This window comes from Rhipicephalus sanguineus, chromosome 4 (assembly GCF_013339695.2).
Source record: "Rhipicephalus sanguineus isolate Rsan-2018 chromosome 4, BIME_Rsan_1.4, whole genome shotgun sequence".
Classification (NCBI taxonomy): Eukaryota; Metazoa; Arthropoda; class Arachnida; order Ixodida; family Ixodidae; genus Rhipicephalus; species Rhipicephalus sanguineus.
This window is the reverse complement of record NC_051179.1, coordinates 40,560,406-40,704,584: the sequence shown is the minus strand read 5'-3', so window position 1 is coordinate 40,704,584 and position 144,179 is coordinate 40,560,406. Positions and strand designations below refer to the sequence as shown.

Below are 144,179 nucleotides of genomic sequence, written 5' to 3'. Positions count from 1 at the left end.
GCCTTTGTCACGCCTGACGGCTTGTACGAGTTCAACGTCATGCCGTTTGGTCTGTGTAATGCGCCCGCGACCTTCGAGCGCATGATGGACACCGTTCTGCGCAACTTGAAATGGCACACGTGCTTGTGTTACCTGGACGACGTCGTGGTTTTCGCTCCGGACTTCTCCACGCATCTCCAACGTCTGCGGCATGTTTTGACGCGTTTGCGCAACGCCGGCCTCCAACTGAATCTGAAGAAGTGCCGATTTGCAGCACGGCAGCTGACAATCCTCGGCTACGTCGTGTCCAAGGATGGAATCCTTCCCGATCCGGCCAAGCTTCGGGCCGTGGCCGAATTTCCCAAACCTACGTCCGTAAAAGAACTGCGCAGTTTCGTAGGACTGTGTTCGTACTTTCGACGCTTCATACGAAACTTTGCCACCATCATATCGCCGCTGACGAAGCTCCTTGGAAGTAACGGACCCCTAGATTCGTGGTCGTCCGAGTGTGACTACGCGTTCGCAAAGCTCCGTCGTTTGTTGACGTCTCCTCCCATACTCCGCCACTACGATCCTACGGCCCCAACGGAGGTACACACGGACGCCAGCGGTGTAGGCCTCGGCGCTGTCCTTGCGCAGCGCAAACCAGGGTTCCCAGAATACGTCGTGGCATACGCAAGCCGTACGCTTACCAGAGCCGAGACCAATTACTCAGTCACGGAAAAAGAGTGCCTGGCGGTCATATGGGCCCTTACAAAGTTTCGACCTTATTTGTATGGTCGCCCATTTGATGTCGTCACCGACCATCATGCACTATGCTGGCTGTCGTCATTGAAGGATCCCTCAGGCCGTCTCGCGCGCTGGGCACTTCGCCTGCAGGACTACGACATCCGCGTGCTGTACCGCAACGGACGCCAGCATGCTGACGCCGACGCCCTCTCGCGCTCCCCCTTGCCTGACGACAATGCCCCCTGCTCAGTACCTCACATGGCTGTTGCTTCAATCAACGTTGACACCATCGCTACCGAACAGCGCAAGGATAAATGGATCACGTCGCTGATCGACTTGCTCACTGATCCGTCGGCAACGCCATCCACTCGCGCGTTGCGTCGTCAAGCCCACCATTTCGCCGTTCGTGAAGACCTCCTGCACCGACGGAATTACAACGCCGACGGCCGCCAGTGGCTACTAGTGATACCCCGCAGTCTGCGTTCTCAAATATGCGATGCCTTCCACTCTGACCCGCAATGCGCGCACTCTGGGGTATCCAAAACTTACCACCGCATTCGACAACGATACTTCTGGCGTGGGATGTACCGCTACGTGCAGAAGTTCGTTCGCTCCTGCCTCGATTGCCAACGCCGAAAACCTGCAACGCACGTGTCGCCAGCAGGTCTACAACCATTACCTTGCCCTAACCGTCCGTTTGGGCGCGTGGGCATCGATTTGTATGGACCACTTCCTCTGACTTCGGCTGGTAACCGCTGGGCCATCGTCGCTGTTGACCATCTAACGCGATACGCCGAAACCGCCGCCCTCCCAGCGGCTACAGCGCGCGATGTTGCCTCCTTCCTACTACACAGATTCATACTGCGTCACGGTCCACCCCAAGAGCTTCTCAGCGATCGAGGCCGTGTCTTCTTATCAGAAGTCGTGGAAGCCATTCTGAAAGAGTGCCATGCTGTTCACCGCAAAACTACTGCTTACCACCCGCAGACGAATGGCCTAACCGAACGCTTTAACCGCACGCTCGGCGACATGCTGTCGATGTACGTCGCCGCCGATCACACCAATTGGGATGCCATTCTGCCCTTCGTCACCTACGCCTATAATACCGCCCCTCAGAGCACTACCGGTTTTTCACCCTTCTTCTTACTGTACGGAAGGCACCCGTCGCACACCATCGACACGATACTTCCATACAAGCCGGATCCATCTGAGTGTGCGCCTATTTCTGACACAGCCAGGCTTGCTGAAGAGTGTCGCGAGCTTGCCAAGACATTTACGACGCAGGAACAAGAGCTGCAGAAGAGCATTCGCGGTGGCACCACCACTTCTGAGCCTACGTTCCTCCCTGGAGCGCTCGTATGGCTCTCGGTCCCTACCACTGCAAGTGGCCTCTCTTCAAAACTGCTGCCGAAATACGAAGGCCCATACCGGGTCGTCGAGCGCACATCCCCGGTCAACTACTTGATCGAACCCATCGAACCAGCTTCGGACATGCGCCGTCGAGGGCGCGACATAGTCAACGTGGAGCGCCTCAAGGCCTACTATGACCCACTCATAGTGACGAGCTGTTAGGTCGCCGGACGGCTCCCTTTTCGTACCCGGGGTAATTGTGGCGAAGCAATTCGTACTGTTTAACGGTTGCGTTCTCCAGCGGCTCCTAGTGGGTCGTCCTCTTATAAACGCCGCTCGCTCTCGGAGCCCGTGCTCTTGCCCTGACTGTCGCCATAGCGAATTGTCGCCGAGTCCCGTCCAATAAACCGCTTAACACTGTGAACGACGCCTTCGCGCCGGAGCCTGCCGAGGTGGTTCATGTTCCACGTACATCGACCCGGGGACGATGGCCTCGCCGTGATGCAACATGATGCAAGGAGGCATTGCATCTCTAGGCGTGCGCTCTTACAACAATGGATCAACGCCGCAAGGAGTGCAGTCCCCCGGCAACACGGCTCTGGGTCTCCCATTGGCCGAAAGTGACGCCACCTATTTGGGACTGCCAATTGGACGAACATGACATCATCTCGCCCCAGTTCTTGATTGGCTGGAAGTGACGTGTTGTAAAGCTTTATAAGAAGCACAACCACTGAAAATCGGGTCGTGTTCTCCTGGCCGTGGTCCGCAGCGTACGATATGCTGCCGGCCGATACTGTTTATCTGCAGTTTTTTCACCCTATTCTATTAATGCACCTACAGTAAATAAACCCAAGTTTTTCATCGTGCGTCCGCATCCTTCACGGCCAACTCCCGTACTTCAGCGATAGGCGAGATGCAATAGCTGGAACCAACAGCGGAAACGGGCGGCCTTCCATGTTTCTCTTTTTCTGTTTCTTTCCCCCGCTCTCTATTTCTCGCTTCATCTCTCTATCTCTTTTTCTCTCTCTCTCTATTTATTTCTCTCCCTTTCTGTCTTTCTCTCTGTTTTTTTTTTCTATCTTTTTTTTGTCTCTTTCTCTCTCTGTATTTGTTTCTCTGCCTTTGTATCTTTCTTCGCTTTCTCCTTTCTCTTTCTCTCTGTGTACTCGTTCTCTCGCCAATCCGAGTTATTGCATCCCACGCCGGATAAATGGGCGCAGCGGGAGAGCGCGCGCCGGGCGGACGTGTTCGGGGAGCGAAGCAGAAGACGAAGAAGAGAACGAAGAGAGAGCGCGCAGTTCACGATGATGGTAGTTTCTTGTCGAGGCACGCAAACCGGTTTGCCAAAAGCTCCGCTGTTATTTATTTATTTGATTTGCATACATACAAGCACAAGGACAGAGAGAAAAGAGGGAGAGCGCAAGCAACTGCCACCAGAAGGGGCACAACGCCTGCCTGCTCTTTCGGGAGGAGGGAAGAGACAGAGGAAAGGAAGTTAAAATATCAAAACAACACTCGCTGCCAAGAACCTTGGTTGTAGCTAGAGTCCTTCGATGCTTGTTTCATACGATGACATCCGCGCGCGCGACCACGATTATGGCGACTGCTGCGCTAGCGAACCTTTCGGATGATGTCACGTGAATGCCTGTTTTCGGGCGGCATCTACATGGCGTTTTTCATGATCTTTGCAGCAATCGTCAGCGTCTGCAACAGCCGCATGGCACGCTCATCTCGCGTCCACCGAAACGCGTTTTTAGCATCAAGTTTTTGCAAAGTTGGAATTTTCGTGATGTGCGCAATGCTGCGTATCGGCCTGAAATCTTGTCCTGCAGAGAGATTTTGTTCTATTGCAAAGAAATTCAACGAAGCCTTCATAGCAAGTGTTCTCTTTTAGATGCGAAGCATCTTATGCCGGAGTTCAATCTGGCGGTGGTGTGCGGCCTGACCACCCTTACTGCGCATGCGCAAGCCCTCTCCACACACCTCCCCACTCCCCCTTTCCCACTCCTATCTTCACTACCTCTCCCCCTCTCGCGCGCCTCATTCTCTCCTGCGCAACGCCGCGATGAGCGCCAGCGCATGCGCGTCCCCTCCCCCTCTCTCTCCTCTCTTACTCTCCCCCCTCTCACGCGCCTGTCGACCGCGTTCCCCGCTCGCCCTGTGAGAATTAATGCCCAGGCTAGAGGGAAGACACGACGCGCGTAGCGTTCCTCCTCGTGTTCCACGACGCGAGGTCGGTAGCGGTACCATACCCAACGAACGCCAACGGAACGCGATCCTGCAAGTTCTCCGGCTTCGCATCGCCTCATGGTCCCCTTTAGCGGGAGACGGTGTAATTTTTTCATTTATTTCGCTTATCATATGTTTTAGATATATTCACATTTTACCATTATGGATGTGTAGCCCAGTGGTCGAAGCACTTGCCTTCGTAGTGTGGGGGCCCGTGTTAAAAGCTAACTCCACGAAAAAAAAAAAAAAAAAAACTTGGCGGAGTTGGGTTGCGGAGCTTGGAGAACGAAAATCACCATTTAGTTCTCCAAGAAAAAAAAATTGGACCATCTCCCCGAAGGGAACGCTGATGGGATGCGAAGCAGCAGCGTTGCGCACGGGTGGCGTCACGGGTTGAACGGCGCTAAGTGCTGCGGTGAGCGCTGGAAGATTCGTTTGAAGCGAAACTCGGTGTAGCGTTTACTGGTGTAAACGTTCGTTTGAAACGCAGACAAGGGAGGCAGCCGGCAGCTGCGGCGCTCCGGCGGGTGAGGGAGAGAGTGACGTACGCGCGCACCTGCGAGGGAAGCGTGCGAGGGGTGCGTGACGTCAACGCCCAGCTGCGGCGTGACCTACTTGGCACCGCTCCAACACCTGCGCCGAGGGAAGCGCGTTGCCTCGCGTTTGTGCGGACGGACGGACGGACAGCGTTACACAGGCTAGTCAAAGAGCTGCTGCGCATCTAATAAAGACTCCTGGGGTCCCTTATGCACACGCCTGAGACAAATGGAGGCGAAAGTCATCTTCTTTTAGGGGCGAAGCTCCTTAAGGCGGCACCCGTTCGTCCCTCGTAGTCGTCGTGGTCGTAGTAGTGAGTAACAAGTCTTACGCTTTGACCTCCAAGGTGGTGCCGGTGGGAGATTTCTCCTGTGCGTTGTTGAACAATGAAAAATTCGCAGCGTGCGCGTTAACTAAAAGCCGAATTCTTCTGTCTCTGATTCCCCATTAGCAGCCATTGGCATGTTCCAGTAGGAAACGTTAGTAGAAGTGTAAGTGTTAGCTAAAAGCCGACTTCTTCTGTCTCTCATTGCCATTAGCAGCCATTGTTTACCTCCAAGGTAGTGCCTGGTGAGATTTCTCCTGTACGTGATTAAACAATAAAAATTTTGTTCAAAACGCCGTTGATTGATGAAATAAACCAACGAAAGACGCCAGATGTTTTGTAAAAGCAGAACGAAAGAACGCCAGATGTTTTTCTTAAAGTGTAGTAGTTGTAGTTATATGTAGCCACCTCGCCCGATCGTCAACGGGCGAGGTGGACCGGCAACGGCGCGAGGACCCTGCCGTACGAGAGTTAAATCACACTAAAAGACATACTTTGCGGGCGATACACTCTAGTGAGCTTTCAACTTTTCGTCTTAATGTACATGATAAAGAAATTATTTCTACGAAAAACGCAAGGCACACCTTGAGCAATATGTTTGGTTTTGGGACGCTAAATGGAACCATGAGGCGATGCGAAGCCGGAGCACTTGCACGATCGCGTTCCGTTGGCTTTCGTTGGGCATGCTACCGACCTCGCGTCGTGGAACGCGCGTCCTGTCTTCCCTCTAGCCTTGCCTTTAATTCGCACAGGGCGAGCGGGGAATGCGGTCGCTCTTGGCGCTCTTTCGCTCGGGAGCGGACTTCTTCCTTGCATTTCACCGATCACAAGTGATAATGAAGGGACCACGTAAACCAACAGTACAATAAAAGTTTGATGTTTAATATATACACGATGTTTCACACTCTTTATATTATGTACTGGGCGCATTTCACGGAAGAGTTTCACGGTTAACAGATGATTCCCTCCGTAGCTTCGCCCCACTCATCATCATTCACCCCGTGGATATGCTGTGATTTTTTTTCTTCTCAGTCGATATATTGTTCCTGCGCCGCCACCCTCCGAAAGCTTTCTGCACCTACTATGGTTTTGCGTTGCCTCCAGGATCGGAGACACCTCACCTGGTTTTTCACTGCCTCCGTGGTGGGCCCACCATTGACCAAGTTAAGATGCATGTGATGACGCCATAATTTGACATCGTGCACTATGAAGTCCCAAATTTTGGCGATCTGTGACTTCATATGGTGACGTCATCACGTGATGATTTTTTTGCGTCACTCGTGTGGACGCCGACGGGAGACGCCGAGGCGGTACTTCGGACAGTTTTCGCGGTTGATGAGGCATCTGAGGCTTTCGCCTTAATACTCGAAATGTCACACTGAAATGTACACTGAACAATCGGAATGTCTCTCTCTCGTTCACATTTTCTCGTGCAAATATTTATAAATACGTCAACACTGTAAACAAGCCAAACCACGAATGTGCGGAAGCCCCGCCTCCATAGCCCCGCTCCACGATACCGTCTTTAGAATAAATGGTAAGGATTTAAAGTAGTACCACGGTAGTACGTACTCTACGATGGCAGGGCACAGCCGTCCCGTGAAGATAGCGGATAGACACAAAGAATACTGCACAAAGGAAGAGCGCTTTCTCAATGAAGACAAATTCGGACGCGAAGCATCTTCCATATCCCACTCTACATGTCCTTCAGAGATGTGATGACCATGTTGGTTAATTTCGTAAACATACTGTCTCTAATTATTGCTCGATTTGATTTTTATCAAGGTACAAGGGGAATGTCCTGACCGCTGCATGTGACTTTTATCTGAGGCCTTGCAATGTTCCAGGCAGAAAGGAAATGAATGTATCATGTTTTTATACACTTCAGCAAGCTCCTTGTTGAGAAGGCTACAGGATACGAAGACACTAAGCTCGAGTGCAGTTTAAATTTAGGCACTATACAGATGTGTGTTAAAGTGCCCCTCACCAGGCCACATAGCAAATTTTAGTTAGACGCTGGAAGTTGTTGTGTGCCGAATGAAGAGCAGTATGCCGCAAGAATTTTTCATATCGGTTCATTACGAGCTGAGAAAAACAATAATTTGTAGCGGCGCGAAACCATGATGCGAGGAGGCGAGTTTCAAACCCTTGCCACTCGCCCCGTGTAGCCTTAGCAAGCCAAATTCCTTCCCTGCCCTCTTCACTTGACACATACGCATGAACACGTCATGCGCATGCATGGTCACGGGCGCATGACGTGCCCGAGCCAGCCCGAGCACGCGAGCGGCATTGCACGGCCGCTACCTTTGTTTTTAGGTAGCGGCCGTGGGCGTTTTGTCGGCGTTCTCTGTGGTGTACTGCCTGTTTCTGCGAGACGAGCATGAAAGTTGAGACATTTGTACGGGCACGAGAGTGGTGGTATCATGAGCCAGTGCCGCATTAACGTTTACTTGGACGCGGTAGAATAAATGAGCATAATGAGTGCTCGAACGCGCCAGAACATTACTTTCGTTTCCAGGGCTGGCGTCTGCTCGATGCGCTAACCGCGGGGGCACGAACGCACGGGAAAGGGAGGCACATTAGCCCCGCATCTCGCTGCAATTCACGAAAAAAAAAAAGAAAAAGACGCACAAATTCCCTTTGTGTGTCTCATTATTTCTCTCAAGTTTTATTAATCTGTTCAAGCAATAAATTACAGAAACTACACATGTCGTGTCAAATAATTATCGCAGTGTCACGTGCTACTGTTGGCGACGTCAGAGCACAGTCGTCTACGTAGAGGAGCGACATCACAGCACTACCATCTACGTAGGGCCATTTTCTCATGTACGTCATCCCCTCATTCTCTAAAGCGCGCGCCCGCGAGAGGAAGGGCAAGCAGCGTTCACCTTGAAATTTGACCCATTTCCGCGGCGCGTAGCGTTGCAAATTTTGGCAGACGTGATCGTGAACGCTCAGTGTATGCACTGCGCTCGTTAGCTCAAAATTGTCAAACCTGGTGAGGGGCCCTTTAAGCGGAAGGAGGTTTCGGTGGTACGTCAATCAAATTGCACACTGTAAAAACTTACGCACTTGTATTTCGTTCACCACTATAATTTCCTTTTATCTTGTAATCGCCACACTCCATCTAAAACCTACAAACATCGCCCCATATACTTTCCTTGGCATCGTACGTTGCGTCTAACCGTGGCCTCTGCGATCAGCTCCGGCAGCTCGCAACGTTTTGCGCAGGCGAAGTTGATCGCGGAGGCCACGGTCTAATAAATAAGGAAGCGGCGGAGCCGGGCGTTGCCCTCCTCTTTTTCCTCCTCCTCACCCTCACTTCCCTTTCCCACCCCTCGCTATACTATACTATACTATACTATACTATACTATACTATACTATACTATACTATACTATACTATACTATACAAGACAGCTCCCCTCAAGTGAAACCTGGGACCCTTTTTTGCACCTTCTTGACGACGCCCATGGGCAACGACGTTATACTTGTTTAATGTGGCTCCCGGTACAACGTGGATGGGGGCAAAAAAAATTGGAATAGAGCAGCACAGCAAAAGCCGAGGTAAGTGACTTAAAGGGACACTAAAGAGAGAGAGAGAATGAACGTTTATTTGGAGCAAGCGCGCTGTGCGCCCAAGGTGGGCGGCCTCCTTATTCCAGGTAGCCGCGGGCCTTCGCCATCTCTCGTGCCCGTTGAACCAGGCTTCGCTGATTCTTCAGGTCTGGGTCCGATAACTAAAGAGCAAAACGATTTTTCTCGCATTAGTAAAGTAGCCTTCCACGATACCAAAAACACCACGCTTGCTGCGCGAAGACGCTTAATAAGCGAGAAAACGCGCAAAAAGAAAATATAGGTGGCGACGCCACTTTGGAATTCCCGCACCATTTGCCGTGACGTCACATATTTTTGACGGCGCCTGCTTGGGCCTACGTAGTTCCTAATCGGTTAAATCGAAGTACATTGTCCTCTGAGGGGGCCAGAGACTTGACATAACGAGTTTGTGGAAATTTCGTCGAGCCAGTGGCGGCAAAATACGTTAAATGCTCTTTGAAGTCTTTTACGTCACGAATTACAAAGTTCGGAGCGAAATTTAAAAATTAAACTTTGAACTTGGTTTTCTCCTCTAATAATAAAATGAACTACACAAGAGTTCTCCGAGCACACTTTATAAACCTAAACCAATTCATTGTTTCTCTTTAGTGTCCCTTTAAGAAAGTGTATACATGAGACGAAACCGACGGTAACTGTAGACGGTCGCATTCCAAGCTGCATTGTTCGCTCCGGTCTCGGCGAGACAGGCAACGCATAGACGTGGCCAAATTAATCAAGTCCGCGACGAAACGGCTTGCCGGTAGCGACGCTGCTAAAGAACACGAGTGGGGACGGTCTACTGGAATTTGGGCATACCCGAACAAAATAAAATAAGAATGGCGAAGAATGACAGGAACTTGACCATGAAAAGAAAAAAAAAAGGTGGGTTGGGAGTGGGGGGTCTGAGTCACAGAGAAATAAAATCAAACCGAACAAACGAAAGACAATACACACGAGAATACATTCTACTTGACAAGATACTAAGAAGGAAGTCGGTGGAAGAAACTACGTTAGGAATGCATTGGGAGAAATGTGACACCGAGTGAAGTTCTTCAAAGCGAGAAATGCCAGCCTCACTACCAGGGGCGTAGCCAGAAATTTTTTTCGGGAGGGGGTTCAACCATACTTTATGTATGTTCGTGCGTGCGTTTGTATGTGTGCGTGCCTATATACGCAAGCAAAACTGAAAAATTTCGGGGGGGGTTTGAACCACCCCCCCCCCCTTGGCTACGCCCCTGCTCACTACCAAGGTAGCGACTCCTATACATTAAGCTCTTCGATTTCACGAGCCAAACCCTCAAGTACGATTGTGGGCGACGCCGTATATTGTGGGTGACTCCATGCTCAACTTTGGTCATCTGGGTCTCTTTAAGGGTTCGCAAGGGTTCGTAAGCTAACTAAAGAGCCAAAGAATCCACAGACCTGAATTATGTTTGAACGTTTGAAAGCTGTTGACTGGCATGTTAGAACTCACTCACTGTGACAACGAGCACCGTGATTCGTCGTTTAACCCGTTAGCATCTATCAGGTGTCGAGCGACAGAAGACCCTTTCTTTCATAATTTTGTTCTTCTGTCATGTGTAATGTCAAATAACAGAGACTGCGGCTGTTCTTATATAAGTATTGCAAGGCAGCAGCGCTTGCACATTAATGCGCGAAAAACGCAACGTCCTTAAGCTTTGCTTCGATATGTTCAAAGGCCATTGACTGTACATTAAGACAGGCATTACCTCCCGTCCTGTCATTCTCTCCCCACCTTGTACTAAGAAAAACACAAGTGAGACGACAAGTTATGTGTGTACATGTACAGACGAATGAGCAAACATCGTCTGTTGCCGCAGACGACAGCGGACAAGCCCATCGACGCAAGCGGCTTCGTTGGCGAATCTGTAGCCGTACGCCCCGTCCTCCTCACGAGGCCTAACAAACGACCCCTCGCACACAGGGAGGCCCATCGTGCACACATGTCGCAGTATAAGTCTCGCGTCCCCTGTGCTATGGTCCTTCCCTCTCCTATATATATATAAGCGTGTACATAACAGCCTCCTGCTACAGACGTGTGTGAGTTCGAGCTCTCTTCTTCGAGTCCATATAGTTCTGTGCAATAGAAAGAACGAAAGAAGGGAACGTTTTTCGAGGGGCTCGTTTCTTTTTGATAGATGCAACCGGATGAATCCAACAGGATTCACTTGGTTGCGTGGAGGACATAATTGGACATAAGCCCCGGGGACATTAACTGTTGTGTTTAATTGTAGTGTGATAATTAGAACAAAGTGAAATGAATTAAAAAAGTGCTCCACACTCGCCGCCTCGGCGACGATTGGCCCTGGCTCACACTCTCAGGGATCACACGTACAGAAATATCCGAATAAGTGGCCGGGGAAACACCTTCCGTCGCATTTTAATTGGTAGAGCAACAGACGCGTAATTCGAAGGTTGTGGGTTCGGATCCTACCGACGCAAACGATGTTTTTTTCGGTCACTTTAATTCATTTCAATTTACGTCATAATTGCCACGCTACAGTTAAAGACAACAATTAACGTCCCCTGTATATATTGTATGTGTTCTCCTTGACCTAATTATATGTGCAACAGAAAGCACGTTTGTATAACGTCTCTCTTAATTAACGTACACTGATGCAGAGGGAAGCATGCACGTATGTATATGTCTATACGGCAGTGTACCACTACACCAAGGGTGTAGCCAGAATTTCTTTTTCGATGAGAAGGGAGTTCAACCCCCCTGGCCCCTTTCTTTGTTCCTTTATGAGTTCCTTTATATATATATATATATATACAAAATGTAAGAAATTCCGGGGCGGGGAAGACTGAATCCCCCCTCCCCCTCCTGGCTGCGCTACTTCACTGCATCACCTTACTAGACTGCTGCTCGTCTCGTGCAACCCCTTTTGTCTTGGAGGATCGAAAAAGTGTTCTTAAGTATGGTTCCACTTTGGCCTTCTTGTTGCGTCGTATTAAATACCATTGATGCAGCGCAACTGACACAGGATGGAAAATGCACGCGTGTGTTTGCTTCTGCGTCACCACGCCAATGGTATTTTGCGTTCTCGTCGTTTTCCCGCCGTTCGGCCCCATTTCCTTTCGAGAAAAACTTCACCGTCACGAGGAACGTCATTATATACGAAAGGCTATCCTTAGACCAGCTGCAGAACGTCGGTACCACTGCTCTATCCGCTTGGACACCAAACTGTGTACTGCTGCACACAACTAAAGAGATGGAGTGCGCACGCGCGCTCACGTATACACAGCGGGCGTACTGCTGGGATCCGTGAGAAGACGAAGCGAGCCAAGTCACAGCGGCAGCAGCGGCTGTAGCTATATTATAGCTCGTGTCTTGGACTCCGACGACGCCATCCCCGAAGGCGGGAGCTGGGACTGAGCGCCAGAGGGGATTGCTGCCGCCGCTTCTGGCTTGGGGCCGGCGGGCCGATCAGATTAGCTCCCCGGGAATCCGCGAAATTCGATAGTGCCGGGATTAATGGCCGGTCCATGTCGCTTCATCTGGACAGGCCACCGGCAGGGTCTCTGCAGGCACGCCCGGCCGTCACAGAGCTTCGTGCTTTCTTTCTCATCGTCTTCTTTCGTTCTCTTCCCTTCTCCTCCTCCCCTTTACTCCTCCCTCCTATCTCCTTACACTTCTTTTTCGTTATATCCGGACGTCCCCTCACTTCCCGCGCGCGTGGGACAGATCGGGACGAAAGCTGTGGAAATAGGGAGCGCAGTCGCCGAGTTTGCCTTGACATCCTTACCGACCAATCTTCTTGGCGCCGGAGTTGTACGACCGCCGCCGTCTCGAGTTATCCTAACCTCCCCACCGGTGTTGTACGAAAGGAATGACGAGGCACGGAGCACCCTGTAGTTGTGCCCTGCAGCTCACGGTGCTGCTATACCCTAGTGCCACGGTGACAAGGCTTCCGCATAGTCAATGGGAAACGGGTGAAGAAAGAAGGGCCTATCGGAATGCAGCAGGTTCGGTTATTCGATCGTCAGTAATCACAAGATAGATGAAATGCAGCAAAGTAGCGGTTATCCGGAACCATAGAGTTTCTCACAATAATACCTAGAGGGAAATCTGGCGCTACCGTCTATGCAAATTTCATAAGGGGCGCCGTTGCCGCGATGGGAATCATGGTATATGTGTCTGCGATGCTTGTGTTGGCTGGCGTTGAGCGAGCTAGGCTTCGGATAAAAAGCGGATACGACTGCGCAAATAAAGCTTCTCTAAAACAAAAACTTTTATAACTGGATATTATTCACGCGCATTATATTCTAGAACAAAGTGCACCCACCTGTATACGCCAAAACCAAACAACGAAAGAAAGATATAGACAACAAGAGTCGCAAAGTGAACGCTGTCCTTGTCGTCTGCCTTCCAAGTTTAAATTCGTAAATTCGCTCCGTAAAATTGTACATCGACGCATAAGTTTCCAAAGTTCAATAACACTCCTTTCTCTGCAATGATAAAAAAAAAGAAATAGCTTACTACGTGCTCCTTCAGTACGATATCATCCATTTTGACGCAAGGAACGCGTTGAAGCCAGACGCGTCTTCGAGGTGTCTGGGCTCTTCGTGAACGATGCCAATCCGAGCCAAGTCCGAATAACTTATCCCAGCGTTCCCATGCATACAACAGCTCGCAGCGCCAGTTTTCCCTCTATAGGTATCTGTAAGAAACTCTATGGCCGGAACAAACACTTGATGCCCAATAGATAAAAATGGAAGGAACTATATATACAGACAGATACGAAGAGTGATTATAACTTTTTGTCATGTATACCGTACTGGTGTATTGTAAGAGAAGGCAACGCATCCCTGCAGCCCTCCCACAATTCTCGCCCCCTAGATATCGTCAAAACAAAACGCATAAGTTTCCTGCCCTGCTGGCGGTGGCGAATGCATACGGTTGATTACTAATTAAAGATCGACTGTATATATTCAAAGAACCTTTCGTACAGTGGACGTGGATTATAGGCCGGTGATGATAAACACACTCACACTGAAGCTAAAGCTCCCTATTGTCACGTCGCCATTTAGAGGAACAAAGAATGGGGACGCGACAGGGCCATTGTCTGTGTCCCCTGCTTCGTTCCGCACGCCATTGTCTACTCAGCTTTGTCCTCCCAAGAATTACGAACTGTCACTGGCTCGCCATACATCACCACGTTTGCTGCTGCTACATTAGATGCTGTGCCAATCGAAAGACCAAGCCCTCCCCTTTTATTTATTTGTCACTGCCAGCCTGATTACCGGAGGTCAGGAGCGGGTCAATACAAAAGTAAGTATAGAAAAAAAAGCAGCATGCTACAAACGAGAGAAAGCTATGTCGTAATAAAGATCGGATATCATAGATAGAGTCAACAACATAAAATTCGAAAGATCAAGCAGGATGAAACAGCGGCATGGTATAGGAAAAAAATTAGCTCAGCTTGCACTAAGTCGCGCAAGGCGGGATCACAGCAGAGCTGGCCAGCACCTAGCTGGTCTTAGCTTGGCTAGGCTTTTACCCTCTCAGCTGTCTCTTTCCCGCCCATTGCTATACTATACTATACTTGCTTGCTCTCTTATATATACTTTTTCGCGTCTGTGTCTTTCTACCTCTTTATCTCTCTATATATGTATATTTGTCTATCTACCTTTATATCTGTTTCTGCCTTTGTTCCATTTCTTTCTCTATCTTTTTTTCCCTCTTTCTTTCCTTCTCTCTCTCTCTAGTCGTTCTCTGGCCTTCTTTCTCACCTTTTCTTCCCTTTCTTCCCATCTATTTCTCTCTTTCTCTTTCGTTCTATCTCTTTCTTTCTCTCTCTGTATTCGTTCTCCCCTCTTCTTTTCTCTCCTCCTCCCCCTCGCTTTCCTTTCCCACCCGCTTGCTATACTATACTGTACAAGGCTATGCTTTGCTCTGCTGGCGTGCCTGGATAGCCGAGAGGTTACGACGCTCGCCTTGGATCGTGGGGACGCGGGTTCGAGTCCCGCCCAGCCGAGAAATGTTTTACGCCAGAAATTTCTCTCTTTCTCTATCTTTCTGTATCCTCTATGTACTCGTTCTGTCGCCCGTAAGAGTTATTGCATCCCATCCCGGACAAATCGGCGCACGCGTTCTGGGAACGAAGAAGAGGACGAAGAGAGGGCGTGCCGGTTCATGATGATGATAATTTTCTATCTCGAGCATAGCAGCTGTGCTGTAAAAAAGAGCAAGTAAAAACACATGATCAAAACCAAGAGCACAGTCGCCGCCAAAGCACTCCACAGCACCAAAGCACACTGCAAGTCAGTCAGTCAGTCTTTTCCTTTCTTTCTTTCTTTCTTTCTTTCTTTCTTTCTTTCTTTCTTTCTTTCTTTCTTTCTTTCTTTCTTTCTTTCTTTCTTTCTTTCTTTCTTTCTTTCTCTCTTTCTTTCTTTCTTTCTTTCTTTCTTTCTTTCTTTCTTTCTTTCTTTCTCATATCGGTTCATCAGATGCAGCGATTGCTCTTATTCCATTACATGGGTTGTGTATAGACTGTAGTGGCCCCATAGCCATACCAATGGCCATACTTTCCTTTGTGTACGACACGAAGTCTCGGTACGATTCCCAGCCGCAACGCCCGCATTCTAGTGGGGCGCCTATTGCAAACAGGTGCACACTGCTTTTGGCGCACGTAAAAGAATATCACAATATTAAAAGAAAGCTAATCCTGAGCTCCCCCCTGCCCCCCCCCCCCCCCACCCACACCTATCGCGCTTCGCATGCACAGCTCTTGTGAAGCTGCACGAGAGTTGTCCGCGGCGCCAATCGTTACACTTTTCACACTAATAGAATATTAAGGCGAAAGCCTTAGATGCCTCATCAAACGCGAAAGTTGACCGTCGGTGTCGGCGGCGTCATCACGAGTGATGCAAAAAATCATGATCACGTGTTGACGTCACCCTACGACGTCACGGATCACCAGAATTGATGACGCCATTATGACGTCATCACGTTCTTATCACATGACATTGTCGCTGTGCACTGCCTCCGTGACTGGCCCACCGATCACGGAGGCAGTGCGAAACCACGTTAGGTGCAGAAAGCTTTCGGAGGGGGGGGGGGGGGAGGATCAATGCATCGACTGAAGAAAAAAAAGAACATGGCTTTCGCCTCCGAGTCGTCTTAGGCGAATGCATAGGGGACTTTTGCATAGTTTTTTAACAATGTATACATATCTGACTTTATATTGAGGAGTCGTGTACAATACCCGAGTCTGTACCATGAAGCCATAGCGCTTTTCAAGGCTGTGGCTTCATTGTAGATTAAGGGGGTAACAGTTCATTGAATGTACCAAACCAACTAGCCCGAAAGTCTGTATTCTTCACTTTTAAATGCGAAGCATTTCTTTTTTAAACCTGTTTCCTTCAGGAGGCGACGGGTACGCAAGGACCACAACACACGCAGTCGAAGCACCGACGTGTGCTTATATCCGTAAGCTGTGTAACTCTCTGGCCAGTGGGTGCAATGAAGTCGTCCTGCTTCCGCCATATTTCCTCGTTTTCTTTCCAGGCGAACGAGCTCGCTCGGGGCGTCAGTTTGCACGGTTGCCTGCAGATTGGCGCCAATTGGATTTACTTCCAGGCCATTTAACGCCTCCTTTGTTAGCCTCCGTCATCATCATCGCCGAGCAATATCAGTTCCCCCTCTCCACGAGCATGTGCGCTCTCCAATACATGTCTCACTCGCTGGCACACGGCGCGTGCCTTTCGCTAGGGATCATAAGCGCGCGCGATACATTACAGCCCGGTTATTATTAATCTGTTCATATACCGCGTCACTGCCGAAAGTTCTGGTCTCGTTGCACGCTGCATCCCTCGCTATCGAAGTGCGATCGGTGGGAGCCGGTCATGGAGATCGATATACGAGGAGTTAATCTGCGCAATCTGCGCGCGCGGAGTACTTTCCTTGGTAGATTTGTGCTTCGTATCAGCAGCGACGCCCTCCAGAAAAGGACGCTCTTATAGGAACTTTCGGTGAAGGACAAGTGCCCCGTAATTATCAGTTTTCGCGGTGCGATCTCGATCTACACTCTATAAGCAAAGATCGCGTAAAGTTGGACAAAGTGCAGCCGTTATACCATCGGATCAACGGTTCGTCAACCAGGGACTAAACGCGTGCCTTTGCGTGCCCTGTGAGAAAGCCCGTGGTATGAAAGGGACCAACGGGAGTATACAACAGGGTGCCGATCAGGTGCTGCCGCCTTGCCCTGCTCGCTCCTGCCAGGCCCGCACGAAAGTTTTATCGGTTATATATGAGGCCGAAGGCGAAGCACTATTACAGCTCTTTTGTGGATCAAAGTATCAAATACGAGCAATCGCCATAGGCGCGTATAGCTAGGGGAGTGTTGTTGCGTTCAAATACCCCCGAAATTTTCAGTTTGTATGTTATTATATACAGGGTGTCCCAGCTATCACGCAGCACGATTTAAAAAGATAGGAACGGCGTTACGCGAAGCAAATCTACTGCATATTGTTCCCAGTACACTGGAGTAGCCACTGCTATTTTTTACGTTAATGAGGTTTAATTAATTAGTCATAATTATATTTGTGACTCGACAAGTACTCATTTAATTGTCAAAATGTCAATGAGGCGTATGTGGGCATGTTCAAATGGCATCTAACTGCACTACTTTCAACAACGTGCTAATTGCGCGCTCATTTTTTCCGCTTGATCAAGAAAGCCCGCGAAATATGAAAAGTGACACATGACTAGACTGTTCCGCGCGTCGGGAACCAGCGCCCTCAAACAGGCTCCCTATGAGGTAGACAGTATCAAGGAAAAATGCAGGAAGAAAAAAAAAAAAAAAGACGCATTGCCCTATCTGCCACTCCCCGGCCTAAGAAACGCACCGCTTGGATTTACAGAGTCAGGCCGTAATCACACCTGCCGCGTTATCAATGAGAACAGTCGGCCGTGAGATATGGATGATTGCGGCGTACTATCGAACGGAATGAATCCCAGCAAAATTGCACGCATATCGTTGGCGCCCGACCTGTACGCTTGCTAAAATGCGGAACGCTGTCTCTCGCAACGGACAATAGGCAAAGCGGTTGTTTGCGGTAAGCTTATTTGAGGGCGCTGGTTTCCTTGGCGGGTGGGAGCGTAGTCACGTGTTATTTTTCATATTTCGCGGGCTTTCTTTATCAGCCGGAAAAAATGAGCACGTAATTAGTAAGTTGTTGAAAATTCCGTAGTTAGATGTCCTTTAAACATGCCTACATACGCCTCATTGACATTTTGACTATTAGGCGAGTACTTGTCGAGTTACAAATATAGTTATGGCTAATTAATTAAACCTCATTAACGAAAAAAAATAGCAGTGGCTACTCCAGTGTACTAGGAACAATATGCAGCAGGTTCGCTTCGCGTAACGCCGTTCCTCTTTTTTTAAATTGTGCTGCGTGATAGCTGGGACACCCACACGCACACATACAAGTACACGTCTGGACAGAAAAAAAGGAAGGTGAAGCAGAGGTGATAACCCTACATTTTTAAATAAACTAAATAAATAATAATAATTGTTGGGTTTCAACCTCCCAAAACCACAATAAGATTATGAGGGACGCCGTAGGGCTCCGGAAATTTGGGCCGCCTGGGGTTATTCTTTAACATGCATCTAAATCTAAGTACACGGGCCTCAAGCATTTTCGCCTCCGGGATTCGATCCCGCGACCTTTGGATCAGCAGTCGAGCCCCATAACCACGAGACCACCGGGGCGGGTAATGAAATAAACGAGGCTATAAATGTTGTAGACGATGTTTAGCAGATAGAAGGTTCGACTCCTCAGAAGGTTGATAGTTGGATATCGTAAACGTTAAGATGGTCGAGGGCTCCACTCCCTAAACACACTGAAGGTTTACACTGCCTACACACTCCATAGGTGTAGTGTCTGACAAAGCCCGTAGCCAGAAATTATTTTTCGAGGGGGGCGGGGGGGGGGGGGGGGCACTTGCTGAAGGCCTTGACTATTTTACAAAAACACCTATTTTCACTACTTACTTTCGGTAAAACACCCCCCTTCATAAGAATTTCGGAGGGGGGCGGGGGGTACGGGCCTGTGTCTGATCCTATACGTACTTAGAAGGTCGAGGGGTTCGAGTTATTGGTACTTGCGCTCCATAGGTCGAGAAGAGTCCGATACAATGAGGCGTGACTTGTGCCGGTTACAAATGTGACACATACGTGGCAAGCGCCAGCTTTGCTTATTTTTGAGAATCAGAATTTTATTGTTAAAAGGTGAGTAATATTAAATGTATTTAGCATACAGAAGTAGGTCCAATAGTCAGAGACTGTATCGGGATCTTTGAAGTCCGTGTATATATACCACGTATATTACAGATCACGAATCGCGATCAGGTTTCAGTGTTAGAGTTAGATGACGTAGCCTTTAGCCGGTTGGGGAGGCGGGGGCGGTAGCGCGGTGAGTGTAGTAGTGGTACTAGTTGTGAGTAATAGTAGTAGTAGTAGCAGCAGCAGCAGCAGCAGCAGTAGTAGTAGTAGTAGTAGTAGTAGTAGTAGTAGTAGTAGTAGTAGTAGTAGTAGTAGTAGTAGTAGTAGTAGCAGCAGCAGCAGCAGCAGCAGCAGCAGCAGCAGTAGTAGTAGTAGTAGTAGTAGTAGTAGTAGTAGTAGTAGTAGTAGTAGTAGTAGTAGCAGTAGTGTGTGGCAATAGTGGTATCTTAGCAGTGCGGTAGTGCCAGTAATAAAATAATAGCAGGAAATAAAAAAGCAGGTGCAGTTCTTATCACAGAAAAGAAAATGATTTAAAAGAAATCATGGCAGTGTCTCACGCATCAAAGAGGGAAGCAAATATGAAGGCCGAACCGGTTTCAGACTGGTACCCTGGGGCCGACTCTCCCTTGTCCTCCGTCATTTGAGGGCGTAGGGGAGAGGGGTTGGAGTGGAGAGATGTGTTTAAAAATGTTCTGCTACATAGATGCAACCTATAAGCGAGAACGGCTCATAACCACAGGGAAGGGGGAATAGGGAAACGGAATAATAGAGAGAGAGGTGTAATGAGGAAAGGAAGGAATGTTTACCAGAAGATACATATCCGGCTTGCTACCCTGCACTGGGGAAGGAGTGAGGAAAGACAGAAAAGTAAGAGAGAAGTTTGCACGCAGAAACGAAAGAATATAGAAGAGGAAATGAGGTGGAGTTTCGAACCAATGTGTGGAGCGGACGTCCGCACATATGCAACCTCTCCCGACCGAGTGACGAAGGCTGCGTGGCATGCACTCGTGACGGTTGCCACGAAGGGACGTCGTTAGTGCCATCTTCAAGGAGGCAGTGGCTATCGCCTTTTGACAGACGCGGACACCGCGCACTTATCCACGGGCTACTGGCGGGCGCTCATGCACCATGAGCGCACGCTGCAGTCCAGGAAAAACAGCAGCTCAGGAGGAGGAGGAGGAGCCGACCGCCGGGGCCCACAGCTGTCGCGTCGTCGATCCCCGCTCCATTTAGGCCTGGGCCCCTATGCAGTACTCCCTCCTTTACAAAGTTTTGTGTCGCCTTTTTTATTTTTTTTTTTTTTCGCGTTTCCCGCCACCCCGCACGGTGGGGTTCTCTTTTACCCTCGCATTTCGCTTTGCCTTTTACCGCCTCCGTTTGTACCACACTCTGATGAGTGGCCTCGCAGGCTGAACGGCCTGCTGCGCCACCTTGGAGCGAGAATTCGCGTTATTCTTCAACTTTATTATTATTGTTGTTGCTGTTGGGGTACTGACGTCCCAAAACCACGATATGATTATGAGAGATGCCGTAGTGGAGAGCTCCGAAATTTCGACCACCTGGGGTTCTTTGACGTGCGCCTAACTCTATAGTACACGCGTGCATCTAGCATCTCGCCTCCGTCGAAATGCGGCCGCCGCATTTCGATGGAGCGAATCAAATCCCGCATTTTCACCGGGATTTGATTCCGCGACTTTCCGGTCAGCAGTCGAGCTCCATAACCATAAGACAACCGCGAGACGGGAATTCTTCTTCTTCTTCTTCTTCTTCTTCTTCTTCTTCTTCTTATTATTATTATTATTATTATTATTATTATTATTATTATTATTATTATTATTATTATTATTATTATTATTATTATACTTGTTGAAGCTACGAAAAAAAAGCTTCTTATTTTTCTTGATATTTTGGCCGCATTATAGCTCCTTAAACTTTCCTGTAGCTTCCTGTGTTTAGTCTCTGGCTTAATTAGTTATTACATGTTAAATACTAATTACACAACGTATTTAATTCTTGAATTATAAATGATTATGCAGGCGCTAGAATACTACATTAAAATCTATCATGTCCATGGGAGTTAGGGCGCGTCCCGCAGGACCTCATTAAAGTTATTTCAATCAATTGATCAATGGGAGTTGGCATGTACGAACCTCAAGGCGGCATCACCATCTGTATCTTTTCTTTAGGGCCCATTTTCTGATTTACCAAGCGCCCACCTTCGGGCTAGAGTGGTACGTTTGGTATTGCTAAAATGGTAATTAACTAATATGAAATAAATCGTTGTTCTTTCTATTTGTATGGTGTCCATTTAACGATGACACGAGATGGAGATGCAAGAGGCAGGGGCTTTAACGGCGAAGCTCTCTAAGCCGGCCGTAAAAACTCTGGTGTCTACAAAAAACTATCATCATCATGAACGGGTATGTGGCACAGAAATTGGGAAAATCCCACTACTCACCGCTGGTCCACTAAACATGAAGAAGGCGACAGACGGGCGGCAAACACCAGTTAAAATCTCTAGACAGACGTAACCAGTAATTGAGAGAAGCTTTAATAAACCGTCGGGATTAACCCAATGATAAACACCACGGATGCACGTTTCACCTTCGCTGAAGCATCTGTACGGAGTGCTTCAGCGGTGCGTACGAGGGAACGGGAAAGGCAACGGCGGCTGCGGCATCCCGTGACAATTATCAGTAGGAAAAAAATCCCAAGCAGCAATATGAGCAGAAACGAACGCGTTATTTCAAGCAACGAGTCAAGGAGCCACGTACCTGAGCTCCCCGTATCTACGAGCCGAAACTAGGGCGCGCTGAGGATCTTTTATCAGTCGGGGAACACCAAGGTGCGCCCAAATGTCAGAGCGACGAAGGACAATGCCGGGAGCAACTGCCGACGGCTCCTTATGTGAAGGCCTTCGTATACAGTCTTGCGTGAGAATAAAATGCCGTGATATATGTATATATATATATATATATATATATATTATATATATATTATATAATAATATATATAGATATATATTATATATATATATATATATATATAGAGGTAGACTGTACGCATAGGTGTGCGCACAGGGACTCGTTATTTTCTGCAACCCATAAAGGAGCAATCTCAGCGTCGATTGTCGGGGGGAGGGGAAAGGGGGGGGGGAGTGAAAGAAGAGAGCTGAAAGGTGTGACCGTAATGCCGATCAGCAGGTCGAGGCATCCACCTTTCTGCCCATTAGAAAAACCGGTGGGTGACCGGCGGCACTGGGAATCGAGCCCATTAGCTCCTGCATTGGGAGATGACGCTCTAACGTCTCGACCACTGCTGCGTTACTTTTCGACTTCCATCGCGTGGCGGTTATGCTCTCTCCCAATTCTTAGAGCGATATCTCTACTCCTCCCGGTACAAATCCAGAAAATAGACTTTGTGCGTGCGTTTAACCTTGAAGCTCAGCCAAAGTCAATCTCCTCCTCTTCCTCCTCGCACGTGCGTCGTCATAGCAGTGGACATGCGCAGTGTCAGTTTGTTCTCTCCCGAGCACCTGATCGGTTTGTTCTCTCCGTCGGTCGGCGAAGGTCGCGAGCCGGAGGGCGCGCGCGCCTCGAGGCTTCAACTCCTGTCACGTGGCTCCCGCGTGAGCAATTTCTGCCGTGTGGCCGAAAGCCTGTATTTCCTCTTTATGGCTCCTTAAGCAAGCCTTTGGGTGCGATGTACAGTAGCTCTAGGAAAGCCCAAGTACTATTAAGTTGGAGTTGATGGCGTTTTGAACAAAAGATGAAAAAAAAAATATCTGTGTCAGCGTGACGATTATTACTAACGTAGTGTGTCTACGTATTTTCTGAACAAGTAAGCAGGGAGGACGAGAGAACATACCCAAGGAGGGAAGCGAAAAAAAGAAGAAGAAACCACAACCTCGCATTTGAGTTTTACCTCTATCATTCATTTCTGATCTCAGTCAATGACACTCGGCAGTGGTGACGTTAACATTAGAACAGAAGCGATACGAATGGCAGTAACTCCGTCCTTTAAAGCAACATTTCCCTTCCTCCCATGGAGGAGAGCAAACCAGATTACTCCTCGGGCGGAGCCGCGCTCCCTTAGTGGTTTGCGGACAGGAAATACGCAACGGGAATATGGCTCAGCTTAGTTGGTTGGAGGGGAAGTTTAAAGGAATGATCGGAAAGGAGATGCCACCTTCTAGAGAAATAAGTGCCCACAACACTGAGCGCCAGGCCGGGGTACCTGTCTCCCCATTTGTATTAACTGATGGGTGCCCGGCGGCACTGGAACTCGAACCCAGCGCCTCCCGCACTGGAGGCGGAAGCTGTACCCGCAAGCGCTGCACAAGCTAGTGTCATCTTCTTTTTTCCTGGAGAACCACCTCTCTCTCGAGCTTTCCTCCCTCGGTCTCTTGCTTTATTATTGCCTTCATCAAATGCGAAAAGTCACCGTCGGCGTCAACGCGAGTGGTGTAAAAAATAACAATCATGTCATGACGTCACAAGGCACCAAAATTTTTGACGTCACAAAATGTGGCGCTACATGATAACGTCATCCCACGACGTCGTCGCTTGGCCAAAGTTGGGCGGATCCCGGAGGCCCTGCAGAACCACGTGAGATGTATAAAGCTTCCAACGCCTCCGATCCCGGAGGAAGAAAGCTATCGGGGGGAAGGGGTTGGGTGAGGGCTCCATACAATCGACTGAGAAGAAAAATAAGAAGATGGCTATTGCATTCGAGTCGTCCTAGGCAAATATATAACATACCATGTGACTTTGCACTGCTGCTTAGCCTAAGCCCAGTATTCGGTAGGTGTGAGAAGTTGTCCCAGCGCAGCGGAGGTGCATCGAATTCCCACCATCCCTCCGCTCCTCAATTCACACTCATTGGCGCTGCGGCGCCCGCACAATGATCGCGTCTGTCGCAGCACGCTCTCCCACTGGAGTCGAGTCGTAGGAGCCGTTTCTTTCGCTGTGCCGTCTTTTCTCGGCATCGCAGTGCCGTCCGAGCGGAGGAGCGAGAGAGGGCGCGGCATGCCCAAAGCCCTTGCCGTCGAGGAGGGGGTCCTTTTCATTGGATTTTGCCGCGGGCGAATGAATGCGGGGCCCTTGAGCCGCGCGCGTCGTCGGGGCTGTCGCGCTGGGTGCTCTCGACCGCGAGCGAGAGGAAATGGCGCTTCGCGTGCGCACGCGCGCGCACGCGCGCTTCTTGGAGGCGCGCGGTAGACGCCCGTGAAGCGTGCGAGCGCAGCTCGGCGCGCGGTAAAGTGCGCCCGCTTGTGAGAGGAGAGCGACGAAGAGCGCGTGCAGCTGCTGGAACTACTAAATGTTGTGTCATCTTCTGACAAAATTTGGAGGCACAAAGAAACGAGGAGAAGGAAAAGACAGGACGCACCGGTCCTGTCTTTTCTTGGTCTCAGTTTCTTCGTGCCTCCAAATTTTGTCAGATCATGCACCAACTAGCCAAAGAACGCGTTTTAGTCAATTATATGCCGCCTTAATATACGTGTGTACAAAAACCAGGGGGGGGGTAATCATCTAAGGGGGAGGGGGCGCAATGTCTGCCCCATACCGTTGCTCAGTTGGACCTGTGCCGCCATTGTTTGAAGAGCAGAGTTATGACCACACAAGTTTTCGACAATAATGCCGGCCGAAGGCCCCTAGTGTTGCATTCCTAGAGCTGTTTACTTCGCATCTTTTCTCCCGGGAAGCCAGGGACCAAAGGTAGGCCATCGTGATAAGCACATCATCGCTTAATTTTCATTTTTTTTAAATCCATTCTGAAGCATCTTGTGTTTTGGACTCGAACAGAGGAATGGGAGCGGGGAGGGGGGGTTCCCCCTCCCCCTTAATGGGGAACCCTCTGCGTGCTTACGCCATCTTCGTGCATAGCCGTGCCTTCAACGCTTTAGCTGCTATAGTCGGGTACAACTTTAGAAAAAAGGAGAGGCCCCGCCCATATGACCGAAGCGCGGCAGCCGATTGCCTCCGCGGCAAAGAAATAGTCCCGCTTCTTCTCCTTGAGCGGAGGCACCGGCCGTCCGGCTCGTGACGTCAGTCTAGAGCGCGCGTCCATTGGTGGAAGCGCGTGTGCATCCGCCTTTGAGGTGCAAATGCCGCTTTTTTCTAAAGTTGTACCCGACTATAGTGGGAACTTCATAAGTAAAAAAGGCGAAGAAAAATTAAGCCGTGATTTATCGCTAAATGCGAGAGACGTATGCATTAGGATTGTTACGCTGGCGCATTCCCATGTCGTTTTTGCGGTTGCTCGTGGGATTCCGTTAAGGCGCTTCAAACTTCCTTTTCCCCGTTGGCAGCATCTCCCACTTTCGTCACGTGACTTCCGGCTCACACCTAACTATCGTTATAGCGCCTCTGTTTCCGTCACATGGCTTACGGGTGCTGAAATTCAGGTCTTAATTTCACCTCCGATTTCATTTCTAGCCCGTATTCTGGCCTTCGCTTTCCACTTACGTGCTTGAGGGGACATGATAGATAGATAGATAGATAGATAGATAGATAGATAGATAGATAGATAGATAGATAGATAGATAGATAGATAGATAGATAGATAGATAGATAGATAGATATATCAATTTCTCTCGTATTAGTAAAGTACCCTTTCACAATACCCACAGTACCACTCTTGCCGCGAGTAGGTGCTCGGTAGTCGAGAAAAAGCGCAAGAAAATACGGGTGGCGACGCCAACATGAAGTTCCTGCATCAAGTCGCCGTGACGTCATAGATTTTGACGGCGTCTGCAGGGGCCTGCACAATGATTTATCGGTAAAAACGAAGTTCGTTTAAAGGGAGCCAGATCGATGGTTTATATCGCAAGTTTCAAGAAATGTTGTGGAACCAAGGTGGCCAAGATACTGAAAAACGCCCAGGTACGTGACGTGGCATCGACATACAGGTGGTGAAGTTTTGCCGCGAAATTCAAAGGTGAAACGTCGACCTTCATTTTCTCTCCTGTCATTGAACCCATAATAGTGCAATTAAAGACAGCAGAGTTTTCAAACAACACCTCCTCATTCTAAACTGATTCGCCGTTTTCACTTTACTGTTCTTTTAACGTTTTCTGTCTTAATCACTGCTGGTTAACCACTCAGCTGATCCACGTCCGGTCTATATACTTCAACTACTCCTGGTGTACGCTTTCCTTTCGGTTATATTGTGAGTTAAATAAGTTCACAGAACTTAGTTTTCTTTACGTTTGCCCCTTCACTGGACGTCACCTCCTTATCTATACGTCGGACCAGCTTCACCGTGATCACACACATACAGCCTTTCCCGCTTTGACACTCCTAGTCTTATGATTCGGGGTGTTTGAATGAGTGCCTGTATGTAAGAGTGGAGGAGAGATGGGTTTGTGTCGAATAATGTGGCGGGGGTGGGGAGGGAGGTTTTAGGTGGTTGTCGGGGGAGGAATGGGGGTGGACAGGTTGGTGTTAAAGTTCCTCGTCGACGTGCAATGGTGAAATCGAAACAGGGAGCGCAGGAAAGGTGGCCGCTCTGTTACATCAACCGGAACTTCCCGTGACGAGAAAGTTCCTTTGTGCAAACCAGTGCGTTGACAAGCTTCGCGCGTTTTCACAACACCGCCAGAGTGTCACCGAACCGCCGTTCAGCCGAATGAGAGTGCATATTTCCTCAACGACAATGCTACACGCGATGACTGGTACTAAGCCCAATAGAACATCTCTGCTGTATTTTTTTTTCTTTTTCGCTTGACGAAATGGCAAACTCGAAAGACACGGAACCAAGAAAAGAACACCATGCCGGCGTTTCAGGAGGTATAGAGGTCAAAGTTCAAAGTATCTTTATTATTATAGTGTACATCGAAATGGGAAACACAAAAATATACAGACGAGGGTCCCATAGTCGAAGACTGCAGCAGGACCCTCGGTGAAAGATAGTTAACATACAAGAAGCATAAAAAAAGAAAACAGGTCTCGGTATTGAACGACCATATGCGACGTTACGGCACTTTCGGCGCTTCCTGTTACTCAACATACTCGAGAACCCACCACGACAGTCCGGGCCTCGCAAATAGGCTTGCCGTAGTGCTCCCGCGTGTTGCTTTAGGGACGCCGAGAAGAATGGAAATGAAGGAGCGCTTGCCCAGCCAGCGCCAGGTCTGCTGCCATCGACAGAGAAAAGAACACTCGTAGGAGAAAAGGGAGGCAAGCGGACAACAAACGAAGAAAGAAGAGCGCGACATCGAAATAAGAACAACCGAAGCCAACAGCGGCAACTTGAACGGCGAGCAAGCCCCTCTAAAAACACCCTGGGACGACGGAGCGGCGAAAAGCTCTACTACGACGTACGCAGTTCCCTGAGGGCATCAGGGCAGGACTGCTGACAGCTCCCAAGTTATTGTTTTTTATTTTTTTCGTGTATTCATGAGTGCTATTTCTTTCTGTTTTTCTTGTACTTGAATTCTTCTTGCTAGAACTGAATCGTAGAAAGAAAGGTGTAGCCGTGTTTTTCAGTTTTCTGGATGCAACCAAAAAAGAAATACAACTCGACGGCGGCAAATATTGGTCTGTGGCCTCTCTCGCGTTTCGGCTGGGCGTTCAGATGTCAAACGATGTCAAAACTCGTCGTTCAAGCCACAGAACACCCAAAGAAACACCAGAAAACAATAGCAAACCGAAATGAATCTCGAGCACAAAAATAACAAAACAGTTTGTGCAGTTGTTCATAGATGGCGCTACCATACTGTCAATTTCAATTTTCTTTTTGCGCGTGGTTGGAAGGTGGCGCCAGTGGCGCCGCATCTCGGCGAGTAGGCGAAACACTCAGTCTACTTCGAGGAGCCGTTGGTGCGGTTCGAGTGCAGGGACTCGACGGGTGATGATGAAAATGCCGGCGAACGTCGCATCTCGCTACTGCTACACGACCGAAACGGGCAGTCCACTTCCAAATGAAGGTACGGAACGCATGCGACAGCACTTGCACTTCTAGTTACTACGTCTTTGAAGCGGCACCGCCGCATGACTTGTTTCCGTGCTGCACTGTTCGTGGCGGGAGAGTCCGGCTTGTATGTTTTGATGGGGCTGGCGGTACTCTAGCCAAAGTATCTGGTCTAACCAGGCACATTTGGTCGTTTTCCGTTTGTGACGCATGACTACCAAGTGCAATCCCTAACTGTCTTGACGGGGGTGTCCGTCAACTCCGAGAACAACGTGTTTCGGTTTCATGTTGATGCATTGCAGTGCGTTGACAAGGTGCCTTTAACTTTGTTGACGGCTAAATTTCAAGCAAGCTCACATTAAAGTCGTCATTTCATTGCGGTTAACCCTGGCGGAGCTTACATACCGTGATATGTGATACAATTAGTGCACTAAGACCAGCGCAGCATTTGAAATGACGACGTTCGTTTTCGCAAGATGTATTATCATCAAAACACCAAACGAAACACGCTTGCTTGCTGAAAGACACAACTTGGTCGCTGCTTTTTTTTTTACTGTTATTCAAACAGGAGGGTACAGTCTGTGTTCTGTTATTATTATTATTATTATTATTATTATTATTATTATTATTATTATTATTATTATTATTATTATTCCTCTTTACATCTCCGTGTGTGATATATCTCGAATAGGCACTGTCCAGTGGTCTAGTGTCTCCAATAGAGTTGAATGGCTCACAATACCAGAATAACAGAGAGCTGAACTAGTTGGTAAGTATTCATTCTAAAAAGACAGGGCGTGCAAACAAGGACACAAGAAAGAAGTCAGGACACCACAAACGCCGACTAACAACTGAAGAGACGCACAACGGCTGAAAAGGAAAGAAGGCACGAAAACTTATCTGCGCATGCCCATGCAACAGGCGAACCTATCAATCCGGCACGCGTGGCGGTCTACGTTGAAGATAACTGTTCAGGCATTTGATTTCATCTTTCTGCAAGTTAATTGACGGTTGGCTCACGCATGCGCTACCACTCACCAAGTCGTGTGAGCACAAAATGAGTGATAGCTTTAACGCACAGGTTACACGTCTTTTAGATGTAGGGTATCCTCGTCATGCAGTGGCCAGGGTCGCTGAACGTTTAAAGAAGTCTATTGTGTTAAGTCCGAGCATGGTTGCAGAAAACGATAAGAAGAAACGTCTCGTAGGTATACCGTACATTCATTGCGTGTCTCACAGGCTAAATAAAGTAGGAAGTAGATACGGCGTTAATGTTGTTTTCACGGCTGCCAATAAGCTAGTTAAGATTTGTGCCGCTGTGCAGAGGAAGAATGAGCGAGTAAAAGACAAGAAGCGGACCGATATTTGTTTCGTAAAACACACCAACAAATTCACTGATTGCCGTACGAGTGTGGTGTATAAGGTCCCTTTCAGCTGCGGTCGCTTCTACGTAGGACAAACGGGCCGATGCATTAACCAGAGATTGTTGGAACATAAGAGATCGCTAACAGGAGGCTCACCTTCTAATCTATCTTTACATTGTCGAGATTGCAAGTGCACGCCAAAATTCGATGAATGCGCAGTGTTGTACCGTCATAGAAATGAAGAAACGCGCCTGATGATTGAAACATGGCATATCGAGAATAGTGGTAGCGCATGCGTGAGCCAACCGTCAATTAACTTGCAGAAAGATGAAATCAAATGCCTGAACAGTTATCTTCAACGTAGACCGCCACGCGTGCCGGATTGATAGGTTCGCCTGTTGCATGGGCATGCGCAGATAAGTTTTCGTGCCTTCTTTCCTTTTCAGCCGTTGTGCGTCTCTTCAGTTGTTAGTCGGCGTTTGTGGTGTCCTGACTTCTTGTGTCCTTGTTTGCACGCCCTGCCTTTTTAGAATCACAATACCAGTCAAGTCATAAAACGGATAAACATGCGATCTTATGTTCCCGGTCACGGCGGCCGCATTTTCGGTGGGGACGCGAATGAAGCGAAAGTCCGGCAGATCCCACGACGCATTGTGGGAATCGATTGCATGCAAATAATTTAGCGAGGAGCTGCATATGCCACATTTATTGGCTTTGAGCCAAGTGTTACGAGAGGTGGATATACGTCGTTTTGTGAATTGAGTAGTTGTGTGCATACCATGGGCTTAACAGACATCGACTTAGCTAACTACTGTTTTCGGCGCCATGCGATGCCTTCTACATTCTACAGGTTTTACTGTACTTTATCTTAACCTGCTGATTAACAATGCACCGTTGATGTCATAAACAACTTCAATACCGTGTTAGACGTCATCTGTTAATAACAAGTATGAGTGCAGCCGAGTGCTTTCAGCGCAAAGTGCATGGTAATGTGCTTGTGCTAACTCTGATCAACTGCACGCCGAAATATAGCATAGACGTATGAAGTTAGGTTTGGTTTGTTGCACCTGTGGGCCGCGCCTCACTCTTACGATGATTCGGAAAGCGAACAAATCGCGTGATTTCACAGGCAAAAAAGACCGTGGAGCAAGAGCAGGTATCAGGAATTCACATGACAACTTTGTGCTCCCCCTCCACGCTGCCACAAAAAAGCGGAGAATCCAAGGGGATGCCGGGAATTCCACCATCAACACGTGATCGCGAAAAGTGACCACCCTGGATCCGCGCAGTGCCTCAGCTAGGTGCAGTAAAGAGTACTGCGACCTCAGTGCATGCTGCCCGATGCAGTGAAAACCGGGAACAAGTGCATGCTTTCGTTGGCAATCGCGCATCATCATCCGAAAAATTGAATTCTTTCCTCGACAAAGACACCGATGTCGTGCTTACACATTCTTTGCTGCGCTTCTGGTAATGTAATAGGCCTTTCCTTTCCAGCGTATCTGCCGCTTTCTTTAAGGAGGCCGTGTTTTTTTTAAATATAAGGGTGCATCCGCGGTTCCCGCATAAGACGATTTTACGTAAGACACGTGGGCGCCGCCACCTTGGGCTGTTAAACGATTGTTTTCTTATTTTTGTATATCGCAGCGTGAATTGATAAGGTCATGAAACGTTGAATGCACCAACCCAACAGTTTTCATGCGTTTACGTCCACCGGAGGACTGATCGTTTAGTTGTTAAACATAAAAAACGGTAAGATTAACAGCTCAGTATGGCGGCACCTAAACCCATTCGTAAAATGTCCTCTCCGATTTGTTACACACCGCTAAACTATGTTCCTTTGCCCTCTCGTTAAAGCAACGACCAGCCTGACATATATATATATATATATATATATATATATATATATAATATATATATATATAATATATATATATATATATATATCTTATATATATATATATATATATATATATATATAACAATAAAGTGCCAACAAAGGACCCGGAAGTAAAAGTTGAAAAAAATCAAGCGCGTAGGAAAAATTGTTCAGTAAAGGACTGACGTTTCGGCCGCGGCACCGGCCTTCGTCGGAGTGACGGATGCACCGACGAAGGCCGGTCCCGCGGCCGAAACGTCAGTCCTTTACTGAACAATTTTTCCTACGCGCTTGATTTTTTTCAACTATATATATATATATATATATATAATATATATAACATATATATATATATATATATATATATATATATATATATATCTATATATATATATATGCATGCATGTATATACCCCTCCGCATGACCAAGAGAATTTGATAAACTTGTATTTGCATGCCCTTTAACACAGGTTTTTCTTTGTGTATCATTACACACATGTAGTTACAGGAACCAAAAAAAAAAAAGAGTGTGGCTCGTGTTGACCGATGTGCATTTACAGCGTTTGTATTGGCTATCCGAAATGCAGTTGGAAGCCCGCGCCCTTCCTGTGTAGTACTTGTGCCTCCTTTGTGTTTTTCGCTCTGTTCTGCGAAAGTCAAAGATATAGTTGGTCTGCAGTGCAATACCGAGAAACGATTTTGTCATCAAGCCGTGGAGCGAGACTGATAAGAAGTGAATCGTATCGCTCGTAAAAAACGGCGACGACCTGTATGACCGATGTTACGTGGCGGAAGTGATAGAAGGGCCTTTGTTTACTGCCTTGGTTTTCCTTCCACGTTGTTAAAAGGGTCCTGAACAACTTTTCAAAGCAATTATCGGATGACGTCAGTATCGGAGTTTATTGCCTGCACGAATCGATTGCCGCGAAAATTTCTCGAATTTGAGAGTGAGCGGAGTTATAGGAATTTGTCGCACGCTTTAAAGGGGTACTGACACCTTTTTTAGAAGGCGAGTTTACTCTGCCATACAAATCTCCTGTATGCAGAGACGGCTCTGAGCAAGTGTGAAGCTCAGCAAAGGCTGATAAGATATTTTATTTTGATACTAAAGTCAATATTTCCATGGCACACCTACCGACATCGACACTAGCTAGACGTCAGGCTACAGTACTAATTCTGGTAACTTCACGCAGCAGTCTGGCTAGTTGTGATGACGTCAGGTACCAAAACATCCAAGATGGCTGCTTGTGCGTTGTTACGTATGGAGTAGGGCCCCTCGGGTACGCGGCGTAGTATACGAGGTCGTGGCATCCCACCGCTGCCACCACTGTTAGGAATGAGGTTGCGTGGCCCATCGCTATCGTGCTCGGAGTAGTCAGTAATGGCAAGGTGAAGAAGGAAAAGATTTTATGTACAAACTATTTACATAATTTTGCTACCAGGCAACATGACTGCCAGCCCGACCACGTCGGCTGGTTCGACTCCGTTCGAGTCGTTCTCCTTCTCCTCTCTCCCTGATCGATGGACCGGCACGGCCTTAAATCCCCTAGCCGTCCATTGTCCAGCTGACGGTCCGCCGGTCGCAGGTGTTGACGTTCTTCTAGTCTCTCGACCGTCCGCCGGCCGCAGGTGTTGACGGTCTTCTAGTCTCTTGACCGTCCGCCGGCCGCAGGTGTTGACGGTCTTCTAGTCTCTTGACCGTCCGCCGGCCGCAGGTGTTGACGTTCTTCTAACCTGTTGAGCGTCCGCCGGCCGCAGGTGTTGACGGTCTTCTAGTCTCTTGAGCGTCCGCCGGCCGCAGGTGTTGGCTCCTTTTTGTATGTTGAGCAGCCTTTCCATAGCTGGGCAGCTTTGAAGAACGACTGGCGTCAGTTGTTGGGACCGGCTGGGTGAAGACGCCGTTTTTCCCCGGATTGCAGACAAAGCATGCAGGGGTTGATCCCTGCTTCCACGTTCGATCAGGTGCTCTGGCACAACAGCGTCACCAAAACATTCAAAATGGCTGCTTGTGCGTCACCAACGGAGCCACGGTGCGCAGCGGCCGTGGAAACGTCACTATGTATTGTGCGCGCACGTGACAAGAAGCTCATACCGAGCTTGGCCTTTCATTTGACGCAAGAAAACGACAGCTGAAAATTTTCGTGTCAGTACCCGTTTAAGCGTTTTCTCTCTTCTCTCGTCCCGACGAGCGCGCTGGAAGCTATACAGGGAGGGATGGCTCGGGGAAGGAAGTTACGTCAGCGCGCGTCATGACCTTGAGAAACATGATCGCTCTCTCCCGTTGTGATTCCTGTGCGCGAGTGTAGATATACTGTGTTATTTTAGCAGACTACGGAGCGCGGCGCCGGAACGTGGCGGCATGCACCCCGTGGCAAGAAGCGCATCTGGTCCAAACGCCGCTCTTGATTTATCCAAGGAGGATTAAAAAAAAAAAAAAAAGGTGCTGATGTGCAATTGCCTCGTGAGTGAAGCCAAGAATTTGCCTTCTTACTAGTGGCAAGATAAAACGTTAGCATATATAGAGTAACATATATACGATAGCGACGTTAGCGTGTTGCGAAGAGAAAGCAGTGTATTTTTGCTCACACGCCCTACCAGTTTAATGCGCGTAATTTGTTGGGATATACAGTGCTCGACGTGTGCCTTTGTGTTACAACAACATCTAGGCAGAATTTATTGGAGATCAACTCATTAATACTCACCTCGATAGGTTATACTTTCGCCTGGAACAACGATTTCTTACCTTATAATTAGCCTAGCCTTTACATGAACACAGCAAAACCACTTTTTGTCTAAGCAAACACCACCCGAAAAGATCATGTTTCCGGGACAAACCAGGGGCGAACCGTGGCTTGACCTTTGCCGGTAATGCGTCGCAATAGCGTCCACTCCAGCATTTATAAGAATCCTTCTTGGATTTATGTCCGCTATAGGCCAATAGCAGGCTATGTGTGGCTTGACGTCAAACAGCAGGCGTCGGCAGCTCCGTATAGATAGTGAGCACAGGCCTCGAGCACAGGGCGCCCGAGAAAATGGCAACTTCGCGCTCCGCTTCTTAACTCTCCTTGCCACGCACGACTGCAAGATTTGGGTTAGATGTTCACACCAACATCTGCTTTCCGCAGGATGTGCTTTTTAACCAAGCCCGAAGGGTGGTTTATGAACCCTTTAAAAAGGGAAAAAAAAAGTGATATTGATCGTGCGATATCACTGACCTATCAACATGACGAGCTCTTTTAATGTGGCCGAATATAACTTTCGCACTTTTATTTGCGGTTGAAATGATACCCACGTTTTTCTTTGTTTATTTCTTAATCGCACTAACGTGAAGCAGTCGTGATTCGTTCAATTTTATCGAGAACGTTGCGAGAAATCAGGTGAATGCGCTTAAGGGAGATCACCGGTGCCTGCCGTTTCGACGCGAAAGGTCCTGCAGGGATAGAACTTTATTTTGGTCGCGTAATGCGAGCTGCCAGTTTTAAATGGAGCGTAAATTAATGCTAGCCAAGGTGGAAAGTAAGAGGAAACGGAAGTCCCCCGTGCACGCGATATTTGCGTGTAGCATACACCTTTCTGGGCGCATGGAAGCACCCTTGGTGCCGCCACTCAAAGGGCAAGCACCCTACTGAATACATACAAGCCCCCCCCCCCCCCCACACACACACACACTGAAAGAGTAATAATAATAATAGTAGCTGGGGTTTAAAGGGACACTATAAAGGCAAATAATTTATGTCAGAGTGAAAGCTCAATGTATGACAACGTCTAAAACGGCAATATTATGAACAGCAGTGCCCTACTTACCGAGAAATTAAGCTAAATGTATCACACGATGAGCGCCATGAGCGGCACATTTTGAAAATGATCCCGATGACGTGATAGAGTTCGACTACAATTAATCACTCGTAATCAAACTAGCTGCAATAAAAAAAAACCTTCCGTGCATCAAGAGACGTAATAAAATGCTGCTTGTTCATTTCTGTTTGATTCATGGAATAAAGAACCTCTTTGGCGTTGCCATGGGGAACGGCGCGCGTGGTTCAAAGGTTTCGTTTTCGCCGAACTGCGCTTCGCCCGGCACCCTGCTTCTCTCACGCGGTCGCGTCTCAGTGGTAGTTTCGGTATCGCGCACTGCTGCGTGTGTTTTGCGCGCTCGTGAAAGTCGCTCTGGCAGAAAGTTCGACAAAATGCCGCATGCGTGTGATGTTGCCGGATGCCCGAATGGCGCACGCCGCCAGTGCACGCCGCCGCGCAGTAAAGGCGGGCAACGTTGGGCACGGCAACAGTGACGTGAGAAACATTTCTTTCAGGCGGGTGATTTGAAGTGCGCTAACGCGATGCGGACCACTAAAACGCGGTTTTATTTCAAAATAAGCATTTCCTTGGCACAAAAGTAGCACTACGAGGTTTCCGGACCGTTATTTCTACAATCAACGTCGACTTAATATTTGCATTTAATGTCCCTTTAACGTCCCAAACCACGATATGATTATGAGGGACGCCGTAGTGGAGGGCTCCGGAAATTTCGAGTACCTGGGGTTCTTTAACATGCGCCTAAATCTAGCATGAAAAGACGCGAGGGGGCTGGGGGTGGTGGAAGGGGTGTCGCTAGCAGCAACTTTGAACTTTGATTCTAAGGGCGCGGTCGCGATCGCGGGCGCGCGCGCTATCTCGGCCGGCAGCCATCAGCGGGCAGTTCGTGCTGCCGCTGCGCTCTCAACGCGAAGACTGTGCGGAAAGAGCATCTCTTCCTGGAGCGGCCGTATTCTCTTACACCAGCGTTTTGTAGAGTTACGCGAGATCGGATCCAAAAGAGTTAGCGGCCAGCCTCACTCCGTGTAACATTAGAATTTGTTGCTATCGCATTCAATGCTTCGCCGTTGCGGTGAAACTGTGACTTTTTTCTTAACGCTCCCGCATTTAAATGGCCAATGTCTGCTCTCGCCGTTCCTGGGTACATATAAACTGTCAATCACCTGTGGCGCATACCCGTATACCTCGCCTCATGGTATACAGGTATGTGCCACACGTGTCTGGAGAAACGGGTTTGACGACGTACTCAACAGGATTTTCACGTTATTCGTGTCATGACCAGACACTCATATTCGTCAAACCCTCTTACCCAATTCCATGCCAATTTTGGTCTTCACTAAGATAAGGAGGCGATCACGAGATCACCCAGACGTAGGCGGCTGCATAGATAGATAGATAGATAGATAGATAGATAGATAGATAGATAGATAGATAGATAGATAGATAGATAGATAGATAGATAGATAGATAGATAGATAGATAGATAGATAGATGGATGGATGGATGGATGGACGGACGGACGGACGGACGGACGGACGGAAAGAAAGAAAAGAAAGAAAGAAAGAAAGAAAGAAAGAAAGAAAGAAAGAAAGAAAGAAAGAAAGAAAGAAAGAAAGAAAGAAAGAAAGAAAGAGAAAGAAAGAAACGCGCAAAGTGCCTTAGGTTCGCTAAGAAATGCTTCACATTTAACAATAATTACGGTCTACCCATTGTAAGGAATGCGGTTGCGCACCAATGTTCGACTCATGTGTTGTCCTGGCTAAGCACAAAGATAGAGACGTTCGAGAGATTTTTGAAACTCAAGCTATCTCTCGAAATAGTGACACGTGTATTAGTGCCCCATCAATTGACCTGTCAAATGAGATGAGGAGGTGTACTATATAGTACACCTTGAGCATTCTCGTATACGTGTCTTGAAAAGTAGTATAATTAAAATCTGTGGTTTTAAGCATGGGCGTGCACACGAGGTGGGCTGGGGGCCCGCCTTATCACCTAAGGAAAGGGGGGGGGGGATGTCAAGTCTGTTCCATACTATCACTCTCAGTCTGGCCTGTTCCATCATGCTTAAAGAACAGGGTTATGACCATGTAGGTTTCCGACGATAATGGCGGCCGAAAGCCCCAGGTGTTGCATTCCAAGAACTAAATAACATATTCAGCGCTAGCAGACAAGGACGCAAGAGAGACGACACCACGATGCGCTAACTTCAACAACTTTAATTCCAGGAAATACCAGATATATTTATCTATGCACAGAGGCGCCACATAAGTCCAAACATTTGCCAACCAGAAAGGCCGTCTCCTCACCTAACAGGTCAATTGATGGGGCACTCACAGTCCCATCATGGAAAACTATAGTTTTCCATGATGTGACTGTGAGCAGCCGCACAAAGTTGTTGTTTAGCCGTGGAGGTGCTTGGCTGTTTATTGTTTTACTCCTGCACGCGCGCCTGCAGTGCGTGACCTGAAAAACTGCTGCGTTTATTATTTCTCTGTAGGCACTTGGCCAGAGCCTGCCGCGTTGCGCAAGGTGCAGCTCGCTCAGCGTGCCGTTATCAACGAGCAAGATGACTGCATAACGTGTCTCGCTTGTGCAGCGCCTCTTGTTGACCGCGTGCAGCTGGAACGATGCAAGACCGCAGCTCTAAGCGCGTTTAGATTGCGACAGATGATTTAATTATTTTCTAAAATATTTGGTCACACACTGGAAGTTTTAAGGCACCGTCTATAGACCTTTCCATGGGGGAGAGGGAGGACATCCTTTCTGGACTGTCTCTTTGGAAGTAATTGAAATGTCCTGTTCAGAGGCGTAGCCAAGGGGGGGGGGGAGGGGGGTTGGGGGTTCAACCCCCCCCCGGAATTTTTCAATTTTGCTTGCTCATATATACACGCACACATACAAACGCACGCACGAACATAGTATGGTTGAACCCCCCCCCCCCCCCCCCCGAAAAAAAATTCCTGGCTACGCCCCTGGTCCTGTTGCCATGGGCGCTTAGAGGGGTGAGCCATTTCATAGAACACACTCTGCCCAGCGTCAGCAAGCGGTGTACCCTGCCTGCGAAATCAGAAGGGAAAATTAGTGTGATAACACAATGGGCAGCGCTTTGCTATTTGAAACCCGAGCTGGCTTGCTGCCTGAGGTCAAAAACAGACCAGAGATAAATATTCATAGAGAAGGCAGGTGCCAGGCGGAGATAAAAATCAGGAAACTCGACACATTTTTATAGAATGCCAGGCTTTTCAGAGTGGATGAAAGTACTATATGGTCAGCGGTTGATATAAGCGAGAGATGTTTAAAATATTGGTGAGTTTCGCCGTAAGCGCGGAGCAATGAAAAGCGATCGCAACAAATTGGAAGTAAAACTAGCAGCTAGCTTGTTTAGCATCCCACATAGCACGACGCTGGCGTAAGGAAACGCGGCCGCTGCTGTTAGCGAAGCGACCCTCGTGCTGTCTATCGCTCCAACGTAACTGAGCGGTGGTAACACAGCACGTGTAAAGGTATCAACCGACTGCTAATCCCTGTCAAGATGTCCGCTCTCACTTACACATAGAACACACGACGCGCGGGACGATGTTATCGTTTTTGTACTTGATACAGAACATCACGGCGACGCCGACGCCGACGAAAAAAATGCGCCTGGAGTGCCCATATAATTGTTATCGCAATAAAGGAAGAGCGATAGCCAGGATGCTGCAGAATATAATAGATAAGTAGATAGCAATTTTAATGGTAACCCCGAAGTTGTGTTTGTAGCGGACAGGCTGGGTGACTACCGGTCGCCACCCCGTTTTAATGGGAATTCTAATAAAGATAATCGTCAAGATTCGTCATCATCTCCCATGTTCCACGGCCGAGGGAGCATGCCATGTTCCTTGACACGCCCCGCCTCTTCATCTTTTATTTCGGACTTTCTGTTTTGCCTTGCGGCGCATCTCCATGGCGGCATCGCTGGCTTCGCTTTGGACCATGGTCAGTGATGTTCCAAGCAGTGCCTGTTACGCAAGGGAACACGTGCACCCGCCGCGATGCTGTGGTGGTTATGGTGCTTGATTGCTGAACTGAATGTCGCGGGTTCGAGTCCCTGCTGCGGCAGCCGCATTTGTATGGAGGCGAAATGCTGGAGCCCCGTGTGCTTAGGTTTGGCTGCACGTTAAAGGACCCTGGGTTGTCGAAATTTCTGGAGCCCTCCACTACGGCGTCCCTCATAACCGTAACGTGGTTTTGGTACGTAAAGGCCCAAAAATTATTATTAGGAGATGCGTGCATATGAAGTTCACTTTCTCTCGAAGGAAGGCAGCGTGAACTTCTCTTTGCAATTTCGACCGTCGGGAAATATAGAATAGAGCTCGCAAGCGCAACGAAGGCGCGGTCCCCTTCGCAGTTCTCGGAGCTTTCCTGCGAAATCGTAGTGCTCTGCAGCAAAGCCTGCTTTGCTGCATCGTTTTGTTTGCCACTGCACGGGAAGAAAAAGCGCCCTTTAGGCGATATTACGCTCTGATTTGTTTCATTATTGCCGATCTGTAAACTTACTTTCTCTATCTCGCCACCGTAGCGATAATAAACATGTTATCGCGTTCCCGAAGTCCCACGAAGCCTTGACTATTTGAGAAAAATGCTTATTTTCATTATTTATTTTCGGTAAAACACCATGTATCATAAAAATATTGGGGGGGGGGGGAGGGGATGCCCCCCCCCCCCCCCCCCCCCCTGCATGGCTACGGGACTGATACCCAGCATTCCCACGCTGGCTGAAGCGTCACGCGTTGTGGCTTCCATGGACACTAGCGCAACATTTCCCTGTAGTGTACTATGTTATGAAACTCTGTTGGACCCGATGGGAATGAGCGCATTGGAGGAAATGGGTCTCGCGTTGAGCATGCGTTCTGCTCCCTGCCTGCGCTTCGGAAACCCCGGCACTCCCATGTCCGCCTCCAAGTAAAGACCGCTGGTCACCGAAATAACTTCACTAGAAATAAGTTAACCACTGTAAAAGGTGCTTGCCTTCGAAACGTGCGTGACGTTCTTCGCCAGCGTGGGACCTAAACGAAACCTGATAGAGCAACATAATAATTCCAGGGGCTTTACGTGCCGCAACGACGATATGATCATGAAGCACGCCGTAGCAGAAGGCTCTGGATAATTTCGATCGTCTGGTGTGCTTTAACGTGCACTGACATCGCACAGTGTGCGGGCCTGTAGCATTTCGCCTCCATCGAAATGCAACCGCCGCGGACGTTAACAGAGAGAGAGAGAGAGAGAGAGAGAGAGAGAGAGAGAGAGAGACGTCGATGACGGCGTCTAACGAGCCCAAATCGACGCCATCATTATTACACCGAAGCTTTCTTAGTCTACCCTGTGCCGTCGGTGTCGTCATCGTATAGTAGTAGTAGTAGTAATAGTAGTAGTAGTAGTAGTAGTAGTAGTAGTAGTAGTAGTAGTAGTAGTAGTAGTAGTAGTAGGAGTAGTAGTAGTGGTGGTGGTGGTGGTGGCGGTGGTAGTAGTAGTAGTAGTAGTAGTAGTAGTAGTAGTAGTAGTAGTAGTAGTAGTAGTAGAAGTGGTAGTAGTAGTAGTAGTAGTAGTCGTAGTAGTAGTAGTAGTAGTAGTAGCAGTAGTAGTAGTAGTAGATGTAGTATTAGTAGTAGGCGTAACGCAGGTCACGGGATTAGAGGGGGAGTGAATGGAAAATAAATAAAACGAAATAATGATCCTAAATGATGACGCTCGAAATGTGTAAGCGCGCGTATTTCAAATCTAGCGGCGGATTTGTGGCACCACGTGATCTCGCTAGCCAATCACATACACTCGCGCGGTTACGGCTTCGCTGTCCGACAGTTTGCACCGCGGCGTGAAACTGGGTGAAAATTTTTTATGCGCGTCGTACAACGAGGCACTACGGATTCATTTTGATCGTACGAGGTCCTTAAATTGCACCGAACGTACGGTGCCACGCGTGCATTTCGTCCCCATCGGAATGGGGCCGTGGCCGTGGCATAGCACCGAACTCACGACTTTGTGCTTATAGCAGCGTGGACGCTAACCTGAGCGTGTTCGTTACAAGCTATAGCTGTTTTCCATCAGCTGTCCTCGGGTGTCCATCTTTCTTCCTCCTCGTCTCCTCAGAAGAGCCGTCCTTTTCCTGTTGTCGCACCGACAATGACTCCTCTTATCTTCCTCCAGCACTCCACTCACTATCTCATCTCCTTCATGTTTTCTCCTCTCTCTCTCTTTCAGCCTTTGCTTCGTACAGTGGAAACCTCCGCGTGCCATGCGGACTGAAATCCGGGTGGGCTGCAGGTGATGCAGCCCACCCGGATGCAGCTTAACCATAATGTAGCCATGGTGATGGCTACATTATTAAACAACAGATTCATATTAAACCACGAGAAGTCCTGTCGCGTTTATCTTTTCACCGCTATACTTCTAGCGTGCGCTTTTTTTTTTTTTTTTCGTTCTACAACACTACGAGCTTCCATCGCCGTGTGCAGTCGTTCGTCGATGTCGTCTTGCCAGTAACTATTTTTCTTCAACATGTGTTTCTAAAGAAAAAAAGAAGCGCGAACGGCGGGACAAGACAGCCCTTCGTCCGTCTCTGGCTTGTCCCGTCGTTCGCATTATTACTCGTTCTCTTCGAACATGTACCAAACGGCCCAAGTAAGCGCTCTAGTACGGTTCTTTAACGTGCATTGAAATCGCATAGTGCATGGGCCTCTCGCAATTCGCCCCCATCAAAATGCAACCGCCGCGGCCGGGATCGAACCTGCGTCCTTTGGGTCAGCAGTCGAGCGCCATAACTTCTGTGCCACTGTGACGGCCATATAAATTAAGAGACAAACTTCACCGCATAATAAACACACAAATACATACACGTCGCAGCTGCGCGAATTCGGACATCAGTATTTGTACATTCGCATCGTACTGCTGTAACTGAGACAGTTATCCATCACGCAGGCCTGGAAGGGGGAGGAGGAGGGTTGCGGAACTCGCCGCTCTTCGCGCTGCACTTTAGTTAACCAATCACGAACAGCCTCAAAGGCAATCCTGCAGTCTTCGCTATAAGCCCTGCGGCATGGACCACATGAGCAACTGACTTTCGAGATGAGGCATCTCCTCACTTCATTTGAGAAAGGACACCACGTGGCATTTCAGTGGTTGCCAAGTCGCTGCGGCGTGATAGGCAACGAACACGCCGATAATGCTGCTCGGTCAGCTCTTCAAGGGGACAGGGTAGAGACAATACCCATATCAAGGCCTTATGCTGCAGGTCAACTTCGAGTGATCGCACAAGATATTACACACTTCACTTGGCATACAGCAAGTATACACTGAACGACCAGCACCACCACTACCTGAGCACTTCACTTCGTTTCCAGATGCCAACTGGGCTCCACCGAAAATATGTTGCTCTGCTTTGCCGTTCACGGCTTAGAGTGGCTTTCACGAAGTCATTTTCCTTTTCGTTTCGGAATGACTGACATAATAATAATATCTAGGGTTTAACGTCCCAAAACCACGATATGATTATGAGAGACGCCGTAGTGGAGGGCTCCGGAAATTTCGACCACCTAGGGTTCTTTAACTTGCACCTAAATCTAGGTATACGGGCCTCAAACATTTTCGCCTCCATCGAAAAAGCAGCCGCCGCGCCCGGAATTCGATCCCGCGACCTTCGGGTCTGCAGTCGACCGCCATAACCGTTCGACCACCGTGGCGCGGGGCCGGAATGGCTGACAACCTTCTTTGTGACAACTGTGGTAGCGAGGAGACATTGCAGCACATCTTCCGCGACTGTCCTCGCTACAATGTGCAGAGACGATCACTCGCAGTCGCTCTAGCTCGTCTTTACCACAGACCGATGCCGGCGGCAACCATAGAGTGTCGTCCTGAGAAGTCGTCGCGGATGAAGGTGACGAAGACACTGTTGAAATTCTTGAAGAAAACAGACGTACACAGGTGGTTATGGACCAATAGTAATGTCGTGATGGTGAGGACTGTGACTTTGTGTGTGTGCTCTGTTTCTGTCTCTCTCTTTCTGTATACCTCTTTTAATCTCCCCCATCCCTTTCCCCGGTGTACGGTAGCGTACCAGTTATTTAGTTGAAAGCCTTAGCCTCATCAAATGCGAATAGTGAACGTCGGCGTCGACACGAGTGATGAAAACTATCATCACATGCTGACGTCACTATGACGTCACAGGTTGCCAATATTGGAGACGCCATCGCGACGTCACTGTGACGTCACACGTCACTGTGACGTCACAGGGGGTACTAATACAATAGACTGAAAAGAAAAAGAAGATGGCTTTCGCCGCATACTTGAAAAACCAACGCAAAAACGACGGTGAGTATACACAGAAGAAGGACACTGGACGAAGGCTGTCTAACAACTGAAATTTATTAAACAAAGGTGAGCATACGAACATATGGCTTTCGCTTTTCAGTCGTCTTAAGCAAATGCATAAGCGACACTGTGACTTTTCTATAGCCTGGTCAACATCTCCTGTTCCTTCCTTGTATATAAACGTGGCGGCTAGAGGAAACACGTCTGTGACCTCAACAAGAAAACGAACAAACAAAGAAGGCATGAAGAAGCCCCACCGACTGTAACACCGTGTCGTTGTCCCCAGGAAAAGAGGTCAAACCCTACGGACGGGCAGGTCACCTACACTGCTATCTGGCCTCTTCTCTGTGTATCTTGCCCTCATTGCGACTGTGATAGCTGTTGCCTCCACTAAGCTCTCCAAGCATGAGCTGTATATAGCTGTGTGGCGCACTCTTTAACCCAAGAGCGGTATTTACCTGATACATTTCCATCACCTTCTCGCTATGTCACTCAGCAGAGGTTACAGAAAGCGCTGGCAAACACCTCCCTCTATTTGACACAGAGAGGTCTGCACCTACCTCCGGAAAAGAGCGTCGTCATGGCCTTCTCTCGGAAGATCATGAAAAAGTACCCACTAATAGTCAATGGACGCCCTCTTCCTTATGTGCGATGCCAAAGGTTTCTTGGCGTAATCATTGACAGAAGCCTGTCTTGGTCCCCACAGGTGAACAAACTTTCTGCAAGGATCTCTGCATTCTCACAAGTACTCCGCTACATGGCAGGGGCACAATGGGGTAGCGGCTGCCACTCGATGATACTTCTACACAAAGCTTACGTCGACGGTATTTTGCGCTACAGTCTGCCAGTACTACAGCGAATATCATTGACCAGCAGAAAGAAACTTGATGCCGCACGCAACAACTCTCTACGTATGTGCCTTGGCCTACCAAAAGGATCATCGTGCGTCGGAACGGTAGCGGAAGCAAGATGCTTACCTCTTGACATCCTCAGTAGGCAGGGGCGTAGCCAGAAATTTTTTTCGGGGGGGGGTTCAACCATACTTTATGTATGTTCGTGCGTGCGTTTGTATGTGTGCGTGCCTATATACGCAAGCAAAACTGAAAAATTTCGGGGGGGGGGGGGTTTGAACCCCCCAACCCCCCCCCCCTTGGCTACGCCCCTGTCAGTAGGCAAGAAGTCTTACGCATTCATCTCCGACACATCACCCAAAATGGAAAACACTTCCGCATTGCTAAAAGCTGCGCTAACTCAAGCTTTGGACAAGCAGTTCGAGAAATAACTGCCCCCATTCCTGTAATGATGCGAGAACTCATGCCCTTGAATTTTTCACCTTGGACACTGTCATCTATGCAAGTCTGTTCACACATCCCCGGTATCAACTCGAAAAAGAATATGCCACAAGCTGAGATTTTGCAAATCACCCTAGAATACATCGCCAAGAAATACTCCAGTTCGGCTCACATCTCTACCGACGGGTCTTGCTCTTCCCATAGTTCGTCAAGTGGTTTATACATATCTTCAACGGACCAATGTTTCTCTTACCGTCTTGAACGACTAACAACAAGCACGTCAGCCGAACTGTACGCAATTAAGGAAGCCATTCTTTACATCCAGCGGCAACCTCCTGGACGATGGGTCGTTTTAACGGATTCGAAAGCAGCCCTATATACAGAGCATGAGCAACATCAACGCCACTCGTCAACAACATCCGGTGAACCGAGACATTGGTTACATCCACCACATGGCCACTGTGTCTGGTCACACTGTCATGTTCCAGTGGATTCCCGGACACTGCGGCATATACGGAAATCAAAAAGCGGATCTAGCTGCACGTAGAGGTATATGCTTAAGGAAAATTCGCCGAACATACTTCACTAAATCAGATGCATCAGCAATGGCAAAGAAGAACGCCCACCGAGAGAGGGATCAGTTATGGAATCTTTCGCCTCAAGACCTCTTTCTCCGCTCCATAGACTCTGACTTAAAAACAAGACTTCCGCATCACCTTCCTCGTCACCTTGAGACACTCTATCATCGTCTTCGCCTCAACGAAGCATTCACCAATAGCTACATGTGCCGCCTTGGTTTGACCACTGACCCATACTGTGATAACTGTGGTGCTCTAGAAACAATAGAACATATTTTATTAGATTGCCAGGCATACAGCGATGAAAGAACTTGTCTCGAAAGTAGAATATGCTCAACTTCCCAAGCACCGCTAGATCTCAGGAATATACTCGGACCTACGTCTTCTCCTTCTCAGCAACGTAAAATTTTCAAATTTCTGTTCCGATTCCTCGAGGGCATTCACCGAATTGATAAACTGTAATTTAACTTACATCAGCATCATTACGTTGTGAGATGTACATACCACGATCATATTATCTTCTTTTTTTTTTTTCTCCTTCTCCTTTTCTGCCCTCCTCCTCCTAGGGCCTTTCTGTCCTCACTCCCCTCCCCTATACAGAGTAGCATGTAGGCGCCTTTAGGTACGCCGGCAGAATTCTCTGTTTTTAATTAAAAAGAGCTTTCTTTCTCTCTCTCTTCGTGGCGAATTTGAATTGGTATGATTTGCTCGAACAGGCGGGCGTCGCACTTGAATGAGAAGTGGATATGCATGGGTGACTAATGAACAAAATTTCCCTATTTAGCTTCTCAGTTATGGGCGTCTAAGAGCGCAAATTGAAGTTTACGAATTAGCACCAGTGAGCCCGCGAAGCATACCATTTAACATGTCCGTTTAGAAATAATTCGTCCACTTCGCGCCGATTTCACAGCGTTGACGACGACGCTGAAGACGTTGACGACGACAATGACGACGCTGTTCAATCTCGCCATGATTAAACTCCCGCAACAACTCCGTGACATTGAAGGCTTAAACGATACAAATGCGCTGATGATATAAAGCTATATGAACTAAGGCCATCCAGAACCGGCCAACAGCAAGCTGCCCTCGAAGAAGCGATTGGCGAAATAGAGCAGCACCTCGGAAAGCGCGGTCTCCACTGCGCTCCCGAAAAATCAGATCTACCTATACTCTAACTTAGGTAGCTCAGCAGCGCAACATTTCTGTGTTGTGTGCAGGCCCGTAGCCAGGGAGGTGGAGCCCTAGCCCCCCCCCCTTCCGAAATTTTGGTGAAGTAGGTCTTTTTACCAAAAATAAATAATGAAAATAGGTGTTTTTCTCAGATATCTAAAATTTTCAGCAAGTGCCCCCCCCCCCCCCTCCGAAAAACATTTCTGGCTCCGGGCCTGGTTGTGTGTATCGTTTTAAAGGGGCCTTGCAACACTTTTCCAAGTAACCATCGACAGGCTTTATTAAAGGAGTCTATTGCCTCACGAATCGACCGCCGCATAAATTTATAGAATCAGTCAAGTACGAGCGGAGTTAGAAATTTGTCGCAAGCTGTAATTGCTTTCTCTCTTCTCTCGTCCCGACGAGCGCGCTGAAAGCTAAGCAGGGATGGATGTCATGGGGGAAAGAAGTTACGTCACTCGCGCGTCATAACCTTGAGCACTTTTTCTTTTTTTTTCTTCGAAGGCACGGCTTACTTTCAGTGTGATCGCGTTTCAGTGTGATCGCGAACGAGCGCACGGGCACGTGGCGGCCTCCCGCGGTAGCCACGGTAACTATGCAGCTGACGATGCTCAGATCAGCCCTTGGGTATATGGCATCATTTTGTAGAAAGAAAAGGAAACGATTTCTGGCTGACTTTGAAAATTAATTGTAATTTTCAGGCCGCGTGTTGCGCTATAACGTTTGGCTCGCGTGTTCTCAGGAGCCTCGACTACCGATCGGCAGCATTTTCTGACCATGTTGAAAAAGTGTTGCAGGGCCCCTTTAAATCTTGCGCTGCTGTCTTCGAGATCATATACCCTACACACAAAAATCCCATACATGTGCCAATTTTGTAATTTACTGGACACTCTCCAACACATACGGTTGGAATGCCCGCACTGTAAGAAAAACAAAAGAATCACAGGGTCCTTTTATGCATTTAAGACGAAGGCGAAAGTCATCTCATTATTATTGTTTATATTGATCCTCCCTCCTCCTATGAAAGCTTTCGGCACCTATCGTGGCTTTTCGGCACCTCGGTCAGCATTAGTTCGCCCTTTGTCGCTCGGCGCGTGCTCAAACCTACATGCATTGCTGAACTATATGACCCCTTCAGTACACTGTGCTTCACTTCTGTGAAACTTCGTCAGATAAACAATCGTTTATCGACCGCTTCGTTGTACAGCTATAATTTGTCGTCAGATACGAGACACTCGATCAAGCTAAGATGAGAAGTTAGACAAGTGCATCTAGGGCACCTTTTCAAAAAAAAAAAAAGAAAAAATAAAGAAAGAAAGGAGCTTCGCAGGGCACATTCATATACAACCGCGCCAACACGCGTGCATTATCAAGGCAACGCCGCGCTCCTTCTCTTCAACGACCACTCGAAGCCTAGCGACAAGCATGCAAGGAGTCAGCGCGCGCTGCTTTAGGAAAGAGGGGTCAAGATATCTCACGCCAGCAAAAAGGAAAACACCGCCGTCGTCTTAACCTCATTACAATGAGTGCGATAAGAATAGAACGGACATGAATATCAGATAACGGCTCGCTGCGTGGCCCTTCCGGGGAGGCTCATCGTGCGAAAGTGTCTACAAAAAGGCTGCCGCCTTCCACTGTACCCCCCTTTGCCAACTCCTCCTTACTGGTCCAACACACCGGTGGGAGACACGTGTTTTCCCGAACACTGTGGGCCCCGGCGGCGGCAGCGGCGACGTCGTTTGTTACCCCGCAAAGGTGTACACGCGCGACGAGCGCTGTTCCCGTTGTGGCGCGAGCGGAGAGCTGCCCGTTCGCTGAACTGCGCCCGTTGCCGGCCTTGTGCCGTCACTTCCCCTGGTTTAACGTGGTGCTGAACCAGCCTGCTGCATAGTCTTGTGTATAACCACCCCGGATGCGCGCTGTGGCGCCTTCTGTATAAGTATTGCGCTCCGTCCGCGGTAGACGTACACCCGACTTGCGGTTCACCACAGCCTGTTTTGCGTGGGTCTCCTGGTAGCTGACCAGGCACGTCTTCAACGCATTTCTGGACCGAACCGTTCTTGTGACACCACTGTTTCGCGTGCCCTCATACAGTGCCGTGGCTGTCCTCGAAGCGTGCCGAAGAGCGGTGGAAGTGGAGCTATAAGAACGAAAAGGATGCGGCTGACGCCCAAGGAATTGGAAGGCCTACTGGTGCACCAGGCAGGGTATTTGGCTCAGAAGCGATTGGCGCGCGGCCTGCGGCTCAATCATCCCGAAGCTGTGGCGCTCATCGCTTGTCAGGTGAGTGTATACCGAGTTATTGCACTTTACAGGGCAGGGGTGCATCCTCGCTACTTGTATAGCCGGCTAATGTTGCACAGCGGCCTTGTCGGTGGTCCATAGCGCATTCAAGACGGGACATCGTGTATGTGTGTTATGTGTCTTTCGCTTTAATTGTCCCGTCTGGGATGCAGCCTTTGCGTGGGAAGGTGGACAGTATAGGAGACTGTTGGACCATGCATGCACCGCGGCCGGTCGACTGCAGATGCGGTTTGCACGTATCATGATGATACGTCGCACGTGTAAGCTCGTGGAACGTTCAGCCTCCCCCTGTTGGTACCGAACATCCTGGATAAGTGGACGCTGAGGCAGACCGAGCCTTCCCGTGGCATCGGTTCAGCTCATTTGCCTAAAGCTGACGTTACCAGCCATTGAAGCTATAGGAGTTCAGGTTCTGAGCTTGGTGGAAGGTATCGCGCGTTTATGTTCTTTTTTTGTGTGTTCATGTACGTGTGCCAAACAGTTCATTCGGATATTTATATCGGTACCAGGCTATTAGGTTAAACGGAAGGGTGAACCGATTTCTTTGAACGCTTTACGGCTTCTGGAACTGTGTTTCCAGGAACATGCTATAGGTTGCGAGGACGTTTTCTCGATAACTATAGACAAAACACGATACGCGATTTAGAAGGCTCTGTAGGTTGAGGAGAAGCGCAGTAGATGTTGGATTCATTCATTCATTCATTCATTCATTCATTCATTCATTCATTCATTCATTCATTCATTGTTAACCCTTACATGAGTCAGTCCTGTCGTGAGGCCGGTCACGATCGGGGGAGCTGATTCTGTGAGAACTAATGAATCAGGCACGTAGGCAAGGGGGGGGGGGGCCGGGGGGCCCGGGCCCCCCCCGAAATTTTTCCAGCCCTCTATATTCCCAGGCAACATTTTTTTTTGTTTTTGCCATGGAAATATTGTCTTTCGAACAATTAGGCCTTGGCCCCCCCCCCCCCCCCCGAAAAAAAATCCTGGCTACGTGCCTGAATGAATAATAGCTATCCTTCCTCTTCCTTCTCCTTTTTTTCCAGTTATGTGCATCGATACATATCACAACTATAACGCCGATTGTAAAGTAAGGTCGAGTCCTTCTGGACACGACAGTATAGACGCTGACACTGAGAGCATGCGTGTGCACACAGCGTCAAAAGTTTATCGGACCTGTCGTCAGCGCTGCACGCTTCAAAGCCCGAGATATTGACAGTGATAGGACTCCACTTTCTTTGCCTCAAGCTTCGGAGTGCTGTGCTCCCTGGAGCGAGGTACGGTGAAAGATCTTGCCACTCGCAGAGTGCCCTTGAAACATCAGCTTTGGCCGTGGTGCATTTGATGGTGAGCGGCCATATATAATTGCATGTGGACTAACTTCCGTGTACGGTCTTTTTCTGCTTCTCTCGTTTGCCTTGTGGGGCCCTCTTTGAACCGCCGAGCCACTGTTCTTGGGAGCATAATTCATGAACAGCGCGCCAACTCCCAGTAGTGAAGCTCATTCGGCCCGAGTGTGTTAATTCGTAAACATGGACAACGTCGCTGCCAGAAGCTTCGTTCCCGCCAAGAGCTGGATAGAGATGTTCGGCCTTGTTCGTAAATCATAGTAAGAATTGTTAAGCGCTAGAAATGCGCTTCTGGAGGAGGAGGAAGCTTTGTGCTATACATTCTGGAGCCATATAGTGAGAGCATGGCTCAGCGCCAAATTGGGCGTGAGAAAAAAAAAAAAAGAGAGGAAGAAACAGAAAAATTGCATGAAGACACGTGTTGCGTCCTTTTTCGTCTTCCTCTTCTCCACCACCACTTCCATCATCATCATCGTGACATCATCATATTCCATGCCAACTGCAGGTCCGCCTCGGCGGTACAGTGGTTATGGTTCTAGGTTGCTGACCCGAAAGTCGTGGGTACGATACCGGCCGCGGCGGTCGCATTTCGATGGAGGCAAAATGCTAGAGGCCCATGTACTGTGGAATGTCGGTGTACGTTAAAGGACATCAGATGGTCAAAATTTCCTGCAGCCCTCTACTACGACGTACTTCATAATCATATAGTGGTTTTGGCGCGTAAAACCCCAGGTATCCCTATTATGTACACTGCTGGACGAAGCCCTCCCGGTGATCCGCAATTTACCCTGTCTTGCGCAACCTGATTCTGTTTTATGCTTGCGAAGTTAATATCACACCCGCCTCGTCGGCATTTACTTGGTATCCAATCCACTCCGTTGCTCTAATTGGCCATCGATTAGCCGTCCTGCGTATTGCGTGTCCAGGTCATATTCGTCTTATGCCAATGGGTGGTTCATACTCGGAGGAATGCAGTGCGACTGAGATGAAGACATGAGACACTCATGTCTATCTGTGTCTCCTGTCTTCTTCTATGTGGCGCTGCATTCATCCACTTATTTCTTAACGTCCATGGCGCTTAACATTCGCTTGTTACTGTCGAAAGGTTTTCATCACGCCGTGCTGAACTTGCCCGTTGCGCTCACCTTCTGTGGACCACGGCGCGAGCGTGTAGCGAGTCTTCCAAGGTCGACTCGGAACGCAGCGAAAAAACATATACGATCGCGACGCGCGCATGCAGGGCGTTGAACTTGAGCTCGCTTTCTCTCGATTGCCGTTGGTTGCTATTCGCACGGTTGAGCAGAGCCCGGGGGGAGATAGATAACGCGGCCCTGGCCTGAGAGTAGAAGAGGGGGTGAGGGGGGTGGTGCTTCCGCGGTACAGGAAGGGAACCGCGAGGGGACGGCGACGACCGCATCGCGGCGGCTGAAGCATACAAGAAAAGTTGGGCGGGCCGACCGCTCGACTGGTGCTCACTTGCCCAGGGGTCCAGGCAACGCGGACTCTCCCCGCATTGTGTACTCGGTAAACAACTACAATTGCGTACAATGTCGGTTACGTCTTGCTCTCCAGACGGAACGTCTGTTGCTTCTTGTAGCGCTTATCGCGATGCTTGTTGTCGCATGTCTCCTGCTATCTCTGTATCTTCTTGCAAACGGAGCACTTACGAAGAAGCATTACGAGGAAGAGTCAAACAGCGAAGACATGAGGTGCACGTTCTGAGCGAGTCCATATGTAAGCTGCGTGGGCGCATCGGTGTCACGTGTATTGACTCTCAGATTTCCCCCTTGTACCCCAGTGCATAGAAGTATATAGAGTGTATGTAGAATATGACGTATTTCAAACCGACCCATCTGCCCTTTTGTTTATTATACCGTGACAGCGGCTAACAGCCTTTAGCTGTATCATGCTGTACGTGTCCATTTTTTTCCTTTCTATTGTACGCCGACAAAGTATTGCGTCAACAGCCTGTCTACCAAGTTTGTGACGAATGCAATTGATAAACTTTTTTGACTGATTGACACAGTGTGGCAATTTTTGTGTGATACCCCTTATATCTAGACTAGCGGTCTTATATTTACAGTGGTCTTTAAGGTATTAACTTGATTTGGCAATGCGATACGAAGTCGTCGTGTAATTAAGCCATCTCTTCGTCGTCTGCATTTCACCCTCGTCGTCTGTTGACGCATTGTTAGGAAGCCCAAGGGCTGCCTTGTAAGCCTGCCTAATCATAGCCTCGACCTTGCCTTTTTCTGTGGTATCCAGTTTCATGTAAGGTGTCGCATAAGTAATCCTGCTGAGCACATACGCCTGTACCAGCTTACAGAGATTCTTTTCTTTTATCCCGCTCTTACGGTTAGCGATTCGCCTGATTAGCCTTACGGTAGCGTTGACCGTGTTCTTAAGCTTTTCAAGGGCCACCGTATTCTTCCTGTTAGTCTGTAAATATAGGCCCAGGATTCTGATCGTTTGGGCTTCGGCGACCGGCATACCCCCCACTTTTAGGCTACTAAGATTAGGGGTGCACAACACCCTGGAAGAACTACGGGAGGCGCACCTGGTGATGCAGCACGCTAGGCTTTCGACAACGGAAACTGGCAGGGATATATTGGAAAGGATTGGCGTTGGCGCCGAGGCTCCCGCTGGTGACACTAAAACTCAGGTGCGGCGAGAATTACACAAGGCCTTGTACATAAAGCCTTTGCCCAAGAACATGCATCCGATCCACCATGAGGGACGCAGGCAGGCAAGAGCCAGAAATTTACATGTTCAATATGGGGAGTACAAATCGGCAGTCTATACAGACGTCGCGGAATATAAGGGACAAGGACGCATTTGCGATTGTGGTGGTGGACAGGCGGGGACGCTTGGTCGCCTCTGGATCAGTCAAAACCCGCTCCTCAGAAACTGCTGAGGAAGCGGCAATAGCGCTAGCTATCACTGATTCTCAGTCTGACCTGATTCTAAGTGATTCGAAAGCAGCCATTCGAAATCTGGCGAGGGGCAGAATATCGGTCACCGCCGCACGACTGCTGCACCGAGCCGCGGGGCGAGATATTCGGGAAATAGAAATTGTCTGGGTACCAGCACACTCTGGAAACCCTGGGAACGAGGCGGCTCACCTGAATGCTCGAGGTTTCGTCAGCCGGGCAGGTGAGCCGCCCGTTCCGGGGAGGTCCGCGAGAGATGGGCTGGTGTCCTTTCACGACATCACCAATCATTATAAACTAGAGCGTAGGCTTTATGCGCCCCCGCACAAGCGGTTGACCAAGGCGCAGGAATGCGTCTGGGGAAAACTGCAGACGCGATATTTTCCAACCCATACGTGTTGAGCAAAATATACCCGGAGGAGATTAAGCCACAATGCAAATGGTGCCAGGCAGTGGCAAGTTATGACCATATATACTGTGGGAATGTAGCGTGCCGCCACCGGTGGATATTATGCGTGATCCCTCTCTCGAGCAGTGGGAGGCCGTGTTGACCAGCTCAGACCCAGTCGTCCAGGCAAGGGTCGTGGAGTGGGCCACACAGGTCGCCGTCAACCTTGGGTTGATGGCCATCTAACACGGAATCGTCCCCAACTATTTTCTGACGAAACAAAGTTTTTCCATCACCCTCGTCGTGGAATGAAGAAATATCTTTGTCTACCAGTGCCGCTCGTACTCCAACTCGTGTGCTTGGGACAACGTACAGTTAAGTGAGCGACTGGATGCGCTGAGCCACACTGCGCACGCGCTGTCGCGCATATTTGGTGCTTATCAATTTGTGCGGAATTTCGCGTGCGAGACAGACTGATAGTCGGTCTTCGATTATCCGTCCCATGACGGTCTCGGACTGCCCGAGAAACTAAATGCACTCACCATAGGCTAAACGCACTCACCATGCAACTCGGGCAGTCCGGAACTTTAACGGGCGGATAATCGAAGAGGCCCAGTGGTGGTTTCGTTGCGGAACCAAAGGTACCATCGGGAGAGAGGTATCCCGGGGCCCCAGGCTCCCCCCCCCCCCCCCCCATCCACCGCGCTCCCTATCTGCGCCAGCGGTCATGTCCCCCCTTGTCTTCACGATGTTATTCACACACCACGTGCCGAGTGAGTGAGTGAGTGAATAAACGTTTATTTGGTCCAGCAAAACGCGATTAATCGCGCACCCGGCTAATCCCACGACGGGACCGACAGGTCTAGCCTGCCGGCCCGATCACGGGCGCGCTGGACTGCCAGGATTTGGTCCTCATAGACGGGACTTCGTAGGAGCGCGTCCCACTCTACCTTGGTGAACTTCGGGCCCAACGACCCGCACTCCCAGAGCATGTGAGATAAAGTAGCAGCCTCGCCACAGGCTGCGCAAGAACTATTCGGGTAAATTTCCGGATATATGCTATTAAGGGACGCCGGATTTGAGTAGGAGTTAGTTTGCAGGAGTCTGAGCGTGACTGCCTGCGGCCTGTTTAGCTTGGAATGAGGCGGCGGGAAGACCCTTCTCTCTAAGTAAAAGAATTTAGTAATTTCATTGTGCGTGCTAGGAGCGTCCCTGTGTCCGGGGGGAAAGTCGCCCGATCCGAGGGCAGCGCGGTCGGTAAATCCACGCGCAGCCTCCTGGGCAGACTCGTTGAGGTTCAGAGGAACCCCTTCGATCGGCCCGACGTGGGCAGGGAACCAAAAGATGGAGTGTGTGGAGCTGTCACTGTTTTTGCAGCCTTTCAGAATTTCAACTACCTGCCGGGCAACCCGGCCTTCAGGCTTTTGCGACCCGAGGTGGCCGAGCAAGTGGCCATGCCATGCAAGACGGTCGGATAGACCACGTGCCGACCAGCACCCAAGCGAAAACAGTGCCATTTTGAAACGCAGCCAAAATCCGATTTAGATGCCCTTGACTGTGATAAGCCTAATCTCATGCATATGCATATGGGGCGCTGTGTCCATCGAAAGCGATCGCGTCAGTTTATCAGTCCCGTAAGGGCTCTGCGACACGTCCGGCTTTGTGACAACCTCCGCCGCAGCTATTACATGGCACAAACATCCTTCTTCTCCGATGAGAGCATCATGAGTGGGTTGATAGGAAAACAGGCTGATTGCCTGGTGGGGACCCGCTTGTCGTACGTGCCTTAGGTGCGCATTACACGTGCGCTCGTCTCCTCTGTGATAAGGTGTGCGGTTCTCATAATTTTTTTATTTAAGAAGAAGGAGACAGACAGACAGACAGACAGACAGACAGACAGACAGACAGACAGACAGACAGACAGACAGACAGAGACAGACAGACAGACAGACAGACAGACAGACAGACAGACAGACAGACAGACAGACAGACAGACAGACAGACAGAGACAGACAGACAGACAGACAGACAGACAGAATTCGGTAACTCAAAAAAATAGTCACCCACAAAACCGCTGTGGCTAGTTTACATATGTTACTTATAAATTGCTAGGCAAGTACTCTGCGCCGCTTGTATTTCCTTCAACAATAATAATACACTGAAATGCGCAACATTTTTGAGTATTTTCATATCTCTTATGCGATACGGGACAATAGCCATCGATGCGGGACAGTTCTGTGAGTCGCGGGACGGGTGGTCACCCAGCATGAAGTTGCTACAGTGGTTTTGCAAGTGTCCTGCTAGCAAATTAGTATTCGAAAATTGAGAAAACATGTTCAAGTATTATCACCAACTAGCCCAGCTTTCAGTTCTTCTATAGAGAAAACGCTGCTTGTGCTGGCAACACTCCTCAAATAAACAAAGAAGGCTACAATACCTAGCATAATAACGACACTTTCGCTTTGTGCTTTGCTGAAGTTTTTGGATTGTGGCTTTGAATCTCGTTGTTTCGTCGAAGGCAAGAGGGTGCTTGCTATCTCCATCACCTTATATACTAATCGGTCTGAAGGATTTCAGCGACGAAAGAGCGGAAGCAGTTGCGCTGTGCATACAAGTGTCCAGCCCATTCAGCCAGCTAGCCGCATCGGGTTTCTCTTTATTTTTTAAAGATAAAGAGCCTTTCAAGCAAGCCGGCAGTTGAAGACGGCACGTGTTCATCCATAGTAGGCATCACTGAAAGGTGCAAGCAATTGTGCGAGTTGTGCTAGTTGGTAAATTGTCTTGATGAAATATTAGTTTCAAGCGCACCAAAGACTGTACAGTGCAACGAAGTGTCATCCTGTCTGTTTTCATTGTCCGCGTCTGAAGCGCACCGGTGCGCTTCAGACTAATATTTCGTCATGAGTAAGTCTTATTGAATGTGTGGATGCTAGTTACAGAAGTAAAACAGTCAAACCTCGATACAACGAAATAGATATTTTATTTATTTATTTATTTATTTAGTACATACTGCATACCCTTAGGTCCAAGCAGGTGGGCAGTTTCAATACGACATGGTTGATACAGATATAATGAATTATCAGTTATAATTAAGTAAATTATTAGTATTACCATTAATTGTATAGTGGTAGGCATGCACATTTTTAATGCAATTCCGGATATAACAAAGCCATTTCCGTGTCAGACACAACTTTGTTTTATTGTAATAGAAATCATACGGACACTCGGCGGAATTTTGCCGTCGCCGTCATGTCCCGTATATGTATATGCATGTATATATAAATAAGATCCACAAATAAAAATAATTCAGAAGAAGAAAAAAGTCACAGTTTCGCCGCAAGGGCGAAGCAATGAATGCGATAGCAAGAAATTGGAATGTCGTACGAAGAACGACAAGCAGCTCGATACTTGCAGCGCTCCGCTGAAGCACAAAGAAGGACGCCCGAAATGTAACGCTCAGGTAAACAAAGGTCTAGCGTGAACTAATAACTGTCACAGTTGTTACGTCTTCATGCTTGAGCGACGCGCTGCAAGTGCCAACAATGTTTGTTTGTTTCCTCAAAATTATGGCACATACCCACTCTGGGGGATTGGCCAAGACTGCGTGTCGACAATAGAGAATCAGACACTCTTAGATATTTCTTTTTCTTTAGAGCGACGTAACGTCAGTCCTCACGTTAGACTACATACATCAGTATTATCGAAACTTTATGGTTGCATAAACATGATTGCACTTTATGGTGCAATCATGTTGATATAATACGCAACTTTCCTTAATGTATTCATCCGGGATCGAGCATTATTTCGCCGGCGCATACGTTTTGTCTAACGCAGCGCGCCGGGGAGCGAGGAGTCGCTGGTGTGAATCCTCGGGGACAGGGGCGTAGCCAGGGGGGGGGGGGGTTCAACCCCCCCCGAAAATTTTCAGTTTTGCTTGCGTATATAGGCATGTACACGTACAAACGCACGCACGAACACACATAAAGTATGGTTGAACCCCCCCCCCCCCCCGAAAAAAAATTCTGGCTACGCCCCTGCTCGGGGAGGTACTTCAGAATTTTTTCTTCTGCTTTATTTTTCTTTGTGCCTTTTTATATATATAGATACTGTGGGAATTGAGGCTTGCCCGTCGCCATTGCGCGGGTTTTTCGCCTATTTCTGCCATCCTCATGTCCGATCATGACGCTTCCCTCCTCCGCCGTCTTACGGCGCTGGGCGAGCGGGGGAGTGATGTTAACCCCAGCAAAGTTAGAAATTGGGCTAGTTGGTTGTACATGTACACGAAGCATGGCGCCGGGCGAAGCGCAGTTCGGCGAAAACGGCACTTTTGTACCATTCGCGCCATTCCCATGGCAACGCCAAAGAGGTTCTTTTTTCCATGGATCAAACAGAAATGAACAAGCAGCATTTTATTACGTCTCTTGATGCACGGAAGGTTCTTTTTTTATTGCAGCTAGTTTGATTACTAGCGATTAATTGTATTCAGACTCTCACACGTCATCAGGGTCACTTCCAAAATGTCCCACTCGTGGCGCTCATCGTGTGATACATTTAGCTTAATTTCTCGGTAAGTAGGGCACTGCTGTTGATAATATTGCCGTTTTAGACGTTGTCATACATTGAGCTTTTACGCTGACATAAATTGTTATTTGTCTTTAGTGTCCCTTTAACCACGTGACCATCCAGCGAGCCTAAGCGAAACCAAAAACAAGCTGTATACAGCTTATATATATACTATCATCCTAGCATGATAATATGCTGGTTGTATACTAGCTGCATACGATCATATTGACAATGCCACAAGTACTCTGGCACGATATATATCTGATTTAGCTTTATGTGTGTACCTGACAGGTGTCTCAGATTAGTTCGATATCATAGTGATTACTAACTGCTGCTGTGACAACTGTCATGTGTGGCTGATTGCATTAACGCTTTATCAGATAAGCCTCATTTATGCCACAAGAACTGGAATTTGAAGTGTATAGCTCATTCCGCTGCTTTTTTAATTTCAGTGCAGGCTATTTTGGTGAAATATGAAAATAATAAATTGCTTTGATCTCGTACCGATTGTAAACTGCTGCTTTGGCGGCAGTTATATGTGATTGTGGTTACTTTTTAATTTGGTGCTCAAATTTATCGCTTTTATATCACTTCTGCCGCAAACGCTGGTATTTTAACTATATAGCTCATCTTACTTACTATTCAATGACCATCCATCTGCGTAATTATTTGTTCCTTGCTATTTGCAGTGATTATTGTATGTGCAATGTTTAATACCAAATATTGATATTTATGGAGCGCATTAATGGTGCTTTGTACTCCAGGAGTGGTTCAGAATATTTTGCCATCTGCTCCGAAAACACCAATAGCTGCTCCAAATGAGCATTTTTTCTGCTCCAGGATCTGCTCCAAAAAGCAAAATGTCGTTTCCATCACTGCTCTAGTGTTTCGTCGGAGTTGGGATGTGCGCCTCCGACTTGTACTTTGACATACAGGGCGTAGTCGACCGTGTTCGCGCGATTATCTCTTGAGGTGGAGCTTTCTACGTCTTGTGCTCTCACTGCAAAGTTTGCGCTGAAGCTATACACCGCATGAAGTTAATTTTGCTCGCTGCAGCGGCCGCGTTTGCGAAAGGAGTGAGCTGCTAGCTAGAAGAGCCAAAGTAGTGGCTAGTTGAAGTAACAACTGTGACAGTTCGCGCTCGTCCTGTGTATACCTGTGCGTTCTTTTCGTGCGTCCTTTGTGTTTGAGCAGCGCGCTGTAAGTGTCGAGCTGTGACAGTTGTTAGTTCGCACTCGCCTTGTGTGGCTTCTTTTCCTGCGTCCTTTGTGCTTGAGCAGCGCGGAGCAAGTTTCTAGCTGCTTGCCGTTCTTCCTGTGACATTCCAATTTCTTGCTATCGCATTCATTGATTCGCCCCTGAGGCGAAACTGTGACCTTTTTATGAGGTTTGACTGTGTGCCCTGTGGGGTGGCTCAGAAACTGGTGCCGTTCCGTGCGCAACAACCGCAGCTTTTATTCTGCAGCAGAATTACCTGGAACAGTTTTCGTATCCATCTGTGTGTCCACCTCGAGATTCTGATAACAGTTGTCATCTCTTATACGCTGGAAAGAAACAAGTATTTGAAAGTAGCCATGAGCACAATTCCCCAGCAGTGCAGTTGCCACCGTATCTCCCGCCTGTACGGCTTGCAAAATGGGTCATTGTAGCAGTAAACAAAGTGGCAAGGTATGGGCATGCGTCGTGGCAAAGGCGGGAACGAGAACAGCGCTGACAAGGCATTGAGGTCAACTGGACACGTGCTGCGAACACTTAGAGATAGCACACACGTGTAACTCCTCGCGAACGAAAAAATAAAAAATAAACAACCTCTGCAGTTTGTTGCGTCGGTTGTTCCAGTTCTATCTGGACAGGTCAGACGCATAATATGTTGGCTTGAGCCCAAAATGGAAGGCTTGCGACTGCCACTTGCCCGCTAGGAAAAACTTTTGACCTAGCCTTGACTGGGCTCATGGTGGTGGCTGAAGAACTGGTTGGTCCAGTTCTTGAGGGGCTACCATAAACAACACTCCTGGCCGTAATAAACCGCGTGAAGGGGTCACTTGTGGCAAATTGTGGTGATTGACATTACAGGCCCACAAAAACGTATCTGCATAACACTGCACCACGAACACCTTATGCCTAATTTTCCTTACCTTTCAGGAATATTCTGAGAAACTTTTGAATTCTCTGCATGGCACTCCCACTTCTGTTTCTGAACTGCTTCATCGTTACTCTAAAGTTTACAGCACAAAGGAAAATAGGGACGACGATAAGGACAGACAAGCGCAGTATTGCATGACCTCGATCCTTACATTCGCCATCCTTATATCATCCTTACCTTCGTCGTTTGTGTACGTCATGTTTGCCGATGAAGTACGTTTCAACTTAATTATGCAAAGTGCTGAACTTTATACATAGATTTAGGTGCACGTTAAGGCACCTCAGGTAGTCGAAATTAATCGTTTTCTTCCACTATGGCGTGTCCCATAATCGTATTGTAGTTTTGGCACGTGAAACCCCAGTATTTAGTCAAATAAATGCGCTGAACATATGCTTTATGCTCGAGTTTCAGTTTGCGCTAGTGGTTTTTGTGGGCTTCTGGATAGGCCCAACTGTTACTCGAAAGACAGTGAATGAAATGTCTACTTGGAGAGGGTCATGCCACTGTCGTACAACACCACTCTTCTAGCTCCATAGTTTTATATTGACACTCTTGGCTGGTTCTTGCCGTCGGCGTTGCCGTCATGCGACCTCTATGTATATGTATGTATATATATAAAAGCCACAAAGAAAATTCATTAAAATATTTTCCGAAGTGTGGATTCGAACCTGCGACATCTCGCTCCGCAGCGCGCTGCGTTAGACGGCTAAGCCACGGAACGTACGTCCTTCAGCATACTAACGGCGAGCTATTTATATACACCATTTGTCGCTGGCGGTACGCAGAGCTCGGAGGCATGTCAGCGTGTTCTCTGCATTACTAGCGAGATGGCGCGAAGGGCGCGCTTGAAATAAAGTGACTTTAGCTTGAAAAGTTGTCGCCGCGCTTGCTTTGACCGGAGTTGCGATGCGCGCACGCCTCGTACCCGCACTTTGCCGCTACAGGGCGGGGTCGCCCGTGCGCGCGCTTATCTCGTTATGGGGGTGGTTTGTACGTCTTGGGGTCTCCCCGAAAAGTTCGCGCTGAAGTTGCAGAGGGCACGAAGGTCACTTCGCTCGCTACAGCGGCCGCGTCTGCGAAAGCATCGCGCAGCTCTAACACACTGAACTAACAACTGCGACAGTTGTTGTTCGCGCTCGTCCTGTGCAGTGGCGTAGGCAGAAATTTTTTTCGGGGGGGGGGGGGGGGCGCCCTTGATCTGACATGGAGTCCCGGCAGGTAAGTGTGGTCGAGTGTCATTTTGTGCCCTGTATCCCATGGGAGAAAAAAATTCGGGGGGGGGGGGGCACGGGCTCGGTGTGCCACCCCCTGGCTACGCCACTGGTCCTGTGTATGCCTGTGCATTCATTTCGTGCGTCCTTGTTTGTGTTTGAGCAGCGAACGTTGTTCGCGCTGGTCCTGTGTGTGTTCTTTTCGTGTGTCCTTAAATTTGTGCTTGAGCAGCGCGCTGTACGTTTCGAACTGCTTGCCGTTCTTTGCGTGACATTCCAATTTGTTGCTATCGCATACATTGCCTCGCCATTGCGGCGGAACTGACTTTTTAAAAAGAGAGTGTTTTATGCCGGGGTCCACCAGGACTTCAGTGACGTATTTCCGTCACGGAAATTACGTCAAAAATGCGCACGATCAGATGGCAAAGAAAAAAAGAGTTCCGTCAACAGGAGTGGAACCCGTGACCTGTCGGTCCGCGACAACGGATTCCGGGCACGCTATCCACTGCGCCATGGTCGCACAATATGGTGGCTTTACAAACGCGCCTTTTAAATCTCACACTTCCCTGTCACAGTGCTCCTGGTCAGCGGAGTGGTGCCGCCCCCTGGGAGCGGTAAAGTGAAGTAATGCATCATGAACGTGGCCTCCGCGATTAGCTCCTGCAACGCGCTATTGCTACGCGTCCGTCCCATTTGGCGCGTTTCCAATAGAAGTGCAATTTTGTCAATGCCTAACACACCGCGAGGTGGCAACCTTAATCCAAGCGTCGGCCCCGCTCCTCGCATCCATCCATACCAAAAATGGCTCTGCAACACACGCCTGCCTTGCCTGCTGTAACAGCGCATTCCCTGTTTACACTTGCCCCGAAAAAATCACGGCCGGGCTGCAGGGGAGACATGACGCGTGTTACTTTTCCCTCTAGTCCGGCTGTGTTGTTTTTTCTGGCTGTCACACTGCTTTTTCTGATTACGCTCTCTTTTCTTTACGCTCTTTTCTGATTAAGCTTTTCTTTTCTGATTATGCTCTTTTCTGATTAACTACTACAGCTACCCCAAGGGTTTGTTTAATCATTGATCATTGATGTTAGTCGTTGAGATAAAGATGTACCACCAAGTGTCAGTGTGGGTGCATTCACGTTAAATGGTGCTATTGCTGCCAAACACCTGTAGACAAACAATGTGCAAGGTCGCTTATATCAATGTACAGTAAACATTGAACTACTTCTGCAAGGACACGTTTTACTTTCGTGTTACACCAATTCCTGTGACGGAGGGATCAACCATGTTTTTTTTCTGTAACTGTTTCAAATTGATAAGTCATTTCACCTAATATATAGGCTCCCGCATTGTGCATTCATTGTACTGATCTTAATAGTATCTTTTTATTATTATCTTTAGGTACAAGAGATGGCCAGGGATGGACTTACTGTCTGTGAAGCAACAAAGAAAGGACGAGAGCTTTTAGGTAAAATGAGGATCTTTTTGCTATTGCACACATTCTAGTGAATGCACTCTGTCAATTTTTTAGTTATCCTATGCACTTTGTAAATTCTCGCTGCGTCCATGTCAGCTTTCAAAACTGCCATTTGTAGAAGTATGCAGTACATCATCAAGTATATACCAATGTTGCAGGCTTTCAGGTGGCTGCCGAAATTCATCCAGACTGCAAAGTTTTGAGTGAAACTAAGTTGACATCGGAGCAAGAGTTCATATATGAAAAGTTAATGTGAACCTTTACAATTTGAAAAGGGGGCACTACAATTTTTGTTGAGTTATATGAACCTGACTTTGTTACTTCCAATATATACAGTTGTGTAATGCCATATTGCATATAATTATTGCTTGAAGTAGCAGGCACCCTACAACGCGGAGGTTATTAACCACCAACTCATTTACAAAAAATCGAGGACGCAAGACCTGCTTTTCAATCTGATATTTTTTCATGGCAGAAGGGAGTTATAAGCAAAGATTTCCCACTAGTTGAATGGGGGTGCTTTAGTGCTCATAGTGCTCTATTTAACATGTTATAGGACAAAAAGGTATTTTTGCAGCTTACTGATGTTTCTGTCAAAATGCCGGCACATTGCCATTATGCTTATTTTTCATCACGTCAAAAACCTTAACCAATATTTCATCACTGCCAATTGCGTCTTCTGAACAAAAGGGGGACATTATTTAATGATAAGTGTGCAAGTATGCTAATAAGTAAATCTGTAGTGACCAGCAAGGATATTCGGCAAGCGATTACCCATTACATAAAATGCCATACTTTCGTACGTTGTCTTTACACCTTTTGCAGGCAGAAATCAAGTATTGCCTGGGGTGCCAGAGCTGATTCCTGAAATGACAGTTGAAGCGACATTCACAGATGGCACCAAGCTTGTGAGCAACAAACATTGTTTTTGCTGATTTTCCAGACAACTGAAGCAATAGCTGCAGTCTGCATGACATCTTCACTTTTGCTGCATATAGTGCTATCAAGCTGTGTGCTGTATGCACCAGCCTGATATGATAAGCCATATACGTAAATATCTGGTGTTTAAACATAATCTCGGAGATAAACTACATCAGCGAGTTAGTGTTATAGAAGGAGTACATTAGACAGTGAGCTTTCACTCTCTTTAATTTGATCCTTAAAGGGGCCATGATCTGGTCGCCCAACAATTTGCGGTTTTCAGTGAAAAATAGAAGTAGTGGGTCCATTGGGCCTATACATATATGCATACCTGCCAAGTCTCCCGGATTACCCGGGAGACTCCCGGATTTTGAACGTTTCTCCCGGTTGTACGAGTCATAGGAAAATCTCCCGGAAATGGCTGTTGTTTGATGTCGTGACGCGAGGTGGGACGTTTCGCGTACAGATGCGCTACACGCAATTTAAAAATTGATCCTAAATGTGTTATAGGTTATATCAGCCGTTAATATTTCGTAGAGGATGCGTTTGTGTACACACAAATCCCACAAGTTATCTCGCCTTCAAAATTTTGTAGCCTAGCACTAAGGTTAGCCGTTACCGATGTTTGTCGAGATGGCGCGTTCGCCAGTGCTCGCGACCGTCGCCGTCTCAACGGCGTCCCTTCCCTTGCCCGACGAAATAGCTGTTAAGCAAGCGACGACAGGCCTCGCACGCGGAGCGATGTTATCGCATGTGCACACAGTGCCCTTCGCGCGACGGTGACGGCCGGGTCGTTTCATCTCTGCTTCAAACGCGTTCGTCCCTAGCGCTAGCGCTTTTACTCGCACGTGAAACAGACGATGCGTAAGCGATGTTATCTGTTTGGACTCCGCAAAATCCCGCTGACAGTGTCCATATAATTTCTATCGCAGTACCCCCCCCCCCGCGGTCGACATACTTTATACCCCCCCCCCCCCCCCCGGTTAAGTAGATCTCCCGGATTCCATTTCTCCAAGCTTAGTAGATATGTATATGAAATGTGTACTGTAAAAAAATATTTCAGTGCGAAATAAGACCCAGAAGTCGATGGCTATAAACCTTGCCCACCGGCAACGACCGCCATTTTGGCATGGCATGTGTGATGTCATGTGCTGCACGAAGCAGAGCCGTCGCCTTCTACCAAGGCTTCAGCTGCTGTAAATCGTTGAATTTTGATATCAAGCTGAAGAAAGCTGAAATAGCTCGATTTCATGCGCAGCTGACCACGGAACCAAACCGTTCGCTGGAATGCACATGCTTGCACAGCAAGGAGCTTGTTATGTCTTGGCTTGCGAGTGAGCCAGTGTTGCCCGACACGAAGGCTGCTCGCGTGTTTACAAAAGTATTCAATTACAGATTAAGTACTCGATCAAATGCGCTAAAATTATGCCAGCTTGTTTATGAATGCACAAGAATTAACCGACGTAATTCAGATTATGATCGAAAGTTGGGTGTTGTGGCCCCTTTAATATTTTGATCATTTCATTCGGGACTGACGATCTCAGGTGGTAGCCTTAAATTTTAGGGGACCAAGACTGAATATTTGGATTCCAAGATTGGCTCCCGCCAGATAATTTGAACTTGCCTGCTCTGCTTGCACCGCCTATCGCCCCCCATTGTAACGCTTATTGTGACTCCGCTCGTGTTGGTGCTGGTGTCTTGGAGATGCTGAGGGATAGTGAATGTGTCAAGGACACTACATCTCCATCTGAAAGCACCGTTTATCATCTTGTCTTTAAAGAATTTCGAAGGAATAGTGGCAGCTAACAAACATGTTTTACCCTACTCTAATGTGCATTTTTTTAGGCAATTGCTTTGCAAACCTCCTGCGGGCAAAAATGGCATACTATACCGAAACTGTGTTTGTGGCACTAGCAACAGCCTCATCCTGCCGTCAATGTCATCACCATTGTCATCACAGGACGGCAGCCATGATGGCGGCAAAGAATTTCTTTTGTCCAGGGTAGTAGCAACAATATGCAACAATTTTCAGTCTTTGATTACAGAAATGCATCTGGAAGATCTTCTTTAAGCTGATACTTGTCTCTAATCCTTATCCTCATGTCGTTGTGACAGGTGTATTTGGAGTTTCCAATCTGTCGACGCAATGGGGACCTGGAAAGTGCTCTAGAAGGAAGCTTTCTTCCTGTTCCTGATGTGTCCCTATTTGAAAAGAGGAAGGTAAGTGCCATGTGTTTACTTTACTGACATTTGTAAGAGCTGTGGCTTCATATTATGTGCACCTAAATTTAGGGAGCTGTAGAAAGGTTAGCCTAATGTCGCCCATGCGCAGGCATATAATAAAAATTTAATGGATGAAAGTGTCACCCAGCTGTGCTCTAAACGAGTAAAACAGTGCTTTGCCATTTCGTGCTGTGGTATCGATGAAAGTGGGAGTAATGCAGTCAAGCTCATCTATAACAGCTCCAGCTTAGCTTAATCTTACATCCTCTGGATTAAGCTATCTCGCTGGATTAACCGCATCGATGTAACGTTTGCATGTGCCAGTTAGGATGACAGTTTAAATGCAGTGGCATTGCAAAACAGTTTGTTTGTTTTAAATGTGCTCTGTAATATGGGGCGAGTCACTATCAATCACATTATTGTGCATTACGGTATCATACATGAGAAGTCCAGGAGGTGGGTGGAAATCACGAAGAGCTGACAGATACTTGCACAAATGGCAGAAAAAAAACAAAGACATTTATCTACACCATATTACCCTTCATCGACTACTGGGTTTTGAGACACAGAGACGCGAGATGCCGTCTCAGTGGCGCCACATTGTGGCATGTAAAAGAGGACGTAGTGGCGTTCTTTTGTTGACCAGTCGTAACTTTGCACACTCAACCCTCATTATAAAGATGTCACATTTGACACAAGAGTGGCTTCGTTATGTCCAAAAATTCGTTATAAATGTATATCCTGAACACTTATGAGAAGACTATTCTTCATTTACTTTGTTATAACCGATAATTTGTTATATCCATGTTCGTTATATCGAGGTTGGGCTGTGCTTAGCTACTTGTGTAAAGTGTCAGCAGCGATGTAGTCATCAAAGTGCAATTTATTTAAAGCTGCAATAAAGAGCTTGTTTCGCAGAAATTCCGGTGTCAGCGTCGGTGTCTGCGTCATTGGTTGTGGGTGAAAAATTGTCGTTGTTCGTGAGCGAAAATTCGAAATAGGTGCAGATAAATAATAAAAATCTTCTGTTTGAGTGGATAATCGATCACAGGACTTCTGCGTGGCGAGCAGATGTTCTACCACAGAGCCACGCCAATGCTTGAAAGTGTTTCGGACAAAAAAACCCTATACGAATGTCACTTAGTGCGAGGAGTCTCCTGAACGCATTCCTACGCAGAAGCGTAGGGATGCGTTAAGATGCGTTCGTCCCTACGAGAAGTGTAGAATCGCACCGGGTGTGAAAACATGAGAATTGCGGTATGAGTGGTTGGTTTAAAGGCCCACCAATTACAAAATGCACGGGCATAATTGATCATCATTATCAGCAACAGCATCAACCAAGTGTGGAGCTGCGTGGGTGCGCGTGTTTCCTTACGGATGCATAGTGGGTACATTGCCAATTCGCAAAAGGAAAAATTATGGCATAGTGGGCCCTTTGAAACTGTACTTGCAGTAGGCATTCCAGGATAGTTTGAAATGGCCAGTGTTACGCGCACATACGTTCCTTGTAGCACGGTGTCCACAGAGAAGTGAGGCCAGGCTGGCGATTGAGAAGGCGATGTGAACGAGGCCCGATTGCACTATAGCGTTCTACTCTTGAAGGCGAAGCTCAAGCACCCTCCAAGTTTTATTATTTATATTTTCCTTTGATGACTGCACCCTTGTAACAGAGGAATGTTTCATATGCATTATTTAAGCATGACAACGATTGCTGCCATTGTTGCTGCTGTCCATGTCTCTGGTAGAAGGCAAGATGTTTGTGTACGAGCTAGAATGCCGGAGAATGGAAAAATTTGAACAATCTGGCGGACGGTTACATTATTACTGAGCTTTAGTACAGCGGGAAATGCTTGTTTGCATTAGTTGGCTACTTAACATTGAAGCTAAGGTAGCTGGGCTGAATGGTACGGACTGGTCATTTAGAATGGCAGAAGAGAGTTCAAGTTTGCTTTATTTGGACATGTATACATATTAAAACAGTATAATGCCAACGAAATGAGGCAGAACAAAACAGGCAAAGCGTGCTTCCTGATGAGGCCTACATTCTGGGTCATGGAAACAGGACAGTGGTGGGCTTGGCGAGACAATCGTCAAAAACTGCACAACACAAATACACCACATCAAAAAAGTCAGTTTCACCGCAAGGGCGAAGCAATGAATGCGATAGCAAGAAACTAATGCTATACGAAGTGAGGCTCGCCAATTGGTACTCTCAGTTTGAACAGCGCTCCTGTTCAAGGAAACTAGCGTGCTTCAAGTGTCGAGCTGTGACACTTGATAGTTCGCGCTCATCTTCTGTTTGTTCGTTTAGCGGCGTCCCTTGAGCTCGAGTGACTTTCGTACGCTCCGTAACATGAGCGCGGACATCACGGTGAAAGCGTGAAACATCCCTCTTCCCCTCACCACGAGAAAACCACGCGAGCAGACAGCGGAAGGGCAAGGTTCTCCCTGCGCAAATATAAAAAGCGAGCGAGCTAGCCGACGACTTTTAAATGCGCCCGTCGCGCTCCTAGCGCCATCTCGCTGGTAATGAAGAAACACTTATAAGCGCCTGCCGTCTCTGAGTCCGTTCAGCGGTAAAGGGTGTGTATATAACGCTCGCCGTTAGCTACGTGGAGGATCTGCGTTTCGTGGCATAGTGGTTAGCGCTTAGGAAGCATTTTTCTGAATGATTTTTCTTTGGGGCTTATATATATACATACTTATACATATATGGTGCATGACGGCGGCGACGACGACGGCAAAATTCAGCCGAGACTGTCCATATAATTGCTATCGCAATAAAAATGATCTGTCAAACGCGCAGCAGTAGCATGCTGCCTGTCATCCAAGTGCCCTAATGCTGTTCGAAGTACATAAAGCCTCTCGTTATCATATGCTGGACAATCACACAGTGAACTGCTTTATAGTTTCTTTTATGCCACAAGTGTTGCAGTTGGCACTGTGCGCCATTTTAATTAGGAATGGTGTTTGCAAAGCCTACTTGAAAACTTTCATACTGTAACTTGGTACTATATCCCCTTCAGTGGCGTTGTGTACAGTTGTACACGTCAACTACGGAGGTGTGTTACACACCGCGTATTTCTTCAAGTGGCTCGAAATGCAGTGTGAACATTTGTACACACTTCCCGAGTGGACATCTTGCACTCATTTTACTTCATTGTGCTGTGCATCGCTGCAGAGGATCACTGTGCTGGCAACACTATCATGTAACACTACCAAAATGGAACATGACTGGTTGCAAAATAATTGGATATTTAATTACATGCTAATCATGGTTAATTACTGAAATCGCACAAAACAACATATTACCTCATTTTCTTTCATGGGATATAATATCAAGTGCCTTGGAATTATGTTGTGTTAATTTTATGCATTTTCAGACAGTCCATCATAATTTGCGTCTGAAGGGGATACCCAAGCAACATTTTATCCTTGGCAAAATGTCGGCCTGATTGTCGCTGGCCAACTGCACTGTCGTTGGCCCAACCTTGGCAACCAATGTAGGGCCGGTCTTGGGGATTGACATTGGCCTCATGTGGGCCGGCGTCGGCACCCGATGTAGGCCCGTCCACCGTGGCCGACGATGCCGAGTGCATGCCGCTCGCGGGTTGACCAAGGCCCGACATCACATAAGCGTCGATTTACCGACGGCCGTGGGTCGGTTGCGGACGTTTCTCGCTAGTATTGCTCTGCTTTTTTTTTCTTATTTTTTGTGCGTGTTCTAACAAAACGCATCAATTGTTTTTCTGGTGTGTTGATGCGTGTCGTATTTAATGTGAACGGGCAGTTTATAGATGTGTTTAACTCTATCTGAGTTAATTACGGGCAGAGTGCACATGTAAGACGGAATTAAACGCCTCTAACGGTCTGCACTAACGTGTTAATACGTAACACACAATAACAGAAAGACGTGAATATAAGTTTTCTCTCTTTATATGTTTATTTTGCAATTGTATAGATGCACAAATTTTACATGCAACATTGTTCGCACGGAGCGTTTGCATCAGCCCTTGTGCAACGCAACCGTACAGTCCATGTGATCGCTGCATGATAGCGCTGACATATATATAAAACGGACGGCATACTTGTTGGATCGGCTCCCTTCTTTCGGCCAGTTCTCGTGCTCTTGGCCCTGAACACGTACGCAGATGCAACGTTTTACCGTCGAGATGTGAGACGGTAAATCGCCACACTCATCAAGATGTGAGACTTGCATTGTTCTTCTGTCGGGAAAGACTGAAAGAAAGAACAATGAATAATACTCTGAGAAAGGTAGACTATTTACTTGACCAGTTGCACAGTCATGTCGCGTCTAGAAACTCTATTCACACAACTAAACAAAATGATTTTGTCACTGCACGAATAAGATAAACACTGCACTTACAATAAATGCGAGTGTGCTGAAATTCTGAGAAGTGCTTCAAGCTCCACAGCGCACAAACTAGATAATATGTGGAGACAGGATGGATTGAGGTTTTCATTGTTGGCTCGTAATGTCACTGCAAAACAAATGGTACAATAAATAGATTAATGAGAACACAATCTTACCTTCAAAGCGGCCGCGGGCCAGTCACATATTGTGCAGTCGGCATTTACAGCACACTTGCGACCAAATTCAACGTGAAAAGTGATTGCGTGAAACTTTTGTAACCATAGCATGCGTCTTACCAGAATTCTTTTCAGTTGGCGAGACCAGCGCAGCACGCTATCCACACCAGTCCTTGGTGCAGTGTTCCTTAGAGAAAACGGCAAAATAGGTTACGGTCTTACAATAAGATGCCACAAATAAAAAACAAGAAAATCTTACATATTTGCCCGTCAACGATGTCTTGGATCCACGGACAAATATAACCACCATTCGCCTGAACATTTCTGATCTGCCCGCTAGAAGAGACGACCAGATTGACGCATCAATTGCGCAAATAAAATTTGATTTTGTCGCTAGACAAAAGTCACCATACGATACACCGAGGAAATAGAATGTCACTTACGAGTTCGCGTCAAATCCTCGGCAGCGGGAGACGGCCGCGCGCCTCCAGGATCAAGGCAAACGAAATGGTTCTGAGTGCTTGCCCAATGCCCGCCTCTGCGTAGTGTCCTCGCTCGAAAGAGCTACGATTTCACGGGAAGGGAATTCACGCACGCCACGGAGCTTGCTTCCCTCCCCAGCACGGTGACACAGAAAAAAAAAACGCGAGAGTTCCGAAATCCGGCGCTCCGCTTGCACGCCCCGCCGCCCTCGGCACATTCCGTTCCTTTTTTCAGGACTTGTCATTCTTTCTGGGAGAGGGATGTGATGCATGTTGCTTGTGCTCTCTCTCCAAAGCAAGACTGCAAGACGCCATCTTACCACTTTTTTTTTTCTTCGGGGGAACGCACGTGTGTCTGGTGAGAACAAAAAGGCGCGCGAAATTTCCACTGAAGCACATGCCTGAGAAGCGAATCGAATTTGAATTGAACTGTTTTCGTTGTTAACACAAAATATCGTTGGCACCCTAACATTAAAATTAACATGAAACAAATTAACATGAAAACCATAAACTGAGCATCAAGTACAAATATTAAAACTCTTCAGAGTGTGCGGACTATCGAATTCTGTCTCTGCAAGTGACCTTTACGCTAATTTTGTGTTTATTTGGACATAGATGATATTTTGAAATATTCGTATTAACGCATATGGGCTATTCGCGAAGACCGAATCAAGTATAACGATATTTGATTCTATATTCCAAATGTTTCCATTATATCTGATGTCCTCCCTCTGTCATGCGGCTCGATCAGATCAATCATGTATTTATATTCACGACCGTGCTAAAGCGGTGGACAGTTCGGTGGACAGTTCAAAATCATCGATATTTTAATAGAGCCTAGCGCGCTATAGTATCAGGATCAAAATTAAATTTCTGCTCGGTACTCGCATTTATTCCCATTTATTGATGTTGTTCAACCAAATGCTTTGCGTCTAATGCATGCAAAGGCGGACATTTTCTTGAGCTTCGAGCAGAAACCGTAAACGCTCGCTACACTTGAAAAGCACTCATGTCGTACCACTGTACATTGAGCATATAAGTGCTTCATCATAACAGGTCATCATAAGGCTTGAAAGGTGCTCATGACAATGCGGCGGAGGATTCTCGGCGGCCAACAGGTGAAAAATTTCGACATTTAAATTCCGCATCCTAACCAACTCCGCAATTGTACCTTTTCTTATTCACATACTTAATGTGCACATCAGAAATATTCGGCTGGATTCGGGAAAACTGAGGCACAGCAAACATATAACTTTAGTGCTGGGGTTATTGATTGGAGCAGAACTGGAAATGCGACGTCATTCTTAGACAAATGGACGTGTAATAAGCTACAAGAATGCCAGATTTTAAGATCACTTCGCAATTCAGCTTTTCATATAATCAGTTAGAGCTTTCGCACCCCTGAAACACGTATCTGAAATTTTCCATTAAGGTTGTACAGTCCGCGAGAACTCTATTTCGCACAATTCGTGTGACGAAATTAATATTTTTTTTGGTCTCGCTATAAAGCAGCCAAAACCTTCCCGATGGGAGAAAGAATGAATTAATTCATTTTCAATAAAGTTTATTATTAATAGATGGTGTAATGTATATGGTCGGTTACAATCAACGTGCCATTTGCGAACTATTTCAGTCAATTCTATACCGCGGCACAATGGACCATTGTAAAGCCGCATTAAACATAAATTCGCGTGATTGCACTTTCTTATCCGTTATGTACTTCCTGGTGGCAAATACATTGATCTCCAGAGTGTTCAAATCTTGCAATTTCTCAAGGTTATAAAAATATTTTAACGATATTCTTCGATCGAATAATTCTTCACAACACCGAAGAACTCCAACTTCCATATTGATGCCAATGCATGCGCTCATCATTATGGCCATCGCATGTCTAGTCAGCATCCGATTAATAGCTTAACTTCAGTCAGTTCAGAGCAAAACTCGATGTTATCCCTTAGCCGGAAGTTTCCCTTACGTCTGTGGTTGACGGTCATTGCTGTTTTCCTTGTTTGACCAAAGGCCGTCATCGCGTGACTACATGACTTATTCCTCAACATACTGCCCAAACGCGCTCGCGCTTGTTAGCTCGAAACCTAAATGTTGAACTTCAAAGTAAAATTGACCAGTGTTCAACTTGTCACTCGATCAGAGACGAATACTTTTCACCACGTCGCGTTATTTTGCTCTGCTTTCGATAACAACGGCGTTAGATTGATGAGCTCTGCTGACAAATCCTCATCACTCTATGCAGCCGATGTAAGGCTGGACAAATATATAAATCAATCTAACGGTCTCGAGCAGTGCACCTGGTCCCATGTGGTGCGTCAGCAAGGGACTTGATAATTAAGTTCTCATATGTGTAGAAACGTACCGTACGCTTACGTTGCACAGCCTCTACAGTCAGCCACACATATCGTCAACGGCATGTGAAGCGTCTACTATTAGCAATGTAATTTTATTACTTTTTTTTCGTTTTGCATGCGAGACACCGACGACGGCAGATTACCGCGAGCCACTAGCTATGCATTTGTCTAACGCGTCTTGATTTATAAAGCTACAGCGTCCATAGAATCATAGAAATATAAAGCTACAGCGTCCAGTTTTAAGCACGTGTTGCTCCTATTGATAATTATCATTCTGTGAAATAACGGAACTAGTAAACATTTTATTAAAATTCCAACAGAACAGCAGTGCGCGTTGCGCGTTACCCGCCGCAAATGCTCCATTATGCGATTCTTTTATACGTATGAGTCAGAAGATCAGACCAATCCGCGGAATGTTTCTCATGCATTTCCATGCATCATATTCGCTTGCTTATCTTTTTGTTTAGTATTTTCAAGACGTATAAAATGATCACCATGCGATTTCTGACTGGCATTATTTCGTATCTTGAGGCAGTGCATCATTGGGATTATTTTACGGTGTACCTGCTTTGTCTTTTATTAAAAACAAGGGTTCATTTTTATTTGAAATGCTGTGCTAAAATGATGAATGTCACAAACATATGCAAGGCGACCTCTGACAAAGTGATGGGATCACAGAAACTTTTCAAATAGGCATATCGAGGAATATGAGCTTATTATCTGTAATAGATAAAGGTGTAACTACATTGCACATTAAAGAAAAAGATAAATTCGCGTTAACTTAATTCAAACTTGTTACCACCTAGACGTACACGCGTAAATTTTGACAAACGCAAGTCTTTAGTGGTGTTGTTTCGGACATGCGTCCCATTTTCTCGGACGGCGTGCCCGCAGATGTGCGGCTTCTTCGAAAGAGGAGGCGGCTCCACCATTCTGCCCTTGCGGCGCTAGAAAACGCTGAGAAAGAAAACCGGAGAACAGCGGAAAAAAAGAAGTTTCCCTCTCCCCACCGGGAGCTTCCGGGGCGCGGGGCGCAGTAGCGCATGTTATTTTGCTTCTTTTTGTAAGTGTGTTTTTCACTCCACGCAGCAGCGCGCGGTTCCTTTTAGCTGGTTAGGCTGACCCTCTTTGCTCTTTCCCGCACTTTTCCACCTTCTGCGTTTTATTTTCCACAGCACGAGTCTTCAGTGGATTGCCATTGCTATGTGTTCGTTCTAACAATCTTGAAAGAATATTTCTTGTTTATATATTATTCGTGTATTGGTACTAAAATCTTACATTGCGGCCACGCCTTTTGATGAGTTTTTTTCACATAGCATATATGGTATTTCCGTTTGCCTGACTTATCCGTCAGCGAAAGATGAGAACGTTTACTCATTCCATTGCGCAAATTACATAATAAAAGACTAGCTGTTAGAACAAAACATTGCGTCTCTCTATCCACAGACTGTTTGGGTGCAGCGCTGCTCGGGCAGCACGCAAAAATTTTCATGCTTCATGTTGTCTGTATACAGACGATGCTTCTTTTAAGTTATACAGAATGGCTTTTAATGGCCGTTTTAGTTCAGAAATGACATAAATGTATTATGTGAGCTCGGTTTAATGCAAGCGGGTGACATTACTTGCATGAAAAAGCAAAATAAATAATCGCCTATCTAAATAAAGTTCATTTATGACCTTCAAATTACACTGCCTTACCTACTGCAACCGACTCTGTAGCCACTGAGTTTGCAATAATTGGAATGAAATCTTACGATTAATATTTATGCCATCAAATTTGAGGTAGAAATTCACTGTTTGCTTCGGTCACGTTTTTTTTTTTTTGTAGGAATCCGTTTTAAGCATCGAACAACGACAAAAGCCTAGTTTAACGCCCATGTATCTAAATACTGTCGCACACTTAATTGGCGAATGATGGTCTCGAAAAAATCTAGATACGCCCGCCTGAAGAAACCATGCACGAATGTAATGGCTCGCTATTATTTTTGTTATTTAGTCAATAATGTATTTGGATTGTTCGCACAAATAATCTCTATCACTTGGTGTAATCAGCTCAAGGACCACAAGTATGTTGTGTGTCACAGGTGATTTTTGTAATGTTTAAAAAAATCACACTGTAGGAGTTGTTTACACTTCCTGCAGTGTATTTTATGCTGCCCTAAAATAATACACGCTGTTCGAATTCTCTGCCGGCAACCAAGGCCGGCACGACGTGTTGCCGACTTGTCGCCCCGACAAGCGTTTGGCGCGCTCGGCATTCACTCGGCCACCAACGGTGGTGCGAATCGTGCAGCCGACCTAGTGTCGACAAGCGTTTGGCGCGCTCGGCGTTCACTTGGCCACCGACGGTGGCGCGAATCGTGCAGCAGATCTAGTGCCGACGTAGCTGGCAGCGCACCTCCGGCCGACCCTTTTCGGATGCCTGGTGGCCAGTGAAGTCGGCTGCCGGCTATTTGCCAGTGATCAGCCAAACGTCGGCAGTCGGCCAGCGTTGCTTGGGTATATGCTTTTGCCATTTCGGACACTGCTTCATGTCTGCAGGTGGCAACTTTCTGCTGTGACCCAAAGTATTTTCTGGAAAAACTTATTTTCTTTGAATATCATGGGACAAGTATTGTAAGTAAAAGTTGAGTGTGTGTAAATCTTCAGGAACCACTGATGCCAAGGCATCAATTGATGCTGTATATGCCTTTTTTACTATTCATCGTTCAGAGTACTCTCATTTAGCTTCTCTTTTGCACAGTGTGCACCATATCGTAACCAACAAATGCAGTGCCTGTTACTATAAAACCGGTTTATTCAGGGTGAACCTGTGCTCGTCTACTCAAGAATAACAACCCGAAGCGGGAATGTTCCTCGCCAGCTATTCCTCGGACCTCGTTGACTTGTTCTTCTCTCCACATGTAGTCTTGTACCAGTCATTCCACGTGCCGCCAGTCTTCTACAGGGGCCCTGCAACACTTTTTCAGCGTGGTCAGAAAACGCTTCCGATTGGTAGTCGAGGCTCCTGAGAACATGTGAGCCAATCATTATAGCACAGCATGCGGCCTCGAATTTACAATTAATTCTCAAAGTCAGCTACAACTGTTCTCTCGACAAATGATGCCATAAACCAAAGTGACTGCACCATAAACACGAAGTCCACGGCCATTGGCTGATTTGAGCATCGTGAGCATCATGGCCGCACGCTCGCTGGTGGTCACACTGAAAACAAAACAAAAATAGTGCTCAAGGTCATAATGCACGCTGATAAACGAACGTAGCTTCTTGCCCTCTTGTCATCCTCCCCCCTGCATAGCTTTCAGCACACTCGCTGGTACAAAAAGAAAGAGAAGGTACTTACAGCATGCGACAAATTCCTGTAACTCTGCTCATACTTGACAGATTCTAAAAATTTTTCTTGGCAGTCGATTTGTGAGGCAATAGACTCCTTTAATGAAGCCACTTGATGGTTACTTGGAAAGGTGTTGCAGGGCTCCTTCAAGCGTGTGGTGTGGCGGCTTGTGCAGTCCCACGTTGCATTGTGTACTTTGCTTGCCACTTGTGTGGCGGCTTTTACAAATGCAGGAAGGCGGCTTGCGTATTCAGGGGATGTCGAACAACACGTGGCAATATTAACAGATTAGGCATGTTTTTTGTGTAAGTAGTCATAGAAGCGTGCGAGCAGGGTAGTTATCATAATAGCCAGCTTTCAAAGCAGTTCTCCCTTTTCCTCAAAAGAAAATAAAGAGGGAACAGGTGGCTATCTTCCACTCTTTTGGTGGTGATAACTGTCGCCCTGGTCTCCCAGCCCCCTGGAAAGTTGGATAGGCTTGTGTATTCTTATCACAGTTGGCATGCCTGTTGTGCTGACCGTGATTCAATGGAGGTACAGAAAGCGAGATGGAAGCCGTAAAGCTGATAAGAAGGGGGGGTGCACCATGCAGTAAAATTATGTCTTCCGGATTAGGGCTGTCTGTAGATAACAGGATTAGGGAGGTGAACTAGGCAAATTTGGGTATCACCTCCGATTGGACGGTCTATATGTGGAGAGGCACTATAGAAGAAGACGCGCGCATCGTTAAATGACACTATGGCCATCAACATTGCTTTTGTGCACATACGTTCCACATAGGGATGGCTGACACCACCGCCTGTAAACACTGCGGCAATGATGAAACGATTTGACATGTTCTGTGCGACTGCGTGCAGTACTGATTTAAGTGACAATCACCTTCTAACGTTCTTAAGTTACATGACTAACCTCTGTCGGAGAAAGGAATACTGTGCCGCCAACCAGACGATGTCGCAAGAAGGGTGCACAAGCGCTACTAGGCTTCCTGCAGTCTACTAGCCTGCCTACGACTCTAATTGGAATGCTCTCACGTGTGTGTGTGTAGTTGTATTTTTCCCTTCTTGTTTATGCTTTTATCTCTCTCTCTGTGCTTTTTTTCCAATCTCTTTATTTTGCCACCCCAGTGCAGGGTAGCACACAGGATACCAGCGTCTCGTTAACCTCCCTGCCTTCCTCTTCTCTCTCTCTAGCGCGGAAATTGTTGATGCAGTACATGACGCCTTGTGTTGAGCTTCAAACGTTGAGGCAGTCTTACTGTTTACAGGAGAGAAATACAGAAGAATGTTTAGCCATTTTTGCAGTATTTCAATTAAAGGGGGCATTGAAACACTTTCTGAACGGAGTGAGAAGGCATTTCCAATCTGCAGACAAAGGTGCCGGAAATATGGAAGTCTTTACTACTGACAACTCGGACATCCCTGTTTTTCATTCAGAATCTCAGCCCGGAATTGACGATGTGTCAGTGTCACTTGAGGGCGTACTCAATTTCATTTTAAATTTAGACACCAAGAAATCATGCGGTCCCGACGGCATCCCGACAGCCTTTCTAGTTAGATACTCTGTTTGGTGTAGCAGATACCTCACAATTATTTTTAGAAAATCTCTCTCTTCAGCCACACTTCCTTTCTCGTGGAAATGTGCTTCAATTCTGCCCTTATTTAAATCGGGTAATGCTCAATTATTAAGCAATTATAGACGAATCTCTTTAACAGGGCATTCATGTAAAATGCTAGAGCATATTATATTTAAACATATCATGGAATTCCTTGAAACAACAAAATCTTAAGCACTTCCCAGCACGGCTTCAGACGTGGTCTTAGCACTATTACTCAACTTACAGAATTCGTTTATGACATCAGCATCTCGTTGGACATAGGTGACCAGGTTGACACCATTTTCATAGATTTCGCCAAGGCATTCGACACTGTCTCACATCATAAATTATTGCACAAGTTGTTTGCCATACTAAAGAACGTGTCCTTGGTCGGCTGGATATCCAACTTTCTTTCGCAGCGTTCACAGTATGTGTTCTTCAGCTCTACTAACTCGCCTTCGATGCCCGTTTCATCAGGTGTTCCCCAAGGTTCTGTCCTGGGCCCCCTCTTATTCCTGCTTTATATTAATGACCTCCCCTTGCACACCCCTGTGAAAATACGCCTTTTCACAGATGTCTGCGTCCTATATCATACTGTTAAATCTCCATTGGATCATGCCACTCTCAACAATTCCTTCTCTCACTTTTGTAGCTGGTCCAAATCTTGGCAAATGAATATTAACTTCTCCAAGACCGTCGTTATGTCATTTACCCGACGTTCATGCCCCTTGACATTTGACTGTGGTTTTAACAATGTTAGTTTGTGCAGGGTGAACGAATTCAAGTGCCTCGGTATCCTTATGACACACAATCTCTCATGGTCTAAACACATTGATCTCACATGCAACAAGGCTCTTAAGAAATTAGGCTATTTACATCGTACGCTCCGTCTTGCTCCTCAAGAAACCAAACTGCTTACCTACAAAGCTCTCATTTGTCCCATCCTCGATTATGGTTGCGTGGTGTGGAACCCACATAAGAAATGTGACATTAAAAAACTAGAATCTGTTCAAAAAAGAGCTGTGCGTTTTGTATGCAAAAGATATGACAGGGATTTTTCTCCGTTGAATTCTCTTCCTCAACTGGGTCTCACTACACTTGCGAAGCGTCGCCACGTTGAATGCCTGAAATTCCTTTACAGTCTAATCAATTCTCCCCGCCTCGACACTTTAGACAGTTATCTTAAGTTCTCCAGACCTTTATCTACGCGGAGCGACCACGCCCTTAACATTACAACTTTTTTCACCCGCACTGACATGTTCAAATACAGTAAAACCTCGGTGATACGATCACGGCTCGTACGAATTTCGGGGTGATACGAATTCTTCTGTGGTCCCGGCCAAGGCTCATTAGCCTGCAATGTATCGGAGTACGGTTGCTGCGAACCGATTTGCACCCCGCGACGTTTGATGCGAACGTACTCTATCGCACAGGTGCGAACAGGTGCTGTCCGCGCTGTCGCGGAAGGCCCGGCAGTCACGCGCGGGCGCTGGCATGCGCTCTGCGCGACCATCAACGGTGCGTCGTTGCCTCCGAGATAGTGCGCGCGAATCTTGGAGGCCTTTAGGCGCCTTCGCATTTAGGTTACACATGACGTTGACGTCGCGCTTTTTTTTCCGACGCGTTGACTCGTGCTCCTGTGCTCGAGGCAGCAGCGTCTTTGTACTGTGTTAACACGTGCCTGCGACGTCGATGCAACCCATGTCCCCGCAATCAGACGTTCTATGAAACAAGACTGAAACTTGGGCTGCGGGTCCGTCATGAAGTCCCGTTAAAGGTGGACGAAGACCCCAAGAGATGAAGCGGAGGGTCTTGGCGAAGGAGCTTTTCCTCTATCTATCGTGTGCGAAGCGCTTGTTAAATCACTTTCGCCGCAGTACTTTGGTGTCATGCAGAAAAGCAGAGTAAGATTAGGAAGGGGCTACTAGCGGTCACGGGGCACAACACATCTGGTTCATTAATTACACACGCGCGCATGAACCGTACATTTACGAGTACAAGTATGATCGCTGACGTCTAAAAACTTTACTGGCCATCATTGAGAGCTGTTCATGACATCGCTGCGACCATGAGAAACACTACATCAAAACGTATGCCAACTTTCTTTCCTCGCATACTAATTTTCCATGTTTTCTGCTGATACGAATTTCGGATGATACGGATATTTTTGGTAACCCCGCGAGATTCGTATCACCGAGGTTTTACTGTATAGCTTTTTTCCTGCTACTATAGAAGCCTGGAATTTGTTGCCCGGAAATGTGCGTTGCTTACCACTCAAAGAATTTCTGGAAGCATGTTCATGAATGTTGATTTGCTGTTATTGTTTTGTTTTCTTTTCCCACTCCTGCAATAGCCTCATTGAGGCTGCAGTATGTAAAAATAAATAAATAAATAAAATAAAATATACATAATTCCACTGCAATCAGCATATGACCTACAATTTCTGATAGCAGATCATGTTTAAGGTCCCCTCGCTTTTGCCGCCATCCAGGGTGTCTGTCACTGCAAACACGACACCGCATAGACACCAGCCGATGGGCAATTGTTTACGACAGTGAAGTACTCGGGTGTGTGTGCGAGTATGCTTTTGGATCTTCTGTAGAGTACAGGAAAGCAGCAGTTTCTGAAGCAAGCTGCTTCTCCTGTCATTGATTCCTTATTGGCTGCTCACCTTGGATGGTTCACTACCACGAGCGAAGCTCCTAAATGTGCAAAAGCTATGAATTGACAGGCAGTGCAATGCCACCATATATGAGAATTACTTTGCAGTTGAGGGGGACTGGGAAAGGAAAATGTTACTTGTTTTTTTTTTTTTGCTTCTTTAACTTATTTTGCAGCTTGAACCGACTTGCTCAACAACACGTCTTGTCCTAATATGCTCTTTATATCTACGTTCATATTCAGCACTTTTCTAAAGTGTTCAATATCTTTAAAGGCATTACACTGAATCTAGCAAGTTGTTCAGGCTTCCTTGAAAGGCAAACTGTGCAAATTCTTTTAGCACGGTGTCATGGAAGTTGTCTTATTTAAATAATGTTTCTTGCAGTTTACGAAGTCTAAAAATGACTCACTCACTCACTAAGCCTTCTTAAAGATAGAGAAGCTTAAATGGCATCTGTCATTGAAGATAAAATTGGAGAGTTTGTGCTAACTTGCATTGAGGGAATCAGTCATTGTTGCAATCAGAACTTTGAAGTTTATCTAGGAACACATGGTTTATGCCTTATACGTAGTCATTGATTACACATTGCTCATTCCAGCACTTAACGTATACTACGTACATGTTCAGGAGAAAGCACGGCTGCAAGGCATCTCTGCGAGAGGTATCAGTAGTATAGTGTAGCAAAGCTAATGGAGGTCGATGTAAGGTAGACTGGCACAAAGAAGTAAAATAAAGCATTATGGCTACAGCCTACGCCGTGAAGCCAGTTGGACTGCGAAGCTGTAAACGACACCCAGCATGATTACCCATTGCGACGTCGCTTGAATGGTCTTCCGCATTAGAATCGTACAAAAGTGAGACTGGCATATGACCTTCACCAGGAGCGATGGCCAAGAAGTGCGTCTGATTTTGCAGGCCGGCCATGCATGCTTCATCGTACACAACCGCCTGACTCGACGCATTCATAGCCATGATGCATTGCTTTGGGTCATTCAAGTTGTCGACGTCCATCAGCCTCTCGACCTCGTCTTCGTCTATCTCCCCTTCATCCGGGAGCCGTTCAAAAGTATGTGGGTTGAAGCGAATGTTGTTGAACTTGTAGAACGGACTCTGGAGAAGAACGTCTATTAAACTTACAATCTGCACCCTTGAAACGGAGCGTCTGAGCACGACATCATTTTTTTTGCTTGAGGAGCGGCGTCGAGAGCGCCTATTGAATTTAGAATCTGCACCCTTGAAACGGAGCGTCTGAGCACGATGCCGTTTTTTTTTGCCCACGTGTTTTTTTTTGCTCACGAAGACAAAAGCGTTGGGGGGTAGAGGTATTGCAGCCTTGCTGTAAAAACAAAAGTAAAACATGGAAAGATTACAAACACACTCTGTGTACGACATCAGCAGTTAGCAATCACTGGAAATTGAAGACTGAATGGTGACTGGGTAAATAATTTTATTAATTGACTGATATGTGGAAAGGAATTGTATACTTACTTGTGTGTGCTATGTTGCTGAGGCAGTTGTTCGGCTTGCTGGTGGTCTGTATGAGTAGTATATGTGGAATGAAGGGACAAAACACGTTTGATGCGAAGTATCTCTTGCAGTTTCTTTATTGGATGCGAAGTACCTTATGGCGGAGTTCAATCCGGTTGTGGTGGTGTGCGGCGTGACCACCTTTACTGCGCATGTGCATACCCTCTCCCCTTTCCCCTCTCCACTCCCCCTCACCATTCCTCCTGTTCTCTTCTCCTCTCCCCTTTCCCCCTCTCCAATTCCCCTCTCCCCTCCCCCTTTCCACTCTTCCTCTGAAACGCGGGCTAGACATGCCGAAATTCTCTCCTGCGCAACGCCGCGATGAGCACCAGCGCATGCGCGTCCCCTCCCCCTCTCCCTCCTCTCCTACGCTGCCCCCCTCTCGCACGCCTGTCGACTGCATTCCCCGCTCGCCCTGTGAGAATTAACGTCCAGGCTAGAGAGAAGACACGACGCGCGTAGCGTCCCTCTTCGCGTTCCACGACGCGAGGTCGGTAGCATGCCCAACGAACGCCAACGGAACGCGATCGTGCAAGTGCTCCGGCTTCGCATCGCCTCATGGTCCCCTTTAGCGGGAAATGGTGTAATTTTTCATCCCCGTCTTAGAAGCCCTATGTTTACTCGTGTGTTTGCAGTCTGATCGAGAATTAGTTGGCATAAGTAGATTTCTGACTGTACAAACGAGCAGTTTACCTTTCTTTTGAATATAGGGGGGCGAGCGAAATTAAAGGCATATGCTTTGCTTTCTTTATCTACAGCCTGATGTCCTGGCGAGGGTTGCCCCTTTGTCATTGGACCAGTTGGATCAAGAAACAGTCCAACTGCTGAACAGTGTGCCTGGAAAAGTTTTGCCCTTGGAGCAGGACTCTGACATCTTAATTAATGAGGGCCGAACAATATACTCTATTCGTGCTGTCAACACAAGCGATCGCCCCATACAGGTAAAGTGGTGGTGATTTTCATACTTTTTTCTATGAAAGGAGCTCGGTGTTTAGGTTCACCCTGAAGCTGTTATGGAATCAAGTCAAACTTCGTTTGCCTCGCATACAAGAACAGGGGCAGCCATGAAACACTGCTACCATGATCAGCTTGACGAAGTAGCCACACCCTAAATGGTCAACAGCGGTTTAGCACAGAATACACGAGCATAATTGCAATGTCATTGAGTGTTGTACAATTGGGACACGAATACATTTGTTATCTTGCATGCAACAAATTTAGCATGTAATACAACTAACCCTGATTACAGTGAACTTTAAATAAAGACACTCTCGTCACAAGAGAAGTTTATATTCTGAATGAACTTCTCCTGATTACTATGTACTGAACTACTGGAAACAATATTATGCATCCTTCGTTTGTTGGACATCAAACGCAAAAGTTAATTGGAGTATGGTATTGCAATGTCAATAGCTTATCAGGGCACTTCTTGAAGTTCTGATTTAATGGGAAGTAACTTTTGCGATAAATCGCTATGCAACGAAATCAGTGAGGGAAAGAAAATATGTGCTTTATGTGTTACTGCGAACCTCAGCTGTGCAATGAAAACGTTGCTTATTGCCAGGCCTCTTCAGATGCTAATTGAATTCTGCCAGTGCATGCTGGTGGAACAGTGATCTACGTGTTGTATCATGCATGCACACACTTGATGGTATCCCAGTGCCTTTGTGAAAGCTAGTAAAAAAACGTTAGGTGAACGTGTTGACCAAAAGAGCATGCACTGCCAAATGCATGTTCTTGAAGAGGCTTTTAGTTGAGTATTAATGCAGTAGCCTTAAAGAGCTCGTTACGCAGAAATTCCGGTGTCGGCGTCAGCGTTGGTGTCATTGGTTGTAAGCGAAAAATGAGTGTTGTATGTGAGCGAAATGAGAAAGATGCAAATAACAGAAATAATAAAAATCTTTGTTTCGAGTGAAAATCGAAGCCAGGACTTCTGTGTGGCAAGCAGGTGTTCTACCGCGGAGCCACTCTATTGCTTGCAACTGCTTCGGAAAAAAACACTATGTGAATGTCATGTAGTGGAAGTATTAATGATAACTAACAGACAATAATGCCAAGGAAAGTATAGGGGATGTTATTTGTAGTAAGTACGATGTAAATGTGAACCTGCGACCTTCGAATAATGCGTCCGATGTTCTACCACTGAGCTATGGTGGCGGTCATCCTCCTATCCACTTTATGGGGTATATATGTGAATTTAAACCTGGGAGTGTTAGTGAGCGCTGATTGCATCTTGCCGCCGGTCCCTGCCAGCGGCAAGTAATCTTTTCGTCCACTTTGCTTTCTTCACATTTATATCCTAATTACTACAAATAACATCCCCTATACTTTCGTTGGCATTATTGTTATCATTAATATTGCATTTAACAGAGAAAAACGAGCCCTTAAAAGTCATATTCTTTCCTTCATGCAGTGGAAGTAGTCTTCTAAACGCATGTAATATTGCGTTGCTAAAGCGTAGAATCACATCAGGCATCAAAACGTGAATTGCGCAACGAGTAGGTGTTTTAAAGGCCCACCCATTACAAAGCGCCCAGGCATAATTAATCATCATTATCAACTACAGTATCAACAAAGTGTACAGCTGCGCAGGTGCGCGTGTTGCCTTACGGGCGTGTAGTGGGTACCTCGCTGATTCATAAAAGGAAGAATTGTGGCGTAGTGGGCACTTCGCAACTGTACTTGCAGTAGGCATTCTACGATAGTTTGAAACGGCCTATGTTATGCGCACGGAAGTTCATTTCCTTGCGGCACGGTTGAGGCATTTATAGAGAACTGAAGCCTGGCAAGCGAATGAGAAGACGATGCAAATGGGGCCGATTATGCTATCGCGTTCTACTCTTGAAGGCGAAGCTCAAGCTTCCTCCAAGTTTTTTTTGTGGCATCACCAGTGCATAGGCAATAATCAATGCTGCAGCGCTATCATGAAGACAGGAATGAGGGAACTTTCACCATGTTTGAAATACTCAAGGAATGTTTATGAGAAATCGTTGAACAGGGAATATTGCTGGAGTGGGTGTTTTGACAAGAGGACTTGTGTTGCAAGGAATCTTTAGACCCACAATGCTAAATCCAAAAGCTAGTGTCTGTATTTAACATGCCAAGCACTGCATTGCATTTTGCACATGTGCATTATGTACCCAGTATGGGATATGTGCAAGGCTTCTAAAAGAAAGAGAGAGAGAGAGGAAAGACAGGGAGCTTACAAGGCTTCTAAAGCACCCTTACAATGCTGTGGGAAGAATTAGGTGTTAGAAAAGTGTAGACAATTACATGTGATTGTGTGGGAAACAAGATTTTCACCACTTTGTGCAAGGCCATAGCATTCTCTTTATTTACACAGTTCCTGGTTGCGTCACATTGATGCACAGCCCTAACACAGTGGGACTTTGGAGAGAGAGGAATATTGATATAATAGTTTGTGTGGTATGCTATTCAAGTAATACATGTGTGAACCAATAAAGCATTAAGTTTCCCACAGGTAGCATGCACTTTGGGAAACAGAGATTTTGATGAGTCATTGCTGCAGCAGCCTTGTACAAAAAGAAGAAATATACTCGTTCATCTCCTTTATGTCGAGCTGTAATATTTGTGTCATCGATTTAGTTCGGTTGACCGAAAGCTGTCATACTTTGTCATTTACGTAGCTGCAGCTGGCTTAACAATATGCGTTGTTAATTAATTTGCCCCTGCACTGCCAGCTGTCTTGGCCTCCTTGTTTTTCTGTTTTTCATGTACTGTACGACCTCGTGAGATTTTATGGAGCTTTAGAATAGTCTTTTTTCTGACATTTATTGACGTTTTGTATTCCTTTTTTTTAGGTTGGCAGTCATTACCCTTTCATTGAGGCAAACAAGTACCTCGTGTTCGACAGAGAGAAAGCTTATGGAATGCGACTGGTGAGTAGGAAACTGCTGAATTCGAATTTGGAGGAACGGCAGAGCCTGATATGGGCATATAAAATATGTGGAATCTTGGGTCCATGATCCCGGACCAGAACGACTTTTTTATCAACAGGAAAGCTTTTCTTTCTGATAAATCTGCGTGGATTTCCTTGTAGGCAGGTGCTACAAATGGGTGTGGGTGGATGCCAGTTTCCATTTTTGTATGAGGGCTTGATCTAGTCGCATGTTAGCTGGCGCTACCTTTATGTCGTATGACTGATGCTATATCCTGCCGCATTGCCTCCTTGGTGCAAATGCACTTGCAAGTTCGGTGCTGTGTCGACTTCGTCATTATTTTTGCACACATACTGGTTGTTCAATCCCTTCAAAATTTACAAGCTAATGAAGTCAACATTCTACCTTTTTGTCTGTGATGGCATGTATGAGCAAGCGGCGATGAACAAAAAGGAAAGCAAAAAGCATTAGGAAAATTTGTTCCTAGATGCCTGTCTAACATCATTCATTAAAGTGGCCCTGCAACACCTTTTCGAACATGATGAGAAAAGGCATTAGAGCACTGCACATGGCAAGGAATTTACAATTACGTTTCAGAGGCAGCTAGAGGTCGCTCACTCTTCTCCTGATAAATTTCGTGGTAGACTGGTCTGACTAAGTCATAGGCGGAGGGACATCACCATTGGCTGATTTGAGCGTTTGTGTGCTGCAAAGATACCGTGGCTGCCATGTACTCATGCTGCACTTTATAGTGCTAGGATTACACACTATAGAATTACTCTAGCACAGGGGTTCTCAAGCATGTTGGTCCCAGGGAACCCTGCTAAGCTCGATTAGGTGCCAAGGAACCTCCTCCCCCGCCCCACCCTGTTTCACATAAGCATTTTTCATTCGGTTCACGCTACATTCACGTGCAATAAATTCAAAAGCAAGGGTATATAAAAATTTATTCACTGACATGCAACTGAACTCGCTTTTCTTGCACCAACAAATCGATGCGAGGCTCAGTCACACTCAGGGCCTGCCGCATGTCGGCTGCTGGATTCAGCCGATTACTATGCTGATTTTTCAGATAGGCTAGTGTCGAGAATGCCTGCTCACAAGCATATGTTGTCGCAAACGGCAGCAGCATGTCCACTGCCGTATCAACGAGATGTGGGAATAACGGAGCAGCGTCCATCCAGAAGGCAACAGCACTTTGACAGCCAAATTTCTCATCTAGGGCAGTGTTAGCCTGGAGTTCTAGAAATAGTTTAACTGCGTGGCCTGTTTTTGGAGTCTGGCTGGCTACAACCTGCTGGCAGGATTTATTGCGCAGCTCGTGCGTTTCTGTTATGCACTGAGATGTGCTTATTGACACTCGGGCATAATTAATGGAGGTTCCTTAGGTCAATCGCCCCTCGGCTTCACCATCTAAGTGACTTGGTGAGTGTGGAACCAGGGAAAATTTATCAGTGGCTCGCGGAACCTCGAGGAGGGCCTGCGGAACCCCTAGGTTCTACGGAACCCACTTTGAGAAACCATGCTCTAGCACCACACTCATGATCACATTGAAACTGATCCGGTGCATTAAAAAAAATAAAAAATAAAAAAGAAAAATAAAAGTGCTCAAGATCATGACGCACGCTGACGTAGCTTCTTGCCCCTTTGTCATCTCCCTCCTGTGTAGCTGATCTTGGCATGCTTGTTGGGGTGAAAGGAGGGAGAAAGCGCTTAAAGCATGCAACAAATCTCTGTAACTCTGCTCGTACTTTATGGATTCGAAGCATTTTTGCGGCAATGGATTCATGAGACAATAAGCTCCGATAGTGAGGTCATTCAATGATTACGTGGAAAAGTGTTGCAGGGCCGCTTTAATGCTGTAGTGGGCTGCTTCTGAAGCTTCTTCGACTACAGTATGCACAACTGCAGTTGGTAGGTAAAAAGAGCACTCCGCATTAACACACTCAAGTACAATTAACACACTCAAGTACTCCCGCATATGAATTCATATATAATGTGGAGCATCACCTGTCTGTCTTTGCATATACTGTCAGGCTTTAAGGGGGTATGGTAGGGTAGATCAACCAAAAAATCTTTTTATTTCATTACTAAAAAATAATACATGCGCTGAGGAGCAAAACCATGCATTGGGGAGTGCATAGGAGTGCCCTAGCCCTTTAAAAATGGCACCAAGGACCATGCCTCCAAACGGATACGCGGGCTCTTTTCCATCATTGTTTCTGCGTGTATGCATTTTTTTATAGTAACTATGGCTAGATTGGTTGAATATATTCACTTCCTACCATTTTCATACTTTTTGATCGCAAATTTTCCCAGCAATATGCTTTTTTAGTGTAATTAATGCTGTGCATTGTGAGCATGTTCTGCATGTGTTTTTAAACATAAAATCGTGTTTTTCTTATGATCAGTTTTCTGAAAATTTTCCAAACTTGATGTACCTTTTTCGGAAGAATATCCCACCGATCTCGCTGAAAATTTCTCAGATTACACTTGAATCCCTCCCAAATAATCTGAACCTGAAACTTTGAAAAACTCTAAGTTATGATTAAGAAAAAGAATGATTAATTGGAAAGTCTCCCTCACGGCACGTAACAAGTGAGGACAATATTTTTTTCTTGTGAGATAAATGTAGGAGCCAGTTTTTATAGGCTGGGATAATACCAATATCATGTTGAATAAGCGTGCCAAATTTCAAGGTCATACTGTTTTCGGTTCTTGCGAGAAGGTACATTTAATTTTGTGCACCAGTCTGAAATTTGATACTAAACCAAAAGCAAGTAAGAAAAGCTACAGGGTCAAAATTGCACATATTGAAGGTTACAAGCTTTCTTACTGAGCACGCAAAATTTCACAACAAAATACGGTGCAGTTTCGGAGATATAAAGCTGAAACCAGGACAACCTGTTTACCCTACCATACACCGTTAAAGAAAATGCGAAAGCCAATAATAAACTGTACCTGTGTCTCCAATTTCTTTGTGCAGAACATTCCTGCTGGCATGTCCATTCGCTTTGAACCTGGAGACGCCAGGAATGTCCCGCTCGTGGAAATTGCTGGTTCAAAGTAAGCAAATAGTACATGCAAACAAATCACTCACATCTCGAGTGCTTTAAGATTTCCCTGTTGCACAGCAGTGAACTAGAGTAAGCTGTATGTGGAAGTACTCTATAGCAGATCGGCCCTGTAATTAGTTCCCATTGAAAGTTGGCACTTGCCCTTGTTGGTGTTCCTTGTTTTTTCATCTACGGTCAAAAAGCAGCACTTTTGTACCTTGAGTTACGCAGAACTGACTGTCGAAACCTTTGGATTTAATGAAGTGATGACAGTGCTCGAATTGCTTTGTTAAATTGAGAAGTTCGTAAAATCGAGAAAGGGATTTTTCAGTCCTGCGAAATTAAAAATTGTTACGTAGCGACGCCCGAAAGCTATTGCGGCATTTTATTTGCCATTGACACATATGTCTGTGCATGTGAAAGGTAAGTGAAGGCAGCCTAGTCATGGAGCCTCCCATGTCCGGGCGATACAGGCGAGAGAGCGTCACCTGAATCTATGACAAGTTGCTGATATGCACAGATTGGGAGAACGAGTGCAGCAATTGTGCAAGCAGGCAGAGCATGAAAGTTGCAAGGAGACAATCAGTGCCATCTGTCGCATAAACCATTAAATAACGAGAGAAACGGCTGTGTTTCTGTGGGAGCATTGAGATGAAACTGGTGACTGATAGCGAGTTTGTCAAGGGAAGTAAATTCAGTGTCGAGAAAATTGCCCCTATCGCCATTTGGTATGTAAAAGTGCTACTGACTTAAGTTCGTTGTTCCATGCCTGGGCGCGGTGTGCAGCCTCGTCATAATAAAACTATTGTTGTGACTAGAGCGGCTAGATGTTTAAACATGATAGTGTTACAGCGCATGTCCGAAGGAAATTCCGTCTGTGTCAGAATTAGAAAGAAATCACTGCATTTTTTACTAATTTATTTCCTGAAAAACCTTGTTAAATCAGGTTTATTGCCATGATAGCTTTGTTAATGTTAGTTGATTACAATGCTGAACCCATGGATACCTGCTGGGGAATGAAAATTTCTTCATTAGATCGGTAAATTCGTGAAATTGGGTTTTGTTAGACCGAGTTTTAACTGTACTATGTTTTATCTGTAAATGCGAGCAGTGGGAGAAGTCTCAGTAGCTCTTGTAGCACTTGCCTGTGATATATAAAACAAAATATAGTTGGCTCCCGACAGCAACTTTCTTTTGTCAACCTCCTACAGCCTTGGCAAGCCACTTACTGCAAGTCCCTCTGTACAGCTAAGAGTGCCCAGACACTGCGCCTACAATATCTACAGAGTGTCCTTTCACGATGAGATGATTCGAAATTTTCAAATACTCACTCACTCACAGCCTTTCAATAAGAACTCACTAGGCTGTTTAGAAAGCCCTTAAGAGTTCTGAGACTGGTAGAGATCAGAGTCTGTTTCTGCCCGAATGTGCAGCCAGATTTACGTAATACATAATTTACGTAACATATATCATGTTGCAGTACTAATCGTGGGTGAGCATTACGTAACACTGGATGGAAAGATTAGTGTGTCCAGGCAGGATAAGGAGCGAAGCTTAGTTGATTCTCGCAGTTGTTTGTTGCAGAATCGTTCGAGGTGGAAACAACCTGTGCGATGGTGAAGTGTCGAACAGAAACCTTCCGTCTGTGATGGAGAGGGTTCGAGCGGGAGGCTTTGGTCACAGAAAGCAGGTAAGTTTTTGTTCAGCCTTTAGCACAATTATCTACAGCCTTGTGCAGGTTTTTATGCCGTACTTTCTCATGTATAACCCACACCCTCAACTGCAACATCTAAAGGTGTTATGAACCACTCCTCGGGCTTGGTGAGAAAACGCATCCCGCGGATAGCAGACACTGCTATGAACATCTCAGCCAAATCTCGCAGTCATGCACAGTGAGGAGAGTTTACCGGCAAATGACGTAAAGTTGCCATTTTCTCAGGTGCCCTCTTTTCATACAGAGTACCGTCCTCACTCACTTCGGAGCTGCCGGTGCCTGCTGTTTGATGTCGAACGGCGAGTAGCATGCTATTGGCCAATAGCCGACATAAATCGAGAGTGGCGTTTGGATCAGATGCGCTTCTTGCCACAAGATGCTGCCACGTAACAGCGCTGTGCTCCATAGTCTGCTAACATTACACAGTGAGCCACACTCATGCGCTTAGGAATCGCAACGGGAAAGAGCGATCGCATTTCATCACATGTGCTCAAGTTCATAACGTGTGTTGACGTAAGTTCTTTCCCCTGGGCCATCCCTCTATGCTTAGTCTTCAGTGCACTCATCCCAATGAGAGAAGACAGAAAGCAGTTGATGCGTGTGACCAGACACTGTAACTCCGCTCGTTCTTGACGGAATTGAGAAATTTTTGCGGCAATCGATTAGTGATGCTATAAACTGCGATACTGAGATAATTTGATAATTACTTGGAGAAGTGGTTCATGACCCTTCTAACAAAAAGATCATTGTAAAACTGCCTTTGTGCCTCCCGTTTGAAAGATGCACTGTAAAGCTGCCTTGCCTACATGGCCATGGAACCTCACCGTGAAGCCACCTTGCACACTGAAATTAATTTTGTGTGTAGCTCGCACCTTGACTCCTCCTAAATTTACTGCAGTTTTTGTGCGGGTTATACTTCAGCAAATATGGTACATACAGAGCTGTGTGAGCAGCAGTGAGGCTACTTATCCTATTAAGACAGAATGAAAATGTTTGCAGTTTATTTGCACGTGCTTAATGTGTCTTCTGACAGCACTGATACTATGTGCTTGATGGTTTTGAAGTTATGGTATTGGCTCTTACAATATGCGCACATTGACAAAAGCTTTACTTTTTGAAGCTTTAAGAAGTTGAGCTTGTACGAGTTACTGCTGCTGTTTTTTCAGGAGCAAGTGCACGTCACAAAACCACACAAGATGTCGCGGACGGACTACATTGCCAGCTTTGGGCCTACAGTTGGCGACAGGGTACGTGTTTCGTAGAAATGCTTTTCTCTTTTGTAGGAGATTGTATTCTCTTTCTGCTTACTCATTTGGAGTCAGTGGCACTGTGTGATTTTGTGCTTGTATGTTCTTCATTCTCTCTAGATAAAACTTGGGGACACGTGCCTGGTGATCGAAGTTGAAAAGGACTATACGCAGTATGGGGATGAAGTCAAGTTTGGTGGTGGAAAGGTAAGGAAAAAGCAAAATGTGGCCTGTGGAGCTTGTGTGGTAAGTGTTATCAGACTGCAGATGGTCACTTTAGTTGTCAATCAACAAAAAAATGTCTTGTTGTTTTAGCGATTACAGCGCGTGTTGTAGTGTGGAAAAGAAAGAGGAGGACGATGTTGATGTGACAGACTCACGAGCTGTTCGCCTGTGTGGCATCGTGTAGCCTGTGTGGCATGCAAGTTATTGAGTTGTAAATTATTGTATATCTTTCTACTATGTCTCATGACTTCTATGATGCCCGAAGACAACATCTTCAGAAGTGGGATTACCATCCACTTGCCACCGAAAGTGTAAACGCGAGTTCAGTGCACAGAGCTGGTTAACCTTAAATGGAACCGACGAAGGGAACAGCCAACCCGACTGGCGGTGGACATCCGCAGTTTGGCCATGGAGATACGATCACGAAAAAGGACCGACTGCTGTCGACACTCCTGGAATGACTGACTGTGGCCGGCACGGCACAGCCTCAACCAGCGCCAATGTTCCAGGTGATTCCTGACCTAAGTCGCAACATCAGTGCCTTCGACGGCTCTAAGGACACTCCTTCAGCGTGTGAATGGATCGAAAACATTCATCGAACATCGAACCTTCATGGGTGGCCATCTGCCTACACGCTGGAAACTGCCGAGGCCCGGTTGGTGGGAACTGCCAAGGACTGGTACCATTCGAGGAGCTCCCACATCACGTCATGGGAAGAGTTCGAGGGACGTTTTCGTTGAACCTTTGTGAGCCAGACTCATGTTGCAGAATGATGGCGCAGGATGCAAGAGCGCGTGCAGCAGCGTAACGAGAGCAGGATCGCCCACTTCCATTCCAAGGTGCGTCTTTGTCATGAAGTTAACCTCGACTTCAGCAATACGCGAGAACAGGTTCTCACGGGCTTAAGGTCTCGTGAACTGTGCACCGTGCTCTTGGGAAGGATGCATGACGATAACGATCACCTCCCTCACGACATCCTGGAGTTCGAGCGCATCGAACGAGAACGGCGGGAGATTTTTGGATCACACACCCTGTGTGATCCAAGCCTTGTGTCATCATCGGGTTCGGAGCGCAGCCTGCCCATGACAAGGGAATTAACCAGCGATGAAAACCAGGGAAGAGATCGACGCCTGGGATTGCCACCCATGAACCAACACGGTGAGCGCAAGTGCTACAACTGCAGTGTCTATGGCAACATAGCACGTGACTGTCCGAAGCCTAAGCGACCACTTAAGTGTCAGTGTTGCCAAGCAAATGACCACACGCAACGCAGCTGCAAAGCTTTGTTGCGTAACGAGTCCAACGTCGTCGAAGAAGTACTTCCTTGCACCGAGGCCGGTCATGTGTTGCTCAAGGAAGTAATTTTCAACGATGATTTCGCTCTCGTAGGCCTCATTGACACGGGTAGTTCTGCTTGTTTATTGTGTGCGTTAGCGGTGGCGCAATGCGGTATCGAGATGGTTCAGGAATCGACTGATTTATACGGTTTCGGCAGCAAGCATGTTTCCCTGACAAGAAGCCTCGGTCACTGCAAGGCAAAGGTCAGCATAGACGGCGTTGTCGCAGAGAATATACCTGTCCTGATTGTTCCGGACGACCCGCCACGGTGGTCTAGTGGTTATGGCGCTCGACTGCTGACCCGAAGGTCGCGGGATCGAATCCCGGCCGCGGCGGCTGCATTTTCGATGGAGGCGAAAATGTGTGAGGCCCGTGTGCTTAGATTTAGGTGCACGTTAAAGAACCCCAGGTGGTCGAAATTTCCGGAGCCCTCCACTACGGCGTCTCTCATAATCATATCGTGGTTTTGGGACGTTAAACCCCAGATATTATTATGTTCCGGACGACGCACAAAGTGTTCACATACTGGTGGGCCGAACGTTCACCGAACTGCCCAACCTCACATATGCCAAGGTGGGGAGCACGTTTCGTTTCTACAACCTGAAGGATTGTCCTTTTGCTCATCTAGTGTCACTGGCACAGCAGCCTGAATTGCACATGAGAGCCAGACAAGAGTCTGCACTTTAGAAAGATACAGTGAGCTACATCAATACATCGACCGATCACTCTGTAACAAGTCCTGCCTATTATAGGCACTGTGGACATGATGTGCTTCCCGAGATGAAAAGAGGGGAAATCGCAGCTGCCATTGACGATCCTGGGCAGCATGATCGGGATGCCAAATTGACACAAGTTGAATGCAGCTTGTACGACGCTTTAAACGAAAGTACCGGCAAGAGCTCGTTCAAGATGCTTCATGGCAACATGCCAAGTTTTTATGGAGTGGCACATCAGCAGCTTACAGATACGGAAATTCCTTGGCAAACACCTCAGGAATTGAGAGCGCAGGTTCGTCAACGACCACTGGACGAACAAGATTCAGCCAAACAGGCCTGTGACCGTCGACACTACCATGCAAGGCGTTGTGAAGCTCGAGAAAGAGTATTTACGAGCAAGGCCCCTGAACATGCCAGGAATAAGACTGAAACTCACTCGAAATGTCTTGGACCTCTCGTTGTCACACAAATTTTGTCTGCAGACACCTACCACTTCGCTGAGTTACGTCATAAAGAGGAAAGTCGATTTGCAACAACTGCCTGTGTCTCACAACTAAAGAAATGGTGTCCTACAACCCGTGCATCACATCATGACAATGACGCATCCGAAGAGTCCCAGAAGGAAGAAAATCCGGTACTACAACTTCTGCAATGCAAACACACATTATCAAGCAGGTTACGAGACTGCGTGTTGTGATTTCATTGTGTTTCATGGTATTGAACATGGAATTGTGCCATGTTCTTGTGTTGTGTGAACCTTGGTGTTTTTCTCCATTTCAATTTTTGTGGCTTTCCGCAGCGTCAAGCCAGTCAAGATGGCCGAAAAATATGACTTATTTTATTCAGAGTTTAACATTATGAACTGGCGAATTCCTGTGTGTTGTGTTGTATTTAGGGTGTCAGTGTTTGGGTGCAGTCTTTCGCTCGTGTTTTTCTTTGTTTCTTGTTAATCTTGTTCCTATCTTGTGTCGTTTAGTAAGTAGTTTGAATAGGAGGATGGCCGAGCGTTTGTATGCAAAATCAGTCAAGGAACTTTGCAATGATCGCCTTAATTAGGACGTTAAGCTTTTCAGAATGGCCGAATGTTGGAACATTGCTAGCGCCTTCACGAGAAGCGCGTGTTGTGGTGTGGAAGTGGAAGAGGAGGACGACGTTGATGTGACAGACTCGCGTGCTGTTTGTCTGTGTGGCGTCATGTAGCCTGTGTGGCATGCAAGTTATTGAGTTTAAGTAAATTATTCTATATCTTTCTACTACATCTTGTGACTTCTACGATGCCCGAAGACAACACAGTCGCCAAAAAGATAAAAAAAAAAATTAAGGCAGCTTCGTAATAGTGGTGCCAAGCTTGAAGGAAGTGCGGAGCTAGGCGGCCTTCCTTGTTTCTCTTTAATTTTCTCTTTCTTTCTTCCACTCTTTCTTTCTCTTTCTCTATTTTTTGTCGCTGTTTATTTCTATTTATTTCTTTCTCTTTCTGGCTCTTTTTATCTTTCGTTCTCTTTCACTCTCTCTTTTTCTTTTTTTCTTGCTCTCTGTTTTTTATATCTCTTTTTTTTGTGTATTTTTCTATCTCTTTCTCTCTCTGCCTATTTCCTTTTCTGTCTTTCTACCTTTTTCTGTCTTTCTCTCCTTTCTTTCAATCTTTCTTTCTTTCTGTCGGTTCTCTCGGCCATCAGAGTTATTGCATCCCATGCCGGACAAATTGGCACAAGTGAAGCAGAAGATGAAGAAGAGGATGAAGAGAGTACATGCTGGTTCATGATGACGATCATTTTTGTTCGCGACTAACAGACTTTCTCCGAACTTAAACAGCTCCGCCGTTAAAATTTTTTTTGCATCTTCGCTGTTCGGTACTGACACGGAAGGCAGGGTAGAGTGTTTGACCAAATTTTATCATAGTGGAGTGTTTAAGATAGTAGAATTGATGAAATGATTGAATTTCGTACCGACTTGGCCACTTTGTCTTGAATTCGGGTCAACAATGTGACGGTTCGTATGGGGATGTATTCACTTCTCGTTACATTTAAAAAATATTGCAAATAAGTTCCGCAGATTCTCATGAGGTGGTGGAAGGGCTACGAAAGGGATAATTGACAACCACGTGCCTGTTTGTAGCCTGAAGCTACTAGGAAATCCATACGGATTTCCCAGAAAGGTAGTTTCTTAGTTGAAGAAAAATTTGTCCTGTTACGGGGATTGAGCCCGGGACCAACATCTTTCCGGGGTGGTCACTGTATTGACTGAGCTAACCAGGATGCTAGTGTTTGGCAGCATGATGGCGATTTAGTCAACAACTCAAAATGCATGGACACAGAATATTTCAAATGAGTTGTGCGGAATCATGCCAGGTGGCAGAAGGGTTACGGAAGGAATAATCGACAACCACCCGATGTAGCCCTGGGTAGCTGTCAAACCTAAAATACCAATCTTAGATTTTAAGGTACGTTTGGGAGTGTGATAAGTTGTTAATTGTTCATTTACCAGATACAACTAGCAAAAAATGAAGGCACTGCTGGGTAGACGCAGTGTACGTTACGAGATCTAGAAATGGGCAAAACCATTGTTCGGGGGCTTAATTTGTTGTGTATATCCTCGGTTTTGAGGAGGGCGTTGTACTTATGATCCACAGGTGATACGAGATGGCCAAGGGCAAGCAGCTGGTCGCAACCCGGAGGAAGTCCTCGATGTGGTCATTACGAATGCTGTCATCGTTGATGCACTTTTGGGTGTGGTGAAGGCCGACATTGGAATCAAGGTACGATGTAACAAGTTATTGTTGCTGCTTTGAAATATGCTGGCACAACATTGCTGCTATGCTTACTGCAGCCTTTTTGGTGTGTAACTTCATTAGTGTGATGCTTTCTCAGTGTGACTGACAGATTTGTCGCACACATCTAACCCTCAGTGAAGTTTTATTTATACTCATTTATTCATGCACACGGCAAGCCGTCATGGCTGGGCTTTAGAAGCAGTGAGAGCAGAACACTAGAAAAATACACGAGGCACTAGAACAAACTGTTACAAACTTTTAAAAATCCCTTTGTGACAGCTTTTGGAATGGAATGGAAAATCAAAACGGTCATTAAAGGTAACAAATTTCTAAAATGAGAATGCACGGAATGCAAAGAAAACCTTAAAAGCTCTAAACACACACACATGCACGCATGCGCATGAGAATGATGAATGACTTGTTAATGATTCCTATGTACATTGCACTTATATAATGAGAAACATGCTCTGAAGTTAGTCCATTAAATATGAATCGCTGGAGATAATTGATGATGTGCAAACTGTCAAGTGTTCGGAATTTTCTTTCTCTGCACCATGGCATTGCATTTTATGAAGAAGTCTATGCAAACTTGCATTTCTTACTTTGCCAACAAATCTGCATTAAATAACTGTGCATTAATGAACAATGTGTAGCCAGCTAAAAGCTGGCTGCGAAATCATGCGCTTCCTAGGATTATAGTTTGTGGTAGCTATAGCATTCTGTGGCAATGCTGAATGCTTTTTATCCCTGAGAAGAGCACTTCTTGAATGGAACAATTCAGCTCACAATTAAGCTTCAGGAAAAAGAAAAGCAGACAGCACATAGAAAAGACAGCAGCTTCCTTGGACAGAAAGCAATTTGCAGTATATGTGTACTATTTGTGCCTGTGTAAAAATGAGAAACTTCTGTGTGTGCGTTCTGTTATCACAAAGCAAGCTGTTTGTCATCCAGAAACTTTTGTACTGTGACCCAATTTTCTTTCTGATGCACGAGTTGACTAGGTGCTAAGCTATTTGTTCACAAGAACATATTTATTATCAGGGTTTGATATTTGAATACACCAGCAGCATGCTATCTTAAATTTGAGCGAGCCAGACTGAGTAAAAGTGTACAGTACTCATGGATCGAAACACATCGTTGTTTTTTAGTCTAATGACTGCTATGAGCAATTGTTCGTGATAATCACACCATGTCACTCCAAATCTGGCCACTTAAGGTAATGTAGGCTGTGGGGTGTTCAAGTAAAAATTATGCCGATATGACATAAACTGTAGACGCCGGAAACAAAAATATGTGCATTAATTAGCCCTAAATTGTCGCATTTCAATCCATGAGTACTGTACTTGAATCATATGTTGACAAACAAGAGCTTTGTTGGTAAGTGTTCAATCTCCCAAGCACTAGTTTTCACTCACCCTGCTTTTCACGTCATTAATGCAGGGCAACGAAATTGTTGGCATCGGGAAAGCAGGGAACCCCGACATAATGGCGGGAGTAGACCCGAAGCTCATCATTGGCTGCAGCACGGAAGTTGTGGCCGGCGAGGGCCTCATCGTGACGGCTGGTGCCATAGACACGCACGTGCACTACATCTGCCCTCAGCTGGTCGAGCAGGCGATTGCTGGTGGCATCACAACCCTGATAGGTGGTGGCTCGGGGCCAGCGGAAGGGTCCCGTGCAACCACATGCACTTCGGGGGCAGAAAACATTCGGTGAGTCCTTGGGTATGCTGCTAGCACAAAGAAAGATTAAAAAACAAACTATGGTATTTTAACATCAGCAGAATTTGTGCAATGCAGTCGTCAAGCAAGAGTGGATGTTTTGACAGTGTATCAGCATGCTAATGACGCTGAATCAGTTTGCTAAAGCTGCTGCTTGGGCGAGTTGGTTCATGATTAAGATAGATTTACCAGCGCAAAAAGATGAAACACTGTGTGTATGTGTTCCTTCTTAAAGGGACACTAAAGAGAAATAATGAATTGGTTTAGATTGATAAAGTGTGCTCGGAGAACTCTTGTGTAGTTTATTTCACCACCATAGGTTTATTATTAGAGGAGAAAACCAAGTTCAAAGTTTCGTTTTTAAATTTCGCGCCGAACTTCGTAATTCGTGACGTAAATGATTTCAAAGAGCATTTAACGTATTTTGGCGCCACTGGCTCGACGAAATTTCCACAAACTCGTCATGTCAAGTCTCTGGCCCCCTCAGAGGACAATGTACTTCAATTTAGCCGATTAGAAACTACGTAGGCCCAAGAAGGCGCCGTCAAAAATATGTGATGTCACGGCAAATGGTGCGGGAATTCCAAGGTGGCGTCGTCACCCCTATTTTCTTTTTGCGCGTTTTCTCGCTTATTAAGCATCTTCTCGCAGAAAGCTTGGTGTCTTTGGTATTGTGGAAGACTACTTTACTAATGCGAGAAAAATTGTTTTGCTTTTTAGTGTCCCTTTAAAGGGACACTAAAGGCAAATATTAAGTCGACGTTGATTGTTTAAATAGCGGTCCAGAAACCTCGTAGTGCTACTTTTATGCCAAGGAAGTGCTTATTTTGAAATAAAATCACGTTTTAGTGGTCCGCATCGCATTAGCGCACTTCAAGTCACCCGCCTGAAATCCGACTTTCATACGTCACTGCTGCCGTGCCCAACGTTGCCCGCCTTTACTGCGCGGCCGCCGACATTAGTAGCAGCAGAGCAAAAGTAGCGGGACCCACAGCAGCAACAACGGCCATCGAAGCCATCAAAGCTTGCCGCAATCGCCGCAATCGATGTGGACGGAGAACTTGACAACGAGACATTGGCTCGTGACGCTGGGCTCCAATTCAGTGACTTGAGCCCTTATGAACGCAGTATGCTGCTGAGGGCTCGTAGTGCCGGCGTCATTGCATGCGGCATTTTGTCGAACTTTCTGTCAGAGCGATTTTCACGAGCGCGCAAAACACATGCGGCAGTACGCGATCCCGAAGCTACCACTGAGATGCGACCGCGTGAGCGAAGCAGGGCGCCGGGCGAAGCGCAGTTCGGCGAAAACTGAACCTTTGAACCACGCGTGCCGTTCCTCATGGCAACGCCACAGAGGTTCTTTTTTCCATGAATCAAACGGAAACGAACAAACAGCATTTTATTACGTCTTTTGATGCATGGAAGGTTCTTTCTTTATTGCTGCTAGTTTGATTACTAGTGATTTATTGTAGGCAGACTCTCATACGTCATCGGGATCACTTCGAAAATGTCCTACTCGTGGCGCTCATCATGTGATACATTTAGCTTAATTTTTCGGTAAGTAGGGCACTGCTGTTGATAATATTGCTGTTTTAGAAGTTGTCATACATTGAGCTTTCACTCTGACATAAATTGTTATTTGCCTTTAGTGTCCCTTTAAGTGTTTTATCTTTTTGCACTAGTAAATCTAGCTGAATCAGCTACCATCTTTTCAACACTTGCTCCAAGTTTTTGCAATATCTGTTTGGGTGCCCGCTTTCGTTCTGCTTCTGGCTGCGGCTGTGTGGGCCTATTCATCCTAGCTGCAGTTGCTTTAGCCTGCTGTAGTCTCAGGTAATGCACTAAGCACCGCTAAACTCTTGCCATTCTTCTTGCATTTGGCGAAGTCTTTGGGTGAACAGTACGCTTAGTGTGCAGTTGGGTAGCAGGTCACGTCAACAACGTTCTAACTTATACATTACCAGCAAACTAATTGCATTTGCTGTGACAGTCATCGTAAAACGAATACTGCACCCTTGTTTTTTTGCAGGAACATGATGATGAGCACAGACAGCATGCCACTGAATTTTGGATTCACTGGTAAGAGCGGCTTGTTGTTTTTCAAAAGGAGAGAGAAAACACTTGAAGCATGCAACAAATCCCTGTTACACCGTTCGTACTTGACGAAGTCTACAAATTTTTCCGGCAGTCGATTCATGAGGCTGTAAACACTGATAGTGAGGTCATTCGATGATTACATGGAAAGGTGTTGCAGGGCCCTTTTAACTCAGCTCACACAGCCGCATAGGGTCCACCAATATCTTTTTGTGATTGGCACCTTTATGATACTTTCTGTGAGTTTTCACAATGTCTGTCTTGGTTATGCATAAAGGAAATTTACGAAAACTGATGATAGCAACAGAATATACCGTATATACTTGTGCAGTGGCTACACCTATGTAAAAGCCAGCACCCAGAACTTTGTTAAAAAATTCCCTCAAGAAATATATTTAAAAATTACCCCCGTGTTAGCCGCATCCTTGATTTTTTAGAAGGTTAGCAGTGTTATCCGTTGTGTGCTGCGAGAATCTTTTTTTTTTTTAAACACCCGATCAGGTGGTCGGAAGTTTGAAATAATATGTGTGTGACGATGGTGCTCCCAAGCAGGTACACTGAGAAAAAAAATGCACAGAGGCGCGTTTTCCGAGGCAAGGACAGCATGCTGCCAAACATAGAAGGCTTACTTCTGCACTACGTAACAAAGACTTGGAGCGACGGCTACACTATTTCAGAGTCGATGCTGCGTGTGAAAGTGCTTGACATTGCACTTGAGAAAGGAATGCCAATTATAGCATTTAAAGACAGCAGTGGATGGATCCAGCACTTATGAAGTGAAAGAACCTTTCTCTCCGCCGTCGCACTATGACATGCCAACACTTGCCTTGAAGTAAAAAAAAAATACGTCTGTTATTTATTTCTTCTCTCTTTTTTTGCTTCTCCCAGTACACGTGAGTATTGCAATTAAATAAAGGCAAGTAACGCCACAAATATTTACGAAAAATAAATGTTATGTCTATTTCACCATGTACTAATGGTTTCACCTGCGATTTTCACCCCAAATCTCGGAAAAAATCCTGCGGCCATTACACGAGTATATATGGTATACGAATGCGAGGCTTATAGCAGATCTAGCACTCATTCATAACTTAATTTGTTGCTCAATGACGAAAGGTCTTCATTTCGCTTATTCGATTTTTTAGTCTTCATTATCGTCATTACTAAATGTCGCACCCCTCAATATTTCAGAGGCTTTCAGCTTAGCTTCATACTGATAATGTGGGCAGTGCTTGTGTATCTTTGATCACTTGCATTTGCCACAGTTGCCTTGTTTTGTGGAATCTCACATGAGTCAGTCACATGCTCATGCTGTTGAATTTAATGCTTTGCTTTCAGGCAAAGGAAACACTTCATACACTGAAGGCCTTGCACCTGAGCTCGTATCTCAAGTGGAAGCTGGTGCGATGGGGTGAGTACACACTAACAATACAAGCGGCTGCCAGCCGGCAGTTATACTGAAAAAAAAAAATGGGTGACTCAATGAGTTAAAATAAAGTCACTGTACTGTAGTTAGCAAGAGTACTCTTGCTAACATTGTCACATTAATTTCAAGACCATTTTACTGGCTTTTTTGCCATGTTAAGCTACCTTTTATTCATCTCTTCGGTGTGTCGAGATGACTTTCTCTAAAATGTTCAGTGTTTATTATTAAAGGGGTCATGAAGCACCCCTTGGGCTGATTGAAAAAACACATCCTGCGGAAAGCTGACACGGCTATGAACTGCTCTGCCAAATATTACAGTCGTGCGCGCCGCGTAATGGCCACAAGCGGAGCGCGAAGTTGCCGTTTCCCCACGCACCCTCTTTTCAAACAGAGGCCGGTTCTCACTCTCGTCGGTGGGCGGGGCGTCTGTCCGCTGTACGTCGCAAGAGACATAGCATGCTTATTGGCTGATAGCCCACGTAAATCGAGAGCGGCGTTCGGATCAGATGCGCTTCTTGCCGCGGGGTGCCGCCACTTGCCGGCGCCGCACTCCTCAGTACATGGTAGCCGCACTCGCGCAAGCGAATCACAGCGGGAGAGCGATCGCGTTTCATGACGCGCGCTGGCGTAACTTCTTTCCCCCATGCCACCCCTCCCTGTCTAGCTTCCAGTGCGCTCGCCGGCACGAGAAAAGAGAGAAAGCGCTGGGAGCGTGCGCCAAACCCCCGTAACTCCGCTGATTCTTGACGGATTCGAGAAATTTTTGCGGCAATCGATTCGGGAGGCAGTACACTCCGATACTGAGGCCATTAGATCATTACTTGGAAAAGTGGTTCATGACCCCTTTAAAGTCAGAGTACTTAAGTTAAGAGTTATGTGTAAAAATATGTGATCCCATTGTTCCTTTGCTGCATATATTGATTTCAGGCCATTTACTCAAGACCATGGTCCTCTCATTTTTTGTAATTGATTAAGACGTGCCTTAAGCTTCTCTGTATTTGACTACCAAAGCTCTCTAATTCTAGACAGACCTAAAAAGAAATATCAAGGTCTCTGTGCACTGACATCATTCAAATGTTGAAAATTGTACTGCAGTGTCAGCTGAATAATGGCCTTAGCTTGAGGTTAGTGCATAGTAAGTTCAGTTAAACTTAATCAATGCTGACTTTATGCCATATGCTTGCCATCTGTGCGAAAACTTGCCATTTCAGCCAAACTCTGCTCCCACAAGAAACACTCTAGGTGTGGACATTAAAGTACAGTAGTTGCAAATGAGTTACGTTTTGTTTGGGCAGTTGGCAGCTACGAGAAGCATGCAATAACTCTACGTGGCATAATGAACTGTGGTAGCAGTGCCATAAACAAACACGGAGGCAATACTATTGTGCCGCTATCTCCAGAGTGTGCTGCATGTGTTTTCATGTCTGCCCCAGTCAATATGTGTTTCATGTCAAAACCACACACACAAAAAAAGCCCAGCTTTCAGCAAATGTGCACCAAAGGGTTTTTCAACAGTTGAGTGTTGGAAAAAGGGAAGAACTGTGGCACAGTGGGAAAATTTTTGACGTGCAAGAGGGATCTGAGAGCCAGCCGTTGAGTGGCCTGAAGGGATGTTGCCTGCAAAATACAAACATCAGCAGAAGCATACAGTACATTCTTGGTGATAGGAACGCAGCTGATACGAATTTCTGTCTGACATGAATTTGTAAAATTCCCCAGCCAAATTCCATTGTGTCCAATGGGGCAAAATTTGGATGTTCCAAACAGTTTTCCACGTCGCGATGGGCGATACGAACTTAGGTACTGAAACCGTGGAGCGACGCCCGTCAGCAGCGTGCTCAGGAAGCTTTGGAAGTATGCGCGCGGCCAGCACACACACAGTCAGAAACTGTGCTTATCATTTGCCGCAACTGCTGTGAACGAAGTCATGGTCGCTGTTGACACGATAACATATGGCGACAACGAAACTCAGTACACACATATTCGATGCTCACTGAGTCAAAGCGATGCTGCTTGCCGCAACCGCTGCGGACAAAACTGCGGCAGATCCAATCATAAATAGCAATGACGTAGTTCTAAAGGCATGCGCGTGACCAGCGCACATAGACTGAAAACGGAACTGCCATTTGTCGCAACCACTGCGCACAAAACCGCGATCGCTGTTGACACGATCATATCCGGCGACAACGAAATTCTGAAGGTACGCGGTTAACGCAGTGTTAGATTAAAGGCAATAAAATCGTAAAAAGGCACAAGACATTTCGGTGTTCCTCTCATTTGTTTGCTTATGACTATGGTGGAGTGGACTTCGGCACTTAGTTTTCACTTGGCCTCTGGTAGGGGTGCGCGAAAAGTGAGTTTTAGAACCGAATCAAATATGAATACGAATATGAATTGATTACTATTTGAGTAGTTTTCGATTAGTAAAGCAACCATTTTCAAAGCAGCCCTAGAGTGGTAATGTAACCATTTTTGAAACAGCCCAAGAATTCCACAACATTTTATTTCAAACAAATGTTCACTACCTTTGACAAAAGAACGTTACAATTACTTTTAACCAACAAATAATTCCACAATTTTGTAAACTTAGGCAAACTCGTATACAACAGTAACTGCAGGTTGAAATACAGGAATGACTGTAGTGTTCAAGGTGGCACTTGGTCAACAGCTTTTAAATACAACTGATACATTAAATATTAAACAGTATTCATGTGTTAAAATCATCATGAATGCCATGATGAAGATAGTGGATTGATGACTCTGCCGCTTCGGTGACACTGGAGTTTTAAGCAAAAATGCCTTTATCGTGTAATCGATATAGCGTCGACTGTCCTGTGAAACCTCGGACTGCATGCATCTTGGTAATTCGATGATTAAAATAAGGAACGTTACCCCTTCTGTCCCACCGTTTCGTTCTTTGACATTTTTTCATCGGTGCTTATTATTAGAAAAATAATCAATAAATATTCGGGATCTCTAATAAGTGCTTTTCGATTCAAGTACCGAATCGAATAGAATGCTATTCGATTCGGTATTAGAAATTTTCGAATATTCGCACACCTCTAGCCTCAAGCGAAGCTTTGACACGCATGTTTGTGGCAGCCAGTTGCTCTGTCCTTTATTGGTCTGTTCATGTGTGTCCCAGAAAAGACATGTGCGAGTTCGTTAGACGGAAATAAATGTTTGTGCGTATATCGTGGTTTTAAAATGGATTTTAATAGTTTTTTTGGTGATGCAAAATTTCAGGTGATATGAATGTTTTCGCTCGCCCTTGAGATTCGTTTCACCAACATTCTGCTGTATGCCATCTGGATTCTCTTCCTAAGCTCCTTTTTGCATCTGCATGGAGGTAGATTTTTCACTAGTGTTAATTTCGCTTTACCACTTGAATTCGTGATACCTTGAACAGCCTATTTCGATATGTGCAATTGCATCAGAGCATGGCTATCTCCCCTAACATAAAGTTCTACAACTGCTGTGAACTACTAAACTACATACATACAACATTAATTTGAATTAACAGACATGAACGGCAAGGAAAGTATAGGGGATGTTATTTCTAGTAATTATAACATAAATGTGGAGAAAGTAAAGTGGACGAAAAGATAACTTGCTGCCGGCAGGGACCGAACCTGCGACCTGTGAATGACATGTCCGATGCTCTACCACTGAGCTACGGCAGCAGTCATCCTCCTGTCCACTTTATGTGCATTTAAACCTAGGAGTGTCAGTCAGCGCCGCCAGTAGCCATGACGGCGAGTGTGGAACACTCTTTTTCTGCCCGTGTTCATGTCTGTTAGTTGTAATTAATGTTGTATCTAGCAAAGAAACACGATCCCTTAAAATTCCCCTTCTTTTGTAAATTACATACATAAACTCGTGAACGTAGATAAGAAATGCCATTTCGCTTCAGTATGTAAATCACAATTCCTAGTTACATGGGAAATAAGAAAACTTAGGAATGCAAAGAAAAAAAATATGTACGTACATGAGGTTCACTAAATTGTCTGCGTGCATTTATCCAAAAACCCACTGACTAGTCCTCAGACTTGCTTTTCAAATTTTTGCTTGTAAACCATGTCGGGCAGTAACGTTGTAATGGCGCTTTTGAGTCGTTGAAAATGTATGTACATAGAGATAGCAGGCACTGTATATGTAAATGTCATGCATTAATACAAGGTGAACGTGTAGTACCTAGCATTCCACTAAGCCAAAAGCCACTAGATAAAGTGCAGTCTTGAGAAACTTAGCTGATTGAATGCAAATAAGCCAAGTACAACAAGCCAACCTATGATTGCATTGGAAGCGTGCACATATAGAAGCTACAATCTTAACAAATGTGCACTTCATGCAGCACCACTCTGTGTCCACCGTTATAGCTTCGTGTTGCAAAACGATAGATGACAGTTTTTCTCTTTCGTAAATCTGCTTCCACCTTGTGGGTTTCCTCAGAACTGATTTGCCGCTTCTTCACTTCCGTCACCTCTAGGCTGAAGTTGCATGAGGACTGGGCTGCTACTCCTGCGGCCATCGATGCATGCCTTCACGTTGCCGACTATTACGACATCCAGGTACGTCACTGAAACACAGCAAAGCACATTATCTTTGTCGATTAAAAAAAAAAAATAGCATCTTTTGTGTTCGAACAAAAAGTCTAAATTTTCTCATTACTGTACTCTCTCGTGTAACATTGAGATACAGTAGAACGATGCTGCATCAGTATGGTACGTGAATGAAATTTAGTGTTCTGTGAATGGAGCAGAACTGGGTGCATTTAATGCTGGCTCACCATCTTTCAGCTAATGCCAAGAGGCCCAAGTTTAAGCCATTCATCGTTGTTTGCAGTATGTGCTGTTTCCAGCTTGAGTGAATTGCCCAGCCCTTAGCAACATTCAACATTGGTGTGCGGCTAGTAGCATTTTCTTTCCAACTGGCTTATCCAGTGGTCATGTCGATTGGTGCGAACCAATGGGGCCTCGAACTGGGGGCTCTATTCTATGAGGAAGATTCCTCACTCTAGTATAAATAAATGCTCTCTCTCTCTCTCTCATTTTTCGACACTGTGTGATCGGTGCAGATGTGATTCCCCTTTTAAATTTTATTACGCAGGTGCCTCAGATGGATCAATTGGCTAGTTTTGTGTACGTAATGTGGAAACAGAGCCAAACCCAGAGCACGATAAAAAGATGAAAACGCATTGTACCTTTGCATATTCAGGCATATTTTCATCCATAAAGAAAAAGACAATGAAAATTACTGTTGTACAGACACCTCACCATTGGGGGAGTAAGCTGCTCTAAAAGGTGTGCATTGGTTCTAAAAGTTTACACAAACCGAGCAAAAATTAATACACTAAATATTTCACTGAGTAATACAAGCCGAAAACTGTTATATGGTTTGCTAAATTGAAGTAAAAAATTAGTAGTAGGGAAACAGAAAATTGATTTAGAAAGATTCTAGAGTGACCTTGTTGGTGATCTTGTATTGTGCCTCGCTTGTTTTGTCAGGAAAGTTATGCGTTAACACTTTGAAGTACTTAGCACATTCTGTTTGGTTTTGTGAAAGGAACCATGCGCAGTATGGGCCGCTTCTTAATGTCTACCGTAAAATTCCGAGCAAGCGCCCCCTCTGGAGTTAGCGATAATAACCAAGTTAAAGGTGGGGGGCGCTTGCTCGGACTTTCTGCAAATTCAAAATGGCGGCGGAAGTTTTTTTTCTTTTAATGAAATTGACAAACACGGGTCATAGCGATGCACAGAATGATCAAACACTTTATTCCAGCATAACTTTAATTACTCTGAAATCCGTCAAAGGAGTCCTCAGAGTCTGTATTGAAAAATAGGCTGCAGCATTCGGCCTGCAGCCCATCGCGATGTTCCGGGGAACGGCGCCAACGTCGGACAGTTTTCCCCGAGGTTGGCGCCAACGTCGGACAACTTTCCCCGATGTTGTTGTTCGTTCGGGAAGCCGGACAGTCCATGCGAACCATTGTCTGATCCATGTTGGCCATATTAAATGGTGTGTAGCCGTGACGCAATCGCAACTCGTTCACGGATGACCGAAAAGCACGTGCTGCTTCTGCGTAGTCATCTGGCGTCTTCTGGCTTTCGTTTGTTGCCTGCCGCATGGAGATGCTAAATCGCTGCTTCCACCTGGCAATATAACGGGTCGAAGCGTGGAAGTTTCCTAGCTGCAGGCTCCTGGCTATACGCAAAGCCTCTTCTGCGAGCAGCCTGTTACTCACAGCGCGTCCAGCACTTCGCTCGCGCTCAAAAAATTCGAACAGGGCGTCGTCCAGCTCCTCACTAAACACAGGAGCACCGTTGCTCAGCTTGCGTCGTAACTTTGACTTGCCGAAGTTTTGTTGCCGCAAGCTTTCGTACTTTCCATCCCACTCGTGGATCCGCTTCCGATCGATGTTGAAGTGCCGCGAAGTCTCGTGCACATTTCGTCCAGCTTGGCGATGCCACTGCACCACCTCGATTTTCTTCGCAACCGTGTAGGAACGCATCATCGGCAAGCTGACCACAATGAACAAATGGCGACTGACGAGTACGACGCGAACACGTTCACACACACCAAGCCTAATGCCTACGGCTACAGCTAGAGCGTAGAGCGATCGCTAGAGACGCCAGTGTTGTGTGGTGGCGCCAGCGTTGTGTGGGCGGAACGGGGGGGGGGGGGCTTGTTCGGAAAAGGGCGGCAATTTGAAGTTGCCCAAACTAAGGCGGGGGCGCTTGCTCGGGTGACGGCGCTTGCTCGGAATTTTACGGTAATCTTTCTAGAAAGAAACATTAAAAAGATATTAGCTTATCCCTTTATGATGGTACCCAGGTTTTGTCATGATGTGCTGTTGCCACTGTGGTTATCCAACACTGTTTTCTTCTTGAAAGGATGCTGTGGCTTGGGAACTACTTTAATATGTGGCACTTGAGAAATAGTTTTTATCTGCCACCACTTGCATTGATTTTGACGTAACTTGTGCTTGTTGAATAGGCGCACTTTACAAGTGTTGCAATATATATATATATTTTTTTTCAATGCCGAGTTGTGGACTTGTAAACTTCATGCTTCAATTTCTTCAAACATGAAATGTTTTTTGGTAACTTTTGTTAAAGCTTCAAGACCTTGAATGAGCAGTATGCTTCGTAGAGTCAGTAGAATTTGAACGTCCCTCTCACATCCAAGAAGTATCATTCAAATTGGTTAAGTGTTTGTCTCACAGAAGGCATTTCTATGCTTTATACAGTAGAATTTCAGGGAAATCTCAATTGCTGCTTAAATGAAAAAACTGCCTCTTGGTTTTGTACCTGAATACTGCAACCCTGTTCATCTCTCACTAAATAGAACTCCTGTTAAATGGAACATATTTTCCTGGTCCTTTCAGGTTCCGTTTAACGAGAGTCTACTATACGCCTAACTTTTCCTATACTGCTATCCTGTTTTCCTATCTGAATAGGAAAATCATAGCCTTCCTCTTAGCTTTGCATTCATGGCTCTGAACACTAATGGAACACAGTCTTCTTCACTGTGCCCCTGCATTGTGGCAGGCCATGATTCACACAGATACGCTGAACGAGTCGGGTTGCCTGGAGCAGACCATAGAGGCATTTGATGGGAGAACAATCCATGCGTACCATGCAGAGGGCGCCGGAGGTGGCCACGCACCAGACATCATCAGCATCTGCGGGGAGCCCAACGTCCTGCCCTCGTCAGCGAACCCAACCAGACCGTACACGCGGAACACCGTCGAAGAGGCGCTCGACATGCTCATCATCTGCCACCACTTGGACAGGTCGGTTGCACCTCTGTATTCAATACCGTTCTCCTGCTCAACTCTCCAAAGTAAAAACACATCATTCAGGTCGGCAAAAAAATTGGAGCTCACTCAGACTCACTCAAGGAATATAGTACATAGTTTGCTCTGAAGGCTCACTCTGACTTGGACTCACCTAAATTTTCCTCAACCGGACTCACTCGAACTCAAACTCACCAGCATATTACTCAGCCGGATTTGATCAGACTCAGACTCATGGCTTGAAACCGTGACTGAAATGAGCTTTTTCGGTCATGGTTTCAGTGCTCTTTAATAAATGCCAATATCTCACATAATCGCTGCTCTGCGTGGCACCTTTTGATCTTGTACCTTCAAATATGTTATCAGCGGTCTCAAACCAGTAGGGACATTTTTAGGAAAGACGCGACTCACGCGAGATATCTTTATCAAGAAATTCCCGTGAAATAGTTTGCGGGGAAAGAATAAGGCTCCCCACCCCCAACTCACGCCTCTGATCAATAAATATTGAGGTAGCGTATGAATGCAAGTTTATTGAAATATGTGTGAGTAGATGTAACAATAAACGTGAGTCGATATCAGGCTGATAATAATGCTGCAGATGAATAGATAGAACCGTAGGTCAGCAAAAAAAAAAGTGGAGCTGACTCAGACTCACTCAAGAAATATATTTTTCACTTAAGGCTCACTCAGACTCAGACTCGCCAATATTTCATCAACTGTACTCACTCGGACTCAGACTCGCTAAAATTTTTCTCAACCTGACTCACTCGGACTCACACTCACCAAAATATTGCTCACCCGGACTTACCGAGATTCAGACTCACGGTGTCTGAGCGAGTCTGGGTGAGTCGACTCATGAGTGCGTTTGCTGACCTATGTTTACACGAAATCCAAACCATGCCCCCATGTCAGTGCACAGTTTTGGAGACAAATAGGACATCTAGGGGACATTCAGTTTTGGATATTTAACCACGGATATTCTAAGGATTTCGAGCATGGGCCTTTTCTGGCTTGCACTTGAATAGTCTTCCAGCAAAAGGCTTTGTCTCTAACTTTCTTAGTAGTATAATTGTTTTCTTGTAGGTTTGAATTGTAATCCAAAACAATTATGCCTGCTGAATATGCATGCGTCGTGCTTTATGATTTTTATGAGCAGTTTACTTTGAAAACATCAGTTAATCAATTTGCGACTTCTGCCGGGCAGATAATCCAGAAGACAACTTCACTTTTATGTGCGGGTGTACACATGCAGTGTATCTGATCTTGCTGTTGCGTTTATCACACATGTTCTGCAAACATAACGTTATTCCCCATCAAACAAACTGCTAGGGCCCCGATATGCCCGTGAAATGTACACAGCATGTCCCCATGGTGTCCCTCATGGACATGCAAACAATGTTTGCGGTGCATGGAAAATTTGGCCAAATCATCTCGTAAAATATGTCTGTAGGTCGTATTCATCACATCCTAGGATATCCATGTCCTGGCTTTGGATGTCTAGTTGAAATGCACTGGAAGTCATTACTGTCATCACGTCCTCTCAGAAACAGGGCTCACAGCTCTACCACTTAACTGAAGTAGTCAGTGTATTTCAATTATACTTCATGACCTTTCATGATACTTCATAGCTGTGGTGCTATGCAGATGAGCACAAGGTTGTGGTTTGTTTCCCGGTCACTAAGGCCACATTTCAATACGAGCAGAATGCAAAAAGGTGTGTTTGCCTAAATGTATGAGTGCATGTTAAAGAATCATGAGTGGCCCAAATTCACCCAGAGCCTCGCTTGACAGCATAGGCATGGATGACTTGCAACATCTTTGAACACTTACTTTGATGCCTTATTGGACGACTGGGGTGCGAAGTGTGTGAGGTGTTTGTGGGCAACTGCTCAGCTAATCCAGGATACATGTCATTCTTCCGGGATTTTCACATCATGTTCTTCATGCCAAATGTAACAAAGCAATTGAAACCACTGGACACAGGTCTTATAAGAAACATTAACATCTGTGTAGGAAATGCAGTACACGTCGCTTGCTTTCTTCCATACCAGGGTTGAAAGCCGTCGGAAAGTCCCATTATTGGGTGTGATGCGCTATTTCAACCACTTGTGAAGGAGCCTAATGCTTGAGACAGTAAAGATTTGCTTTGAACAGTGCGCTTTTCAGTGTGTCTCAACAGCCATAGAATCAAAGCCCGGTGTTAGTGGCAATCTTCTGGCATGCACTACTGAAGTGGATTTCCTGCGTGCCCAATTTCAGCTTGTCATGGTGGACGACAATGTCCTGACAAGCGAGCCACAGAGTGTGGCAGGATTATAGCAGAGGTTTGTCGAAACTGGTTGACAAAGACAATTGCAAGTGCTGCTTGCTAATTTCCATGAAGCCCCCAGCTGTCTGAGTGTACTGCATAGCTTCTTTAGCCCAATTCGTTGCAGTGTGTGGAGAAAGAACTCCTCCTCTGAAAGGGTAGTTTATTTCCAGCTGAACATATTTGTGAACAGAAGGTTGCGAATATGTTCAGTTGGGAATAAGTACCTTATAGTAATTTTTTCTTCAATTTTAGTGTCTTTAAAGGGGGCATGAACCACCCCTCGGACTTGATGAGAAAACGCATCCTGCAGAAAGCAGACACTGCTATGAACTGCTCAGCCAAATCTTGCAGTCATGCGCGGCATGGAGAGTTTAGAAGCGGAGCTCGAAGTTGTCCTTTTCTCAGGCACCTTCTTTTCATACAGAGGCCTGTGCTCACTCTCTTCGGAGCTGCCGGCACCTGCTGTTTGACATCGAACAAGAGAGAGTATGCTATTGTCCAATAGCCGATCAGATCGCTTCTTGCCTTGGGGTGCTGCCACGTGCTGGCACTGCACTCCATAGTCTGTCAATATTACAGAGTAACCACACTCGTGCACACAGGAATCACAACGGAAAAGAACGATCGCATTTCATTAAACGCGCTCAGGGTCATGACTTGCGCTGGCGTAACTTCCTTCCCCCTTACCATTCCTCCGTGTGTAGCTTCCAGTGTTCTCTTCGGGACGAGAGAAGACTGAGCTTAAAGCGTGCAACAAATCCCTGTAGCTCTGCTCGTTCTTGACGGCTTTGAGAAATTTTTGCGGCAATCGATTCATGAGTCCATGAACTTCGATACTGAGGTCATTCGATGATTACTGGGAAAAGTGGTTCAGGACCCCTTTAAATAGTGTCTTTGCATTTTTGAAACGTGTGAATGGGGTTCCACTTAAACAGCACCTTTCTTCTTCATTCTTTCAAGGAATGTCAAGGAAGACTTGGCTTTTGCCGAGTCTCGGATCAGAGTTGAAACTATTGCTGCTGAAGATGTACTACACGATGTCGGTGCCATCAGCATCTATACATCAGATGCACTCGTGAGTACTTCCTCCATTTCAAGCATGATTTTGTCACTGCACGTTGCTACTTGAAACATCCTATTGTTAAAGCTGCATTGTCCTTGCCAATGAAGTTGTAGTTGATACAGCACTCATAGAGGTTTCTCGATCAGCCTGCATTTTGCAAAAATATTCTTTATTCTGTTTGAAGAACCTGTACTACTACAGTGCAGTCCACTTATAACGATATCCAAGTGCCAAGGAAATCCCATTGTTATAACCGATACAGTAGACTCTCGATAATTCAAACCTGAGGGGACCTCAGGATTTTATTTGAATTATCAGAAGTTTGAATTATCAGAAGTTCTCATAAATATGACTCAGGGCAACACACCAACTAACACTGCGATGTCTATTGTTTCTCAATGCCTTAGCAACATCATAGACTGCTCTGCATGATTGCCAGTCAAATTTTTAGACATCAGCAATAATACTGGTACTTGTTAATATACAAGGGACGCACGGGTGTGCAATTAAGGGACGAAATGTGTTGCGTCCCACGACAGTTGCTAGCCCCTTCTAATTCTTAGGACGCTTTCTCGCATGGCATACCGCAGAGAAAGTGACTTTAAGAAATGTTTGGCATGCGATATCAAGGCCAGACCGTACAGTTTTTTTTTTCCGTCAGTCAGCACGAGATTATTGGTGCGCAAGGTTCGGCTAGTTTGGCCGTATTGTAGGCAGGCAATCAGCTTTATTTGCGCCTGTTAGTAACAGAAAAACTTGAATGTTCAGCTAGAAACAACAAAGGCAGCAGGTATTTTCAGACATGGACAAGCAAAAAGTTTGAATTAACCAAATTTGTGCAGTGAGGCAGTTTGAATTAAGCAGCTTTAAAATACATTGAAAACATAGTGGGCCAACCAAAAATTTAAGATTTGTTTGAATTAACCGAAAGTTTGAATTATCAGAGTTTGAATTATCAAGAGTCTACTGTAATTGTTATAAGTGGGTTGAGAAAAAAAAAAGGCAAGAGAAAGATCGAAACAATTTATTTGCATGCAAGTAAGGTAGTGAACTACGTACTTGTTTGCAGCAAAGCCATAGTCTGTTTTAAATCGTTATATTCAGCCGCCACCCAGCTCGACGTTGGTCTCGTGAAGCATGTAGGTGAACCGCTTCACTTTCGCGGCCAGAATTGGCCCAGCATGTGATGTCAGCAAACGCCACGAGCGCATGCGTGAATGTCTGAGTTACATGACGTCACATTGCAGTTGCCTACTTAAACGACTAACGCAATAAACCTGTGTTCATTCCTGTCTCGCGCGCCTGTTACTTCAGTGGCGACGAGGTGATTAACCCCCACGGCCAGGGAACAGCATGGCGACGCATGCCGGGCCACCTATTTTTGACGAAGGGGACGACAAGTGGGAGGCATATCAGGTGCGATTAGAAGCTTTCTTTGAAGCCCATAATATTGACGATCCGAAGAAGCGTCGGGCCCTACTGGTTAGCGCCCTGAGTACCAAGACGGTAGACCTTCTGGCAGGCCGCTGTGCGCCTGAGAAGATTCAGAATCTGTCGTACGAAGCAGCAGTTGAAAAATTGGCTGAATACTTTGCGCCGAAAGGCAACGAGATAGCGGAGTCTTATCGCTTTTTCACCAGAAATCAGCAAGCTGACGAGTCGACCAGCGATTTTATTGTCGAGTTACGGAAGATGGCGCAAAGGTGCAATTTTGGCGAGGCGCTTGATAGAATGCTGCGTGACAGGCTTGTCTGTGGTCTGCGGGATGCTGGCGTTCGTCGTAATCTGCTAGCTAGGTCCACGCTCACACTGCAGGAAGCAGAGGATGCGGCATTAGCGGCTGAGATGGCGGCACGCAACGTACAGCAGATGGGAGATGGACCAATCACCAACGGCGTTAATGCAGTAGGAACAAAGGAAGAGCGACAGAAGTTCTCCAGAAGGCCGCAGCCAAGGCGGATGACACAATCCAGCAACGAGAACCAGACCGGCTGCCTTTGCTGCGGAAGCGACTCGCACAAGACCACCAAATGCAGGTTCCGCCGCGCTGAGTGTTTTTGTTGTCGGAAGAGGGGACACCTGGCTTCAATGTGCAAATCCAAGCCACGCCAAGAAAACGTAGCTCACTGTGAGGAACCATCCTCGGACAGCGAGGACTACGGGCAGTTCCTGCTACACCTCCGTGAGCCGTCGACAGGAGCGGTTGGGCCATTATGGCGAACGTTGCAGTGGAAAGGGGTGCCCGTGAAGATGCAAGTGGACACAGGATCACCAGTATCAATCGTGACATGGCCAACTTATACCCAGCACCGTCGCCGTTGGCCCGGGCTCGACAAGTCATCGTTACAGTTGAGTTGCTTCCTCGGGAGACTACCAGTGAAGGGACAACTGCAAGTTCCGGTCACCTACGGTGGGAAAACCGTCAACGCGACGCTAGTGGTGCTCGGCTGCTCAGGCCCAAACCTGTGTGGGCGGGACATAATTCAAGCATTCCAGCTGACCGGAGGGCCAGTGCTCAACGTTGACGTCAAAGACGGTAAGCCACCAACTGCTGACGAAATTTCCATTGCTGCTACGCTGAAAGAGGAATATGCCGATCTGTTTTCGTCAGGGCTAGGATTAATTAAGGGTCACCCGGTTCATTTACAGTTGCGCGAGGGAACCGTACCGCGATTCTGTAAGGCCCGTTCGGTGCCATACGCGCTACGAGAGCCTGTAAATGAAGAAATCACAAGATTGGTTGACACGGGCATATTGACACAGGTCGCTAGCGCCGAGTGGGCGGCACCACTCGTTCCTGTTGTCAAGAAGGACGGTTCCATCCGCTTGTGTGGCGATTTTAGAACGACAGTAAACACAGCATGCCACACCGAGCAATATCCTCTGCCAAAGATAAGGGATATATTTGCAAAGTTAAGCGGAGGGGAAGTTTTCAGCACAATAGACTTGAAGGATGCGTACAACCAGCTACCAATAGATGACGCGACAAAGAAGCTCTTGGTGGTAAACACGCCAAAAGGGTTGCATTGCTTTAACCGGCTACCGTTTGGGGTTGCATCAGCACCGGCGGTTTTTCAGAAGCGAATGGAAGCAATACTGCAGAATCTACCGGGTGTACAAGTCTACCTGGACGATGTGGTTGTCGCCGAAAAAAGAGGAAATTGCGACACGTTGCGGAAGGTGTTCCAGCGGTTCCGGGAAGCCGGTGTTAAGCTGCACCCGCTCAAATGCAGATTTCGTCAGCCGGAGGTGGAATTCCTGGGTCATCGCATTAGCGCCAATGGCCTGAGGCCAAAGACTGAAAACATCGAGGCTCTCTTACGAATGCCTCGACCTACTTGTGTGACGGAACTGCGCGCATTACTAGGCGTGGTTACGTATTACAATGCATTCCTGGGCAACCTGGCTGCAATACTTGCACCGTTATACGAGTTGTTAAAAAAGAACACGCCTTGGCAATGGGAAGCTAAGCAAGAGGAGGCATTCGAAGCAGTGAAACGGTTGATAAAAAGGGTGCAGGTTTTGACCCACTACGATCCAGCCAAACCACTTATCTTGGAAACTGACGCATCCTCGTGTGGGATCGGAGCAGTCTTGTATCACAAAGTGGACGGGGTAAACAAACCGATCGGGTTTCGATCTCGCACCCTATCTTCAGCCGAGCGAAATTATGCCCAGATTGAGCGCGAAGCTTTAGCGGTGGTATTCGGCGTGACGAAGTTCCGCGAGTACTTGCTGGGCAACAAATTTACATTGATCACGGATCATAAACCGCTGCTGCGCCTTTTTAGTCCTGATAAGCCAATACCGCCTTTGGCAGCAGCAAGAATACAGCGCTGGGCTCTTTTACTCGGTGGCTACAAGTACTCCATTCAGTACAAACCGGGAAAGGACGTGATTGTGGCTGACGCTTTGAGCCGTCTTCCCGTGCAAATACCACACGATGACAACACAGTGAAGTCGATGTTGAAAAACGAACGAGAGTATGTGCTGCTCGCAGACCATTTAGACACCGGGCTCGTGTCGTCACGCAATTTGGCCGAAATGACAGCACGTGATGGCATGCTCAATCCTGTGATGCGTTACATTCGGGAAGGCTGGCCAAGGAAATTGCCGTCAACACAAGAAGCATTGCAGCCGTTGTTCCAGAAGAAAGATGAGCTGACGTGCAGCCACGGGATTGTTTATTGGGGCCATCGTGCCGTGATACCCGCCGCAGCTCGGAAATCAATGCTACAGCTCTTGCACGATACGCACCAAGGCATGACAGCGATGAAAAATCTGGCTCGAGCACTTTTCTGGTTTCCCGGACTTGACAAAGAGATTGACAGTATAGTGCACGCATGCGAAGTGTGCCAGCAAAACTGCAGCATGCCACGCGCGCGAGATCCGGTTCCGTGGCCCGAGACATTGGAGCGATGGTCGAGAATTCACGTTGATTTTGCAGGGCCAGTGGAAGGGCGAATGTTGATGATCGTAGTGGATGCACATACCAAATGGATCGAGGTTGTACCAATGAAAATTACCAGCGCAAACAACACGATCGAAGCCTTGCGGGGTATCTTCAGCAGATTTGGGTTGCCACGAACAGTCGTTTCGGACAACGGGCCCCAGTTTACAAGTAGACAGTTTCGCCAATTTATGGAGGATAATGGCATTGTACACCTACGATCTCCGCCATATCATCCGCAATCCAATGGGCTGGCAGAGAGGGCTGTACGAACTGTAAAACAAGGGTTGCGAAAAAACGTGCATGGGACCCTAGAAAGGCGCCTGGCCCGCTGGCTACTGCGTTATCGGCGCACCCCACTCCGAAACGGAAAGACACCAGGATTCATGCTTCTTGGTTTTGAACCCCGTTCACTGTTGGACAATGTTGTGTCACGACCTTTTTCTACTGCAGGTGCACCTCCCCGCAGACATTCGGCTGGAGAACCCGTATGGTGTAAGAATTATGGTGCAGGTGACAGCTGGAGACCCGCAGTGGTGCAGACTACAAGGGGCGCCCGCCTAAGCACGGTCAAGACTGAGGACGGGGAACTGTGTGAGCGTCATGAAGATCAGCTAAGGCACCGCCCGGAGGGGCATGCACCAATAGCCTCGGACGGCGAAAGCGCCGGAGAAGTGTCGGCACCAACAACCCTAATTGGCGAGCCTCTGGCGAGGTCTTCGGGTTCCAGCCCCCTTCCCGCGCACGTCGCAGAGCCCGAGACAGGACCTGCCAACACCGGAGTCCCGGAAGATGATGACCGGTGTACTGCCAATGCGGGACCCCCGGCAAATCCAGTTCGCAGATCTAACCGGCGTCGTAAGGCGCCAGACCGTTTCTAGATCTCCCCCTTAAGGGAGAGGAATTGATGTGATGTCAGCAAACGCCACGAGCGCATGCGTGAATGTCTGAGTTACATGACGTCACATTGCAGTTGCCTACTTAAACGACTAACGCAATAAACCTGTGTTCATTCCTGTCTCGCGCGCCTGTTACTTCAGCGATGTCTATTGTTTCTCAATGCCTTAGCAACATCATAGACTGCTCTGCATGATTGCCAGTCAAATTTTTAGACATCAGCAATAATACTGGTACTTGTTAATATACAAGGGACGCACGGGTGTGCAATTAAGGGACGAAATGTGTTGCGTCCCACGACAGTTGCTAGCCCCTTCTAATTCTTAGGACGCTTTCTCGCATGGCATACCGCAGAGAAAGTGACTTTAAGAAATGTTTGGCATGCGATATCAAGGCCAGACCGTACAGTTTTTTTTTTCCGTCAGTCAGCACGAGATTATTGGTGCGCAAGGTTCGGCTAGTTTGGCCGTATTGTAGGCAGGCAATCAGCTTTATTTGCGCCTGTTAGTAACAGAAAAACTTGAATGTTCAGCTAGAAACAACAAAGGCAGCAGGTATTTTCAGACATGGACAAGCAAAAAGTTTGAATTAACCAAATTTGTGCAGTGAGGCAGTTTGAATTAAGCAGCTTTAAAATACATTGAAAACATAGTGGGCCAACCAAAAATTTAAGATTTGTTTGAATTAACCGAAAGTTTGAATTATCAGAGTTTGAATTATCAAGAGTCTACTGTAATTGTTATAAGTGGGTTGAGAAAAAAAAAAGGCAAGAGAAAGATCGAAACAATTTATTTGCATGCAAGTAAGGTAGTGAACTACGTACTTGTTTGCAGCAAAGCCATAGTCTGTTTTAAATCGTTATATTCAGCCGCCACCCAGCTCGACGTTGGTCTCGTGAAGCATGTAGGTGAACCGCTTCACTTTCGCGGCCAGAATTGGCCCGCTGATGGGCATGCTCATGGCATGAGCACCCAAGAACAATGAGAACAAGGCGTGTTCAATTTCTTTGTGGGCACTTTGTCGAAGTCTCCTGCGGTTCCCACTGTCCATGCCATTGAACCCACTCTTAGCTTGGTAGCAGAGCGGATGATTGTTGAGACGGTCGATTGTGACAGTCCGTACATGACCACGAGGGCGGACGCTTTTTGGCCATCACTGTGATCCTTTAAAAGGCTCTTCTTCACTTCCAGTGTAATTTCCTTGTGCTTTCTTTTCTGTTGCGATGGCGTGCAACCTTGCGAAGAATGCACCACAAGCAGATCAGCCATGACATCCCGACGTCTTGTTCACGGCAAAACGTAAAACGGAGGCAGTTATGGAGAAAGACAGTCAAAGCATGGTGCACACAACAGGCGAGTGAGCTAGCAAGCGGTGCGAGCCAACGTTGGTGCGACCGGGTGCACTGATAAGGCCAAAGTGGTGACTCTGGGAGGGTAGTTCGGAAGGAAGGCTCCTCCTCCTCTTGCTTCCTCATAAGCGGCACAGTTGAGTCGTTTCTGAGGGGGTGAATGGGGTGCGAGGCGCATCGCGGCTCATGCCGTCGCCCCGGTTAGCATGGAGAGCCATTTTCGGCACAAGCTGTAGCCGGATTCAATTGCTATATCCGATATTGCGGCACTGGAGCATCATAATAAGCGGTTTATTTTACCATTGAAAGCATACAAAAGTGGACGGTACCATCGTTGTTCATCATTATATCCGATATATTGTTATAAACTGTATCGTTATAACTGTACTCGAATGTATTAGTACGAGCATTCCAGTACAGTGTTCTACCATTCAGTACAGTGTTATCCATGTAGGACAGAGATTGATGGCCTTCTGGTGCTGGTAGCACAAAACTCTGCGTGATTGAAACCTTCACTGTTGCTGGTATTTTTTGACAACTAAAGGAGATTAGTAACTGTAACTCGTCATCTACAGAAGTAAAACATGCTTATAGTAAATGTGCAGGCTTCGACAGCACATTAATTTTCATCTCATCGTTCTAGGCCATGGGTAGAATTGGTGAAGTCGTGAGCAGGGCCTGGCAGACTGCTGACAAGATGAAGATCTGTCGGGGCAAGCTGAAGGAGGACTCATCGAGCAATGACAATTTCAGAGTTCTTCGATACCTTGCCAAGTACACCATCAACCCTGCCCTGGCTCATGGAATCGACTACTACGTTGGATCCGTTACGGTTAGTTGCCTGACTTTCTGGTGGATTAACTGCACGTTAGGACTGCTAGTAAGATTACGAAAAAGGTGCTGATTCGATTGTGGGATATAGGGGTTAAACAGCCTCATGTTCAAAACTGCCTTGGTGCAAAATGAGCTCGAATTGCTCTATAGGCCTAGTGCGCTGCAGCTTTGAACCGAACAGGCAGCGCCATCGGACGGCCACGGCGGAAAACTTAGGATTGTCGTTTGTTGCTCCCGTGCCCGCAGTCATGGTAGAAACGCATGGCTCCTCGCCGAAAGGACGTAAAAACGTCGCAGAACTCCGGTAATTTTCCGTACTTTTGCGTGCATGGCTGGCACAACAGCTGTAGGAACACCATTCGGAAGCAACTAGCTTTAAAATTCTGTGGGTTACCTCAGAAGTCGGACGAAAATGAAAGACAACTCTAGCGCAGCTGTGCGGGGCTGCGTAAGCAACGCCTCGAATTCCGTCCATAAGTGTCCCCACTCTCGTGCGTTTTTTTTTCGCCTTTTATTATTTATTTTAATTGTATACACAAGCATACAAGGTCACAAAGAAATAGGAAGATAGCAGGCTGACAACGGCCACCTAGAAGGGCAATGTACCTGTCTGCGTCTTCTGCTCTCACGCGTGATTTCTCGCCAGCCAGAGTGGCGAGCAGGGGCAGCCAGTGTGGAATCAGACACAAATTTGCCGCGTCCTCTTCGTTAGGAACGAAAACAGTTCGGTATGGCTCAGCACACGTAGAGCACTGAAAAATCAAAAGCTCACCTCCACTCGTACGTCGTAATCCACGGTTTTCGATTGCACTCTGCATTTCCCAATAATGTCGGAAAATTCCATCGCGCACATCAATTCTTCTTTCAGACCACACACTGACCACTCGCGTGCAACTTCGTACCAAGCGACCAAGAACTCCTTTTGAAACACACGTTATTGCCATTTCAATCCTACGGAAACCGCAGAACAACACACGATCGTCGCTTCTTCTCCTCACGTTCATGCGCGGGCTGGCGGCCTTGGCTGGCGATGCGCTTTACTAGCAGACGACAACTAGTTACCAGTGACGAACTGATGGGCGCTTGCAGTTTCACTGTCTGTGCGCTCGCCTGTGTTTGTGTGTGTGTGTGTGTGTGTGTGTGTGTGTGTGGGGGGGGGGGGGGTTCATCTACTGTTCCCCGCGTGGATGGCTGGCACAACGGGACGGAAAAGAACTTGTTTCCGGCGCAAGCAGCTGTGTTTTGTCGGCTTTTTCTTTTCTTTTTTTTGTTGTTGTTAGGGCTTGCAGTTCGGTTTTCAGCGAAAAGACAGACTGAGTGGGGCCTCTCTCTCTCGAATGGCTTGGGGAAAAAAGGGGACGAAGTTTTGTTGAATGCTTACGTTAACAAGAGTCGCTGCATGCTGGTTTTTCGGCTACAGCTTTAAACGGCTGTAGTTTGAAAGGTTTTTCAGGCAGGAAAAAAACAAAAACAAAGGCGCAAAGGCTCTCATTGTTTGTCGTTTCCGGTGCACAAAGCTATTTTCCCCCTCCTCATTATGGGAAGACGAGCTCGTAGCTTGGTTCTGAGCGACAAGCGGCTCTCTGCCTCCCTCGGGTGCCTCGAGGCGGAAAGGGGACGATAGGTTGGTTGAATGCCGACGAGAGTCGCCGACAGACCGACTTTTCGACAAAAAAGTGAAACACAAGTACACATGAGTCAACACGGGGCACTTATACTCGCAAAAAGAAAAAAAAATGCCGTTCTTGGCGAAGAGCGGCCGCCGCAAACGTCGTCGCCTGCCTGAAACATGCAGGCGCGCTCGTAGTCGACAATCGTAACACTGCGCCGCTGACCCGATGGAGGGCGAGAGCAGTAGCGCCACCATACCAGCTCACGAGGCCTATACGTAGGATGAACTTGTCATCACTAAAGGAATGGCACACAAGCACAAAAAAAAGAACAGCAAGCTTCAGTGATCTTTATGGTTCTGAAACCCGTTTGCAAAAGTAATCGTACAGATAGGCTCCCCGTGAGAGGATCAATTTTTTTCTATCTCCATGGCAAAAAGTGTCCACGTGAAGGCTTTGAATTGAACCATGAGACTGACTGAGTTGTGATGGCACTGAGTGGGAGCGGAAAGTAGGGCAGGAGCTAATAAGCCTACTGAAACTGAGAAACTCGGCGAGCATCATGGATGGCGTCAAAGTTGGTGGCTGTAATGCTGTGGCGCTTGTTGCAGTGACCTTAATTGCTGTGGGGATTTCACTTATTGTGACTTTGTGGGCTGTGGCCCACAGGGTCACAATGTCTGCTGCATTGTCTGGCTTTGGCAGCAAGGGTGAAAGGGAAATCTTAAGCAGCATATACTATTACTCACATGGGCCTGGACATCTCACACTACTCAGCGTGTGTTTCCCTCCTTTCCTTTCAAACACGCCCCCAGCTTTTTGTAGAGGCTTGAGTAATATGAACAGAGAAGTAGAGGAGAAAAGAGACATATACAGGGCGTTAGGTTTGAAGACAATGACAGCCCAGACTTGACAGCGTCAACTTGCATTGCCTTTGCTGCAGCAATAAGCATGCATGTACAGTGCTCGGTGATTGAAGCACGATACTTGAAGCGCGTGACTGTTGGTGATGAGGGTGACAGTTAGGGTGACAGCATGCGTGACACATGGTGACTTCATCCGGTAGACAACTATTCAGTCTGTCATTCTTGGTGGCACCGGTGGAGCGCTGCTTGCTATGTTTCAATATATCTCTAGTGCACAACGCAGGACAAGGGCTGAGTGACACCCGACAAAGACAGTCAGTCGCTAACTTTGAACAAATCTATTTCCAAAGCGTCGGAGTCATATATATGGTGTTGATGAAAAGCCTGCGCAAATGCATTTGTCACATTTTGCATCAGTGAACAGTGCAAAATAAAAGCCGGCTAAGAAGTATAAGATTAAAATGTCCAAACATGGGCAAACTTATGTGATGCTTGCTATGGCTTCAAAACGCTGTGCTCACGTGCTGCGCCGCATGAAGTAGCTGGAGCTGGCAGGCGTGCGTTACGTAGGATTGCAGGGCTCCATCGGAACCACCGAGGACCGAACACAGACTGAACGACTGTTTACCAGACGCAGTTGCCACGCATCACCAACGCTTTCACCCTCAACGTCACTCTCACCGCCAGCAGCCATGCTCTCCGAAAATCCTGTTTCAATCGTCGAGCACTGCACATTGGTGCAACTTGCTCAAATATATGGAGGTGGGTGATGGAAAGGGAGCTGCGAGGACTGCACCAGAGCTGGACCACAACACAAATGAAGGCCGCGTCATCCTGTGCTCAGTCTTATACGAAAGCGTTTCTTGACTAGGTTGGCAAAAGTGTGCACACCCAGCTGGCGTCCGAAAAAGGGCTTCACAAAGCCCTGTCAGGAAAGCACACGACCTTTCCCTTCGGAACTGGTGTCGTCACTAACAACTGCCGCAGCAACAACCTGCAGCCACGGCTGCATTTCTTGGCTAGGTTGACGAAAGTGCGCACTCAGTTGGCATCACTGCAGTGGCACGCGGCACGTGCTTTAGATGACGCCGCAACCACCGACTGCCACACTGTAGGAGAAGGGATTCCTCGCAGCAGACTTTTCAGCACCCCTCAGCAACAACAACCTAGCCAAAACAAACGGTTTTGTGTTCTCATCTCATAAGAATATGCTTACATATCCTCTGCAACTTTCTTTATTACATTGCTGCTGTCTCCTCAACTAAATATTCTTTTCAAGCGAAGCTTGTTATGAGTTACAGATTTTAGTGGCGGCAGTTGCATATATAATACATAGAAAACCTGATGACTGTACAGTAATGCAGCCCTCGAAGGTGCTCCAGTCGCATGTGTACTTTGATGCGCCATTTTCCAGTAATTGATGCTTTCTCGACTGTGGGCTTCTCAGCAACCAGCTGTTCCCAATATGACCATCTGATCGCTTATCAAAGTGACCTGTCATTTCACGTTACCACATTTCATTGTTGCTTGGATATGAACGCATGACCGTCGTTGTTGCCTGTAGCAACAGTAGTGCTGCGCTGCTAAGCATGTGGGTGAAGGTCCAATTTTCGTCATGGAGGGATGGAAAAGTTAGGAGGGAGAATTGCTCAATGGATAGAAAGAGAGAAAGAAAGTAGTAGGTCAGGCATGCACATGCCAAGCTTCGTTTGCCCTCAATGTCGCGTTAAGGGAAGGGCTCCTATCTTTTTGCTTATTGCTCTCTTGGACTTTGTTAGATTCGCAGGAATCCTACTTATCTAAACTCTTTTGGTCTCACTCTCGCCAAAATTATGCTCATTATTGTACACTCTGCTTCAGATTCCCCAAAATTGTATATGGCTTGGCGTGCTCAGACTTGTACTCGCAAAATTGAGTTTCGAGGGACGTTTCAGTTCCACACAAGCTGCCGAAGGGCAAAAGATTGCAGGCTGTGAGTCCATGTTAATTCCATCGATGAGGGTCCACCTAACTAAAATGAAAATGATTATATAGTTCTAGCTTACAGCTTGTGCAAAAATAATGTTGTTTTTTTTTTCCAGTCTTTGGTTCAGTTTTGGTTCATTATGCTTACTTGTAGCTAATAGATACTTGTACCCAGTGAGCTGACGTTTGCTTGGCGACGAGCTGTGCTCTTTCCTGGCTTTTATGTTTGCTTTGTAGCATCTCTTACATAACCTTTGTGTCTTTAATGCATGACATTAACAGTGATGTCAGATAAGAAAAGTACAAATACTGGATACAAAGTAAATGTGTTCTTCCTTCTATTCAAATGGCATGTGGCTCGTGACATATTGGTGATTATGAGTGCGATACTTCAGCCTATGTGGGGTATAACCCAATTGCTTGAAAATGTGTGGAAAAAGACGGCCACACAAGAAAGGCTATAAACATAGCGCCTTTCTCGTGTGACCATCTTTTTCCGCGCATTTTCAAACAATGAATCCGAACCAACTTGCCCAACTTTCAATCCTGCTAAGTATAACCCAATGTATTGCCGCAGTTTTTGACACAACACTGAAGTATTTGCCACAATTTTTGTCATGAAGTTGACATACCTTTTTTTTTCTTCTTCAGCCTGGTAAGATTGCTGATCTAGTGCTGTGGAAGCCTTCTCTTTTTGGAGCCAAACCCGAAACTGTGATGAAAGGAGGCCAGATAATATCTGCTCAGATAGGTATGCATCTTTTGCAATATGTCGCAGAACAAAACAATGGTGGTAGGTCGAGGACCCTGTTTTTGTTACAGTGAAACCTCGGTGATACGAATCTCACGGGACCACCAAAAATATTCGTATCATCCGAAATTCGTATCAGCAGAAAGCATGAAAAATTAGCATGCGACAAAAGAAAGCTGGTGTACATTTTCATTTATTGTTTTTCAGGGCCGCAGCAACGTCCGCAAGAACCCTGAATGATTGTCAGTTAGTTTTTAGATGTCGGCAATCATACCAGCACTCATAAATATATGGCCCATACGCGCGTATTTAATTAATGAACCAGGTGCGTTGTGACCCGCGACAGCAGTAGCCCCTTTAAAATTTTAGCGTGACACCGGAGTACTGCAGTAACAGTAATGAAAGCGCTTTGACGCGATGGATCAAGGCCGCAAAATTACAGAACCACGGTGTTGTGTTATGATTTTGTTATCGTGGAGGTGTTGGGGATGTTTTGGGGATATTTACGGCCATGCCCGCACAAGTGCGACCTCAACGGCCGCCATGTTGACGTTGTGAGGCGTGACTCCTTCGCCAAGACCGTCCTGGTCTTCTTTCGGTCCTCATCCACCTTTCATAGGATGTCTGATGCGCGACGCAAGCACGTATAAACACAGTACAACGACAGCAGCTCGCGTCGACGTGTTAGAAAAAGAAGCATGGTGCTAATATCCTCTGTAATCTAAACGCAAAGGCACACGGAGGCACTGAAGAGCTTCAAAGATTTGCGCACACAATCTCGGGGGCCATGACGCGTCTCTGAAGGTTTATTCTGACCGTAAGAAAAGTGTTTTTCTGACACCGTGATTCTGACAATTTGGCGGTGCGGCGGGCATGCCCACGCTTGCGTTCCCGCGCTCGCACGTGCTTGGCGCATCTTCCGGGACAGCACGGACAGCACCTCTTCGTACCTGTGCGGTAGCATACGTTCGTATCAAACGTCACTGGGTGAAAATTGGTTCGCAACAACCGTACTCCGTTGCATTGCAGGCTAATGGGCCTTGGCCAGGACCAACGAAAAATTCGTATCACCCCGAAATTCGTATGAAGCTGTGATCGTATGAGCTGTGATCGTATCACCGAGGTTTCACTGTACATGCAACCATAAGAAGCCAACAGTTAATGAACCCAAGGAAAGCATAGGGGTCATTATTTATAATTTTTAGTTAAGCATAGTAATTGTAATTGTGAAACGAAGTGGATGGAAAAAACATTCACCGATGATTACGATACTGCCTAATGCGAATTCTGAGTGCAGCTTTTTGTTGGGGCAACGCCAACTGTGTTTGAAGTTTTGGCTTTCCGCAGCCGTAGAAATGTAACATTCGTTATATATTGCCACAGAAACTGCCAGTGCTCGAGTGCTATGCGTTCACTCTCTTTTGTCGCAGCACAGTCCCATCGAAAGCTGGAAGAGCGGATTTTCTAGAGCCCGTTCTAAACTCTCTTGGGGCAACTAATACAAGTACACATGCAAGGTATCCACTATGCCATAAATCATAATTTTTGTGAAATAGATCAGCAACCACTACGCCATTATTTGTCTTTCTGCGGATAAGCGAGGTACCCGCTACACATTTGTTAGGTATTATGTGCACTTTGCTGATGCTCCATGTGGCTGATGGCGATGAAGAATTGTGGCTGAGCACTTTTCAGTGGGTGGGAAGAATTAAACCACACACTCGTGTCGCAGTTAGCATTGTGTGATGACTGGTTGTTATATTGCTCTTCTGCCAGGCTATATTATATAGGTTAACGCGATTCCTTGCCCGACATGGCGCCTGTAAGGACTGCCATGAAGAGAGCCCGGGTTCAAATCCTATTCGATCCTGGGTATATTTTTCTCATTTTATTTTTTCATGTCTATTGATTATGCCACCAGTGGCGACGGCAATGCCACTCTACGCAGGAACGGGCGCCTAAGAGCTGCGCTCTAAAAATTTTGGGCCAGTGGGCATCGAACTGTCAACCATTGCACTTGCAGTGCATTGTGAGTTGTGCCACAGCGGTGGCCAGTCTTCTCTCCACTTTATAGGGTACTTATTTATTTATTTATTTACAAATACCTTATGGGCTTCACAGAGGCATTTGTGTGAGGGGGATCGATACCAAAGTAAGAACAAAGTAGGTTAACACCAAAAACGTCGACGAGTACAGCGAATAGGGGTAAGTACAAAGGAGGGTTGTACACGTTCCTCTAAAGCAAAAACGAAAGCTCGTTCCTCGTTCCTTCCCAAATGAGGAACGAGTTCCCGTTACAAGTTCCTTTAATGCGAAAGGAACTCGTTACAGTTAAATTTCGAAAATTGGAATGTGTTACATTAATGTTACATTTGAATTTTTAATCAAAATATAGTGCCGGATAACCCTGAAACCAAATGAAGTGAGCAGTTTAAAGCTAACATTAAGCTACATATATTTTACGAATTTGTCATCGCCTGCAGTAGGTTATATGTAGATAAAATGAATCTAAAGAAATGCTTTTAGACGAATTTTTTAGAGACCACTGGCCATACTACAGACATATGTCTAACTGCAACTTTCGTGCTCGTCTATTACAAGTGGAACACACGGGGCACTTTCCACGTCAGTCTTCAAATGCACCATCAGAATACTGCACTTCAGATATTTAAATAGAAATTACCACACATGCACCAATATACATAAGTTTCTTGCACAGGAAACCACATCGAAAGAACAATACATAGGCATTTAATGAGTGCTGATTCAATATCGCAGTGTGAGTAGAAAATAATGTCTAGGACACATATTCGCAACTTAGGAAAGTCCCTTGTTCGCACTCAGCAAGAGTTGCATCTCGATGTTGGTATCCGACTGAGGAACCTGTTTTCTCGTCAGCAATTCGTTGGCAATGTTGAAGAGCCATTCCATCAAGTGCTTGAGGGTACTGCCGTGTTGCACACAAATAGGGACAAGTCAACCGTGGTCTTAGGGGCGAGGGCAGGCTCAGCGGGCACAACAAGAATGTAGCGCTGGATGTACGCGCATCGTTTATTGCATGGCAGACGTTATCCGAGCGGCAGCTATCGAACTGAACTATAATTCAAGTTATAGACCGATAGCTGTGGAGATGCCTTCCCAAATGAAGCCATCGAAGGCACTGGACAGGTGCCACTGCAGCTCCCACGTCCACTGCGTTTTGGTCCTCTTCCCCGCTATCCACACAACCGGGTGTCAAAAGACAGATTTGTCGATAGCTGCCGATGGCATGCACGAGATACTAAAGGGACGATTGAGCCAGCCGCTAAAGAGCATGCGACGAGAGAAAGATTCCCAGGAACTGGGCCGAAGCTTTGCAGTCGGCAGTGTGCGAACATAAAACCAATAAAATGTCGGAAGAGTATGCTGCACGCAGCAAGGCGCTCACTCCCAAGGGGTAGAACCAAAGTGTAACTTCGCCATCGTTATGTGGGGGCCAAAGACCATTCATGCGCAGTGGGAGGCCACTGCGTGGGATTTCGGTGGTTAGCACGTTGGTGCTTCACTCATTTTCTGCGGCCTCTGGCGTTGTGATTGGCTCCTCTGTCCCATGTGTGTCAAACACCAGATTTGTGACGATGATTTGTGCCATTTGAAAACTCGCGTAACCACGCTTAGGCGCCTCGACTACGATAAGTTGGCTCCCCCACTTTTCCCTATGCCGACAAGGCCACGAGGATGCGCAGCAGAACCACCTGAATATGCAGTATCTTCGCATTTCTTTCCTTCGTCTGTGCATCTAATTTTTTGCTGCAACCATTCAACATGCAAACCATTCTACGCAGCGCCCCTGGTCCCCCACCCCCCACGCACAAAAGCTGGCTCAGACAAAAAGAAAAAAAATCGGCTGTTCCTCCCGTGTGTAGTCGGTCTTAATTGACGTTATGCGCTTCCCTGCACCCCCGGCGGGCGCCTTAAAGTGAAAACCAGCATGCAGCATAGTCAAGTGACAGGCGAGCAGTGAGTTCTTCTGCCTCACGTGGTCACCCATCCACCTTGTTCTGCATGACGCGCTGTGTGCGGGCACCTGTTCAATGTCAAGGAATTTTTATAGAAGGAACGCCGTTTGCTATGCCGTTCCTACGTAAACGTAACGAGTTACCATTACAGTTCCACCGATCCTCAATGGAACGGTGGCATTCCTCCGTTCCTCCAAGAAGGAACTAGTTCCTGGAACGTTGTTCCTTGGAACGCCGTTCCACACAACACTGGTACAAAGCTAGTGATATCAAATGTTAAATTGAAATACATTATGATTCAGCATGTGTGAAAGACAAAAACTGAAATGCGCAGTACATTACACATATGTAATGTATACGCAGTATGCAAATTGTCCAGGTTGCTATGCAATTGTGGGAGTGTTGGCCAATACCACTCGAAGCCATGGCAGCAAATGTGGAACATTCCTTTTGCCAAACGGCGTCATTTAGCATGTGATCTTTTGTGAGCGGGCACCTGTCCAAGAAGGCGTTGTGGTTGTCACTAAGTGCCAACACATACACGGTGTCGACAAATAAAAATAGTTTAGAAAAGGTTTTGTTTCCAACCTTTGGGGCTGATCGATCGACCTTGCTCAAGCTTTGTGAGAATGCAGCCTCTTTTAAAAATTTCTTGTCATGCAAGTTTTTATGTTCAGCTGTATATGTAGTTAGTGTGTTCTGTAGCTGTATATGTAGTTAGCTGTATTAGTGTGTTCATTTGGGCAGGTTAGTATGTTACTGAACTTAGAAGAAAAAGACAGTGCTAGGACTGAAACAAGGACGACAGGAGAAAAACATGATGCTGTGTCTGCCTTCTGTCATCTTCCTGTCATATATATCTAGCGTTGTTTTTTCGTCTTAAGGTCACTATATGTAGCTGCTAAAACCATTTTACCGAGATTGTGCCATCTGCTGCAAATGTCAACACATGTTGAAAACGGGATTTGAATCCCTCCAGAAGTGACACCTTAGCAGAGTGCAGTTTATTTTATGGTTTGCTTTTAATTAAGAAAATTATGTTTAACAGGTTTGGCGAATGGATCCATTCCGGTCTGTGAGCCAATTATTATGAGAGACATGTACGGTGCTCGTGGGCTCTCAGTTGGAAAGAACTCCGCTGTGTTTGTATCCAAGGTGAGTGTGCAGTCATGTTGCAATTGAACGTATTTTAGTTTTGCCACCTATGTATAATGTCGCTGTACTCTAAAGGGAGAGAGAGTAGTAGATATCTTTATTTTTATAATGTATCTTCGGAGAGGCATCTTTAGTCTAGGATGCCTTGAGCTTGGGCCACCTCTAGGGCCCTCGCGACTTGCCTTATCGTGATGCATAGGCGGAGACTATGGGGGGGTCTGAGGGGCTCGCACCCCCCCCTCCCCAGGGACGGCTGTTTACACTCGCCTATTTTTCCTTTCAGGATTTAAAAATTTGGATTATGGGCGAGTGACAAGTCAAGCATTCAGTGGAAAACACCCCTTAAGCTGTAGAAGCGGCGAAAGCGGGCTAGTTGGTAGTACATAACTTAAAATTTGAGAAACAGCGCAAAGACAGGACGACAAACCCCTTAAGCGGGTTTGTATGTGCGGAATATGTTGAACAACTGAAGTGACCGCTTAAGCTAGTATATGACAAGTTAAAAGAAGTCTTGAACCGCGTAGCGACTGTTTTCCAGAAAACAAAAATGCTTCTAAGAATACAAAGTGTTGCTGACACAGTCAGGGAATGCTTCCTCACAGACTTGCTCGCCAATAAAAAAAAAAATTCCGATTTCTTGGTTGTCTGCAAATGGGTACCCTTCTACATGCCTGCCTATAAAAGTGCCCAGAGAAGAAGGGGTGCATCTTTCTTTTATCAGTAAAAGTTTTTGCCAATTCGGCCACCCAAGAGCAACTCAAATACTCGTCGAGAAAACAACCTTTTGGCAAAAAAATTCATAACCCCAGCTTCGCACAAAATGTAGCGGTAGCAAATGGTATTTGCTACCATACTAGAATTATTTTTGGCCATCTTGAATTGAATTCGCTGGCATAATTAAAACCTGCTTGTGCCAGCATTAGCCCACTCCCTCCTGTCTGGTGCACATTTTAACAAAGTAAGCAGAGCATGACAATGAAAAAATTCGGCCGATCCCACACATTGTGGGAATTGATTTTATGCGAAGCAGTCAGTGAGTAGCAGAAATGTGGCACAGGTTCGCTTTGAGCGAAGCGTTAACAAGGTGGATCGACTAAATCTGGAGTCTCCCACGAGAGATGTTCTTAATGTTATTGTGGTGCCGGAACCTAAGAGACTAAAATTATATGAAGTTCTGTAATGTGGAAGAAGTCGGACTCGCTCTCTCTCTCCACACACACACACATGCCTGCACACACACACACACATGGAGAGAGTGAGAGAGAAATGTGAAAGAGCATGTCGGGCACGCCCCCTCCAGGAAAATGAAAATTCTCCGCCTATGCCGTGATGTACAGTTGTGCTCAATGTGACCTGCAACACAGGAGTTCAAAGATTGTGCATGGTGCCCGCTTGCAATCATTTCAACAAATAAATGATATTTGCTTATTTAGAATCATCCCCAAGTGACAGTAGAGCATTTAGTTGCAAAAATAAGGGCTAGTGGAAGCCACGGATGATCAACAAGGTTGAGAGCTGGGCTAGTTGGCGACTGATCATTATACCGTATGGTGAAGCAGCGCACTTTTGACGGGGACAAAGGGGACAAGAAAGCGAATGTCGTGTTTTTCTTGTCCCCTTTGTCCCCGTAAAAAGGGCACTACGTCATCATGTGTTATGGATGATATTGGACCTTGGCCATGGATGATATTGGACCTTGTGAGACCATGTGCTTCTGTGATGCTCAGTGTACGGAATTTTGTTATGATTGTGATCCTCGCCGCGTGTTAGGATTCTCGTGCAAGGTAAGCATCCGCGCTTTGTCACCATATCTTTGGCTGTAGCGTAGATAACGGTGCTCAGCTCCAGACGCTGCCTACTTCTGTGTTGCAAGTCATATTGAGCAAGACTGTACATGCCCTGCATTTCTTTGCATTTCTAATTCTCCTAAGGCAGTTTGTTGAGTGCCGAGCAAGATACTTTGTGCATTAAAACAAAGACAATTGCGCAGGAGCTGTTCAGTGACCTTTCCACACCCACAAACTTCAGCATTGGGACTTCTGGCCATTCTATGAGGAATGAGCAGGCATTTATGAATTCTACTCCAAGCCATAGATGAGTTACATCTCGTTGCTTTAAGCCAAGTGGAAGGTTAAGCTTCAGATAGAAATCCAGGAATCATAGTCACTTGATTAGAACGGGTTCCTTTTGTTTTTGTTTTTCTTTTCTCTCCTTATTTTTCTACTCCTCTGATACGCTGCCGTGTACTGCTACACACTCTGGTGTTCATTGCGCTACCGACTGTTACCATAATTCAGTGCATGGGTGTGGCGTGCAGCCTCGTCAAAATAAAACTAGGGTCGTGATTGCGGTGGCTAGATGTTTCAACACAATAGTGTTAAAACATCTAGCTGCCTGTCTTTGTCAAAAAAAAAAAAGAAAAAAACTAGGGGTGTGCGAATATTCGAAATTTCGAATATTTTTCGAATAGTGTTTGCTATTCGATTCGATTCGCACTGAAATTTTACTATTCGAACTATTCGAATTTCCCAAAGACAAATGCTGTCAACGTCCGGTTGAAAGTGACCCCTTCAGATTTTCAATATGCTTCACCTCATTACACTCTCGTATTGCGGCAAAGCTGCCTTTCAAGCTCCGTTACGGTCGAACTTAGCCAAGAGACAAAGTCCAATTGGAAGTGGTCCCTAGATTTTCAATATGCTTCACCTCAACACACCCCCGTATTGCGGCAAAGCTGCCTTTCAAGCTCCATTACGGTCGAACTTGGGCAAGAGACAGTCAGCGTCCGATTGGAAGTGGTCCCTAGATTTTCAATATGCTTCACCTCATTACACTCCGGTATTGCGGCAAAGCTGCCTTTCAAGCTCCGCTACGGTCGCAAATGTATTAACCCAAGAAAACGCTGGTTCCAATATGGAGATGAAAGATGTGGCAGAGTTGGGAGCTCAATTAATGCTGTTTTGGACCTGACATTTGGGCAGGAAGTCTGAAAAATCGGACGCCGAAGCTTTTTAGCATCCAAAATTTCAGATGTTCTTATATATCGACGTCTACGAGGCAGATTTGGAACTCCGGACTTGAAGGGAGCACACCCTTGTCTGCCACATCAGTTGGCCTTCCACAGAAGTTGAAAGAGAAGGAGAGACTGAGGAAATGGCATCTCTGCCTATCACGTGTAAAGTGTTGTCGGCAACACTTTGGTTGCACCAAATCATGTACATAAATACAATTCGGCCTCTACATTGCCTCATTCTTGATAAGAAAGACAACTATGAAATATGACCCCACCAGCGCTTCATCAACCTAGCGAAAAGAAATACTTTCATGTTGCTATCTCACAAGAACATACTTAGGGATTCTCTGCAACTTTTTCTGTAATTTCACTTCGAATTATTCGAAAAATGTTTGAGAAATATTAGAAAATTATTCGAAATTATTCGATTCGATTCGCACTCAATCTTTATTATTCGAATTCGCTTCGCACCCAAAATTTTGCTATTCGCACAGCTCTAAAAAAAACCTGTCTTTGTCAAAATTAGAAAGAAATCACTGTATTATTTACTCATGTGTTCCTGAAAAAGCTTCGGTAAATCAGGTTTGGTGCCGTGATAGCTTCGTTCATTCGAGTTTATGACAACATTGAACTCTACGGGCACCTGCCGGGGAATGGAAATTTGTTTGTTAGGTTGGGAGATTTGTAAAATCGGGTTTCGTTTGATCGACCTTTAACTGTATATATAAATTTAATTTAAGAACAGCATAGCAATTTATATTAAAATATTTAATAATTCAATGACAGTCGTTTTGCTTGCAATTAAGTTAGAAAAAGATGCAGGAAATTGTGTGGGGCGAGTCATCACCTGCAGAATAATGTTATGTCACACCTCTTGACTATTACTTTGAGTGAACGAAGTTGAACCGGTGACTTTACGCCCTTCACCATGTTTGTTCTGCCCGTTAGGTCTCTCTAGAAAAGGGCATTGTTCTCGACTACAGGATTAAGAAGATGCTCTTGCCTGTGTCCGGCTCGAGGAAGCTGAGGAAAGCGGACTTCGTGCACAACAGCTTGACTCCGAAGTTGTCAGGTGTGTGCTCTGAGACGCACATTTCTCCTTATAATTTACTAACTGAACCCTGTACCATTTTGTGCATTGCTTACCAAACAATTTGCAAATGCGTGCTTTAAAACAGCTAGTTAATACCAAGATGTTATGAAAGAATGAAAGGGGAATCATTCGAGGGGCTCGTTTCTTTGTTAGACACAACCACGGCGCAAGATACCCTTAGGTGAGGACACTCGCGAGACGCGATCGACCAGATAAAGTAACAATGCTATGCGCCCGTCGGTCAGATGATGGCAGCGGATATCTATCGGTTGGACTACGTAACTTAAAGACAAGAGGGCATTGCCCTAGCAGCCACCACATCACGGGAAATATGAATTTCCTAGTCAACAAACACGGCTGTGGCATGTTATGGTGCATTCAGACGACGGACCGAATCCAGATGTGTTGTCCATGTGGCTCGCAGACGGATGAGCCTAACCTGTTTTTCACATTGGAATTCTGGCGGTGGAACGCCGCAGCTTTAGCGGACAAATAGGCTGTCAACCAGTACACTTTTCTTCTGCTCGAGCTGTACGGCTGTCCTCGCAGTTGATTTCAGCTCTGCTGGCACATAGTTCAGTTTATATCTGGGGCCGTATTCTAAGACGATCACCTTTGAGATATATATCTCTTTTAATGTGCGCTGATTGCCAGGTTGGAGAGTAACAGGTAAGTTGTCGCTTTAATCATTGCACACGCAGGGTTCTTCGGCAGGCAAAGTGGTGCTGTCGCCGAAAGCGGTTGTCTCAGAACATGGCCCATGTTTGAACACCGATCTTAAGGTCAAGATGCGAACCGAGAGAAGGAAACATAATGGGCAGCAGTGCAATGTGCACTGTTTGAACCTGTTATCTGTGAAAGAAAAAAAAACTGCCGATATCGGCGCATCACTGTATCCTCCCTTCGTATGCGGTGCCCCATGCATGACAGCAGCAAGATCAGTCTCCAGCAGCTCTCTGTAAAGTGGATTTTTCTTCCCATCCAGCCATTCCGCCAACAACACCATTTTCACCGAAACAAATTACAGTCCTCCACATTACTCGACAAAGCTCGGCGAGCTTTGAATTCTGTTGGCTTCCATGTTTTTGAATACTCTCAAACCAGTCTGCTGCCAGCAGGCGCAGGTGAGCGCAGAGTCTTCAGTCCAGAGTATTCCGGCTGTTCTCTCCTAGGACACCCTCCGTCGTGTGGATGCGCCTGCAGGCAGATTATCCGTGGATTAGCCGTCCGTGTCCACGACAAATCCAGATTCGGTCCTTCGTCTGAATGCACCATTAGGAACTAAAGCTGGGAACGCATGCTGCGTTTGCTGCGGGCGAAAAACACAACGTGCAGTGAGTGCTGGCATTGCCGCCGACCACGTTGGTTAAATAAACCATTTTCTGTCTTGAAATTGCGTCGTCCCGCCCATAGGTGTCTGCTGCGGTCAGCAGACCAACGGGTGCGCGCCGTTGTTACTTTATCTGGTTGAATGCGCCTTTCAAGCGAGCCCAGCAAGGACAAAAATAAAGTTATGCCTCTCTCTCTCTCTCAAGCGAGCCTAGAAGTGTCCCCACCTGAAGAGCATATATCCTAAACTGCAGACACAACTAAATCAAGGCAACAGACAATTAAGCCAAGGAAAGCATAGGGGATATGATTTGTTGTTTTTAAGTGTAGTGCAGTAATTACGATGTAAATTGCAAAGAATTAAAGTAGACAAAAAAGCACCCCTTCTGGCAGTGGGGCTCGAACCCACAACCTCCAATTACGCGAACAATGAATCTTATTCCCCTATGCTTTCCTTAACTTAATTGTCTGTTGGTTTCATTTGGTTGTGTCTAACAAGATGTTATGAGAAGCAGAGAGGTACAAAAATGTACATTTGCCGAATGATTTATGATGGCCTCATTCACTGACAAGACGGCAGGTACCTCGTGAGGTTCACTAGCTTCATCATGTTCGGGCTAATCTTCAATGTTCTTTTAGTCACCATAACAGTGTAGGGCATTTTCAGTAGCACTTAGATAAACTGCTTTTATTGTAGAGATGGGTATGAAACATAAGCTCACACTCTTATCTTTTACACCAAAGTATGCGAAGGAAAGACCGCTTTGCTGCACAGTGCGGCTGAATGTTGCTGTAGATATATAAATGTTGGAGTAGCATTAGTTGTCACTACATTAGTGGTTATAGCTTTAACATGGAGAATGCGTAACATGGCGTAATGCAGGCAAAAGGACGAATAGCATAGCCATCCGTAGCATATTGAGCGCGCGCTCACGCCAAGGAGGAGTCTTCCTCTTGTTCTTCGAGCACCTAAGTTAGCTTGCGCCAAGGGGAAGCCTTCTTCCTCTTGTTCTTCGAGCGGCTTGATGATGATAAATGCTGAACACTTTAGGGGCCCGAGCTGTCGTATGCTGTCATCGCTTGGCGTAATGCAGGCAAAACCACGTGTAAAAAAGGAAAAAAAGATGGGAAAGATAACTTCATTTTTGTTTCAGCTAACGTCCTAAAGGCGGTAGCTGAAACAAAAATGAAGAAGTTAAAGAAAGAAATAGGTAGCATGCCACGCACTGGGCGAAATGAGGATCGTAGGCGAGTGGAAGTCCTTCCATATATCCATAAGCTTTCACACAGTGTCAAGAAAGTTGCATCGAGGCATGGCGTACGAGTAGTGTTCTCGGCGCCATGCAAGTTGTCACGCCTTTGTGTGAACATTGAAGAAAGAAAATCTAAGGACACTTGTACAACTAGACACTCCTCAAAATTCGTTGACTGCGTCACTAATGTAGTGTATCGCATACCACTTTCATGTGGTAGGTTGTACATAGGCCAGACGGGGCGCTGTGTGAACACACGCCTGAAAGAAGATGAGACATCAGTCACTTCAGGAGGAGGCGTGAACTTGCCTGCGCATTGCAGAGCGTGCGGGTGTTTAGCCATTTTAAACAACACTGAAATTATTGGTAAGGGATCCACGAAATGTCAGAGGGAAATAATTGAGGCATATCAAATGCAAAAACACAGTCCAGCTCGTTGCGTAAACACAGCTTCCCTTTGGCTATCACGAAAAGAGGTGACGTTTTTTGACAAACGTAAGTAGAAGGTGCCACAAGTGGCAATTTATCTGCAAGGTTTTTAAAGCACATCAGAGTTTTGGTTGTGTTTAGTCGATTGTCACATGCTCACCGCTCTTTTTCCCCCTCCCACCTAAGATATCTTGTAGGGTGCATGCGCGTTTTTGGCTTTCCTTTTCGAGTAGATGTTTTTCCATTAAACTGTTGTTAGTCCTAGCATGTGTGGTCGTCTTTCTTCTCTTCTTGTGTACATGTCTGTTGAAGGCTGGGTTCCTCGTTTTCAAGCTGTGTACCAACAGGCCCAACACCAGACTCTTCTACGATTGTTGCTAGCACTAGCAAAATGGGCATTGCAGTTTTATTCTCGGGGAAACTAATTATGCTTGCTGTTAATTGTCACTTCACTAATCCTATTTTCTAAATCTTGTTGCAGTGAACCCAGAGACGTACGATGTCGAGTGGATAAGATCCGAAAACGGCGAGGAAATTAGAGAACATCTGACGGTGCCAGCATCAGACCACATTCCTCTCGCTCAAAAGTACTTCCTATTTTGATGGAATGGCCTTGGTGTGTGTACATATGTAGATAACATCACTCCTCACCTTCATCTTCATCATTCACCTATCCTGTGATGCAAGACAATTTCACCTTACATCATGCTTGTGTCTAAATCTATCATTTAAGTTAACTAATCCCATCTCAGCTATGATAACAGGTGACAAAAAACAAGAGCTTGTGTCTGGAATGCATCCATGTTTCATGTGTACATTGCATGTTGTTACAACTTACATCAGCATCGTCATCTACATGAGCAAAGCAGCACAATTGTGGCATGTTCGCGCCTGACATCATGACAAGTGAGTCGTACCTTAAAATGCAACGTCTAACAACGAATTTCAAACTTCATGCTGCTTGAATGCTGATGGCTTGTACGAAATGTTTCGAATGTGTCGGCTCACCTGTAACATATTCAATAAAGTGTGTTTGCCACATTATGGCCAATGTTATGCCTCTCTTGACTAACTTTCTCACAATGCGTATGGCTCACAAGTCATGTCACAATGACTTGACTCACAATGCATGTGGTATGTTACTGAATGTAGATATGAACCTTCTATGCTACACTCGCGGACAACTTTTCTTGGCAATGAAGGGAAAGCTACGGGGGCGGAGCGTCTGCACATGTAACTGCTACGCGAAGTAGTCCGGTTTGGCGTGCATCTCGTAACGCCGTGGAAAGTGATGGCTAGCGTTGCATTTCGACGCAAATGCTGCTCAGCGTCTAAGGTACCGGATAAAGGCGCGATTTTTTCACGCACGCAAGAACGCAAACTGACAACGTATAAAGTAAAAGAAATACAAATATCTCACTTGTGTGCACTGCGTTCCGGCTCAAAAAGCTACATGTAGAAAATGAAGGAGTGTTTCATACATCTCACGCAGAAAATATGGACGCAATTGTGGGACTACATTGATTAGCGGTAGGATACGTGCATTGTGGCTCTGTAGCCTTCACTTCATTGCCAAGAAAAGTTGTCCGCGAGTATAGGGACTGGCTTACCAATATAGTAAAGAACAATTATTGAAAGTAGTAACAAGCTAAAATAGGAGTATGAAGAATTAGTGGGAAACCAAGAAAAAAAAAAGGAAATTGGCATGTCTCACACATATGTACGAATCTGTGAATCTGTGATGGAAGAAAGTTTCCTGAATTTTACTGAATTGTCTTGTATGAGTGAGAATTGGGGTACTATAGGTAACCAAACATAGGTAAACTAACTACTAGGATAGTATCTTCTGGTTTGTAGACAATGCTATCTTAGTAGAAGGGAGCTCAAAGGACTTGAAAACCCTCATTCTGAAAGTACTAGATGAAAGCGAGGAGGCTGGCCTCTTTCTAAACAAAAACGAGACTAACATTATAGAACCGGGTGCAGAGGAGGTGATGAACATATATAATGCCATATAGCGATGTTGTAGAACATTAAGTCTTTTTAGAATCCAGAATCACAGCCGCTTGATGAAAAACACACGGTGTGCCAGAATAAACAAAGATCCCAGCTGTATGAAATAAATTCAGCGAGAAATATTGCTCTAAAAGAGAGAGCACTGGACTTTTGAAGATTACAAAAGACAAAGATGTTAGCTCCAAAACTGGCAATGTCTTGTTGGCACCCATGCTCTTTCAGTCGTGGTCATGCATGGTTACTAGTTTTGGATCTTGTGGAGGTATGAAAGAAACAGGCTGGATCCTTCTGAGCTATGGTGCTGCAACTTGGAGATTTGAGAACGCTATGGACATCCAAGCAAACAAATATATTAGTCATAAGGGAGATCAATCCTGAGTGTTCTTCTGAAGCAATGTTAATGAAACTAAAGCTTTCTCATTGCATTCATGTCATGTTAGCCTCTGGTTCAATGGTTTAATGCAAGCCAAAGTGGGAGGCAAGAGAAAATGAGGTCACCCATGCACGAGATGGTAAGGTGACATTTTTCAGGCCACAGGGAAACATCTCTGCAAGCATAAAGGAACAAAAAACAAAGAAAAGATTTTTTTATGTATTGGTGAATTATCTTTCCACAGTAACAAAAATACCACTCTTGCTGCTAAGTGAGACAAGACAAAACAAGAAAATATATGTGGCTACTTCGCATTGAGGTTCGCTCACCAACTCGCCATTACATCAAAGATTTTGATGGTGTCTCCTATGACCCGCACAATTTTTTATAAATAAAAGGGAATTGCATTGTGTTCTAAGGATGCCAGATACTTAACATGGAAACCATTTTTTTTCTTCTTCTAGCAAAGACACGCTACACAGAACCACGTAGGACAATAGAAACCAGGAGTACCCACACAACATAGCACCAGGTCACTCCCCTTTCGAAAAACCGGTGGCTGTTCAGTGACACTGGGTATCAAACGCAGTAACTCCCTCACAGTGCAAGCAGATTGTGATAGCATCACTATCACTAGACCACCACTGTGATGGGGTCAAGTAATTTAGACGTTTTGAGCCTTGCTGATTGGCTCAAAGCGTCGCATTTACAGAATCTGACAATATTGCAGAATTCCATGATTTCCAGAACAGTAATCCTGTGAAACAGTCGCTCTTAACCTCATCCAACGCTCCGCACACATTACCGATCTATTGAATAGCACGGGCAAGGTCTGGCAATTGATTTTCGTCGCTAGAGGACCGGCTTTATAGCTTTCGACAATCGCAGCACGCGTGTGCTGCCGAGGACATAAACTGCAGCAGCTCGCAGAAACATAGCTATACTCGAAGCGATCGAAGCCAGCCTGGCCGTATGCCTAATTCAACACGTACGTGACAGCAAAAGGAGGAGGTTCGGAAGGGCCGGCTAAATTAATTGGGATTATTTACCGAGGCAACCCCGCGGATATATATATAGGCGTACTTGGCGCGTGGGCCGGCTCTCGAAACGACTCAATGTCTTACGAATGACCGCTATTGAAGAAGAAGCAAACGACACCCGTTTGGCGTCTCTTTACGAATGAAAACCGTGATGCTGGGGAAGAGTTCCCAAACACTTTCGCCTCCTCCTCTTTCCCTTGAAATGGCGCCATCAAACAACGAAACGGCGCGCCGCTCCCACCGGATATTGGGGACCAAGCCTGGGCCACAGACACGTACAAGACCGAGCAACGGAACGGCTGTTAGATACCCCAACTCCTTCCCTTTGCCGCGTACCGTCACCATCTACAGCGGACGGCCTCGTACGACCGCCGGAGCAGTTCTGCGGCGATCGTCTTTACGACCGCCATACACATGGGGCCGGCATTTCACCTTTGGATGGCTAACCTCCTCCCCAATTCCCCTCACTCCCCATTCTTCCTTTTACCTCTCTTTTATCGCTCGTGCTTCTATGGGAGGGAAACGGGAGAGGAGGGAGCGCTGGAAAAGACGCATGCCTATCCTCGCTCCCCTTGTCGCCTGCCCGATATGGGGATGCCGTAGGGATCACTTGTTCAATTCCCCATATCTGGTGCGCGATGCCCGGGAATAACGAAACAATTTCTTTCGCGCTTCGCGGCCAGGACGGGAAAAAAAACGCAATATTTTTTTTCCAACGCGAAGCGAGGAAGCGTAAGAAATGAAAGGACAAGCCCTTCCCGAAAAGGGAAGAGGCTGAGGAGAAGAAAAAGGAGACCCAAGAGGAAAGTGGAAGGATGGGTGGAGAGGGAAAGTATAAAGAAACTGGAGCCGACCTCTTCGCGATTTATCTGTGCTTTGTTCGTGCGTCACCTAAATCGGATTTACGACCGATTTCGGAATGCTTAATTTATGACGGCGGGGGCGGCCTGCCCGGGAGTAGATGGAACGGCGTTCGGGAGAAGAAGACGAAGAAAAAATGGGGATAAAAAGACGGGTGGGGAATTAGGGACGAAAAGAAAAGAAGGGCCTCGGAGACGTCGCTTCTTTTTTCTCGCCCAATTGAGGGCCGTAAAGTATCCTTTCGGCCCGCTCCGCTTTTTTCTGAAGGGCGCGCTGCGGCGCCGTTTTATTAGTTTTACAGCGACACCGCAAGGGTCGGGCTTCTTTCCTCACCCGATGCCTCCATTTTTACCGCTTTGTGAAGGATGAGTTTTAAGCCGAGACGGTGCCGTTGACTGCCTCGTGTGCTCGTCGCGGGCTTTGTTAACCTTTTGTGCGGCGCCGGTACGTTCCTTCTCTCTTTCTTCTTCGTCTTCTTTTTATTTTTTTTTGCGTATTCGTGGGTGAGCTGCTTGTAGTTCGTTTCAACCATTGTCATTCTTGATTACGGATTCTTTCTTTGCGGTCTCTTCTCCGTTGCTGCCATGGTTCGCGTTACTTCTATAGTGCGCACACTGACGTCCGTGAGTTGTCAGTTGTCGCGTTGTTTCACCCCTCCTCTCCTCGTCCCGTTTCACCTATTCCCGTAGACTCGCTATCTCTCTTATCTTTATTTCGAATGGAGTTAGAAGTTAGATATTACGGAAAGGTCACGCTGTCGTGTTGTGTTGTTTCGCCCGAAACGGTTATAAAAGTGGTGCGACCGAGCGGATGTTTATAGTTAGCTTATAAACGGGGTTTACAGTTTTTCGCGCTTCGCGGTATATGTGTATATATATATATATATATATATATATATATATATATATATATATATATATATATATATATATATGCTGAAAATAAGTCTTCAATAAGGCTTGCTGGTGGACGAGTTGGTTGTAATCCACGTTTTATAAGGAAACGAAGAAATCGTAAGAAGGAGAAAAGAACACACTGCACATGGCTAGCGCTAAACATCAACTGATTCATTTTCAAAACAACTCCGCAACAGGTAGAGGCCAAAAGCACATGCGTGAAGCGGCTACGTCACTGTTAGTTATGATTATGAG

General features: G+C 46.4%; 1 protein-coding gene across 2 annotated transcripts; it reads left to right on the top strand.

Moving 5' to 3' along the window:
• The first annotated feature begins 27,797 nt into the window (after positions 1–27,797).
• Positions 27,798–139,375, top strand: LOC119389805 (urease subunit alpha). Of its 2 annotated transcripts, XM_037657192.2 has the most exons (23): positions 27,798–27,930; positions 48,445–48,633; positions 62,637–62,703; positions 63,538–63,620; positions 65,749–65,853; positions 83,128–83,310; positions 86,191–86,268; positions 89,255–89,334; positions 90,909–91,014; positions 92,205–92,285; positions 92,406–92,492; positions 97,194–97,319; positions 98,775–99,046; positions 101,085–101,134; positions 102,488–102,560; positions 107,065–107,146; positions 110,126–110,370; positions 113,645–113,759; positions 121,086–121,274; positions 126,369–126,468; positions 131,515–131,621; positions 135,583–135,706; positions 139,220–139,375. In XM_037657192.2, exons 1-23 carry the CDS (start codon positions 27,925–27,927, stop codon positions 139,339–139,341), a joined length of 2,670 nt encoding a protein of 889 aa, XP_037513120.1. In that variant the 5' UTR covers positions 27,798–27,924; the 3' UTR covers positions 139,342–139,375. The 2 variants fall into 2 exon arrangements, with proteins under 2 accessions (XP_037513120.1, XP_049270507.1); XM_049414550.1 differs by lacking the exon at positions 48,445–48,633 and having other exon boundaries at positions 27,843–27,930.
• The last annotated feature ends 4,804 nt before the right edge of the window (positions 139,376–144,179 follow it).

Bases quoted from the DNA above. Each gene is read 5' to 3' on its own strand.
- LOC119389805 (XM_037657192.2), top strand. The intron at 48,634-62,636 runs GTGAGTGTATAC...TATTATCTTTAG, and splicing joins TGGCGCTCATCGCTTGTCAG to GTACAAGAGATGGCCAGGGA. The intron at 86,269-89,254 runs GTGAGTAGGAAA...TTCTTTGTGCAG, and splicing joins AAGCTTATGGAATGCGACTG to AACATTCCTGCTGGCATGTC.